General features: G+C 38.8%; 2 protein-coding genes and 1 long non-coding RNA gene across 10 annotated transcripts in view; all 3 read left to right on the top strand.

Moving 5' to 3' along the window:
- Positions 1-15776: 15776 nt before the first annotated feature.
- LOC112833379 (uncharacterized) lies at positions 15777-25509 on the top strand. Its single transcript, XR_003210614.2, has 2 exons — positions 15777-15871; positions 23937-25509. It is a non-coding gene; the product is annotated as an uncharacterized lncRNA (long non-coding RNA).
- An 11320-nt stretch (positions 25510-36829) lies between these two features.
- ATOSA (atos homolog A) lies at positions 36830-134998 on the top strand. Of its 7 annotated transcripts, none has more exons than XM_073877024.1 (13): positions 36830-37440; positions 38109-38225; positions 103394-103578; positions 104463-104665; positions 104978-105103; positions 105881-107717; positions 109454-109573; positions 112942-113021; positions 113726-113834; positions 123022-123180; positions 127937-128005; positions 130292-130491; positions 134002-134998. In XM_073877024.1, exons 2-13 carry the CDS (start codon positions 38210-38212, stop codon positions 134153-134155), a joined length of 3258 nt encoding a protein of 1085 aa, XP_073733125.1. In that variant the 5' UTR covers positions 36830-37440; positions 38109-38209; the 3' UTR covers positions 134156-134998. The 7 variants fall into 7 exon arrangements, 6 of the variants coding, with proteins under 6 accessions (XP_073733125.1, XP_025740226.1, XP_025740228.1 ...); XM_025884441.2 differs by having other exon boundaries at positions 36830-37790; XM_025884443.2 differs by having other exon boundaries at positions 36831-36983.
- Positions 134999-142320: 7322 nt separating this feature from the next.
- The window catches only part of ARPP19 (cAMP regulated phosphoprotein 19), a 22712-nt gene continuing 20853 nt past the window's right edge, over positions 142321-144179 (top strand). The window contains exons 1-2 of one of the 2 annotated variants that reach the window (XM_025884446.2): positions 142321-142387; positions 142622-142676. In XM_025884446.2, coding sequence (XP_025740231.1) covers positions 142632-142676 — 45 coding nt within the window. In that variant the 5' untranslated portion in view covers positions 142321-142387; positions 142622-142631. Of the gene's footprint in view, positions 142393-142621; positions 142677-144179 lie in introns of both variants that reach the window. The other variant, XM_025884445.2, reaches the window with a different exon arrangement.

Genomic DNA, 144179 nt, shown 5'->3' with positions numbered 1-144179 from the left:
CTCAGCGGGAAGCCTGCTTATCCCTCTCCCACCGGCGCCTGCTTGTGTTCCCTCTCTCACTGTGTCTCTCTCTGTCAAATAAATAAATAAAATCTTTAAGAAATAAAAAATATATAAAATAAGTAAAAGTTGGAATCACAAGACTAGAAAAAAAACCCACAATAAAAAATGACGGAGCTGACTGGAAGAAGATACACATAGAACTTTTAAAAATAAAAAAATATAAATACAGAAATTGGTTTTAAAAACTCAATAAAGAGATTAAATAGCAGATTAGAAACAACTGAAGCAAAAATTGGCTAACTGAAAGTGAGAGCTTCAGAAATTAACCAGAATGTAGCACACAGAGAAAAGATAGAAAAAAGGAAAATGTTTAGCATACGTCTAATTAGAGTCTCAAAAGGAGAGATCTGAGAGAATGCAAGAGAGGCAATATTGAAAGAGATCATCGCTGAGGATTTTCCAGAATGGTGAAAGACAAGAATTTAAAGATACAGTAAAAGCGATCTATGCCGAGGAGGATAATTTCTGAAATATCTAAACCTAGTTATATCATAGTGAAGTCTGCAGAACACCAGAGACAAAGAAAAAAATTTTTCTCAGAGAGAAAGGGCAGATCACCTACAAAGGAACAGTAATTAGAATGGCAGTAGACATTGGAATAGCACTTTCAAAGTTTGAGACAAAACAGCTGACAGCTTAGGACTGTGGATCCATCAAAATCATTTTCCAAGAATAAGAATGCAATAAAGATGTTTTCAGATCAACAAAAACTGAATTTGCCATCACTAAACCTGCAATAAGGGAATTTCAAAATGATCTTGTCTTCTCTTGGGATTCCCCCCAAAGTAAATCTGATTAAATGAAAATTTATTTGAGAGGTGATCCCAGGAAATACTTGCAGACAAGTAGGGAAGGGAGACAGAAAGTAAAGGAAGCCAGAAAACGTGCATTGTCAAGCAAGTCACCACCATGAGCAACTGAAGCTTCCTCCCACTGAGGAACCCTGGGGCCAGGGCAGAATGGAGTCCAAGTTCGCCTACCCAAAGGGCAGGAGAGCAGGGATATCCACCACTCCCTTCAGAACAGTGTGCTGCTCCCAGGAGGCATTACTCCTCCACATTCTTGCCTTCTCCTGGCAGGAGCAAAGGGGGTGAAGCGGGCAGACCTGCGATGCTAAGAGGTGGAAGCAGTACTGGCTGAGCTGGGAGATGGTTAAGTGCTGAGGGCATATGGAAGGACCACTGGCAAAGCCTACTGCCCACGTACTGCAGGAAAACTGCACAACGACTGTGCAAGGGGAAGGTGTGAAGAATAATGAGTCAATAGACTAGCGACCATGTAGATACATCTAAACAAACGCTGTTAATGTAAAATGAGAATGTTAGTATCTATGTTGTAGTCCAACACAAGACAAAACAGAACGTGACTGAAATAGTGGCTACTGGTATACTTTAGAGTCGGCCTCACTATTATGGGGAAGAAATTAAAAGTTAGGAACCATAATTTCCTTAAAAGAATACAGTTTAGCCAATTGTCTTGGTGGGAGGAGGATAAATGTATGTTAACTGAGGTGACCTGGTGGAAGAGCAGCTGGGATAAGAGCTTGGAATAGCATGAGCTTCCAGAACTGGCCAGCTTGCTGGCCGTGGAGGAGCTATGGTAGAGAATGGCTGGAGAGGTAAGGCAAGGGGAGGGTGGCTGGAGAAAAACCTTGAAGACCTAACGTTCTATCCTTAGGACAGGGGTCCCTGGTTTTTTTCATCACACACATCATCCATTAATATGTTTGAGCTTGTACAGTGTATATAATATTCATACATTATAAAACATATACTCAAAAGGAATTTTTAATGAGCTAGATGACATTGATCTAGATGAGTTAAATATGCCTTAAAAATAGTTTTTAATGGGCACCTGGGTGGCTCAGTTGGTTAAGTGACTGCCTTCGGCTCGGGTCATGATCCTGGAGTCCCGGGATCGAGTCCCGCATCAGGCTCCCTGCTCAGCGAGGAGTCTGCTTCTCCCTCTGACCCTCTTCCCTCTCATGCTCTCTCTCTATCTCTCATTCTCTCTATCTCAAATAAATAAATAAAATCTCTAAAAAAAAGTTTTTAATATTTGTTCTTAAAAACAATAATTTATGGGAGCAATAAGCTTGACTTGCACAAGATAGGTATATTTTGACCTTGGGGTTTTAGTGGCTGTCATGGCTGATAAAAGATACCTCACCAATGTAAAGCAGACTAAGGAAGAAGTGTGCTTATAAATCATGATAATTATTATTTCTTCAATCCCACACACATTATACAAGCATTTTTAATGAAATTCAGCTAGGAAATTTCCATGTTCTCTGATTTCAATCAGTGGTGATAACATACTAATCAGAAGGGCCTGATTTACAGGGTTCTTGTTGTTGTGTTTTTGTTTTAACAAATGAGTTCAAACCCCATTGAAATTCTTCATCAGAACAATATTTAAACAAATTAGAAAATTATGTTTCTGAGTTTTTAAGAAGGTTGTACCAGGAGGCCCCTGCAGCCATGCGGGTAGGAGAGTTAAGGTCCTCCAGTCAAGAGGTAGGTATGGGAAAACGGATCTGAGAACAAATTTGACAGGATTTGGTAATGGCATAGGGAAGGAGAGGGAACAAAGAGAAGAAGTCTGGGATTATAAATCCCTGGATTAGTGAGATTCTTTCAGGTTGCAAAATGCAAGAAAATAATCAAAATATCTCCATGAATGGGATTAGATTATAAGGATACATGGAAACCTAATGGGGACTAGGAACCAGCTCTGTAACTGCATTGCTGGCCTCATGAAAATGTCACTCATGACATTTCAAATGGGGCTCTGGTAATCCAGGACCACCTCAGGGCTCGACTGCAGTCCTCCTCAGTGGCCAAGTTTGTGACTCAGTTCCCCAGAGCCTGCTGTCTCTTGGTCTTTCCCACCCACCCACAGTGGACTGACCCCCTACTTTCCCTGGCCACCTCACAGTTCATGCTTCCTCGTACTTTTTACTGCTTCATGACTCCTCTTTGCTATTTTCTCCATTTCTCTCTCTCATCCAAAATTCACTCATTCAGCATCTCCTCTCTGCCTCACAGTTCAAGTCTCAATGGGAGAGAGTCTGACTGGTTCCAGTCACCTCAGTGTTTGCCAAAGGTCTCAGGTGAGGCCGATCACAGGTCACTGGCCAGCCTTCAGATGGCTGCCTTCGAGCAGGTGTTTGCCTGGGGTGGTGGGTTCATGTCTCCATGGCACAAATTAAAGCCACTTATGCAACCTAGGTTTCTGAGGAAGCAGCGGTGGACCTACAAATAGGCTGTGGACCTACAAACCAGCTGAGGTATCGCATACATGAGATGGGTAATGAGTCCACTGCTGATATAGTCTGTCCATTATAGTGGGAGACAGGAAGATGGGATATTCTGGATGTGGCTTATTATGAAACTAAGACCAGCGACTGCATGTATGTATTTCACTTAACACCTGAAGCTTTACTTCAGGCATAACATAGAAAATAAGAATTTAAAAGTTGTTATTATTACTACTACTAGGAGCAGAGGAATGGAGTTATTATGAGGTTAAGATCACAGACCTTGGAACTGGACTGCCTGAGGTCATATCCTCAGCACTGTCACTTACTGGCTGTGTGACTTTGGGCAAATTACCTAACTGATCTGTGCCACAGTTTTCTCATCTGTAAAATGAATTCAAAGAAACCTTATCCCATTGGTAGGTTATGAGAATTGAATCAGTTAATATAATTAAATCACTTAAACAGTGCCTGGCGTATAATTATCACTACATGAATATTTGCTATTTTACTTTCAATCATGAGTTAAACTCCAGCTACGTGCCCCCATCCATGCAATGTATCTGCCACTTTGGTCTCTTGATTTTTAAGTTTGCCTCTGATTAAATATGACCCTGCACTGTTTTCCAATTATTTCCTGTTGCTAGTCTTGGCTCTCTAATAAAATTTTATACTTTAATATGTGTAAAATAAATGTTTCCTTACTCAGAATTTTAAAACTACTCTTTGTTTTTATTTCACAGCCAATTCTAGGACTTCTCTGTCTGATAAATCAGAGGGTCAAAATTCTGGGAAAGGAAATAATTCTTAGCATAATAAATACTTTTTAAAATTTCCCTTGCTCTTATTTTTGTTTCAAGGTATTTATTATATTGTCATAGGTTTTTTTTAAGATTTTATTTTTTTTATTTTTTTTTTTTAAGATTTTATTTATTTATTTGAGAGAGAGAGAATGAGAGATAGAGAGCACGAGAGGGAAGAGGGTCAGAGGGAGAAGCAGACTCCCTGCCGAGCAGGGAGCCCAATGCGGGACTCGATCCCGGGACTCCAGGATCATGACCTGAGCCGAAGGCAGTCGCTGAACCCACTGAGCCACCCAGGCGCCCTAAGATTTTATTTATTTATTTGAGAAAGAAAAGGAGAGAGCACAAGCAGGGGGAGTGGCAGGCAGAGGGAGAGGGAGAAGCAGACTCCCTGCTGAGCAGGGAGCCCAATGTGGGGCTTGATCCCAGGACCCTGGGATCATGACCTAAGCTGAAGGCAGACGCTTAAAGACTGAGCCACCGAGGTGCCCCCCCATATTGTCATAGTTTGATTGATTTCCCTCTGGAGAAGGTCAAGTTCCCTGGAACATTTGATATCATCACTTAGAGATGAAGTAGGTGTTACATGTTTTTTTTTTAAAGATTTATTTATTATTTTGAGAGTGAGAATGAGAGAGAGAGAGAGAGAGTACATGAGAGAGGGGAGGGTCAGAGGGAGAAGCAGACTCCCTGCTGAGCAGGGAGCCCGATGTGGGGCTCGATCCCAGGACCCTGGGATCATGACCTGAGCCGAAGGCAGACGCTTAACTAACTGAGCCACCCAGGCGCCCCAATGCAGCATTTTCTAAGCCAAAATTGTGTACTCAATATAATTCTGGGTACTGAGGAATTACCAAAATGCATAAGAGATTTCTCCTGCCCTGAAGAAAAGTATAATCTTATTACAGAGCCAAGACTAGCAACAGGAAACAATTTGAAAACCATGCAAGATGACATTTAATCAGAAATTGTAACTTAAATTAGACCAAAATGGCAGATACAATGCATCCTGGGATATGTGGCCTTGGAAGAAGCAGTTACTCTCTCTGACATCAATTCCTTTATTGATTTTTGTTTTGTTTTTAGGTAGAAATAATTAGGAATGATATTAATCCCTTACTATCTGTTGAATGATTCTGTGATGCACACATGTAACAAAGAATGTGTCAGCACTTAAAAAAATTCCTAGTATTCAAATGTAGGACATCATTATTATTACTGTAATTATTGCCATTATGATTATTCATAGAAGACTTGAAGTTCAGAAAGGGGAAGGGATCCCGGTACCCGGGGAAACCTTCCCAGAGAAGAAAGTGTCTGAAAACCCTAGCCGGCTCTGAAGGATGAGCAGAATTCAGAAGGGGTGCAAACAGGCTTGGCGGGGTGGCGGGGGAGGGTGGATACAGTTTCACTGAGGCAAGGAGAGAAGTGTGAAGGATATGAGGCATCAGTCAGGTGCCCGTTTGGCGGAGCATAGGACTGCTTAGGGTACGAATAGGATACATATGTGGGTGGGTGAGGGGGCTGATCCAAGGCAGCCCTCACCAACAAGCATGAGTCCCACAGCTAGAAAAGGGATACATTGGCATTTCCTTTGTTCAAGACTAGTGGCTTGGAAAAGAAAGACTCGTGGTTTGCTTCGAAAAAGCAAAGTCTACTTACTGGGGCAGGTGTCCTGAGAATTAAATGTTTTTTTCTAGACACTCCTGGCTGAATTGTCCATCATCACTGCTACCACTGCTCCCCAATCTCTTTCTGCTACCAATGACCTCATTCTATGCCAACCAATGGTCATTTGTCTTCATCCTTCTTGCCCTCCGCTGAATCTGTGCCTGGTCCTTACTCATGCCACATTTCCACAGAAGGCTGTATTGTCCACCCGGCGCTGGGAACAATTCCATCCCTGATTCCCAGGCAAATAGCTTCAGAATTCTGCCTGAAATTTCAACCACTGAGATATTTATACCTGTAAACCAGTCTTTTCTTTCTTTCTTTTTTTTTTTTTTTTTTAAGATTTTATTTATTTATTCGACAGAGAGAGAGACACAGCGAGAGAGGGAACACAAGCAGGGGGAGTGGGAGAGGGAGAAGCAGGCTCCCTGCTGAGCAGGGAGCCCGATGTGGGGCTCGATCCCAGGACCCCGGGATCATGACCTGAGCCGAAGGCGGACGCTTAACCAACTGAGCCACCGAGGCGCCCCCAGTCTTTTCTTTCAAAATACAAATACATCCAAGGCGGCTAAGGAGGGCTGAAACTCACACTTCATTGTTAATGATTTTAATTAATTAATTTTTCTCCCACCATCTCCCTTCAAGCTGCACTGAAGGAATGAAGGAATGCTTGCACAACAAGTTTAGGTGGAAGGAAAGGTCATCTGGAAGATGAGGGAATCCTGCAGGAGGGCTTTGGTCAAATGAAAAGCAGAATGAGGATACCAGAGATGAACCTAATTTTCAGACTTTCCCAAAACTCAACCTTACCCATGTAGACATATCTAGGGTCCCCCTCCCGCCCCTCACACCCACCCCAGACTTTTTTTTTTTAAAATTTTATTTTTTTTTTTTTTTTTTGGACAGAGAAAAAAACGAGAACAAGGAACACAAGCAGGGGGAGTGGGAGAGGGAGAAGCAGGCTTCCCGCCGAGCAGGGAGCCCGATGCGGGGCTCGATCCCAGGACCCTGGGATCATGACCTGAGCCGAAGGCAGATGCTTAACGACTGAGCCACCCAGGCGCCCACCCAGACTTTTCTTCCCCTGACTGACAGCCCCAGAAGGGAGACACCTTTCATTCCCCAGAGCAGCTTTAAATAAGAATAAATATACATTATTTTCTTCCCTCCAAACAAGTCTGCAGGGTTCTCAGAAGGCAATCCTTGGCTCCTTTTCAGGACTGATCTCAGAGTTTCAGTTGCAAATGCTTAACTGCAAATTACATCTGCCTCCCCGAAATCACCCACCCAGGAGCCACAGGGACTGAATGTTACCTAGCTCTGCCCTGATTAAAACTTGGGTTCATGTAAAAATCTAACTTCCAGGGCCCACCTGTTCTAGAATGTTCTCCTGCCTAGGATAAGATGGAATCACATGACAGCTGAGAGACCACTTCTCTCCTTCTTCTCATGTTCCATCATTGACCCCCAATAAAATCGTAACTTCTGCCCACACTTCGTCCTCTCCAGGAAAGTGAGAAAGCAGTTCCCAGCTCTGCCTTTTGGGGAGGAGTGACTGATATGACCGGGGAGAAGGGTAAAGGTCACCTTGCTTGCTCACTCTCTCTGGCTCAGACCTGCCTGCACCTTCTTCTCTCTGATTTTATTCCTACGAAGCAAGTGGATCTGGATGTGAGCCGATGTCCCTCTAGACCACCTCTCTGGTCTGATAGGGAGGGAGGGTGGAAACTCCCTTTCCTGTGGAAGCAGGTCAAATACGCCCTGCAGAACAGCTTTCCCTACCCACAGGTAGAGCTGAAGGCCTACCTGGGTCCGGGTATAAGTGGGGTTCCCTAATCCAGCTTTTTTTTTTTTTTTTAAAGATTTTATTTATTTATTTGAGAGAGAGAGAATGAGAGATAGAGAGCACGAGAGGGAAGAGGGTCAGAGGGAGAAGTAGACTCCCTGCTGAGCAGGGAGCCTGATGCGGGACTCGATCCCAGGACTCCAGGATCATGACCTGAGCCAAAGAAAGACACTTAACCGACTGAGCCACCCAGGCACCCCTGATATATCTTCTTAGAGACCTAGCCCCCACCTTTACCTCTATGCTAGTCTTCACCTACCCCATCCCCATTTGAGACCTGGGCTTTGTCAAATGTGTTCGGTGGGCTGGAGAACACATTTGGTGTTGGTGATGAGGACCCAGTCACCCTCCAATTACATCCTGTTCTGCTCCCTGTTCCTCAGGCTCTGATTTGGGGTGCGCTGTGGATTACCAGGGAATTTGCTATGCTCTAAAGGGCCCAAGATACATTTAAGTCTACGTGGTTTCTCTGCATAGTTATCAATATTAAGAAAGAGTGGGCCATTTTAAAAATTTACCATTTACTATTCACGCTTCTGTAGGAAAAAACCACTGTGGGAAGGCTATAATTTATTATTTATCAATAGGACCTTTCATAAGAGTTAATATTTTTATCTTTCAAGCAAACATTTGATGGATTACCTTTGAAGAAAGACATATTCTTATATTACAAGTGTTTCTTATGTTACAAGTTTAGAACAGTAACTCTAGAATTCAATTACATTGTCAGAGTTATCTGGCACAAACCATTATTGCAATGTCTCATAAAAAGCAATGAGATGAAAAAATAGCCATTGTTTTTATGATTGGAATATTGGCTGGCGGGTGTCATGGCCATATTCCAATTAGAATAATTATATTCCATCTATATATTTCTACCTATGATTCAGCTGGACTGATCTGTAATAGGAAAAGTCATGTCTCAGATTGTTGAGGTCTCAGACTTAGTAAAATCCCACCCCATTCGACTCCAGAAGTGTATCTTAGAAATTAATGATAGGGGCGCCTGGGTGGCTCAGTCATTAAGCGTCAGCCTTCGGCTCAGGTCATGATCCCGGGGTCCTGGGATCGAGCCCCACATCGGGCTCCCTGCTCAGCGGGAAGCCTGCTTCTCCCTCTCCCACTCCCCCTGCTTGTGTTCCTGCTCTCATGATCTCTCTCTCTCTGTCAAATAAATAAATAAAATCTTTAAAAAAATAAAAATAAATAAAAATAAAAACAAACAAATAAATAAAAATTAATGATAAAACAATCTTAATAGCCCTATTTTGCAGCTGAACAAATTCTCTACCATAAAGGCTACAGAATGACGTTTATTTGCCAACTTGAGGTAACATAATATTTAAATAGAAATTACCCATTTTTCTAAGCTATGTTGCTATAAGATATTATTGTTAACATTTCTAAGCAAACATATTCTTATGTCTGATGCTTAGAGCAAATGCTTAAGTACCTGCATTATTCCGAATACATATGAATGGGTGACAATTCTTTCTGAAAATATTTGAGAAAAAGTGTTGCTCAGTCATGAAAAATCATACATGCTAACAGAAATCTGAGATTAACTATATCAGAAGTTTCCCTCCTGGCCCCACCAATAACACAGGACTGAAAAATTTGGCATCTTCTGTTGCCTCCTTTCTTTTTTGTTCTTCCCTACCTCGGTAGTTTCTAAGGACCACAAAATCTTCCCTACGTGACCTTCCCAGTTGCTGTCTCCTTTTCTTTTTTCTTTTTTCTTTTTTTTTTTAAAGATTTTATTTATTTATTTGAGAGAGAGAGAATGAGAGATAGAGAGCACGAGAGGGAAGAGGGTTAGAGGGAGAAGCAGACTCCCCGCCGAGCAGGAAGCCCGATGTGGGACTCGATCCCGGGACTCCAGGATCATGACCCGAGCCGAAGGCAGTCGCTTAACCAACTGAGCCACCCAGGCGCCCTTTTCTTTTTTTTTAAAGAGTTGATTTTTTTTTAAAGATTTTCTTTATTTATTTGAGAGAGAGAGAGAGAGAGCACAAGAGGGAAGAGGGTCAGAGGGAGAAGCAGACTCCCCGCCGAGCAGGGAGCCCGATGCGGGACTCGATCCCGGGACTCCAGGATCATGACCTGAGCCGAAGGCAGTCGCTCAACCAACTGAGCCACCCAGGTGCCCTGCGGTCTCCTTTTCATTCCTTTGGTTACAACCTTGTCTTCCTTCCCTGGGATTTTTGTAAGAGACTTCTAACCGCAGTTTTGTTAGACCCAGGCAACAGGGGGGCCGGCCCTGGCCCTCTTCTGGCTGCGCCCTTCTCCACAAAGCGAGGATGCTGTAGAGCTGAGGGACATGGGGTGTATGGGCCTCTGTTTTTACTCTTTCCTGAGCCCTATTAGCATTAGCAAAAGCCCTGTCTAACTGGCTTCCCTATGCCCAGAGTTTTCAAGAGGAACATGAGAGCTCCTAAAGCAGAGTGGGGAGATTCCATGGTATCTTGGGCTTTATCTCTCAGACTCTTTGGAAATGTGCTTCCAGGTTCTGCCCTCAATTATTCATTTTGTGTCATTTGCAAAGAGGTAAAAAAGAGAGCAGCTAGTTTAAATGACTAACTGTATGGGTGAGTCTATCAACATCTTAAACAAATCAAATTACTGTGGAGTCCAGAGTCACATTTCTAGAAATGCAGAGAACTGCATCCTAGCAGAGAGCAAGCAAACCAATCTGCCACTGATATTTGCATAAGCCTCCCACTGTACATGACCTCATTTGACCCTTACAGCTCCCCTGGTGAGGCAGCTAGGTACAATATCATTCACATTTATAGATAAGATAACATGCTTGGAGAAGGAGAGTTAGTAAATTGCCTAAAATTAGACAGCTAGGGCGCCTGGGTGGCTCAGTTGGTTTAAGCGACTGCCTTCGGCTCAGGTCATGATCCTGGAGTCCCGGGATCGAGTCCCTACTCAGCGGGGAGTCTGCTTCTCCCTCTGGCCCTCTTCCCTCTCGTGCTCTCTATCTCTCATTCTCTCTCTCAAATAAATAAATAAAATCTTAAAAAAAATAAAAAATAAAAAATAAATAAAATAAAATTAGACAGCTAATAAATGGCAGGGTATCCCAAGGCCTGACTCCACATTTTTGCTTCTAAAGAGTAAAGAATCCAGAGTTACTCTAAGACATATAGATGTGCTTTTTATACTTGCAAAAACGACTTGCAAAAACGACTCTAGGAAAGTGCATTTGGCTTCCAGCTCTGGTTTGGCACTGACGGATGTTTCTTGGGGAAGTCGCCCAATAGAGATAGGCCTCAGTTTCCATCTTTTAAGATACAAGTGTTAATGTAGATGATCTCTAGGGCTTATTTCAGCTCCGTGGTTCTTTTAGCGTCTGTACCCCAGATTGTATTCCACGTTTGTGAAGGCAGCCCTTGGACCTGGGCAGTGCCACTGTGTTATATTAATGAGTCTTTATCAAACGGCCCCAGGTGTCCCCCTCCTCCCAGGTTCATCTGATCCAGTGGCACCGGTTTAATCAGAAGTTAAACATGAACACTGGCGACAAAATGGCAAATCAATAGTAACCTTTTTTGTTGCTATTCCCAAACATTTTTAGGGGCGAGACCACAGGCAATATTTTCCATAGGATGCCCGTTCCAAGGGATATTAATAGGATCTCCTTGAAAAGGGAATTTTTTTGTCGCTTGGCTAAATGATATCAAACAGGTTTACTTTGTAGAGACCCATTAATATTCACAGGGATTATTAATTATTAATCTCCAGGAGGAAGATTTCTCACCTCCAAAAACTAATGCTTAAAACTTAGCTTTAGAAGACATCTGGGGGAACATATTTGGGATCTGCTGATTGTTGCTAGCACCTCAGAATTTATACATACCCAAAGCAAAATGTAGCTTTTGGTGATGGCTAAATGAGATATAAGATGATGAGGTTATTTGTTTGTTCCCTAATAAACCCAAATGCAAGAACTTACTTGCCTACATGTCAGTTCTTTAAATACCCCCCTAGGAGATGATATACTTAATGCAATGCCTAATCAGATCTGTCATGGTAATTGGGGAGAATGATGCTAGTTGTTTTAAAAGTTCCACAAGAGTTCTGTTGAAATTGAATTCTGAACTGGATGTGATCCACAGAAGGAAGGGTTCTTATTATTTAATGTTCTTATTATTTGCTCCTCATCTTTTGAATCTAAACCAGCTTTACTCATTTACTTTTTTTTTAAGATTTTATTTATTTTTTTGACAGAGAGAGAGAGAGAGCACAAGCAGGGGGAGCGGCAGGCAGAGGGAGAGGGAGAAGCAGGCTCCTGCTGAGCAAGGAGCTGATGCAGGGCTCCAACCCAGGGCCCTGGGATTACGACCTGGGCCCAAGGCAGCCACTTAACCAACTGAGCCACCCAAGGGGCCCTCATTTACATTTTTTTTTAAAGTAGGCTCCACGCCAAACATGGGGCTTGAACTCACAACCCTGAAATCAAGAGTCTTACGCTTTACTGACTGAGCCAGCCAGGCGCTCCCCATTTACATTTTTCATCAAACTTAACTCCTAATGACTTCTAGCTATTTTTGAAAGTCAAATGTATCCCTGTGGCAGATTGTATTTTCTGAAGATGCCTGCAATAATTCCATCCCACATACTCTTCTTTTTTTTTTTAAGATTTTATTTATTTATTTGAGAGGGAGAGAATGAGAGATAGAGAGTACAAGAGGGAAGAGGGTCAGAGGGAGAAGCAGGCTCCCTGCCGAGCAGGGAGCCTGATGCGGGACTCGATCCCGGGACTCCAGGATCATGACCTGAGCCGAAGGCAGTCGCTTAACCAACTGAGCCACCCAGGCACCCCCACATACTCTTCTTACAGTGAGACCTTGAGCCAGATTATAAAGATGTCACGCACTCTTGTTGTGTGTTGCTCTCTTGTGACCCTCATTCTTGGAATCCAGCTACCTTGCTGTGTGGAAATCCAGACAAGCATGTGCAGAGAGACCACACTGAAAGATCACGTGTAGGTGTGCCTAGTCAATTACCCACATCATCAGCCAGACCTATGAATGAAGATGTCTCCATCGGATTCCAGCCTTCAACCGTTGAATCACTCCACCCTTCTTCCCAGCAGCAAATTTAGAATCACAGAGTAGAAACAACCTGCCCCCTCTCTGCCCGGTCAGAATTTCACGAACACAGAATCCATGAGCATGATAAAATGGTTATTTTATGTCCTTAAATTTCAGGGTGGTTTGTTAGGCAGTCATAGTAACTAAAGAACCACCAAAAGGGGTGCCTGGGTGGCTCAGTTGGTTGGGCGGCTGCCTTCGGCTCAGGTCATGATCCTGGAGTTCCAGGATCGAGTCCCGCATCGGGCTCCCTGCTCAGCAGGGAGTCTGCTTCTCCCTCTGACCTTCCTCCCTCTCATGCTCTCTCTCTACCATTCTCTCTCTCTCAATAAATAAATAAAAATCTTAAAAAAAAAGAACCACCAAAGGGTAAAATGTGTTCCTGCTGAGGAAATTTTAAAGAATGTGTCAAAAAAGTTTTATTTTGGGCCGCCTGGGTGGCTCAGTCGTGGGGCGTATGCCTTCGGCTCAGGTCATGATCCCGGGGTCCTGGGATCGAGCCCCGCATCGGGCTCCCCGCTCCGCGGGAAGCCTGCTTCTCCCTCTCCCACTCCCCCTGCTTGTGTTCCCTCTCTCGCTGTGTCTCTCTCTGTCAAATAAATACAATCTTAAAAAAAAAAAAAGTTTTATTTCATGAATCTTTAGAATTTGAGATTTATCATCCTTGCCTCTTGGACCTCTTTGTATTAGAGATGTTTGGATTTGGTACCCAAATCACCAGCATTTTAGTATTTGAATTTTGCCAAATCATAATTTATTTGTTTAACCAAAATGTCCAGGGATGTTAGAATCCTAAAACTGTCAGCATGGGCAACCCAATGTCTGGAAGCAGGGCTCATGAAATCAAATGCCTTCAGGGGCCTAATAGGTAAAAGAAATGAGCCAAGTAGTGACTTGGCCCGGGGAAAACAGGAGGGTTCCAACCAAATTGCTGTGGTGTAATTTGTGATTTCTACAGGAAAGAGACCTGGTCCCAACTTCCCTTCTGAAACTTTTGAGGAAGCCCTATTGGCCTATTGCAATCCTTGCCTTATGCCAGATCTCTTTTACAAGCTCTAAAGGACACTTAGAGCCCTGGGACATCACCAGAATCTGAATTCTTTTGATGTGGAAACATGGATTCAAAGGTCATTCTCAAATTAAACTCACTGAGCCTGATAAATATGCTAGTGCCACAGGGCAGTCTTGATTAGACTCCTCAGCAAAAAAATTAGTCTGAGAACTAGAAATGGGTCATTAGCTCCATGGGATCCCATCAAGTTTCTAGGAACAAATCCTTTTATCAATTTATAAACAAGGCTTGGATTCCTGAGAATTCTGGGCTCTGTGACTGACAGTTTATCTCCCCCACCAACACTTCTGAAATGTACATTCATAGCAAACTGTGAAAAAACAATTTATTTATTTTTTTTAAGATGCACTTTCATTCAATTGATTATTATTTTAATGATTGTGTTCCCTTCTAGACTGGAAGCCTCCTTGGGGGAAGCTTTGCCTGTCTTATTTGTCCTATCTCCTGCATTCAGCACAGTGCCTGGCACACATCAGCTACACAATAATACTTGGTCAATGAATGAACTGTATCCCATTCATTTAATCCATGCACATACAGTAAACACCTATTATGTGTCAGGTATTAATTTTGGACGTGGGGATAATGTTATGAGCAATACAGGCCCAACTCTGCCTTGGGGCAATTACAGTTCAGTGAGGGGAGGGGACTGGAGAAATACCCAAGTAAACAAATAAACTCAATAATTTCAGGTAGGGCGCCTGGGTGGCTCAGTCGGTTAAGCGACTGCCTTCGGCTCAGGTCATGATCCTGGAGTCCCGGGATCGAGTCCCGCATCGGGCTCCCTGCTCGGCGGGGAGTCTGCTTCTCCCTCTGACCCTCTTCCCTCTCGTGCTGTCTCCCATTCTCTCTCTCTCAAATAAATAAATAAAATCTTTAAAAAAAAAATTTCAGGTAGTGCTAATAGCTATGAAGAAAATAAAACAGTGGTGATTGAGGGTAAAGTCAGGGCTATCCCTTAGGAAGACTTTATTTATTTATTTATTTATTTATTTATTTATTTATTTATTTGAGAGAGAGAATGAGCAGTGGGGAGGGGCAGGGGATGAGAGAGAGAGAAGCAGACTCCCCGCTGAGCAGGAAGCTCAATGTGGGGCTCTATCCCAGGACCTGGAGATCATGACCTGAGCTGAAGACAGACACCCAATGGACTGAGCCACCCTGGCACCCCCCCTTAGAAAGACTCTTATCAGTAAGCTGACTCATGGATGAGGGGGAGCCAGATATTTATGTAAGGGAAGAGCAGTAATAGTGGGATTAGTGTTCCACTAGCAGATATAACCAGTGCAAAAGTCCTGGGGCAGAACTTGCTTGGCTTATTTAAAGGATATGACACATTGAGAACACGGTGTAGCTGGACCATAGTGGAAGAAGGCGACATGGTAAGGGATAAAGTTGAGATGCTGGCAGGAGCCGAGCTGGGAAGGCCTTGGAAGCCACGACAGAGAGGGATTCCAGGGGGTGCAGAGCAGCAAGCTGTAACAAGAGCGAAAGGAGCCTGTCCCTAGACCTAAAAGAACATGTAAATACACCGACATCAGGAACAGGAACCTCACTAGCCACAGCTGCAATCTTACAGGTGCTACTCTCAGCCCAGGACTCTGAACTTGAAGACACCTGACCTCACTGTAGCCTTTCTTTGGGATCAGCTACCAGCAGTATAGCACACCAGGGACTGGTGGGCCACTCACTAGATATCACCCTGATTCAACATCATTATCATTATCATTATCACAATAAAACACAGCCCCAGCTGCTTTAAGATACGCTGAATGAATCAGACTGCAGTATCAGGAACGCGGCCTTAACAACAAAACTATTTGGGGTTGGCCAGGCTGTGACAGTCCCAGGGTCCCCTCCTCCAGCAAGCCAGGCCCCAGGCCTCCCCCTTTAAGGACTTCCCTCTGGGCTACTCCTCCCACAGACTCCGCCCTCTGCCTATTTACACCAGAAGCAGCAACCCAGGCAGGCCTCACTGCTGTCTCCAGACCCAAACCCTCGTTTTATCTTCCGTGGCAGAGTATGCTTCTGGCCCCGGTGGAATGGACTTGGTAGGTATGTGTCTGGAGGAAACGGGGAGTGGAAGGGGGATGAGGGTGTATGGAGGCACGTGGTGGGGTGAAGAGGTTGAAGAGATTAATCAGGACGAAGGGCTCAAATACCTTTGTAATGGATGAGGTAAGAGAGTTCTCTGGAATATTCAAGGGAGATAATGCAGAAATCAGGTGCAACCTTGGGAGAGGTGAACCAGGCCTGTATACATTGTTATGTTAAAAGATCAATGTGAAAAATAATCTATAACTTGTCATTCTGTAACCAATAGCTTGATGCTTTAAGAGAGATGGCAGAATTTGAGCTTTGGGGCAAAGTTCTGCAGATACGTGAAATATGTTATGTAAACTTTTCAATTCAGTAGTAACCACTTTACTATGTAAAGTCCAATGATTTTGCAATGATAGATGACCAGCAAGAGCCATGCAGGTTAATAAATACTGGAAAAGGAGCTCTAAGAGAGTTACCATGCCAGATGTGAAATTTCAAAATAATCAGTCACAGGGGTTGGGAGCTCAAAGGGAATTTAGACATCCTCTAATCTAGAGGAAACAAAACTGACCCACTTGCCTAGACATGTTTTGTATCATGAAGGCCAATAGACAGGACATGCTATCTCCACTGACCCAGTCCTCACCACTCCCTAACACTCACCTGCCATCAGCCAGCTCCTTGGAATTGTGTTACATGGTTGGGCCCCAGAGAAGTTGAGGTTGTAACCACTGGTGAATTAAAAAACCTTATTTTGCCAGGGAGAAAGGGAGACAACTCCTCTATGATATGTTAATAAAAAAAAAGTTACCTCTCTGCAAACAATTGGATAATACTGGGGTGAGTGACCTAAGGTTTAAAGTGAAAGGCTCAAACAGAATTTGCTTAGACCACTGGAATAGAAAAAAACATAGCATTTTAAATTGATGCTACATTCTTTCTTTCCTAAAAGAGTTTGACAGAAACTGTCTCTTCAATCCCAACAATTCTGTGGGGTAGATTTTACAAATATAACTATTCCCATTTTACAGATTGAAAAACGGAGGCAATTTTGACGCCCACACCTTGATTCAGAAAAATCCTCTGAGCCCTGAGCTCTGTTATGTAATTAGTATGATAATCTAACATCACACATCCTGCATTGCAAATAGGCGTGTCCTGCTGGTTAAAACAAGATCCCCTCAAATGCTTTGGTTCACCAGGAATCTGAGGTTTACCTTTCTAGCAAATGATAAAGGTCATCAAGAACCTCTCCCTTCCGCTTTCTTCCCTGTCTTTACATCCCAGGAATGTCTTCCATCCCAGGAAGTCCTTCTCCTCCCTTCTCCCCACCCCTTTTCTGTTGAGGAAGAGGGTCTTGGAATTCCCTCTCCTGTCAGTGAAAGGTGAAGGTTTGGGAAGGAGTAGAGTCATAGTCCCCCAAGCTGCGGAAAGCAGGATTGACCTCAGCTTCACTCAGAGGGATTAGTCTACCCTTCATTTGTTCTTTTTTTTTTTTTTAAGATTTTATTTATCTGAGAGAGAGAGCGCGCGCACGGGGAGCGGAAGGCAGAGGGAAAAAGCAGGCTCCCCACTTAGCAGGGAGCCTGATGCGGGACTTGATCCCAGGATCCTGGGACTATGACCTGTGCTGAAGGCAGATGCTTAACCGACTGAGCCACCCAGGCATCCTGTTGTTTGTTCATTTTTCATTTGTCCTATTTACAATTCTTCTAATTTGATAGCCACTAAGATTTTCCCAGGGTAACTCCACTCCTTTCTCGAAGTCCCAGAAAACATCTTTAGGCCTCCTGTGTTTCCACCTTCTGGTGACAAGATTTCTGTGGCACAGAGATCATGTGGATTTGGGACTAAGATTTTCCTGGCTATCCTAAACTGAACTGCTCTCAGGGGCTCACAGACGAAAGGCAAATGAATATAACAATGCCATTTTGTGTCTTTAATGAGCACTTCTTACAAACATTCTGTTACTAAACTTTTATTTACTGAAACACTGTAGGAATAATAGTACAGAGAACTTCTGTATACCCTGTACCCAGATTCACCCGTTTTTCAACATTTGCCACATTTGCTTTATCATTCTCCCTCACACCCCTCCCCACTATTTTATTTTTTTCTGGATCATTTGAGAGTAGATAGCAAGTATCATGTTTTCAGTGTATATTTGCTAAGAACAAGGATATTCTTTTACATAACCACACTATAACTAACAAATTCCAGAAATTTAATCTTGCTAATTTAATCTGCAGTCTGATTCTCATTTTGTCAGTCGTCCAAATAATATTCTACTCTCCCTAAAAAATTGTATCCTGTCTCTTTAGTCTTCTTTAATCTGGAATAGTTCCTTACTCTTTGTCTTTCATGACTTTGACGTTTTTGAAGAATGTAGAGGATTTATTTTATATGTTCTTCAATTGGTTCATTTGGTGTTTCCTCATAATTAGATTCAGATTATGCAGCTCTGGCTGGATTATTACATTGGTGATTTTGTGTTCTTTCCAGGCTATCACATCTGGAGTCATGGTATTTGTCTGCATCTACTAGGTGGTAATTGTAACCACCCAGTCATTGTTTATTTCTTCTCTGTATATTTATTACTTGTACACTTGAAATCAGTAAAAAGTCTTTGGAAAGACAATGAGTTTGTACAAATAACCTGCTCCTCATCAAGCTTTCTCTCCCAAATTTAGCATGCATTCTTGTCCATCTAAGATTGTTCAAACGGGGGCGCCTGGGTGGCTCAGTCGTTAAGCGTCTGCCTTCAGCTCAGGTCGTGATCCCGGGGTCCTGGGACTGAGCCCCGCATCAGGCTCCCTGCTTGGTGGGAAGCCTGCTTCTCCCTCTCCCACTCGCCCTGCTTGTGTTCCCTCTCTTGCTGTCTCTCTCTCTCTGTCAAATAAATACATAAATAAATCTTAAAAAAAAAAAAAATATATATATATATATATATATAAGATTGTTCAAACCAGTCTTTTCCATGTTGGCTGCAAAATGGTCGTTTTCTAATTTTACTACCACTGCTTCCCTTCTTCCCTTCTAGGCCATTTTATGTGTATTTACAGCTTTAGTGCTACAATTCACATACCATATAATTACTCTTTCAAAATGTACAATTCAGTGGGTTTTTTCTCTTTTTATTATGGTAAAATACACATAATGTGAAGTTTGCCATCTTAGCCATTTTTAAGTATACAGCTAAGTGGTATTAGATATATTCACACTGCAACCATCACCATCATCCATTTTTTACAACTCTTTCATCTTGTAAAACTGAGACTCTAAACCCATTAAACAATAACACTTTATCTCCCTTCCCCCCCGGGGCAGCCAGTCCCTGGCAACCCCCACTATACTCTCTGTCTCTGTGGTGATGACAACTCTAAATACCTCAGTGGAATCATACAGTATTTGTCTTTTTGTGACTGGCTTCTTTCATTCAGCATGATGTCCTCAAGGTTCATCCATGTTGTAGTATATTGCAGAATTTCCTTCCTTTTTAAGGCAAAATAATATTCCATTGTATGGATACACCACATTCTGTTTATTCATCTATTGAATCACACTTGGGTTGCTTGCACATGTCAGCTATTATGAATAGAGCTAAGAACATGTGTGTACAAATATCTCTCCAAGACCCTGCTTTCAATTCCTTTGACCATATACCCTGATGTGGAATTGCTGGATCCTACGGTAGCTCTATTTTTAATGTTTTGAGGAGCTCTACACTGTTCTGCACAGCAGCTTTGCTGTTTTACGTTCCCACCAAGAGGGCACAAGGGTTGCAGTTTCTCCACATCCTCACCAACACTTCCTGTTTTCTCTTTTTTTGATAGTAGCCATCCTAATGGGTGTGAAATGGGTTTTGATGTGCATTTTCCTAATGATTAGTGATGCTGAGCATCTTTTCATGTGCTTATTGGCCATGTGTGTATCTTTGGAGAAATGTCCATTCATGTTCTTTGCCCATTTTTGAATTGGGTTGTTTGGTTTCTTCTTGTTGAAATTTAGGAGTTCTCTCTATATTTTGGATATTAATCTCTTATGACATATATGATTTGCAAATATTTTCTCCCATTCTGTGGGTTATCTTTTTACTGTGTGAAATAGTGTCTTTTGTTGCACAAAATATCTTTATTTTCATGAAGCCCAATTTATTTTTTTCTTTTGCTACCTGTGCCTCTAATGTCCTGATATCGTGAAGTTTTGTCTGTTTTTTTCCTAAGAGTTTTATGACACAGAGTCTTACATTTAGGTCCTTGATCCATTTTGTGTTAATTTTCCTATGTGATGTTAGGTAAAGATGGTAAGTACTGCCCCGTTGGATGAAGCATGGGTAGCAAAATCTAGCAAGTCCTGAATCTAGGGCTGATTGGTAGATGAGTGTCCACTGTGCCATTCTATTTTCATGTATGGTTTGTTGTTCCTGTTTTTTTTCTGTTCCACCCTACTATGCTCCCCGATCCCAGCCCTGTCAACTCTGGGTCATCGACTGTCTGGGGACAGGTCTGTCAGGGAGGTTCTGTTTACTGGGTGGTTAATCCCATGAAGAAGGGACCTGGACTGTCCTGGTCACTACCGTGTCCTCAGCATCACCCAGCATGTTGTGACAAATGGATGATGAACCAGTGAATGAGCACATGCACTGTGTAGAGAAATCATCACATCAGTTTAAAAGAAAATACTAAAGATTGTATATCAGGTTTCTACTATGGACCAGGCTTGCACTAACTGCATTGTTATTATTAATAATTGTGATTAGCAGTAGTAACCACACCAAATAAAAAACGAATCCCAACAAGCCATGAGGTTGCTTGCTTTCCTTCAAACGCTCCACCTCTCCAGTCATGCCCCCCCATCCCTCCTCACCGCTACTCCTATTCCTTCTGTCTCTCCTGCATCTCCGGTTCCTCGTCCATTACTACCCCCTCTCCTCAAGGAAATAGAGTACTCAAGACAATGCACTAACGAGATCTAACAGAAACACACAGAACATTCTACCCCAAAACAATGGAAGACACATTCTCCTCAAGTGCACACAGGACGTTTTCCAGGACAGACTACATAATAGACCACAACGTAAGTCTCAACAGATTGAAAAATTTAGATATCCTACATCATCAGAGAGGATATCCTATCTCAGAAGTTAGAAATAAATAACAAAAGGAAAACTGTCTAAATATTCACATGATAATGGACACTTGGGTTTTTACGGTTTGGAACTAGTGCAGTTAAAGTTGCTATGAACATTTGCGTATAAGCCCTTGTAGAGACATTTTTGTTTCTGTTGGGTAAACACCTGGAAGAAAAATGGCTTGTGAGTGAAATTGAGTCTCTTTTCAATGCTATTTTTGTATATATTGTGATTGTCCATTCATGTCTCTTGCCTATTTTTTTTTTACAAGGTTTTGGTCTTTTATTTTGCAAAATGATGAATATTAGACATTTCTTTTTTTTTTAAGATTTTTATTTATTTATTTGAGAGAGAGAGAATGAGAGATAGAGAGCACGAGAGGGAAGAGGGTCAGAGGGAGAAGCAGACTCCCTGCTGAGCAGGGAGCCCGATGCGGGACTTGATCCCAGGACTCCAGGATCATGACCCGAGCCGAAGGCAGTCGCTTAACCAACTGAGCCACCCAGGCGCCCCTAGACATTTCTTTTATATATGTTACAAATATTCTCTTCTGACTTGTCATTTGTATATTTTTTAAGGTATTTTTCTGTAAAATTTAAAATGTTTATTAGTCAAATGTATTTGCCTTTTCTTTAATTGCATCTTGAAACACAATTTTGAAATACAGTTAGAAATCTTTTTCCTAGGGGCGCCTGGGTGGCTCAGATGGTTAAGTGTCTGCCTTCGGCTCAGGTCATGATCCCATGATTGAGTCCCACATCGGGCTCCTGGCTCAGCAGGAAGCCTGCTTCTCCTTCTCCCTCTGCCTCTCTCCCTGCTCATGCTCTCGCTCTCTGTATCTCTGTGTCTCAAATGAATAAATAAAATCTTTAAAAAAAAAAAGAAATCTTTTTCCTATAACCATGTTAGAAATTTACCCATGTTTTCTTCTAGTATTACTATAGCTTGACTTTTTTTTTTTAAGATTTTATTTATTTATTTGATAGAGAGAGACACAGCGAGAGAAGGAACACAAGCAGGGGGAGTGGGAGAGGGAGAAGCAGGCTTCCCGCCGAGCAGGGAGCCCGATGTGGGGCTCGATCCCAGGACCCCGGGATCATGACCTGAGCCGAAGGTAGACGCTTAACGACTGAGCCACCCAGGCGCCCCGACGTTTTTGCATTTCAATTCCTGATCCATTTAAAACTTTATTCTTGTGTGTTATGTGAAGAAAGGACCTAATTTATCTTTTTCTAAATGGCTATCCAGTTGTATTGCGATACCATTTTTTTTAATCTCGTGATTTGAAAAATCACCTTTATCATAGACTCTATTTCTCTACGTACTTGGGACTATTCTGGATTTTCCATTTCATTGGTCACTCTAATTCCTCTTCCAGTGGCACATGGTTTTAAGAATAGAGGCTTTTTGTGTATTTTACTTATCTAATAGGACTAGTCCCTTCCCCCACCACAGATCTTCCTCTTCAGACCGTCTAGCTATTGTTGTCTGTTTATTTCCCTGCATGAATTCTGGTAGTAACTTGTCTAGCTCTGGCGGGGGAAGCTTGTTAGTAATTTTACTGGGATTACGTTAAATTTATAAGTTAACTTAGGAAGAACTGATACCGTGATGACAATTAGACATTCTAACTACAAGCAAGGAAAATCTCTCCTTTTGTTAAAGTTTTCTTTTGTTAAAGAAATACATATTTGAGGTAAGTATATTAAAAAACTGAACCAGAGATGACTTCCATGAGACAGGTTAAAAAAAAAAAAAGGGCAAAAAGTTTGTCTTGCTTTCTTTCTGCTAAAGGAAAGAAGCAATTCTTTTTTTTTTTTTTAAAGAGTTTATTTATTTATTTGAGAGAGAGCACGAGAGGGAAGAGGGTCAGAGGGAGAAGCAGACTCCCTGCCGAGCAGGGAGCCCGATGTGGGTCTCGATCCCGGGACTCCAGGATCATGACCCGAGCCGAAGGCAGTCGCTTAACCGACTGAGCCACCCAGGCTCCCGAAGCAATTCTTTAAAACAAGAATATTATCAATTATTTTTGTGTTCAGGACTTGTAAGCATCTTGGTCTATAGCACTCCAGTCAGCTAGATAGCACTTCTTTGCATGTGCTCTGGGTAAATATGAAGGGTAGTTGCTACTGGGTATAAATAATAAGCCTAATCACTCCAAGACTTTTTTGTTTGTTTGTTTGTTTTTGAAGAGGTCCTGGATCCCTTTGAGAATCTAAAAGCTATAGATTCCCTTTCTTCCAAAATACATGAACTTACATTTTTCATATGAAGCCAAGTCTTGAATGCTAGTTTTGAATCTCCACACTGTGGATTATGTATTATAGGCTTACAAACCTCCAGCTGCATAGGCAATATCCAAGTTTGGGCACTTTACACACTGACTTTAATACATATTATTCATGCTTCCCTATTTCTTCTGAGGGATTTTTAGTTTAACATAATTTGGTCCTTTTTTTAAAATTTTTTATTTTGATAAATTTTTTTAAAGATTTTATTTATTTGAGAGAGAGAGAGAGAGAGCGCGAGAGAGAGCACGAGCAGGGAGGAGGGGCAGAGGGAGAGGGAGAAGCAGACTCCCTGACAAGCAGGGAGCCCGTGTGGGACTCGATGCCAGGACCCTGGGATCCTGAGCTGAAGGCAGATCCTTAACCAACTGAGCCACCCAGGTGCCCCATAATTTGATTCTGAGCACGTTTTAATTTGGCATGCATACCCCCTCCAAGAAGATCCTAGTGGTGTACCTATGAAAGTTGGAGAAAAGACAATAGGTATCTACCTTCTTCCCTTGGTAGTTAATCTAATTTCATGCTAAAGATCTGAACTTTAGATTCTGAAGGATTTCTATGTTGAGAATAAAGTACTTGATGCCAAACCCATACATATCCTGAACATTACAGAAGAGGGAGCTGTGTTTGGGGAAGCCCCATGTTTAATGTCTTTCAGGTTTGCAGAACTGACAATTCAAGGATACAAAGACAAGAAGGAAAATGACAGAATTGCTGCTGACATCGCTAGTATCCTTCAGATTCTCATAAACACAAAATTCAAATGCCACAGTAGGGGACAAGAGTAAGACACTCCTGGAATTCTGGGCCAGCTGACCCTGTGAAGGCTAACCTGGGGACGTTTCCACTCGCTATCACATTCTGAGGACTTGTACAGGACGCCTGCTGGGGAGATAAGGCTGTTTACTGCCAGTTTGGATTTTATTCTGAGACAAAGGGAAGCACTTCAGTGGAATGACCTGGTGGGAGCTGCTTTATGGGTAGACCATTCTGGCTGCTGGAGAGTGGAATCAGCGTGGAGTATCTAAAGCAAGAAGACGAATTGGGAGACTGTATCAGAGCAACACTGAGGGCCTTGCAAGGCAGTGGCAGGTGGAGGTGGGGATTTAGGGATTGCATTGGGAGGACGCATCTGGGATGACGAGGTACACTCACAGGGATGTGGGACCGGCAGGTGTTGGAGATGGCACCCTGGGAGTCCCTTTCTCCTTTGCCAAATGATCTCTCTCAAAGATATTTTTCCACATCCTGCAGAAAGGAATAAAATGTTCATCCCAAGTGTTGCCAGTGTGAAGACACATGCAAAAAAGAGGAGAGAACATAGGAAATAGACATGACAGAGGTGTTAGCGAGTGCTCAGGTGGTAATCATATTGCAACATATAAGTATATCAAATCAACATGTTGCACACCTTAAACTTACATGGTGTTACAATATCTGAATAAAAATAGACTTTAAAAAAAATGTACTGATGGTTAGGCCAACATTATGACTGTTCACTGATTCCCGAAGGACTCATTGGCTTAACTCAAGTGCTCATTGTTCCAAGACTGGACATGCTTGTGCTAACATGGGGTATAGTGTTTGTGCAGTGTGCTTTTACTTTCAAAATATTTTAATTTTAATTCTCCCTTTTACTCCTCCACAATAACTTTATTCTTTCCACCGGGTCAACTGTTTTGGACCATATTAAAACCATTTTCTAAATGGTTGTGCCATGGTTTGAGTTTCCCAAAATACTACCTCTTCTGCAGATCCGACCAAGTTTCTTTATTATACTTAGTAATACTACATAAAGTGCATAAAATGCACTAATCTTAAGTATATAGTTTGAATTTTTATGTATATGTATGTATGGATAACCGCCATTGAGATAAAACTAGATAAAACTATAGGATTATTTTCCTATACCCCATGAGATTCTCTTAATGTGCTTCTCCTTCTAGTCCCTGAAGCATTAATTGCTATTTTGATTTTCATAAACATCTTTATTTTTACTTGCTCTTAAACCTTATATAAATGGAATATATATTACAACTTTTTTGTGTCGGGCTTTCATGCAACATAATACCTGACATTTCTCCATCTTGTTGCTGGAGCCAATTATTTTTTTTAATTGATGGGTAGTATTCCATTATATAAATGTGTCACAGTTTATTTGTTGATAAACATGTGGGTTGTTTCATCTTGTGGATATTATGAATAAAACTGCTATGAATGTAATGTACAAACGGTACAATATTTGCATTCATTTCTGTTAGAGATAAAAAATAGAGTTGCTATATCATAAGCAAATGCATATTTAACCCTAGTAAAAAACTAACAAATGATTTTCCAAAGAGATTATGTCATTTTGCGTCCCCCCCCATCAGCAATATAGGGGATCTACATCCTTAAAAACATTTGATATTGGGACGCCTGTGTGGCTCAGTCAGTCAAGCATCTGCCTTCCACTCAGGTCATGATCCCAGAGACCCCACATCAGGCTCCCCGCTCAGTGGGGAGTCTGCTTCTCCCTCTGACCCTCCCCCCTCTTGTGCTTTCTCTCTCTCAAATAAATAAATAAAATCTTAAAAAAAAAAAAAACCAAAAACACTTGATATTTTCAGTCTTCTAAATCTTAGTTTTTCTTGGGTGAGAATAATAGTCTCCTGTTGTGATCCTAATTTGCATTTCCCTGATGAGTCTCATAAGGCCCTGTTGAAGTTTGTCTCCTATGTTTATTGTCCATGTTGATATCCTCCTTTTCCAAGTTGCTGTTCGAGTCATTTGCCCAATTTTTTACTGGATTGGTTGTCCTTTTTTCTTCTTTTTTTTTTAGATTTTATTTATTTATTTGACAGAGAGCACAAGTAGGGGGAGCGGCAGAGGGAGAAGTGGGTTCCCCATTGAGCAGGGAGCCTGACGCAGGGCTCCATCCCAACACCCCAGGATCATGACCTGAGCTGAAGGCAGATGCTTAACCGACTGAATCACCCAGGTGCCCTAGTTGTCTTTTTCTTATTGATTTGTAGGAGTCATTTTTAAATGGTGGTTCTGAATCCTTTGTCAGATATATGTATTACAAATATCTTCTAGTCTGTGACTTGCAAGCAAATTTATCTATAAGCAAATATTTCATGTTCTTAACCTAAAGATTAGAAGACTGAGGGAAAAATTATTTTTTTTAAATTTTTTTTAAAAGATTTTTATTTATTCATTCGAGACACAGAGATACAGAGAGAGAGAGAGAGAGAGAGCACGAGCAGGGGGAGAGGCAGAGGGAGAAGCAGGCTCCCTGCTGAGCCAGGAGCCGGATGTGGGGCTCGATCCCAGGACCCCGGGATCACGACCTGAGCCAAAGGCAGACGCCTAACGACTGAGCCACCCAGGCGCCCCTGAGGGAAAAATTCTTGAGGCTTATTTCATCATGTTCTTATAAATTAAAGAAGTAACTCATAATCTCAGATCAATTCTCTTAAAAAGTATTTAGTTCAATTCAACTAGCCGTTTATGAAGCATCTGTTAAAGCCTCCTAGAGATTCCAAGGTAATTAAGATGGTCTCCTTCCATGAGGTGTTACTGTTGAGCAAGAAAGGCAAGCAAGTCAACCAAGAGTGCCATGGGATGTGAAAAGACATGTATGATGTGCAGTGGAAGTGTGAATGAAGGGAAAACTAATATGGCCTGAGAGGAGGCAATACTGGAAAAGGGTGAGTTTTGAAGATGGGGCAGGAGTTTTCCATGGTTGGGTAGGCCTTGCAGGAAAAGGGAATAAGGGCACCTTGCTGGCTCAGTCAGTAGAGCATGTGAGCCTTGATCTCAGGGTTGTGAGTTCAAGCCCCATGTTGGGCATGGAGCCTACTTAAAAAAAAAAAGGAAAAGGGGACATAAGGAGCAAATGCCCAGAGAAGTGAAAGGGCCAAGTGCCAGAAGGAGCAGGGGTCCGGATGGTCAGAATGCAGACTGTGGGAGAGGACGAAGGACTTGTCCGATAGCAGGAAAAGTTAGCTGAGTGAGGGTGTGTGGAGAAGTTTGTAGCACTGTTAGAGTTTGAGACTTTATCCTGTGTGCTGGCAAGCCACCTGAGGATTTTGAAAGTGTGGAAGTAGTAAGATCAGGTCTAAATAGATTAGATATAATTAGAACCACAGTTTTAATCTTTTCTGGCCTTGAACCCCTTTGGAAGTCTATAAATAAAAAAAAAACCTACGGGGCGCCTGGGTGGCTCATTCGTTGAGCGTCTGCCTTCGGCTCAGGTCATGGTCTCAGGGTCCTGGGATCGAGCCCCGCATCGGGCTCCCTGCTCGGCGGGAATTGTGCTTCTCCCTCTCCCCCTCCCCCTGCTTGTGTTCCCTCTCTCGCTGTGTCTCTCTGTCAAATAAATAAATAAAATCTTTAAAGAAAAAAACCTATAAATTCCTAAAAATAATCATTTTAAATGTATAAATTAAAATACATAGGAATTAAAAGGAATCCAATCATGTTGAAATACAAATATTTCTTAATTATGACATTTGTTTTATTAGCATATTTTTTAAAAGATCTAGTGGTAGATCTAATAATTACCATAATTTCAAAGTAATGATTGTAGATGATGAGATACATGTTTCTACTGTAATGTGACAGGAAAATATCTAATTTCTATTGATGACCGTTATGGGTTCTCCTAATACTATGATTTGTTTCTTACATTCATAATCAGGAAATGCTAAATTTCAGTTAGGTGTTAGTGAAAATAGAAATGTGCTTTTCTCAGTGTCACAGACCCAGTGAAGTCTATGTATGCATCCCAGACTAAGATTCCCTGTGACTAGAAGGATACCCTGGCTTGATGGACTAAAAGAAGGGATAAGCCAAAGGCAGCCCTGTTACGACACCATTTCAGTGACCCAGATAAGCCCGAATGGAAACTGTGGTAACAGGTGGAGGGCAATGTCTGGTATTTGGAAATAGAATCCAGGTGCACATGTTAGGAGCAGGTAGGGAGACGATTTGGGAAGTGGGAAAGGGGAATGCCTAGGAGGAACTCCCTCAGGTTTCCAGCTTGGGTAAGAGACATGATGGCATTCCAAGCTATACTAGCTCTTAGCTGGATTGTCGTAATAGCCTACTAACTAGATAGTAGGGTCTGTTCTTGCCTCACTAAGGTCTAATTTCAACAGAGCAGTCAGTGAACTTTTTAAAGATAAATGAGATTACATGATAACTCTGCTCAAAGCCATGCAATGGTCAAAGTCCTTCCAATAGTCCTTAAGGCTCCATGTGACCTGGCCCTCCATCCTCTCTCTCCCCATTGCTTACTACCCTCACCCCTCCTAAGCCCCTGCCTCCCCTATCTACTAGGTTACAGCCAGGTGCTCTGCTCAAGCATACAAGGGAATGTTCCTGCCTTGGGCCTCTGCACTGACTCTTCCCTTAGTCTGAAACGGTCTTTTCCTTTTCTTTTTTCTTTTCTTTTCCTCTTCCTTTCTTTCTCTTTTAAAGATTTTATTTGAGAGAGAGTGAGAGAGAGCGAGAGCAGGAGTGGGCAGGAAGGGCAGAGGGAGAGGGAGAGGGAGAGGGAGAGGGAGAAGCAGACTCTCCACTGAGAAGGGAGCCCGATGCAGGGCTCGATCCCAGGACCCTGGGATCATGATCTGAGCCGAAGGCAGACGCTGAACAACTGAGCCATCCAGGTGCCCCAGACCCCGGTTTTTGCTTTTAATAGTAAGGCAGTACTAGGCCATGCAAGGTGACTCAGGGTACCTGTCTCTTTTGTGGCCCTCTTTTTTTTCCATGTGTCCCTACTCCCCTGGCCACAGGTGATTGAATCAAGGATCAACATCTGACCTGAGGGCAACCCTCTCTAGGCTGGCAAGTGGCCTTGTGAAGTTGCTCGGCACTAGAGAACTCAGCCCAGAAGGAATTCACCATATTGGTTAGTGACTAGCTAATCATACTCTGGTGGTAGAAGGGTAGTGAGCCATGTGCTTCACACATACAGAGTCCCTGATGGAGCAGACACAGAGGCCTCCCTATCAGTGAGCAATGGGAAAAATGAGTAACAGATGCCCAATTCTGAACGAGTGTTAAGTGCTCTTAACCCAAGAACTTCAAGTAGGCTGCTACAACAACAGGTGTTGCCAGTCCCCAATCATGGGAATGATGGTCCATTTTTCTGTGAAGACTTTTTTGAGGCTTTTCTGAGATTCTTTGTTGTTTTTCATGGTTCCATGAATCCTTCCAATAAACCTCTATAACAAAGGCACCCTAAACATCTCTGATAGTTGAAACTTAAAAGCATCTAACGAAATTTTATATTACTTTCAAATCATGAGTGAAAATGTCGAGATGCATTAATGAATTAGATTCCCTACAGATGTCATTCATTATTCAATCAACAATGTGTACTGATTACCTGCTACGTGCCAGACATGTACTAGCATTAAGAATTTAGGAGTTAAGGGGCGCCTGGGTGGCTCAGTTGGTTAAGCATCTGCCTTCAGCTCAGGTCATGATCCCAGAGTCCTGGGATCGAGCCCCGCATCGGGCTCCCTGCTCAGCGAGGAGCCTGCTTCTCCCTCTCCCTCTGCTGCTCCCTCTGCTTGTGCTTGCTCTCTCTCTGTCAAATAAATAAATAAAATCTTAAAAAAAAAGAATTTAGGAGTTAATAAGAGTGACATGACTCCTGCTTGGAGGTGCTTTGGTCTAGCCTGGAATACTAGACCACTTGGGTCTTAATATGTACTATAGGGACAAACCTTAACTTAGTATGTCTCAGAAGCTTGTGATCTACAGTTTGTTTTAAATATTCATGGATTTCCAAATATATTGCATTGATAAGGGTATGGCATGTGTTAACACTCTGATCTAGGGACACCTACATTTATATTAGAATAAAGTTTAGGTCAGAGATTTCTAAGATCTACTATATCTGGAAACAAAGCAAATGAGAGAAAACAGGGTTAACAGAACTATAAACTATTAAGTAGAACATGGTCGCTGAGTAGAGCCAGAAGCATAGTAACAAGATGAGGCTTGCAGAAGTCAACAGAAAAAAATAAAGTGATGACATTTATATGCCAGCATTTTGCAACAGTGGTAATCTGCCACCTACAAATGAAAGTAAGGCCTGACGTAAAAAAGGCCATTTTTCTTTGTCCTCAGGAAAAGATAACCTGAAAATTAATGGCATGGATTGCCCAAGACAACAAGGCTGAAAATAAAGATATAAGTGATTCATTAAGCCAGACTGAAGAAAAATGGAGAAGATGGAATCTGGTGCTTGGTAAAATTGAAATGTCAAGGAATTCATTGATGCATCCTGCTGCTAACTCAGTAGTCAAGCAAAAATTTTTAATGCTATATTTCTTAGATCAACTAAAATTAAGAGTGAATGTATTTCCAGTGAAGATAAAATGGTCCAGTGAGAAGAGAGAGTTTCGGGAACACTGTTAAACTCTTCAAAGTTTCTCAGACTCTCTAGCTATTGTTTTACTTGGAGCATCAAGGGACTAATGCTCTTGTTTATATTCTACCATTCAAATTTTTTTCAGGCTTTCCTTCCAAGATTTCCAAATTCCTGCGCACCTGAACTTCTAATTGCTGTATGAGATAGTCTGATTGCTATAGTACTGCTATAGAAATGATCTCTTGTCTTCAGTTCAATATGTTGCAGTTTAAATGTCTGCAGCTCTTGGGGCCCCTGGGTGGCTCAGATGGTTAAGTGTCTGCCTTCGGCTCAGGTCATGATCCCAGGGTCCTGAGATCGAGTCCCGCATCGGGCTCCCGGCTCAGCGGGCTCCCGGCTCAGCGGGCTCCCGGCTCAGCGGGCTCCCGGCTCAGCGGGGAGCCTGCTTCTCCCTCTGCTTCTCTCTCTCTTTCTGTCTCTCATGAATAAATAAATAAAATCTTAAAAAAAAAGTCTGCAGCTCTCTAAGCAACATTAGAAATTAGAAAGAGGACCTAACTATAGCTATAGGAGATAATTTAATTACCACAAAATTTTATTTATGTGATTTTATAGAAATTTGAAAACATGAAATGGATAATCTTTTTTTAAAGTATTTATTTTTTAAGATTTTATTTACTTATTTGAGAGAGAGAATGAGATAGAGCATGAGAGGGGGGAGGGTCCGAGGGAGCAGCAGACTCCCTGCTCAGCAGGGAGCCCGACGCGGGACTCGATCCCGGGACTCCAGGATCATGACCTGAGCCAAAGGCAGTTGCTTAACCAACTGAGCCACCCAGGCATCTCTGAAATGGATAACCTTACGGAAAATATAAACCATAAAATGGAGTCAAGAACAAAGCACCAGACTACACTAATCATCTAAGAAATAGCCAAAGATCTACTCCCAAAGAGATACCAGGCCCAGAAGACTTCACAAGTTTACATGAGAATTCTACCAGACCATCAAAGAACAGAGCATTTCTTTGTTATACAAACTGCCCAGAGCAAAACAAAACAAAACCATAAAGATAAAGATAAAAAGCTTCCCATTTCATTCTGAGACCAACATAATCCTGCTAACTGAAATGGAAAATACTGCCGCCACCAAAAAACCCATAAGAAACAAATCACATTTATGAACATAGAGGCAAAAAATCCCCAATACATTCAGTATTAGCACGATTATGGTAGTAAAGAAATATTACATCATCACTAAGAGAGTTTATTGTGGGATCACAGAACTGCTTCAACAATTATGAAGTCTATGAATACAAATCACCATACTATCCATTTAAAGGAAATAGAAACCAAATGATTATTTTAGGCATTCTATTTGGAACTTGTATCTCAAAGCAATAAGCCCAAGTCTATATAAACCAATTTACAGTCTAAAATGTGCAACCATTTTCAATGTTTCTGAGCCTTAGTTTTCTCCACTTGAAAATTTTGGAATAATTTAACCTATTCATAGTATTACAGATATTAAATGAGGCCATCAAGGAAGCAGACTCCTTCCACTTATTAACTATAGCCTTGGGAAAGTTATCCCTCTAAGCCTCAATTTCCTAATCCACAAGATAAGAAAGTGGTATCCAGATCAAATATATAATATATATGAAGTGCTCAGCACAAGTAACAAGTACAGTTACTGTCACAAACATGAACAATTATTAACTTTTGAAAAGATCTTAAATCTTGATGACTCAGAGACCTCTAGCAACTCAGCAAATCTGATTAAGGGTTTCCATGACTTGACGTTTAGAGGCTTTTGTATTTGTAAGTACTGTAGTCACTTCTGAAGACAGGAACCAGAAAGAATCACTTTTCATTTCCTTATACCTGTGGTTATATAGAAGGTAGACAAACAGGAGCCTCAGAAAAAAAAAAAAAAAAAAAAAAAAAAAGACCAGCCAACCAACTTAAGGGAGGGTAGAGGATTGTTTCTAGTAAACAGTACCTTAGCAACAACTCCACAATCTTTCTCCCTTAGAAAGAAATGAACTGCAATGAATTTAATGAACCACTGGAAACAAGTTAGGCTTGGAAAAGATAGCTTGCCTTTCTTCTTGTTGCTTCAAGAACGAAAAGTACACAAATTCATATTTTTTTTACTCCATATGCAAGACTAGCTTTATCAACACATTTTAATTAATTCTACTGTTCTTTATTTCCACAAAACTTTATGATGAAACAGATTTACCAAGCACCATATTTAAAATAGTGTTAATTCATGTGATGATTCTCAACCACACATTCATCATCGTACTTTAGCTGTAAGTCACAAAGTTGTTCTTTCATGATACTTGAGCAATTTCCTTCACATTTGCAATTGATTTACTGTTAGTTTTTACAGAATTAAAGATCTCCACGTTTAGGTGATCATTCAGGGCCTGGAACTTCAGAACATTTGCAATATCAGCAATACAACTTAGAGGCCAAGGAAAATTATGGCAATATTCTTTGCGAGAGTACTATATTAGTTTCCTAAGCCTACAGTAACAAAATACAACAAACTTGAGTGGCTTAAAACAAATGAAATTTATTCTCTCACAGTTCTGAAAGTGAAAAGGGTGAAATCAAGGTATTGGCAGGGCTATGCCCCCCCATGAAGTCTCTAGGAAAAATCCTTCCTTGCCTCTTCCTAGATTCTGGTGGCTCCTGGCAATCTTTTGCATTCTCTCGGCTTGCAGCTGCATCGTTCCAGCCTCTGTTTGTCACATGACTGTCTTCCCTGTGTCTCCTCTGTCTTCAAATCGTTCTCACTTTATAAGGAAACTAGTTGGATTTAGGGGCCCACCTCAATCCAATATGACTTCATCTTAACTTGATTACATCTGCAAAGACCCTATTTCCTTTTTTTTTTTTTTTAAAGATTTTATTTATTTATTTGAGAGAGAGAGAGAGAGAGACAGAGAGCACGAGAGGGAAGAGGGTCAGAGGGAGAAGAAGACTCCCCGCCGAGCAGGGAGCCGGATGTGGGACTCGATCCCGGGACTCCAGGATCACGACCTGAGCCGAAGGCAGTCGCTTAACCAACTGAGCCACCCAGGCGCCCGACCCTATTTCCAAATAAGGTCACATTCACAAGTACAGGGATTAGGAATTCAACATAATATTTTGGGGGGCACAGTTCAACCCACAACATGTTCCTACTATTATGAGACAATACCACAAGGACAGTGAAAATGTATCCTTCACATATGAAGTTTTTGCCACCCACTGATTTCCCAACTCTCTAGCTTTAACCCACTAGGGAGAAAATGCCAATCAGTATTAGGGGTACAGTTTATGGATATGTACAAGAAAACTTTATTGGTCAATATAAAGTTTGACATTTATTGAACTCCTACTCTGTGCTTGGTGCTAGAGATAGAAGAAGAAAAGGGTAACCATCTCTACTTCGTTGGAGCTAAGTCCGGTAGCCTGGACTGGTTCCATGACCTTGGTAACAGTAACAGCCTTGTGTTAATAAAGTGAGCAAACCAGTTATCCTCAACACCTCAGCCAGTAAAAGAACTTAGAGAGACCTCCATTAAATAACACAGTTTTGTTATATACTGCCTATTTCAGCAAAACCTGTAAAAGGTGTGGGGATTATGTCCTTGCTGAAGATGAATTAACTTTTTTGAAGTTAATTATAAGTCTGTGGAAAACTAGGGGGAAGCAAAATGGAGAGCAAAGCAGATGGAAAAAGGCTAAGGTTCCTGTCAGCTATTTTGACTTCCTTGCTTCACCGACCCTTAACCCCTCACCAAGTAGGAAACAGTGATGTTTGTTTTGCTTGGGTGCCCCAAAGTGCAAACACATTTATCACCAACACTTAGAGTTGCCATTATGGGAAGGTCCTTATTTCCAACCCACTGTGGATATGTTTTATGCAATTATAGAATTGTTTTAGAATTAGAAAGGAAAGGAATTAGCTTTTGTGAGAGTCAAAACGCTTCATTTTTATAGGTGAAAGAAGGCTAGAGAATGTGACTTGACCAAAGCTATGCAACTACAGTAGTCAGGACTTCGAGCTCTGTAAGAGGAGTGACCCTGTTTCTCATCATCTTGTATTTTGAGACTAGCGTATGCCTACCAAATAGTGAGCGCTCAGTAAGTGTGTGCTAAGTGAATGAAACAACTGGAATAATGAATGGGTATAAAATACCTCTTTTAAGTACTCTTTCCTTTGCCATAAAGATCTCCAATTATTAAACAGATTTAAGATTCCTAATAAAAAGCTAGTCTAACAAATGTTCAGGCATCATCATTTATCCATGTGTTATTAAAACTTAATTATTTAAAATGACTATTCTTTTTTTTTTTTTAAAGATTTTATTTATTTATTTGCGAGAGGGAGAATGAGAGATAGAGAGAATGAGAGGGAAGAGGGTCAGAGGGAGAAGCAGACTCCCCGCTGAGCAGGGAGCCTGATGCGGGACTCGATCCCGGGACTTCAGGATCATGACCTGAGCCGAAGGCAGTCGCTCAACCAACTGAGCCACCCAGGCGCCCTAAAATGACTATTCTTTAATTTGTGTTCCATATTATCCAATATTCTCAACTTCTGCTCTCAACATTTTTCTGGTCTTTATACTTTTTGCCATTTAGGCAGAGGAAGAGGAGCTAAATGACAGATCTAGCTCCCAGATCTGTTCACCCACTAAACCTTTTACAATAGCTGTTATCTGGTCCCAGCTGTTGTGCTAAATTTAGGATTTTGGATTATCTGGAAGTGTTCTTTCTGTCTCCCATTACCAAGGTTAATTGAGAAGTGATTGTACAAGTAAAATTTCATAAAGGAAACTACATAATACAGTATTCAATAATATCAAAGTCAGATCCATGGGAAGTTAACATTTGTAGCAATTACATAGATGATGGAACTGTTGCCGTTTTGTCAGAAGTTTCATCTTCATGATACCAGGACATTTCCCTGAAAATGAAATGTTACCCTCCTGAATGTTCTGCCCTGTTTGGGTTAGATACAGTCTTAAATTTAATCACTGCAGTTGTCGATGTAATTTTACTGTACATATCAAAACCTCTAGAAAATTAGTATTTTTCATAATTAAAATTTCTTATGTCTGATAGATGGCAAAAAAATGCAATTTCCAATGTTGTACTTTACAAAAAACTTTTCTGATGTAAAAGTCATACTGTAGGGCTTTGGAAACCACAGAAGAGTACAAAGACTAACGCAAATCACCTTCAGACTTACCCTAATACTTTCCTGTTTTGATTCTTGTATGCAAAATTATTTCTAAAAAAAACCAAAACTTTTTCAGATGAAACCAAAGAGCATTGCAAATATGTACTTTGTCTATAAACTGAGTAGCTAATAGCTTCAGCCTTGTTAGGACTGCTTTTTTTAATTACAGCAGATGCTTGTCATCTGTGTTTAAGTGATGACACGACATCACAGCACGAAATGTCATCGTGTCACATTGTTATAGGACAACAAAATTACAGCTCCTCAACAATAACACGGTGTCAAAAGTGTCCTCCTGCCATGAGTCAGTGTTTTAGATGTTGTAAAAGTTATTTTTAGCACAGCGAGTATCTCAGGAGCTTGGGTTCTGAATCCTACTAAAACTCTCTAGTGATTTGGGAAATCTAGGCTGAGAGGGGCTTCTTGCTCTTTAACTCCTCACTTCTTGACGCGCATGGCTGCCTACTCTCCTGTTCCTCCCACATTAGACCCGGGTTCCACCATGTGCTGCAATCCACTCGGGCTCGGTCACAACCCAGAGCCAACATCCCAAGTGGAGGAGGAGGAGACTATAATTATCCTTCACGTCTGGGGCAGGCCCTGGATGACATCTCCCCGGTTACCCCGTGCTCTAATAGCGCAGCTCCGACTCCCGGTCCCAGACGCGCCGCAGCGGGCTCTCAGCGCGGGCAGGGCCCCGCAGCCTCTCCAGCCTCCCGGCCTCCGCCGGCCCCTCGCAGTTGCTATTCCCGCCCCCATTCCCGCCCTTGCAGCCGCGGGGCACCTGCACCGAAACCCAGGCCCCGGGGCTAGCGCCCCGGGGCGTGCGGAGTGTTACCATAACAACCGGGCGCCCGCCGCGGAGGCCGCCGGGGAGGAAGTGACGAGCGGTGGGTTGGCTGTTGTTGGGACACGTGACCCGGGCAGTGTTTTGACAGGGCAAACAGCAGAGAAAGAACTGGGCGAGCGAGGGGGATCGGGAGCTGGGGCGCCAGAGCTAGAGACAGCGGGCGGGCGAGGAGCTGGCAGAGGCGCGGGGCAAGCGGGCCGGCCGGGGCGACGGGCGGGCGAAGCCCGGGGGCCGCGGGGCTCGGGTGCGAGTCGGGCAGGGGGACGGGCTGAGCGCTGGGAGCGGAGCGAGGCGGCGGCTGAGGCGGGGGTGGATGGCCACAGGGGCGCCGGGGAGCCGCGTCGGGCTTGTGGTCTCGGGCCCCCATGGTCCTCTAACGCAGCCCGGGGGGCCGCTGCGCGCCACACTCCGCTCTCGCCCGCCCTGCGCCTCTCGGAGCCTCAGGTCTGAGGTGGGAGTGTGATGTGAGCTGCTGGGCGAGCGGCGGAGAGAAGTGCCAACAGAAGGAGGGTTTGGGACGGGAGAGGAGAGCGAGTTAGTCAGCAGAGGTCGGTGGAGGGAGCCATGAAAACAACTCTCCGGCGGGGAGAGGGGCAGGCGCTGCGCTCGGTGCGCCGGGGCTGAAGGAAATCCGGGGCCGTGGAGGGACGGAAGGGGCCCGCAGAGGGCAGGCTGCGCAGAGCAGGGGCGAGCGCCCAGCGGTAAACACCCGTCCTGGGGCCGACCTCAGGCCTGGCCACGCAGGGCTGGGGGCTTGGTCGGGGGGCGACCCGGGACAGCCCCGTAGAGTTCGTTTGGGGCCGGGGGGCTGGGCTCGAGGAGAGGACTCGGGTTTCTTTTGACCCTTTTATTGTGTAAACTTGGCCGCGGTTGCCACAGGAAGGCTAGCCAGAGGGTAATTACACAGGTGAGGCCCTGCGGGGCGGGCGGAGCTTCTGGCGCGGCGCTAGGGGTCTTGGAGAGTTTCCTGCGCCCAGGCACCAGGACGGAGAATTTCTCTACCAGCCCCTGCGGAGGTGCCACTGTTCCCAGCGGCGTTTTTTACGAAGGGGTTAGTTAGCTTGTGTTGCTTGAACCTTTTTTTTTTTTTTCCTTGCCTGTATCTCCAGGTTATAAATAGATCTTTCTTTGGTTCAGAGACGCTGTGTCAAGGAAGGACACTTTGGCCTGGAGAGCACACGGGCGGGGAAGAGGGGTGCTGGGGCCCGAGGAGATGGGGGAGGCGGTGCACAGAGTTTTGCTTTTTTCAGAGCTGCCGATGGTGCTGTCACCGTAGTTAGTGCCGGGAAGAGGCCTGTTAACAGGAGGTTTCTTGCAAGGTCCGGGTGTCGGAGCGGGACTAGATTAATTTTATTTTGGTCCCTTTTAGCATTTTGAAAACCGAGCATTACCCGCAGAATCCGCGGCAAGCCTGTTGAAGGAGCCCCCAAGTGTACTTTACAGCACGCTGGGTGGAAACTGGATGTGAAAATGAAGCCAGACCGAGGTAAATGACTTACTTAAGTAGGATTTTTTTTTTCCTGTGCCCCATTTTATAAGTGTTAACCTAATTTTGTACCAGGATCAGTTATTTGTCTATGACATATGACTACTTGTTTCTGTTACAGGTTCCAGCTGGTGAGATAGAGAAGGGCATGTGGAAGGAAATTTAGAATCTAGATGGGGGATATATTTCTTCAGAAGTGTAAAGTAGTAGTTTCAAGAGATAACTCTAGCGTTAACTCAAAATGAGATCATCAGGAACGGCATTTGTATCTTGCCACAGTAGTTGGCATCATTTTAGATTTACAATACTCATTTTTAGGTAAAGTCAATCTAACTTCAGCTTTAAAGTTTAAAAACGTTTTCACCTTGAGAATTTGAACCTGATAAATTGAGAAAATTTAAGATTGAGTTGACAAGTATTTTATTATGATTATTGCTTTTATTAGCTGATTTTTGTGCTTTAGGCAAACTCTAAAAGTTTGCAAAGTACTCCAGGGGCTTAATTAAATATCAGTATAAGTAAATGGGTCATTTCCTTTCTAAACCTGTATTTTCTGGATTTATGAGAATGATGTATACTCTGTGTTTTTCAAGGACTTCAAAGGAATTAAAAACTATCAATTTTCTTTTGATTAATGGCAAGGACCAAGTTGAGAAGATTATTAATATAGTAGTAGTTAGGAGTGAAGGCTTTTTGGTCAGATGGGGGTTTGATTCCAAGCAACATTGTTGGAAGAGGATTATTGTATTTGGTAGGGAGCTGGACTAAATGACAAGAGTTAAGCCTTTAAGATTAGAAATGTTAATTTAGCCTCCTATGAATTAAATGCTCATTTTTAAAAAGATATGTAATAAACTGGTTGTTATGTCCATACTTTTTTCAAAGTGTATTAAAAGACAAATTTTCTTTTCTGGTTAAAATATGTCTTTGGTAATAGTGTCTTTTAAAACACTAGAAAGAAGTGGAGAAAGCCATACTTACGTTAGTGGTTTAAATTAGTTTTAAGTGTTTGGCTGTTTCTTAAAATCAGCTATGTATGTATGAAATACTATCAAGTGTATTGTTACTAAGGAGGTTGCTTGTGTAGAATGAGAAGTTGAGACTTTTGGAAAGTTCTGACTTTGGAAAAATGGCCCCAAGATCAGTAATTGCATGTCAGAATAAACAAGCAAATAAAATCAAAGTTGCTATTTGTTTTGGATTTTTTTGTTGTTAAAATTTGCTTTAAGGTTGTAAACAGCTTAAAAAATAATATTTGCACACATCTCTATTTTAGCCCAAACTAGTACCAAACACAATAAAATGTTTTATATATATATAACATATATAACATATCTATATATATCTGTGTGTATATACACACACACTATGGTATATAGTATATACTATATAGTATATATACACACGTACATGCTGATTACTAGGAAAAATAAATACATTTATTAAGACTCAAAGAAGTGACTTTTTTCTCTTTAAAATTGTAGCTTTCCTTAGCATTATGATGTAAAGAATTGCAACTTTAGTATTGAGACTATATTTCATAATAATAATATGGGTCTTCAGGCCCATGGCCTTAAAGTAGTATCTTTTATTTTGCAAAATAGTATAGATAAACAGAAATAAGCTTTTCATAAAACGTACTTACCCTTACTATGTGAGTGTGGTCTTGTATTTTCTGTTCTACTTTCTATTTTTAAAATTTGCTGTCACAACCCACTGAATTGATTTCTTGACCTGCAGTTGGAAAGGCATAATGATGGGCAATACTTGGCTAGATGACAGTAATATTTCACTTTTTTCTACACTGGTGTCTAGGAAACTGTGAGTTTTCTGAATAATTAAAACTTTACTCTTTAAATGCCAAAAATATATTTTCAATTGTGGACAGACCTCTAAAATAGGGCTAGAAATGCCCAATAGAGCTATTTAAATTTGAGAGTTCTTTGTTGTTGTTGTTTTGCCTCTAGCTTAAATCACTTCAGCCTGCTTTTTTTTTTTTTGTAAGATCTGATTTTTAAATTCTCATGCTATCAAAAGTCTTTGTTGTTAAAATGTTTATTCTTGCCTCCTTTTAATTTCACTGTTTTTAGTCTCTGGGTTAGAGAACTCAGTAACCATACTTAACACTGAATTCTCTATAAAATAAGAGTAAATAGGAGAACCCTTCATATCTCTTTCAGAATCTGAGTAAAGTGTATGAATTCCAGTGTAGAGAGAGACAGATATTTGCTTAGCGGGATACAGCTGCACTTCAGAAAGTTTCTAAATAAGTAGTTGCTTGACTAGTTTAAAAAGTCAGTTTAAGTGAGGAACCATAAAAATAACAGCTTTAATTATTTCACCCATCTGTTTTTCTATGCTCAAGGTTCTTTTGGGGGGTAAAATGGGGTCTGTTTCTCGAAGTTACATATGATCTTTCTTGTATAAATCACACCAATAATATACACCTAAGATTTCTAGTCCCCCCCACACCTTCCCCTGAGATTTCTAGTTTTGATTTCTTAAAAGTAGAATAAGACTTTGCAGAGCAAGCTGAGGATGTATCTTTAACATTTAAAACCATTTTAAAATTATTAATGTTTCACATACTCTTATATGTGTCTTGTGTACATAGAAGTCAACAGGAAATTGTTTTGGAGGAAGAAGGAATATATATTCATCAAATATGTTCTTTCCAAAGCATTCAGCAGTTTTCACAGAAATAACTTTTTTGCACTCATTTCATTGGTTTATATAATATTTAAATAAATTAGTTATTATAAATAGGGTGTCATAAACAACTTTTGAGAACAAACACCAAATTCTAGTTAAGCATACAACTCAACTAGAAGAAATAGAAATGTGCAGACAACTGGAAAGTGACCTATTCGCTGCTATTGTCTGCCAGTTTGCTTTATGGAGGCTATGGAAAGCATTGGTGGATCTTGGTAACTGATTAAGGGAAAGTCACTTAGGAGAGCTCCTACTGTACTTTCAGATAACTAAGATGTTACTTTATAGGATAATAGCTACATTTCACAGTAGTTATAGTATTTTACCATAGTCTGAGGTAAAAAAAAAAAATTGGGGGGGGAGGGGAAGAGAGAGAGGGAGAGAGAATCTTAAAACAGAGACACACTCCAGGGGCGCCTGGGTGGCTCAGTTGGTTGGGCGACTGCCTTCGGCTCAGGTCATGATCCTGGAGTCCCGGGATGGAGTCCCGCATCAGGCTCCCTGCTCAGCAGGGAGTCTGCTTCTCCCTCTGACTCTCCTCCCTCTCATGCTCTCTGTCTCTCATTCTCTCTCTCTCAAATAAATGAATAAAATCTTAAAAAAAAAAAAAAAAACCAAAACAGAAACAGACTCCATGCACAGCACCAAGCCCCACTAGGGGCTGGATCTCACAATCCTGAGATCATGACCAGAGCCAAAATCAAGAATCGGATGTTTAACCAACTGAGCCACCCAGGCTCCCCTAAAAAAATTTTTTTTAGACTTTTAAGTAGTTACATAACATTACTTGGGCAGTGCAGCCAAAGATGAGTCTTTGATGTTATCATTAGCACATCAGACCTACGTTTGTTCCTTGTTCCATTAGTTGCTAGCTAGGTAATCTTCATCTATTTACTTAATCCCTGAGAGTCTCAGGTTCTGTATACAATGGGAATAAGCCTAACTTCTTATAGTTGTTAGAATGAAATATGACCATGGTTAGCACATAGTAGGTTTCAAATAAATGGTACCTTTTATCATGTTAAGACATTTTAGATGCTTAATGGTTGGCCAGTTACAAAATAATGTTCAACAGAGGAAAAATAATCAAATGTGCAATAACCTCATATTTTGTTCTGTTTAGTATTCATAGTGTTCAGTCTGCTAAGGCTCAAGCTGATTTAATCGGCTTTTAATATGTAGTCATCTGAGAAAACATAAAAGCTATGAAAGGATGCTTCACATATATGTATAATTTCTTTATACTTCATTTGTTATTGTAATTATAGCTTAAAATGTAAGGGGTGGAATGGGTGGACTAAGCTTCCTAGGAATAGATTTTTAAATATATTAAATGCATTAACTGCTGACCAGAGCTGGGCAGCTGGGCGGTCAACAATGTTACTCTACCTTATACCCAAGGATGCAAGGTTTAGACCTAGTCCTAGATAGATATTGAATACCCAGTATTAGAAGTCTAAAGCGTGGCTTTTGCATAGAAACAATGAAAATATTTTATGTTTTAACCTTTAATAATTATTTGTGTTATATATGTGTGGTATTCCTGAAGTCCTAAATTTTTGGTATTGTATGAAAATCTAAGTAGAATAAAAAATCTTTTTAATTAAAAAATGTTCGCTTGCTATGCTTTATGCTTTCGTTAGAAAGTTTTTTCACTAGACAATTCTAAGGTTATCTGAGCTTATCAACAATTACAAAAGACAAACCTATAAAATCTAGTAAATCATCAATAAATTAATAATTTAAACATACTGTTTCAATTCATATTTGAATGCATATTATAGGCCATTTATCATTCTTAAATACTATTAGTGTAAAACCTGTTCCACAAACAAAATACCAATTAGATGTTTTCTGAAGTTAAAACTGAGAGGAGTAGTCTTAATTTTTCCCCCTGTTATAGATTGAATGTTTGTTTCTCCTCCCCCTTCTCTACCAAATTCATGTGTTGAAATCCTAACCCCACAGAGTGATGGTGATAGGAGGTGGAGACTTTGAGAGGTGATTAGGTCATGAGGCTGGAGACCTCATGAATGGCATTAGTGCCCTTATAAAAGTGGCCCAAGAAAGCCCTTCCATCATCTCAAGTTACGGTGAAAAGACAGTCATCTATGAGGAAGCCAGCTCTCACCAGACTGAATCTGCTGGTGCCTTGATTGTGGATCTCCCAGGCTCTGGAACTGTGAGAAATAAGTTTCTGTTGTTTATAAGCCACTTAGTTTATGGTATTTTGTTACAGCAGCGTAATGAACTAAGACTCCCCCCTCATCTTTTTTATTAAAATACAAGTTTAGGCTTTAGCCTTAGTATTTTATTTTTTTTTAAGGATTTTATTTCTTTATTGGACAGAGAGAGACACAGCGAGAGAGGGAACACAAGCAGGGGGTAGTGGGAGAGGGAGAAGCAGGCTTCCCACAGAGTAGGGAGCCTGATGTGGGACTCGATCCCAGGACTCTGGGATCATGACCTGAGCCGAGGGCTGACGCTTGACGACTGAGCCACCCAGGCGCCCAGTATTTTTTTTTTAAGACTTTATTTATTTATTTGACAGCGAGAGAGACAGTGAGAGAGGGAACACAAGCAGGGGGAGTGGGAGAGGGGAGAGGCAGGCCTCCTGCTGAGCAGGGAGCCCGATGTGGGACTCCATCCCAGGACCCCCAGATCATGACCTGAGCGGAAGGCAGATGCCCAATGACTGAGCCGTCCAGGTGCCCCTAGCCTTAGTATTACAGCAGTTTAAGAACTTACCTCAGGTATACTGCAACCCTGTTAGCCTCAAACAGTTCCTTCCTAGGCAACTGAAATAGGAAAGAACTGGTAAGACCTAGAAAAAAGAATAGCAAGGGAATTAGTTGCCTTGCTTATTTACTTAAAATAGTTCATTGTTAGCCAATGTAAATCGAACAATAGAAATGACATGTTTGAGGAAAAGAAAAGAAATATTGACTAGATTAAGTAGAGCAGCCTTTTATTAAATTCCCAGGTGGAGGTGATAGTGGTAATATTAATACTAACAGCTAACTCTTGGGCATACTATGTGCCAGGCACTGTTCCCAGTAGTTTGCATGGATAATTCATGTAGTCTTCACAGTTGCTCAAGGAAGTAGATGCTTTTGTGAGCTCCATTTTATAGATCAATGAAAATGAGTCACAGAGAGATTTGGCAAGTTACCCAAAGTCACACAGCTAACATGAGGGCTCGCCCTGATGTGAAGCAGGCTCAGGTATATATATTCTTAATCCTCTCATGGATAGCAATGAGTTGTGTTAAAATATTACAAGATACTGGGACCAAACTAGCTTGTGGAAAAAAAATAGATCTGGTAGGTATCGTGATCTTGGAAAACTTTTCTCTGCCTCACTTTTATCTTTACAGTTTGGGGAGTAATAGTACCTTGCTTTGGGTTATTTTCAGGATTAAATAAATGTATTTAAGGTGCTGAGAACTATGGCTGGCACATAGTAAACATTCAAGTCTGAACTGCTTTTGTTAGGAGACATACTCTTAAGAAGTCAGTTATTTAGAGAAAGATGGGGAAGACAAAAGGGCTAAATCAACTGTACATATTTTGTATACGCACTGTGATCTCAAGTCAAAAGTAACTGTTGGTCTGTCATCCATTGACACTGATGGGTCTTGACACATCAGTGGCTGTTAAATAACTTGATATAACTTCTGAAATTAGACACTAATGGGATTGACATAGACATTCCCTGTCTGTTTTTGCCAGTCATCTAGTAAGAAGGAAATGATTCAGTGGATGGAACACTGTCATTTCTTTGAAGCATGAGAAAAAAATATAATTGGAAGGTAGACTTCAGAGGCTAATGTGTATATAGGGAGCATGATTTCAAAGGTGATTTCCTTTTCAAAAAGTGAAGAAACCCATGGAACCTGAGCATTCTACATTGTGAGCAAGTATAGAAAAAAATTAAATGAAGGAAATTTTATTTACTTTTTTGTCTTTTCAACTTTGTATCTAGTTATGGGAATGTTTTCCTCCCATTTGAGACTGAGAATATTAAAAAACTGAGGTAATATAAAAAAAAACTGAGGTAATATCAAACTTAGAATTTTAATATTGATTTTTTTTTTTTTTTTTTGTAGTGAAAAAAGCAAATTGTAGTACCTGGAAACAGTACTTCTTTTTCAGTATGTAAAACAAAGTCAATTTGTCAGTAGTTCTGTCCTTGCTCAAATGTATGAAAAATCAGAATAGTTCCTTCATTATATCAGACGTTTGTATTAAGCTGAAACAGGATAGACTGGGTAACAACGCCAGTACCAAGTCAAAATATTAGACAGCAATCGATGTGTAATACTCATGATACTTAGCAATAATCTGAGTTGAGTTTTCTCATATTTTCCTTTTATATGAAAGATATTCATCCAGTAAGAAGGCCTTTTGCATTTTTTTCTACTTGTTCACCCTGCCCATCCCTGCTGGATACCTTGTGGGTTTTTGACAATCATTCAGGGCCTTGTATGGCCTATTGCCTCTGCCTAAAAAGCCTTTCTCTCCAGACATGAAATGGATGGCTCCTTTTTTTTTTTTTTTTTAAAGATTTTATTTATTTGACATAGAGAGAGAGAGAGACAAAGTGAGCACAAGCAGGGGGAGTGGCAGGCAGAGGCAGAGGGAGAAGCAGGTTCCCCACAGAGAAGGGGGAGCCCGATGTGGGACTCGATCCCAGGACTCCGGGATCACGACCTGAGCCGAAGGCAGTCGCCCAACCAACTGAGCCACCCAGGCGCCCTGGATGGCTCCTTTTGATCGCTTAAATGTCATTTTTCTTAGAGGCTTTCTCTGACTACCCTGTCTTGAGTGTGCAATTAATGTTAGCTGATGTTATATTTATTAAATTAGATGTCCTTTGTTGTTCTGTCTCAGCAGTCTTGTTTCCTTCATAGAATTGACCACATTTTGTAATTTTTTGTTGTTTGTCTCCACAACCAGATTTTAAGTTCCTTGAGGCCAAGAACCTTGTCTCTTATTCAGCTGTATTCCCATCACCTAGCAGATACCCTTATATATGGTAGATTCAGTGTAGGTGCATGGGAGGTGCTTAATATATATTCGTTGAACGAATGAATGACTAGTGTTTCTCAATGTTTGTGGAGCAAATAGGAGTAGAAGCAGAGGTCAGCAATCACTGTTGTACTCACACCTACTGAAATTCTGCCAGTTTAGGGATTTGTTTGAATTATTGACTATTAGGCTATTATCACAACTTTATGCACAATTAAAAAATAGATTTTAAAGGAAGGTTATATTTTTAAATTGATTAAATCTCATTGAATTTAGAATACTGTGTTGTAAAATAACAAAGGGGTAGGCAAAAGCTATTTGGTATAGGTAGTCCCTGTTTGTACACATCTGATTAACAAATGACCCACCCACAAACATTTGCTGGAAGCTCTCTGCCATCCATCCACCATGCAGAATTTGTTCCTGTTGGCTATTTCTCTAGGGAGAGAGGTTAAATTGGTTGAAGAACTTCAGGTTTATGAGTACAAGAGGTAGGCTTAGGTTAATAGGAAAAAGACTCAAAGGATTTAGAGTTTAAATTCAGGATCCATTCTATCACTTAGTTCTATGACTGGGGTCAAGTCCCAGACCTGTTTTCTCTTCTGTAAAATGTTGCAGGACTCACAAAGTGTTGCATCTGAGCTTCAGGTGAGATGTGTCAAAGAACTTTATAAGCTATGAAGTGCTATGTATGTTGACTAGTTTACCCAGTGGGAATAATTATTTGTGTAGATGAGCAAAGGACCAGCTGCTGCTAAGCACAGCTAACTGCATCTTAGTTGGGGACACTCAGCTAAACATCCATTCACATTGTGGCTGATTTTTACTATTTTCAAAGTTGTCTGTCTCCTGACTAAAATTATACCAACTAGAGATTCACTTAGATTAATAAGTGTGTATTTAATTAAACATTTTTAACGAATATTAAAATGATGGCCATATTTTGGTATAAAATTGGCTCACTGAGTCCTTTTTAGCAGCATGCTATAAAGCAGGAAGAGTTAAAATTCTAAGGCTTTAGGGTCAGACAGATAGAAATTCTAACTTCAGCACTTAACCAGCCAAATGACCTTGAGCAAATTGCATAGCCTGTCTCAACTTAAGGTCTTTTTGTCCTAACACCATCAACCTTAAGGACTGTGGGAGAGATGAACTGAGAATCTATGGTTCACACCTAGTGTATGCCTGGCACAGGATAGGGATTGCTAAGTGTTTTACTTCCAGGGATACACAGCTTGAATCAGCGGCACCGAGGAAATGAGTGTTTTCATGTTCTGTTGTGAGGACTAGTCATTACAGGCATAAGAGATCAGCAGATCATTATTGTTACTCTGAAACTTGTATTCTGCAATATACTACTAGAAGAACTCAAAACTAGCATTGAACTACACATCTGTAATGTGCATGCAGCGAGAGGAAAAGTAGGTAATTGGAACACACCAACTATTTCTGGGTGATAATACACCACAGTGAACATTTAGAGCAGCGTTAGGGTAGAGAGATTGAAGCAGAGGTGGACACTGGAGGGAGGTTGAAAATATTTAAGTGGTGAGATGGTGCCCCGGATTGCTTTTTTCTTCATTACAGAATATTACCCAGGATTGATTTTAGCGTTTGGAGCATGGCCCTTCTACTTTGAATTCAGACTTCTTCCATGATGCTGGAAGTAATGGTCATTGTAGGTTAAAAAAACCTTTGGTAGGCTAGCCTGGGAATCTAGTCATAATTCACACTATTAATAAGTAATAATATTTATTCCAAGTATGACCATTATTTGGACTTAAAGTTATCCCTTTGAGGGGCACTTGGGTGACTCAGTTAGGTGTCCAACTCTTGATTTCGGCCCAACTCATGATCTCAGGGTCCTGGGATTGAGCCCCACATTGGGCTCCCTGCTTAGTAGGGAGTTGGCTTGTCTTCCTCTCCTTCTAACCCTCGCCCCACTCGTGTGCTCTGTCTCTCTCTAAGATAAATAAATCTTTTTTTTTTACGTTTTTATTTATTTATTTGACAGAAAGATAGTGAGAGCAGGAATACAAGCAGGGGGAGTGGGAGAGGGAGAAGCAGGCTTCCCGCTGAGCAAGGAGCCCGATGCGGGGCTCGATCCCAGGACCCTGGGATCATAATCTGAATGAAAGGCAGAGGCTTAACGACTAAGCCACCCAGGCGCCCCTAGATAAATAAATCTTAAAATACAACTTACCCTTTGGGAGCACAACTGATTTTTCATTGGGGATTAATGTTTTAAATTAATATGAAGTTTCCATTTTTTATTTTCCTGCTTACTGAACTTACATGTTCTTGAATGGAATTAAAATTTGTTATCAGTATCTGAAATCAGGCCATTTATAAAGCTTATCCTCACATCTAGAAAATTCTTTTCCATTTTTTAACCAAATTAACAATTTTCTTTTGTGAAGTGTTATCATATTTCTTTTTCTTTTCTTTTTTTTTTTTTTTTTTGAGAGAGAGAGACAGCATGAGCGGGGGTGGAGTGCAGAGGGAGAGAGAGATTATGACCTGAGCCGAAAATAAGAATCAGACACTTAACCAATTGAGCCACCCAGGTGCACCTCTCATGGGTTATTTCTATCTAAATTTATAATAGTAAAAGAATATGTAATTTTATCACTTAATATTGGAAAATTGCTTTTTTCCGCCCAAATTTTTATTTAAATTCTAGTTGGTTAACATAGTATAATAGTGGTTTCAGGAGTAGAATTTAGTGATTCATCTCTTACAGTATAACACCCAGTGCTCATCATGACAAGTGCCCTCCTTAAGAGATGGTGTTCTTAAAAAATAACTTTAGGTTAAAACTCTTATCATATTTGGTGTACTTGATCAAAGAATACTAATGCACAAAATTCAGATTTAATCATTTTACAAAAGAATTGGCTAAAGGAGTTCTTTAAACTTCCTACGTTGCTTGCTCTATAATTTATATCTAAATTTTAAAAAATTTAAACCACAGACAAGTTGAATCATACCGTTAATCAAATACCCTGGTTAATTGTGAACATCTTACCACTTTCGTTTTCTCAATAGGTAGGTGGGTAAATTAAGTAGACACGGGGGTTTTCATTTTTATTTTTTGTTTTCATAATTTGAGAGTAAGTTGTAAACATGACACTTCAACCCTGAGTACTTCAGCTTAAACCGACTGGTATCAGTACATGAAAGCTGATTGTGTACATTTCTTCCCATTTCTGTTTCAAGTTAGTTGCTTGTAATCCTCTATAGTGGCCATTTACAACATAGAAATTGGCAATGTCAAAAACCAGGTTTTTTCCCTCCCCAGAACCGGGTGTGAGACATTTACTATCACATCACTGCATGTACCTCCTAAAAGTAAGAACATTCTCCTATATACCTGCAATGCACTTATCATACTCAAGGAATCAAACACTGCCACAATGCTAACATCTAACATATAGTTTATATTCACATTTCCCAAGTTGTCCCAATATTGTCTTTAGTCATGTTGCCTTTTAAGGAAATAAATTGCTTCCTGTTACAGAAAAGGAGTTAGACCCTGATATTGAACAACATTTAGAAAGGTTTTAGATTATACTGTAAGCATATGTAAAGGTAGAAGTGAGTAAAAGTATTGGTGTTTGGGGAAAAAAATTAGGTCATGAATATAGGACAATTAAGATATTTGCAGATTTTTCCTTATTTAGCTTAAAAAATACTTGGACAAAATAGATTTAAGAGAATAATGAGTATTGATGAAATTCCAAGGTTTTTTTTTGATTGAAAAGAATTATATTTGGGGGCGCCTGGGTGGCTCAGTCGTTGAATGTCTGCCTTCGGCTCAGGTCATGATCCCAGGGTCCTGGGATCGAGCCACGCGTCGGGCTCCCTGCTCGGCAGGAGGCCTGCTTCTCCCTCTCCCACTACTGGCTGCTTGTGTTCCCTCTCTCACCATGTCTCTCTCTGTCAAATAAATAAATAAAATCTTAAAAAAAAAATTATATTTGAATTGGGAGGAATTATGCTTTTAATCCTAAAGCCTCAGGCTGCCTCTCTACCCATTTTTTAGTACTCTAAGATCTCTGCTCTCTTGGCACATTGATCTCGTTGTTCTTCAGTCACAAGCACATTGACATCATGGGGCCTTATAGCATTTTCTGTCCCCTTCTGGAATACATATCTCGTGACCCTGTCCTTCATTTGACTTTGTGCTCAGTTGTCACCTCCTCAAAGAAGCCTTCCTGACCATCCTAGGAAAAGTACAGCTCTTTTATTTTCTCTTTACACTGCATTACTCCTCTTTGTAGTCCTTGTCACTGCTTGATCTTATGTTCTATATTTATTTACTTTTTTGTTTTTCTCCCCAGTAGGGATGTAAGCTTCATGAGGGCAGGGACTTAGTGATGTTTGTTCGCTGCTGTTTCCTGATGTGTGGACTGATGCCTGACATTTAGGAGCTGCTCAATAAATATTTATTATTAAATGAATGCATGAATTTTAGTATCTTTGTGATATACCATAAAACTCATTATTACTGGAAAATTTTATGCCTTTTTTTCCTGTGATTTATTAGTTTTATAACCCTAAGAATTAACTCTCCAGTATCAGTTTTGTTTCTAAATGGAAATATTTATGCCCACTTCTCAAAGTTATTAGAGGATCAGATGAAATAACTACACAAACATAAGGCATTTGATAATGGAATAAATGGTAAAAATGTCTACCATCAGAGTTTGTAGGAAATAATATCAGCTGCAGTGATTGATTTCATGGCAAAGGCTCTTTGTCCAAGACAACGGCTGAATTGAGACTTAAAAGCCAGGTATGTTTGGGATAGGTAGAAGTTTACAGAGTTTGAGACAGGGAGGACTGAAAGAGAGGACAATTTGAGCAATTAAGATGTTCAAGGAATAGCAGGTAGACTAACATAAATTGTAGGAGTTACGAATGAGGAAAATTAGGGTTTTGAATATCATCACACTTAATGGGTTTGAGCTTCATTCACTTGATAGTGGACATCATTAAGTAGTTTGGTCTGATTAAAGAGAACTTTTTGGAAGAATAATGTGGCATTATATCTCTTCTTTTTTTATAGTTTTATTTATTTAATCTCTACACCCCATGTGGGGCTTAAAATCACAACCCTGAGATCAAGAGTCATGCGCTGCTCTGAGCCAGCCAGGCACCCTTGACAGTATATTCTATTATTTAATTTCATTATAAACCAGCAAAGAATTATTATTGAATACCTGGCAGTCTTAAAATCATTTTTTAGCTCTCAATATTACATTATGACCTGATATTATAAAAATTACCTGGCACTCATCTCTACTGTTGGCTAATCTTTTTTTCTTCTCCATTTTTCCCCCCTTTGCCACCATTCTTTGTAATGTATGAGGGATTCTCGTTCCCTTCTATGAAAATTCTTGGGAATATTAACATGTATACAATACTGGCAATGCCATAGCTATTGGCTAGATACTCTTTTGTCAGAATAGTTAAACTGCACTGTTAAAGCAGCTGTGTGTTATAACAAATAGAAAAACAGGATAAAATTGGAAATGTTTCTCTCATTTCAGACATTTGCTGGCAGAAACGTCATAAACTCTGGGATTAGAGGCCTTTGTATCTTCCAACCACATGTGAACTATGGGAGGAAGGAGGCCCCCCCCCCAAATACTGAATAAGCTTTCCTGCCTGTGTTAAGGAGGGAATGGACATGTCTCCTCCCCGCCACCCAACCAAATAAAAACATTTTTACACCAAAGCTTCAAAAAAAATTTTTTTTGTCCCTAGGAGGGATTTGTTCAGTGTATTGTGGTAGAAAGAGCACAAAGCAGGAAATCTTAGATCCCATCATTCATAACTCCTTAAAAATTGTTTGTCTGAAATGTGTGTTAAGTTGGAATACTCATTCAGAAGTTGGGATAAGGAATATACCTATGCCTTTGAGGAAGTGTGTTCAAATCTTAGTAATTGTGTCCATTAAATGCTGGTCCTGGAGGCAGATTTCTACAGTCCAGCCTATAACAACCCTGACTTGTGCTTTTTCTTGTAGCTTATGTTGCAGGGTTCAGGTATCTGCCAGGGAACTCTGAATAGCTAACAATGAAAAAAAAAATCCTCAGGTTACTTGGTGGTACAGATTAAATTCCATCACCAAGAGCTCAGGACACTAAAATCCTTTTGTTATTCTGAAATTACTTTGAAAGTCATGCTATTGCTAGAAATAGGAGTTGGAAAGGTCATTAGAAATAGTGAGTTTCTTTTATATTTATAGTTAGGAAAACAAGACCCAGAGAAAAAGAAGTAATCTGTCCAGCGATGAAAGTAAAACTCAGATTTCCTGCTAGCCAGTCTAGTGTGTCTATACTTCTATCTCTAGCGAGAACAGAGCTGCCTCTAGTTTCTGCACCAGTAATGACCTAACGATCAATCAGCCTTCCTCAAGGAACTTGGAAGAAACATTGACTAAATGATTTTATTTTAACATTATTCTCCAAATAAAATATACCTACTTTCAGAAGAAAGTCAAATGGTAATAGACTCGAAGTGAAAGGCATATTTCATCCTTGAAACAGGATGCTAAAAAGAAAAAAATAAAATAAATGAAATTAGAGATAATGTGAAATTTAAAAATCAGTTAGCAGTGTAAGCTCATTATTTAGAAATACAGAGAAAAATCTGTCGTTAATTTTGTCATATGAAAAACAGGGCTAGCTATAGTACTAAAAGGGCTATCATAATGATTAAACGAGGTACTCCATGTAAAGTGCTTAGAATAGTGTTTGATTCTGAAGAAATAATAAAATGTTACCTATTAATATATTAACATTTCTTCAAGTAGGATATGTACATATTCATTTTCTTTTTTAAACGATATATTTATTTATTTGAGAGAGGGGTTGGTGGTGGGTAGGGGCAGAGGGAGAGATAATCATCAAGCAGACTCCACACTGAGTGCAGAGCTCAACACGGGGCTCCATCTCATGACCCTGAGATCATGACCTGAGCCAAAACCAAGTTGGTTGGTTAACCCACTGAACCACCCAAGCACCCCAATAGGTACATCTTGTAAGTGTTCTGAAGAGAACCTACAAAGGCTAAGAGAGTGACTAACCGAGGGCAGGGAAAAGCCCCTTTGGTTAGGATGATTAGGTAAGGCGTCTCTGAGAAAGTGAGGCAAGGATGTGAAGGAGCCAACTATGTAAGTATTGAGGGGAAGAACATTCCGGGCCAAGGGAATAGTATGTGCAAGGGTCTTGAATTTAGAAAGAACCTGGCATGCTTTAGGATCTAAAAGAACAGAACATATAGCATAATTTGTGTTTCCTTCATTTGCTCACATTAGATTATCTCCTTCCCTAGAATATTTGTTCTCCAAGGGCTGGGACACATCTTACTATGTCTCTCACTCCTGTGACACTGTTTGGTATGGAGTTGGCATTTATTAGACACTTGAAAAAACATTTAATTGCCTATGCATGCTTAATCACCATCAGTGCCTTGTGGATGAAGACTTGATCTTTCTCCTTTCAGACAAAAGTATCCTAGGATTTAGTGAATTGTACATGGTTAACTTTTTTTAAAGAGCATTTGAAAAGCTGATACACAATTTAAATTATTTCAAATATATAAATTTTATATTTTGACTTACATTAGTGAGTTTCATGGAATAAGAAAATTCTTTAAAAAAATGAAAGTGGGGCACCTGAGTGGCTCAGTCGTTAAGCGTCTGCCTTTGGCTCGGGTCGTGATCCCAGGGTCTTGGGATCGAGTCCCGCATCGGGCTCCCTGCTCCGCGGGAAGCCTGCTTCTCCCTCTCCCACTCCCCCGCTTGTGTTCCCTCTCTCGCTGTGTCTCTCTCTGTCAAATAAATAAAATCTTAAAGAAAATTAAAAAATTAAAGTAATTTGAGTTAACCATTTTCTATCTCTATTTAACTGTACCATGAAGTTCAGATTTTCTTGGGATGGGATGGAAATGCTACCTGGGATCGTCCTGGTTTATGTCTGTTACTTCTGTCCAATCCTATTTCATGGTTGTCTTTCACTCTGTTTCATTGTTTAGACAAAGAATTTTATGGTCACCCTAATTATTAGCCATTTTGCTGTCCAACTAGCACACTTTATAATTCATATTTCATTCTGTATTAAAATAGCTTAAGTATAGCTTCAGGTAGACAATTTGCCCCAGCTGTGTTCTGTAGGATATTGCATATAATATTTTATAATTTATGTGGACTCTTATATAAGTAAAGGGATTGACAACATGGAATGCTTGCTTTGATTTAGTACAAAACACTTGGAATTTGTTTCAGAAATGCTTGATTCTAAGATGTTTTTACCAAAATGCACCTATTTTGACAAAATGTTCTTTTTGTTCAAAGTCATCTGAAATCGTATGAACAATGCCTTCTGCGATAAATATATTAGTGATTACATAATATATTGGTAAAATAACCACTTTTAGAATTTACTGGTAAATGTAGTAAAATTTTAGACATTTGGATCCCTTTCCCTCTTTTCTCTGAAACAAATCTTCATAATGTGCTGTGCTGGAAATGCAATGATGAGCAAGAACTAACGTGGCCTCTGGAACTTGTGGTCTTTTCTGACGTTTTTCCTAAGTCAACAGACAAATCAAGACTGGAGGGTTACCCTGTGCTGTGTTGAAAGAGGCTCAGGTGGGGAGTAGAAGTGGCCCAGAGGAAAGTATATCAGATGGCCTGCACAGATCTGTAGAACTCCTGCATTCCCCTACCCTCTTCTATTTGTAGTAATCCCAGATATTTTTGGTTTGAATATAAGGTGTGTGTGTGTATGTGTTTTGGATATTCTGTTTTGGGGAATGAGAATTTATTTCTCAGTAATTGCAAGTTTCAGTTGAGGTGCTCAGTTCGTGAGGCCTTACTGATTTTGCCCTCTGGGCAATGCAGCTAAAATTTACTTCCTGGTCTAAAAGGTTAGAAACTATTGAGGGTAGTCAATGATAAGTATTTTCCACCAGCGTTCTGGGTGGCATCACTGTATAAACTAAAATAATGTTGAAAATGAACAGTTTTGACCAATTGTAGCATTTAAATGAGGATAAAGAAAACAACTGTCTCCCTCTACAAAAAGGTATATGCAATAAGTTACAGAATTTGTACATTCTGTATCTTTAAAGTTCACTAAACATTTGTGTCTCTAGTAGTGTAGTGTCACCCCTGGTAAAGAAGAGTTCATGGAACTGAGTTGTGGCAGCATGTGAGGTGTGTGAATTTTGGTTGTAAATCTCTAGCAGCTGCTTTTTTAAACTATTTAGTAAAATAAAACTTAATATCAGCCTTTAATCTGTGCTTTCAAAGTCCATGTTGGTTGAATGTGATAAGGTTGAACCAAATATCTATTTGGGGACATGGCAGGGAATGGTGGTAATTGAGAGACAGTATCACATGGAGCAATGGCTTTAAAATTTGTCAGCCCACGGGCGCCTGGGTGGCTCAGTCGTTAAGCGTCTGCCTTCGGCTCGGATCGAGTCCCGCGTCGGGCTCCCTGCTCAGCGGGAGGCCTGCTTCTTCCTCTCCCACTCCCCCTGCTTGTGTTCCTGCTCTTGCTGTCTCTCTCTGTCAAATAAGTAAATAAAATCTTTAAAAAAAAAAAATTTGTCAGCCCACAATTACAAAGACAGTTGATGTTGCTCCATCCCAACACTCTGTCCCCCCAAACAAAAGTCATTACTTAGTCTTGCTCTGCAGTGGTAGCTGATCTTGTCTTTTTTCCTATTTTATTTAAAACTAAAGTCATAATTCCAACCCCTTAAATTAACTTGACAGCACATTTAATCTAGAGATTGTTTTAGCATCTAGAAGAATTAGAAGGGCCTGGGTTCAAGTTCTCGTTTTGTCACCTGCTCTGAGTAACCTTGACCAAATTACCTAACTTCTCTGAGCTTCATTTTCCTCATTGGTTGAGATTGAGGTAATAAAAATATTCATTTCATAGGTTTGTTATAATGACATAATCTGATTTTGTTATGATGGCACAACCACCTGAATAAAGTGGTTGTGCCAGGCACTTAAAAAGCGCATAATTAATGGCTATTTTGGTTGTCTCCAAATTTTGTAAGCTTAGGGAATTGGGAGCGATAATAATGGTGAATACTATTCAGAGGACAATTAGTTCAGTTTCAGTTATGTTAGCATTTGAGGTGTTACAGGTAGCCAGAGAGTTTAGACATATTTTTTGGAAACAAGACTATATGAAATAGTCTGAAGTTAGTGAATTTTTAAAAATCCAAGCAAATAGAGTATTAGAGCTTTGGGGACTTAACAATTGAGTCTTTCCTAAAGGTAAATGAGGTTTATTTAATTCTGTTATAGCTGTTTCACTTTACCAGCTTTCTGCTAACATTCTCCAAAATTTAAAATGCAGAATCTGTCATTTGTATGACTATTGGCATAATTAGTAGAGGTAAAGACATGTACCGGTGATAAGTAGTTGTGGGGAAAGAAGAACATAGGATTTGGAATTAAACCTGGGTTAGGTGATTCAGCTAGGTAATCTATCACCTACCTTAATCTTTATGGTTCAATGTCTTTATCTACAAAATATTTTATTTCACAAAGTTAGATTGTCAAAGGGACAAATAAGTGCAAGAAAGATACATTAATTTCCATGGAAATACTTTTAGTAAAACATCATTTTTTAGCAGAATAAAAAAATTCATGATGGCTCTAGATTTTAAGACTGGATCAAACATACCATTCTTTATAATATTATAGGAGATTAACAACATCCTAGAACTTGTCTTCAAAGAAGTATGGGTATAGGTAAAGAGCAACCCAGTGCATCTTGGCACATGTTTTATGTAATAATGATGATATTAATTTATAAGGAGTACTATAGGATATTAAAATGAATTCTTATATACCTGATCTTGATACTTAGTAAGTACTAGTGTGTGTACAAGATATTATTAGACAAAGTGTTTGTCCAGTAGCTTAGATTATAAATAACCCCTGTTCTAGCTCATTTTAAACAATGTAGTATGAATGATGCCAAAAACAGGCTAGAACATTTTCTTCTCTCCAAGATCTGAGATTTTGTAAACAAGGCTCTGCTCCTGGAGCTAATCTAGGTCATCATAACCCAAAATCTTTTGAAGGATGAGAAACCCAATTAAGTCTCTTAGTTACTTTTTAATATTTTAATTTTAAGAAATGTTTTAGCTCTTAAAAACACAGTAGTTTTGGATTGCTGTTTGGCCACTTAGCTTATTTGTACCATTTCATAATGAATACAAATCACTGGGTAATCATTTCAGCAACAATGATGGCTAGAAATCTCTGTGTGTGTGGAAATTAATGTAACTTATTACGGCTTAATTTATCCCAGTACTGACCTAAGAGTATAACATTTTGTTTTTTAATAAAAAGTGATCTAATGAGAAAAACCATAAATTTCCTAATTTCCAAAACTGTTAAGTGTTAAATTTTAGCTATTATTTAGTCTTTATTGCAAATTTGTTACTGAACTGTGAAATGTGTTGTTAAAAGTGACATTATTTAAGAAACTTTAAAAATATATGTCATAAATCTTTAGAAGTGAAGATTCAAATTTTATCTTTGTTATTAATATAGTATACTATTCATTAATAGTAATTGCCCCGTGTGTGTGTGTGTATGCACATTTGCCCTTTACTAACATCCTGTAGACCTGATGTTTGCAAAGGAAAAGAGGAGACTTCAATTGCTTGAGAGCCGCGTCCTGGGCTAGGTGATTTATAACTCGTAGAGGAATTATTACTCCCACTTTACAGGTAAAGAAATAGACTCAGGGGGCACCTGGGTGGCTCAGTCGTTAAGCGGCTGCCTTCGGCTCAGGTCACGATCCCAGAGTCCTGGGATCGAGCTCCACTTCGGGCTCCCTGCTCTGTGGGAAGTCTGCTTCTCCCTCTCGCACTCCCCCTGCTTGTGTTCCCTCTCTCACTGTGTCTCTCTCTGTCAAATAAATAAATAAAATCTTTAAAAAAAAATAGACTTAGGTTAAATAATTTGATAGCACAGCTTGTTTAGTAGAAAGATCTTAAACTCCTAGACTCTGGCTCTCCTCTGTTTTGTGTTGCTGCTTTAAAGGATCATTCCAGTAATGAGGTTGAGTTTTGTGCAGACACGTTTACACTGCTATCCCCAAGAAGACCACTGGAGATGATGATATTCTATTTGTGTAGAACATTGCTGTTTTCCAAAATAATTTTACCCTATCCTATTTGATGCTAACAACAAACCAACGTTGCAGGCAAAAAAGAAAAGAAAAAAGGATTCCTGACTCAGAAATGAGCAATTTCAGAGAAGTACTTAAGATTATAAAGCTAATTAAAGGTGGAGTTTAAAGTAGAACCCAGATCTGTGGTTCCTGGTCATTGTTCTTTTCTACTTCTTTTACTTTCTCCGGATTATGTATGTGATCTATGAATATGAAATAGTGAAGTTTTACAGATTGAATCTTTTGTGTCTTCATGCAGTGATCACACTTTATAACTATGGCCTGGCTCCCTGTTTAGCAGTCAAATCCTGTTTTCCTGTACTATGATTAGTGTATCAGTGACAGATTTGAGGTGTAATGGGGCTGTAATAGTGCTTATTGAATAAGTAATAAGTGGAAAATGCTGAGATTTCTTTTTTGTTTTTTTTAAAGATTTTATTTATTTATTTATTTGAGAGAGAGAGAGCATGAAAGAGGGGAGGTCAGAGGGAGAAGCCGACTCCCTGCTGAAGGGAGCCCGATGCGGGACTCGATCCCGGGACTCCAGGATCATGACCTGAGCCGAAGGCAGTCGTTTAACCAACTGAGCCACCCAGGCGTCCAATGCTGAGATTTCTGTAATTAAACTTTATTCTTGTATGATGCCATATTTTGCCTTATGGAAGTGTATTTAAGAAAGGAGTTGTTAAGGGAAGGATAGCATTGGTTAAGAGGATGCATGTTAGATTTAGAAAGACCAAAACTTGAATCCTGGCTTTTCCCATTTGATTCTACTGTTCTTGGTCAAGTAATAAGCCAGTTTCCTCATCTTCGGGGATAGTAACTGGGTCAGAGGAGATAGGTATATAAAGAGACTAACACTGGGCCTGGGCCATGGGCCTGCCTACATAGAAGCTATTAAATCATTACCTGTAAAGGGTTCTTTTTTTTTTTTTTTCTTTTTCAGTAGCGGTGTATCTTTTTGTTTAGAAAGTATCCAAGCTAGCATGATTATCTCTAAAATCTTAAAAGTAGATAGTTCCCAATTATTTCTGCTAATGGAGGGACAGATGATCTGAAACAGTTGATATTTGAGACTTTTCCATTTTATATTTAGAATATGTAGTTTAAAAAAAAACTCATGGAAGGTCTTCTTTTTATTTCCTTATATGAGGATAATATAAGTAATTTATATTTCTTCAGCTGTCCATTTGGAGAGCATAGTTTTGACCATGCTATGTGAGTTGCAGGGGGAGAGGGGGGCATTTCATGGTTGGGGGTTGAGAATTAAGAACCTGGGACTAACATTTAGTATAGAATTTCATATTATTCAGGTTTTTAACTTGTAGACTGTTGAGACCTACAAAGTAGATAACATGCCATTCTTTTATAGCATACCCATTTATAGCTTTGCGTACCAAGATAAACAAAAGCAGGGAAAAGCAAGCATTCTTCAGAATTAAGTAAAGTGCCATTATGAAATTTTTGGAAAACTGGCAGCACAGAAGAAACATTTCACTAAATCTCTTTGTTGGATTTTACTTTTTAAGGTGGCATGTCTCATGTACGTTTTATTCATTTATAATTACATGTTTCTGACTAAATTTTTTAAGGGAGGACAGAGGGAGAGGGAAAGAATCTTAAGCACGTTCCACGCTCAACACAGAGCCTGATGAGGGGCTCAGTCTCATGACCTGAGATCATGACCTGAGCTGAAATCAATATTCAGTCGCTTCCTGGCTGAGCCACCCAGGCATGCCTGACTAAATTTAATTTTTATAAGTTCTCTTTGTATGTTAATCAGATTATAGATAGAGGCTATCATTAGCTTTTAATTTAAAAGTTTGAGGATTATAACTGAAAGGAAATATTCCAAAATAATTTAGGGATTGTATATTATTTTTCCTTTTTTTTTTTTTAAAGATTTTATTTATTTGAGAGAGAGAGAATGACAGATAGAAAGCACGAGAGGGAAGAGGGTCAGAGGAAGAAGCAGACTCCCTGCTGAGCAGGAAGCCGGCTGTGGGACTCGATTCCGGGACTCCAGGATCATGACCTGAGCCGAAGGCAGTCGCTTAACCAACTGAGCCACCCAGGCACCCTTATTTTTCCTTTTTTTGAGAGTGAAAGAGATTAATTTTGAATTATAAACTTGTTCATCAAAAAATTTTAAAAAATTTATTTCCTTTGACTTCTAGTTGTATGACTTGAGTAAATAAACTTTTAGAGCTGATTTTTTTATTTGAACAGTGCAGATAATGATACTTGTTCTGTTTACCTCCCATGAATGTGAAATCAAATCAACTATTATTTAGGACATAAATCAGGCATGGTGCTAGGTTAGCAATAATGTAGACAAACATAGGGCTTCTCTTTTTTTTTTTTTTTAAAATTTTTTTTTTTTTTTTTGAAAGAGAGAATGAGAGACACAGAGCACGAGAGGGAAGAGGGAGAAGCAGACTCCCTGCTGAGCAGGGAGCCCGATGTGGGACTCGATCCCGGGACTCCAGGATCATGACCTGAGCCGAAGGCAGTCGCTTAACCAACTGAGCCACCCAGGCGCCCCATAGTGCTTCTCTTTAAAGCACTTACAAGTGGTGGAGGAGAATGTCATTCAACCAGCCATTTTGCAAATAATTATTTAACCTTCTATGAATTAAGTACTAAGCAGGAGGTATAGGGAGCGTAAGACTAGTCTTGGATCAGGGAAAGCTGCCCTGGGGAAGAGAAATTTAAGTTGAAACTTATCAACTGAAGGCGTTGTGGGAGACCACTCCTACTAGAAGAGGTATAAATAGTATTTTCAAAAACTCCAGTTTGAAGAAGCTTTGGATCCTTAGTAACCCAAAGTCCAGTCTTGCTGACTGACAGCACCTTACAGCCTTCACAAGAGCCCTGTGAGTTGACTCCATTTTACAGATGAGAAAACAGAAGCTCAGAGTAGTTTAGTAAATTGTATAGGGTCTCATTGTTTGTAAATGGCAATTTTAGGTTTTGAACCCAGGTTGGTTGGCCTAACTCCAAACTAAATGTTCTCTCTACTATGCCCTTCTTTCTCTGAGTCACTTTCCCCACAGGCTTCTTGTGCTCCCAAATACTTCTTCCCTCTTGTTATTTCTCAGAGGGCTTAGCAGCTCTCCCTCTGGTTAACTGTGGGGCCAATGATCAGATTCTTTCTTTACACTAATGTAATAATGACATTTAACTCTTACAGGTTCTGTACTTTGTACACTTACTTGTATACTGTAAAACTCCAGGGATCCTAGAAGCTTTTTCAGGGACAGGAATCTTGTGCACTCTGGGGCTGATTTGAAACTGCAGTGTTGTTTGTGGCCTCTCATTTAAAAATAGCCTCATGTTGCTCATGGGGTGCCTTAATGGAGCCAACATTTCCATCAGTCTCTGCTCCCTACCCCCAAGACACTCCAGATAAACAAAGATCTGAGTAATAAACAATGTGCTGCTCCTCTAGCCTCTGCCTACTCCCACAAACCTCAGTTGTATAGAAATCCTAAAGCCACACTAATGATGCATTTTATTGGAAAAAATGTAAATAAAAAGAGCTTAATTGCCTTAAAAGTTTAAAAAACACTATCCTAGTTTATGTGATGTTCAGGGGAAATATTTCCTAAAAGGGAGTTTTTCTGAACCTTCATATCTGTGTATCTCACCGCCAGCATTAACTCCCCCAAAACATCTTTATAAGTTGGGGAAGGATTTTTGTTTTTCTTAAGGCTTAGGAGATAGTGTAGACTGGTACATTGAAGCCCAGGACTTGAAACCTGAAGAAAATCTCCCATGCCTTCAATAGCTGCAGATGATTTTATGATAAAGAAAATAGATGAATTCAGACTAAATGTTGTTTTATGTAAAAAGAGACATTTTAATGCAAATGCCTAGCTAAATCTTTATTGTTGTAAGAGTTTGCTAAGAAACTCTTTTCCCCCTTTTGGTCTTTTTCTAATCTGTTAACATCAATTTTTCTTACCCCTTAAAAGGCACTGCATAAATTTGAGGGGGCCTGTTTTATGCCCTATCCCATTTTAACAAACAGGTTGTGCTTTTCTTGGAATTTGTGAAGTTTGTTGTAAAGTAATTCTTTGTTCTAGGTGGATGGAGGTTGATGTTTTATTCTAATTGCTTTAAATTCTTAGATTTCTATATGTTTTCAGAGGGTTTCTCTTGGTAGAACCTGATTTACTTGAAATGTGAAATAATAAGCTGATTCCTTCCACCACTCCCTTTGTCCTGTTTCCTATGAAATACTGAAATAAATGTTTGCCTTATGAATTTCTCTCTTTGAGAAACATCCAGAGGCACACTTTTTAGGGGCTCATGCTAGAATACCTTTGTCGTTATCCTTCTACTGTTCTTTCAAGTTGCCTAAACACAGCTGAGTTGGTAAGAGGAGCAAAGACAACATGATAGTGCTGCCAAGTAGACAGGAAGCTGTAGTGGACCTAGCAAGCAGGGGCGGCTGAGCACACCCTCCATCCAATCAGCTGTGAGTGCTGTTGCTATGTGCGCTCGTACTCTGCTGCCTTTGTGGAAAACCTTACACAGAGGGAAGCGGAATCAGCACCCACTGCCGAACATTTGTTTTAACCACTGCAGACATCTGGGTCCCTCAGTCACTGACCGTGTAGCTATTGACAGCCAGAAGGCAACTTCTTTTATACAAGGATTCCAGTATGGTTTTCAGTGGAAACAAAGGGCTTCACAGAGAAGGTGTGTAATGAAGTGTTTTTAACGGCTTTATTTTGGAACTTCCAATTTTCTGTAGCTGTTTACCAGTTGTGGTGTTTGCTTTGCCTAGATTTTTAATAAATAGGTCTAGAAAAATGATCTCACTTTGAAAAACCTTGAACTTAGGGAATTTTTCTTTAGCTTCATATTTTCTTTGAACGGCCTTGCTTAAAAGATTATTAAAATGCTGATCTGAACAATGAGTAGGAAGAAAAGAAACCAAAATACAATGTGCTCACTTTAATGGAGGGAAAATGTGATAAAAATGAGAATACAGGGAAGAGAATTGGGGTTAGCCAGAAGCATGAACTGTATTTGGGAGCCGGAGGTGTTTTTTGAAAATAAAAGCTGTTAAGGAGAATGTATTTAAAAGAAGTTACCTATTTTTAACTGAATTCATTGTTTCTGTATTTGACAGATTATCATAATTTAGCTTAGTGAGAATTTTGGCATCGTTTAGGAAATTGATGTGCTATCTTTTTATAAAGAATTTCTGAAGATACTATCGCAAATTGTACAATCTTGTAATTAATTTGATCCATTGGCTAGTTCTGTGCAGTTCAGATAAAGGATGGTAGTATAATCCAACCGCAAAGTCAGTGTCGTGTTCTGTTCTGTTAAATGTCCAAATGGAAAGTGGAAAAATAAAGGATGTTAAAAACAGCATACCACAAATGGTTAAGATAGTATTGTAAAATTAGAGTAAGCCTCTAAAATGTAATAATTCTGTATCTATCTTACTTAATCCTGCAAATATAGTAAAATCTCATTAAATTAAACCTCACTAATTAAATATTTGTAATAATTGAACAGAATATGGATTACGATTTTGTTTTACGGGACCTGGAAAAACCAGTTTATTCAACTCATTGATTATGCAAAAGTTTTAAAATATCTTAAACAAAAGTTTTTTTACAGATTCTCATATAGAGTTGACATAGTTGGTTTAGCTAATGATTGTTTTAAATTAATTAAAGCAAAACAGAAGACTAACAGCATAGTGCCCATTTATGAACAATTTTCTTTGGCTTATTCATTTTCACCTGGTTGTGTAACTGGCTCCTTTTTAATTCACTTAGTGATTTATGTCTGATGAATAAAATGAGTATAATATAAATTTAAAGTTGATATTAGAGCTTTATTTCTCATCTCTATAGGGATTTGTTTTGTTGTTGTTTTTTTCAAGAAATACCTGTCATTAAGTAGATTTAGCAGTCAATGTTATTAGCATAATTTGATAAGTGAGGAGAGGTATTTCTCTTCTTTGGAAAGAACTCAAAATATATCTCATGCTTTGGTGCCCATCACTGATCATTTTTTATGATACACATGTTTGTGTTAAGTTAAAGACTTCAAAAAATAGATGCAAATTTATAAAATAAATTGTCCATAAACATTAAAATGTTTAACATGAACCTGCATGTTACATTTCTTAGTTTTTTTGTTTGTTGGGTGTACCCCAAAACTTGAACTTGATAGGAGTTATCATAAAAATTATAGCATAATAGGGGCACCTGGCTGCCTCAGTTGGAAGAGCATGCAACTTTTGATCTCAGGGTCGTGAGTTTGAGCCCACATTGGGGGGGGCATCGAGTCCCACATCAGGCTCCCTGCTGAGCAGGGAGAATTAAAACTCAAGAAGAATTATAGCAAAATAAGAAAGCTATTATATTCTTTGGACTTGATATCATCCAATATAAAGCACTCATATGCAAAAGAAGATCTGTGAGGGGCCAGGAGGCATGGGATGATAGGAGGACCCAAGTTCATTAAATATAACTCTAACCACATAGAAGCTATTCTAGTCATTTCCATTTTCTCGAGCTATCATTCTCATCAATCACTAATTTTATTTTTTAATGTAGAACCACAAAAACCGAGTTTTGCTTGAATTGATTTGCTACTTTTTCCTCTTGTTTCATTTCTTGAGAATTAATTGACTTCCCAGGAGCAGGCTGGTTTCATTCATATGCTGCAAAAGATAAAGGAACGTGATATTGGCAAGAAAGTGGCGTCTACTGCTGTGTTACACAAAAGCTTTGACTTTGTGAGGCAGGAGGAATAGTCTTGGCAGAATCTCAGATTATTCGTGGGCTCAGTACCCAAAGATGTTTTTTATACTGGAACATCTGAAAGTGTTTGTCCAGTGTCAAAACCTGAGGCTAATAATTGATGTTTATAGTCTGGTCAAATGTAGTAACATTGCTAGCATAGTTCAACTTTTTGAATTCATCTGTTATTTGACAATACAGTTTTTTTAAAGATTTTATTTATTTGAGAGAGAGAGAGAGAGCACAAGAGGGGATAGAGTCAGAGGGAGAAGCAGACTCCCTGCTGAACAGGGAGCCTGATGCGGGACTTGATCCCGGGACTCCGGGATCATGATCTGAACCGAAGGCAGTCGCCTAACCAACTGAGCCACCCAGGTGCCCCTGACAATACAATTTTTATTGTCTCATTCTATGTCAAATCTTTAAATTGGCTATACTTTTTTTTTTAAAGATTTTATTTATTTATTTGAGAGAGAGAATGAGATAGAGAGCATGAGAGGGGGGAGGGTCAGAGGGAGAAGCAGACTCCCTGCTCAGCAGGGAGCCCGATGCGGGACTCGATCCCAGGACTCCAGGATCATGATCTGAGCCGAAGGCAGTCGCTTAACCAACTGAGCCACCCAGGTGCCCCAAATTGGCTATACTTTTATGTACTTGTAGAAAAATAGTTCAGTTCTTGGGCGCCTGGGTGGCTCAGTCGTTAAGCGTCTGCCTTCGGCTCAGGTCATGATTCCAGGGTCCTGGGATCGAGTCCCACATCGGGCTCCTTGCTCAGCGGGAAGCCTGCTTCTCCCTCTCCCACTCCCCCTGCTTGTGTTCCTGCTCTCGCTGTGTCTCTCTCTGTCAAATAAATAAATAAAATCTTTAAAAAAAAAAAAAAAAGAAAAATAGTTCAGTTCTCGAAAATAGTGGTTTCTTTTTTTTGCCTTGGCCACTTACTAATATTTATCAGATGCAATGATTGATATAACTGTTTTTATTTTAAATAAAGTTGTTTCTTTTTGTTTTGAAATCACCAGGCAACAATATTTAGTGTTTCATATACAGTTCAAAAAATTCTGTAACTTAAAACCTCAGGAACGGGTGACAGTCTGAGTTTTTCTTTTTTTTCCAGGTCTCCTATGAAATCTTTTTTTTTTTAATCAACTCTACTTCAAATATTATTCCAAATGTTTGTTTCCTATATGTGTGCATAAGTGCTATATGATACAGTTTTGTTATTGTTTTTTTCCTGTTAATTTGTTTTTGTTTTTCCCCCCCCTTCCTTGAAGAAATTCTGTTACTTACTCATATTCTGAATTCCAAAAAGATTTGATTGTCATAGCTGAGCAGGGAAGTTTAGTCTTGACAACTTTATGCCAGGCATTTTCATTTAGCAGCATGCTAAAAACTTCCAGAGAAAAGGCATATACTGTATTGCTTTGGAAGACTATAGTAAATCTTATTTTTTTTAATCTTCAGATGTTGCTATATCTAAAATCAAAGACCCAGGTTTTAAAAATGTAGTCAATGCAGTATTGCTTGAATCTGATTATATAATCCTTTGTGATGAGGCTAAGTTAAAAGTGGTAGCATGATGGCCATTGATTGAGAAACTAGAAATAATCTTCTTCTTGTTTCTTTGCTGGTCTTCTCAATTTTATTCATTCAAAGACTTCTAAACATCAAAGGATTTGAATTAGAAGCTTTATGATAAACACAGGGACATTATAAATTATAGGAAGTTGTTGAGATGGATTAGGAAATATAGACTCACACATAGTTGGTCCTCAGATTGTGCTCTAAGCTTCTTGTCATCCTGAATATGAAAGGAAAACTGCCAATCAGTTGTATATGTCTCTGTTATTTAACATGTTATTGCTAAATATTGGCCTTTAAAAATCTAAGTTGATTTCTGTTTCCTTAATATTTTGAGATTTTTGGGGGGTGGTCACATTTGGGGTAGCTTATCTATTCTGTATGATTTTTTTTTTTAAGATTTTATTTATTTGAGGGCACCTGGGTGGCTCAGATGGTTAAGCGTCTGCCTTCAGCTCAGGTCATGATCCCAGGGTCCTGGGATCGAGTCCCGCATCGGGCTCCTTGCTCAGCAGGGAGTCTGCTTCTCCCTCTGCCTCTGCCTCTCCCCCTGCTTGTTCTCTCTCTCTCAAATGAATAAATAAAATCTTTAAAAAAAAAAAGATTTTATTTATTTGAGGGAGAGGGCACAGGGCAAGGAGCAGAGGGAGAAGGACAGGAAGACCACACTGAGTGCAGAGCCTGGTGCTCTCTCCCACAACCCCGAGATTGTGACCCGAGCCAAAATCAAGTCAGACATTTAACCAACTGAGCCACCCAGGCATCCCTGATTTTTTATTATTTAGCAGTATTGGTTACAGTTTCACCTCTTTGAGCAGTAGTTTCCCAGTCAATATAAGGAGATCTTAGGGTAATTGTGGAATTTAAATGAAACAGTGTAAGAAAACTACTCAGGTTAGTGGCACTGAGTTAACACTCAATAAAATGTGAGATTTTATAATAAACTCTTTAAAATTATTTTTGAGTTCTGAGGATTTTAAGTGTAGTTTTTTTTAGACTTTCCCCCTGAGCTTCACATATGTTGATATAATTTTAGTTTTCTCCGTTTTCTAATACTTCATGATCTAGAGAGTCATGGAAATAATGGGATTTGGGCAGAAGAAAGGACACAGTTCATAGAGAAGTACATAACTAAGTTTCTGGAGAAAGATAATAGTCAAGAAGGGTAAGGAAATAATGGGTAAACTAGAAAGGTAAATAAAGGAGGGAAGGCAGAAAAAAATACTCTCTTTGATGTAGTGTTATCTTGGTGGTATGTGTGTGCATGCATATGCATGCACACACAAATAAATATCCACAAATGCTGAGCTGACTGATTAGAGCTGCTAAATCCACTAGGTATTTGTTTCCTGGGAAGTAACTTTTTCTGATTTTTCTTTTGAATCCCTCAGCTAGGATTAGTGTAAGGGTGACCTTGTATTTGACACCCACATTAATGACAAGGGACAAGTCAGCTACCTGAGAGCCAAAAATTAAATATCACATACATGATGAATGTAACTGTGTTGAAATGTAAAAACTTCCAGAGAAAAAGCTGTTGGTGTAGGACTAAATTTTGAAAATGCAAACTTCCAAGCCAAAATGTTCAGAAAATGCTCTTTAGTCATTTTAATATGTACACAAAATTTCAACTGACTGTAGACCTTTCATTGCTTTGAGTGGTCATAACATTCTTTTAGGAGAGAGGTATAATCTTGAGTTCCCATCCTGGTTTCCATATTTTCATCAAGTGCTAAGATTTTGTGATTCCTACATAAACTAATATTGTTTAGCTCTCCAACTTGCTGATGATACAGTTTAGCTTATTGAGAATTAGAGAATAAACAAATGTGAAGGAAAGATCATCTTTTCCAAGTGTATTCCATTTTATCACTGTTAATATGTTCTGAGTACTACCCAACTAGCTAGCTTCTGCTTTGGGTCCAGAGACTATTTTGCAACTGACAAAAAGGATAGGAAAACCGTTTTAGAAATAAGTATTCTGGTTTAACCTAATTGCATTGCATTGTGTCCTTGGTGTGGGGGGTGGGTAGAAGGGGGAAAAAACATACTTACCTTAAATCACTTTTCTCAAAAAAAAAAATCCACACAGAAAAAGAACGAGAGAGAGATTGCTCTATGCCAGTATTTCTCAATTTGCAGTACTGACCCTTTTGAAAATCTGCTGAAAACTGTCAGTCTCTGCTAGGAGAAAAACCCCACATCTATGTATATACACACTTGATTTTGTGGAAAATATCCAGAGGTTCATAAATTCTCTTAGGTTAAGAAATTTATTGGCCATATCTTGGTTTTAGACATAGAATAAAAGCATTAATTTTTAAAAATTGTTTATTTTTTTGTTTTTGGCACAGGGTCATCTTCTGAATGTACAGAAGAATTTGTGGTTTTGAGAGACAGTACTTTGTTTCCTTCTCTGACACCGTTTTCTCAGTTTTTTTCCCCCGTGGTTCTTTCTGAGGTATGGGGTGATAATACCATAGGATCAGGAATATTCTCACAAATGACAATGAAGAGGACAGTACTTCCTACTTGAGGATTTTTGAGGCCCTAAAACAGTGATGAATTAGGTCTAATGGTTTATGCAGAACACAGAAAATTTAAATTCAATAGGGTTAGTGCAAGTAAGAACAAATGCATAAAATCTGTGTAGCTCTAAGTCTGTGCCCATGCATCCATGATGGTATGGTTTAAAGCACAGTTCTGGCAGCCTGGACTTGAAGGAAGCATGACAAATGGAAATTTCCTCAATAACATTGACTAGTTTTAATTCTTACATTTTAAATATCAAGTCCTCTGGGAGCTTTCTCTGATTTCCAAGATTGAGTTTCTTCATAAGCATACCCTAATCTACCTCTGTTATCATTTATCACATCACCGTGAATTAGATATATCTGTAGTATCTCCATCAGACTGTCCTCCACTTGGAGGCAGCACTGCAGCTTGAGCTCCCCATTGCCTTTGGGAGAAGAACTAGATTTCACTGACGTTTTTGAAAAGTAGATACTTCTCTTTTTCAACTCTTACCTTCTAGGCAGTCTTTAAAATTCCCTAAAATTTAGCACTCTTTTGTAGAGTTTATTTATTTATTTTTTAAAGATTTTATTTATTTATTCATGAGAGACAGAGAGACAGAGAGGCAGAGGGAGAAGCAGGCTCCCAAGGAGCAGGGAGCCCGATGCGGGACTCAATCCCAGGACCCTGGGATCATGACCTGAGCTGAAGGCAGACGCCCAACCATCTGAGCCACCCAGGCGCCCCTCTTTTCTAGAGTTTAAGCTGCCTCCAACTTATCATATAAGCAGCCAGTATATTGTTATGATGAATTTGCTCTGTAAATCCCTGAAAAAAGGCAGATTTCCAGTAATCAAGAGGGAAATTAGAACTCAAAGTACTCTCTGTCTCTTATTTTTGACAGTTTAAATGTTTTTGCCCTAGGCTAGAGATTTGGTGATTACCTAACCCACTTTCATTATTTTAAAAACAAATGTTTCCTTGTTCATTTAAGAGAATTATATTGGGGCACCTGGCTAACTCAGTAGGTAGAGTAACTCTTGATCTCAGCGTCATGAGTTCGAGCCCCATGTTGGGCCTAGAGTTTACTTAAAAATTTTACTTTAAAAAAGTTTAAAAAGAATTATATTGATAAAGGGCATTAAAAACAACAAAACTTTTTCAGTACAAAAGAGGGGGCAGAGACTAGGTCCCTGTTGACTAAATTAAGACCTGCTTTAGGAAGCAAAGAAAGTTGAGATTCTAATTAGGTTTAGGGCAGTGTTTCAGGTGATACATTTGTAGAATTTTATTTCCAACTTCGACTTTTCAAATTTAGAAAAAATAGAAAACCAGTTGGCAGTTAAAATATTAAACCCAAGAGAAGAATAAAATAATTATCTGAAAAGGGTCAGAGTAAGCTTTTATCACTTTAATCAGAAATAAGCTGAAATAAGAAGAAAACAAGATATAATAGAACATTGACCATTCATTATTTCAGCAAGTGTTCTAGTGCTTGTTCATGCCAAGCAGGTAGGCTGGGCAACAGGACCAGCTTGTTCTTGTGCAGCCTAATGGGTTAGAGGAGAGGTGCAAATAATGATTTAATTTTATTTGTGTTAAGTTTTAGGAAGGGAAAGCATAAGGTGCAATGAACTCGTACAAAAAAAATAAAAAGCCCTAGAAGGGTGTAATGGGATCAAATGAGATGGATAAGCCCCAATGATGAATTGTGTGTTTAAACTGAAACAGAGATAATCTCATTATTTTATGCCTTATTTATTATTTAAAGATTTATTTATTTATTTTGGGGGGGTGGGAGGGGCAGAGGGAGGAGGAGAGAATCTTCAGGCCGACTCCCTGCTGAGCACTGAGCCTGACCTGTGGCTTGATCCCAGGGCCCTGAGATCATGACCTGAGCTGAAATCAAGAGTCACATTCTTAAATCAGTTGAGCCACTCATTTGCCCCTCTTTTTTTTTCTTTCTTTATTATTGCAATATAATTAACATACAGTGTTCTGTGTTTCAAGTGTACAATATGGTGATTCAACAACTCTGTACATTACTCAGTGCTCATCACAATAAGCCCTTCACCTGTTTCACCCATTCCCCCCCACCCTGTGGCCTAAATTTTTATCTGTATAACTTTTTTTTTAAGTGGGGCTTGAATTTACGACCCTGACTTGTGTGCTCTGCCACCTGAGCCAGCTAGGCACCTCTAATCTGTAGAACTTTGATCAAGTGTAAAGTTTAATTTTTGATCCCATATGAGTAGAAATTATGTAGAAAATGTAATGAGGGGGGAAAAAAGAGAGGTAATATAATGAGAAAAATCCCAAGCCCAAGAGCAACAAACAAATCTAATCATGATGAACACAATAGAAATATTTAGGACCTTTATGAAGAAAATTTAAAAAGTCTGCCAAAGAATATTTTAAAAGGCTTACTAAATGGTGAGATTTATGCAGTTTTCAAGAAGTTGAAGTAATTTTTGAGTCACCAGTTATAATTTGGGAGAATTATTGATAATTCGTGAGGTATCTAAAGACCAGAAAAGCGGTAGGAATGTTAGGAGAGTTGGAGTGCTCTCCTGATGCACAGATTCGTTACCTCTTTACTGCAAGGTTTTTCTGTGGTGTGGCTTTAAGAATATTGGCGTTGCTGAGCTGAAGGATTAAAACAATTGAGGTAGGGCTCTGAGGCCTGCCAGGAAAGGAGTGTTGGAAACAGAAGGAATTCTAAGTGATTCATTGGAATACAGAGAACGGGATATCTTGAGGTGGCTCTAGGCGAGAGTGAGTAGGTCAGTTTGGTCAGAGCATTGGATGCATAAAGGCAGAAATGAGAGAAGTGAACAGATAGGGTTCTTTTTCACCTCATCTCTCGTTTTTCTCTTCTATGCATCCGATGTACCAGCTAAACTAGGAATGGTGAGGGATCAGGTATAGGCGGTTGTTAATAGAAGTCAAACCTTATCACTGATGGCTTATTGGGAGCAAGGGAAAAGGGGGGAGGCATAAATGATTCTTAAGATTCCAAGTCACAAAATGCAAAAATAGCCGAGCTTGGGACGAGTTTTGTATTCTCACTAGCAACGCCATGACTGTTTTTAGTTTGTGATTGAGTAGCAGATGTACCAGGATCAGTGCTTGTGGCCAAAGTAAGACTAACAGTAAATGGGATAGTATGTTATAACTCCAAAAATTGGCACAAGTAGAGTGAGGTACCGTTTAAATTGGAAGGGGACATCTAGTTTCACATACCTTCATCTTACAAGTCAGTTTGCTGAGAGTCACAGAGTTTAATTGACCTTTCCCAAGGTCTTGGGGCTAGTTTATTATAAAGCTGAAATTAGAATCCAGGTCTTCTGGCTTCTAGTACATGGATTTTTCATACTTTTTTCAAGTTGCTGTAACATTTTTTTCATTAGATTTTTCTTTTACTGAGAGATCTGTGAATTTCAAGATCTTCTACAAGTATAAATGTTATTAAGGTCTGTTATTTACATATCACAATTTAGGGAAAAGATCTGAGGTAAATGTGGAGTGAAAGAAGATTAGTAAGTTTATTTTCTAAACAGATGATTTTGGAAAAATACAACAACAAATAATTGCTTGATCATAATAGCTGTGTTCAGTTGACTATAGTTCTAATTGTGTGTGAATTGGCTGAACTAAAACCAGTTTAATCTGGTTCTAGGAAATATTCTATACTTGCCTGATTGAAGTTGGTGGTAATGACCACAGAGTCATCCAATAAAACATTAATTAAAAGCATTACATTAACATTAAATCCTACAGCTTGATCATTATCTTTATCAAAGAATAGTGCCTTTGGCAGAGTTAACCATTTTTTTTACATTATTATTTTTTTCTCTAAATTTTTTATTGTTATGTTAATCACCATACATTACATCATTAGTTTTTGATGTAGTGTTCCATGATTCATTGTTTGTGCATAACACCCAGTACTCCATGCAGAATGTGCCCTCTTTACTACCCATCACCAGGCTAACCCATCCCCCCACCCCCTCCCCTCTAGAACCCTCTGTTTGTTTTTCAGAGTCCATTGTCTCTCATAGTTCGTCTCCCCCTCCGATTTACTCCCCTTCATTCTTCCTCTCCTGCTATCTTCTTCTTTTTTTTTTTCTTAACATATATCGCATTATTCGTTTCAGAGGTACAGATCTGTGATTCAGCAGTCTTGCACAGCGCTCACCATAGCACATACCCTCCCCAATGTCTTATCAGCCAGCCACCCCATCCCTCCCACTCCCCCCACCACTCCAGCAACCCTCCGTTTGTTTCCTGAGATTAAGAATTCCTCATATCAGTGAGGTCATATGATACATGTCTTTCTCTGATTGACTTATTTCACTCAGCATAACACCCTCCAGTTCCATCCACGTCGTTGCAAATGGCAAGATCTCATTCCTTTTGATGGCTGCATAATATTCCATTGTGTATATATACCACATCTTCTTTATCCATTCATCTTGGCTCTTTTCCACAGTTTGGCTGTTGTGGACATTGCTGCTATAAACATTGGGGTGCACGTACCCCTTCTGATCCCCACATTTGTATCTTTGTGGTAAATACCTAGTCGTGCAATTGCTGGATCATACGGTAGCTCTATTTTCAACTTTTTGAGGAACCTCCATACTGTTTTCCAGAGTGGTTGCCCCAGCTTGCATTCCCACCAACAGTGTAGGAGGGTTCCCCTTTCTCTGCATCCCCGCCAACATCTGTCTTTTCCTGACTTGTTAATTTTAGCCATTCTGACTGGTGTGAGGTGGTATCTCATTGAGGTTTTGATTTGGATTTCCCTGATGCCGAGCGATGTTGAGCACTTTTTCATGTGTCTGTTGGCCATTTGGATGTTTTTTTTTTTTTTTTACAGATTTTTATTTATTTATTGAGAGAGAGAGAGAGAATGATAGAGAGAGAGCATGAGAGGGAGGAGGGTCAGAGGGAGAAGCAGACTCCCTGCTGAGCAGGGAGCCCGATGTGGGACTCAATCCCCGGACTCCAGGATCATGACCTGAGCTGAAGGCAGTCACTTAACCAACTGAGCCACCCAGGCGTCCCATTTGGATGTCTTCTTTGGAAAAATGTCTGTTCATGTCTTCTGCCCATTTCTTGATTGGATCATTTGTTCTTTAGGTGTTGAGTTTAAGAAGTTCTTTATAGATTTTGGATACTAGCCCTTTATCTGATATATCATTTGCAAATATCTTCTCCCATTCTGTCGGTCTTTTGGTTTTGTTTACTGTTTCCTTTGCTGTGCAAAAGCTTTTTATCTTGATGAAGTCCCCGTAGTTCATTTTTGCCCTAGCTTCCCTTACCGTTGGCGATGTTTCTAGGAAGAAGTTGCTGCGGCTGAAGTCGAAGAGGTCGCTGCCTGTGTTCTCTTCTAGGATTTTGATGGATTCCTGTCTCACATTTAGGTCTTTCATCCATTTTGAATCTATTTTTGTGTGTGGTGTAAGAAAATGGTCCAGTTTCATTCTTTTGCATGTGGCTGTCCAATTTTCCCAACACCATTTGTTGAAGAGACTGTCTTTTTTCCATTAGAGATTCTTTCCTGCTTTGTCGAAGATTAGTTGACCATAGAGTTGCTCTATCCTGTTCCATTGATCTATGTGTCTGTTTTTGTGCTAGTACCATACTGTCTTGATGATTACAGCTTTGTAATAGAGCTTGAAGTCCAGAATTGTGATGCAACCAGCTTTGCTTTTCTTTGTCAACATTCCTCTGGCTATTTGGTGTCTTTTCTGGTACTATACAAATTTTAGGATTATTGGTTCCATTTCTTTGAAAAAGATTGATGGTATTTTGATAGGGATTGCATTAAATGTGTAGATTGCTCTAGGTAGCATTTAATAAAATTCAAAAAAAATTTTTTAAAGTTTTTAAAATTGTTCATATTGTCATTGATACAGGTCATCTTTAAGTTTATACATTATTGAAAATTATAAATATAAAATTGTATATGTTGCTATTTAACTTAATGGACTGTAGCATACATTTTCCTATATCATACAATTATTTTAATGGCTGTAGGATATTTTACCATGTTGACAATGCTCAAACCATTTTCCATAGGTAAATTAAAAAAATGTTTTAAAGTTTGCTATTTTTTTAGAAAAAGATTTTATTTATTTACCTGAAAGAGCAGGAGCAGGGGAAGGGGCAGAGGGACAAGCAGACTGCCCGCTTAGTGGGGAGCCCCACACCAGGCTCCACCATCCTAGGACCCTGAGATCACGACCTGAGCTGAAGTCAGACGCTCAACTGACTGAGCCATCCAGGCATCCCTAAGCTTTCCTATTACAGTAACTATAACATGGATTTTCTTTTCTTTCTTTCCTTTTTTTTAAGATTTTATTTATTCACTTGAGGGACAGAGAAAGCACAAGCAAGGGGAGAAGCAGAGGGAAAGGAAGAAGCAGACTCCCCGCTGAGCTGGAAGCTCGACATGGGTCTTGATCCCAGGACCTAAAGATCATGACCTGAGCTGAAGGCAGACGCTTAACCATCTGAGCCACCCAGGCACCCCCTATAACATGGATTTTCAATATGATTTTAATTTTTATTCCTTTGATTAAATCTAGTCTAGAGAGATTAAGCATTCTTCTCGATGTGTTTCTTTTTATTTCAACATGTGAATTCTTTTTCTCTTTTCATTTACCTTTTGAAATAACAATAGTTTAATTAAAATGCCATATAGAATAATGCAATAGAAATAAGTAACTCTTTGTCAACCATATCTTGTAGAAACATTTCCACAATACAACATTTTTGTATTTTTTTCAGAAATATTTAGGTTTTATACGGTTTAATCTGGCACTCTTTTCCTTTGTGTGTATTTTTCTATTTCCAAGCTGAGAAAGTTCTCATTATTCCATAGGTCAAATAAATACATACTGAATATTCTGCTCATTTCCATATTAAAATTACAGGCATACCTCATTTTACTGTGCTTCACTTTAATGAGCTTTTCAGATACTGTGGGGTTTTTTTTGTTTTTTGTTTTTTTACAGATTGAAGGTTTGTGGCAACCTTGCCATGAGCAAGGCTCTTGGTACCATTTTTCCAACAGCATTTACTCACTTCATCTCTATGTCACATTTTGGTGATTCTTGCAGTATTTCAGACTTTTTCATTATTATCGTTTGAATTGCCGCAGTCTCATGATAAAACTTTCATGAGGAGTTGCTTCTTGTGGATGAGCAAAGAAAGTAGTTTCTTTTTTTTTTTTTTTAAAGATTTTATTTATTTATTAGAGAGAGAGAGTGAGAGCAGGAATACAAGCAGAGGGAGTGGGAGAGGGAGAAGCAGGCTTCCTGCTGAGCAGGGAGCCCGATGCAGGTCTCAATCCCAGGACCCTGGGACCATGACCCAAGCCAAAGGCAGACGCCTAATGACTGAGCCACCCAGGCGCCCCAAGAAAGTAGTTTCTTGAGATGGAATCTGTTCTTGGTGAAGATTGTTAAAATGACAAAAGAGGATTTGGACTACAACATTAACTTAGTAAAGCAGCAGCAGGGTTAGAAAGGATTGACTCCCATTTAGAAGGAAGTACTACTGTGGGTAAAATGTTATCAGACAGAATCATGTGCTACAGAGGAATCTTTCATGAAGGAACGAGTCAATTGATGTGGCAAAGTTCATTGTCTTATTTTTTAACAAATTGCCACAGCACCGCAACTTCAACCACCACCCCAGTCAGTCAGTAGTCACCAACATTGAGGCAAGACCCTCCAGCATCAAAAAGATTAACTCCCTAAAAGCTCCCGTGATGGTTAGCATTTTTTTTAGCAATAAAGTATTTTTTAAATTAAGGTGTATACATTGCTTTTTTTAGACAAAACTGTTGCATACTTAACAGACTACAGTATGGTGTAAACATAACCTCTGAGAAGCCCAAAAGTTTATCTGACTTACTTTATTGCGATAGTCTGGAAGTGAACCTGCGATTTGCTTTATTGTGGTAGTCTGGAAGTGAACCTGCGATATCTCTGAGGTATGCCTGGATATTTTACATGTGACTCTTTTTACAAGGTATTTATTTTAATCTATGATCTAATGTGCTGTTTCTCACAAAGTGTGTTTCTGAGATCACTTGCGTCAGAGGCATATAGAGCTTTCTTGTTAAATAGGCAAGGTACCGGGTGCCTGGGTGGCTCAGTTGGTTAAGCGACTGCCTTCGGCTCAGGTCATGATCCTGGAGTCCCAGGATCGAGTCCCGCATCGAGCTCCTTGCTCAGCAGGGAGTCTGCCTCTCCTTCTGACCTTCTTCCCTCTCATGTTCTCTCTCTACCATTCTCTCTCTCTCTCAATAAATAAATAAAAATCTTAAAAAATGCAAGGTACCTGAGTCAGAATCTCTGGGAATAGGACCTGGAAATATACATATAAGATTATACTTGTATTAGGATCATATTGCTGCTAGAGGAAATTACCACACCTTTATGGCTTAAAACAACACAAATTTCTAGTTTCACAGTTCTGTAGTTCAGAAGTTTAAAATTGGTCGAAAGGACTGTGTTTCCTAGGGGAAAATCTGTCTCCCTGACTTTTCAAGTTCTAGAGGCCTCCCATATTCCTTGGCTCATGGTCCCTTCCTCCATTTTCAGAGCTAGCAGTGTAGATCTCCTTTCTGACCTCCTGCAGCATTATAAACATCTAAATTCAGATGGTAGACATCTCTTACATAGGTTTATTCAGCTGCGTTTCTAACAAAATATAGGATGCCCAGTTAAATTTGAATTTCAGATAAAGAGTAATTTTTTAGTGTAAGTATGTTCTATACTGAAATTCAAATTTAACCAGCATCCTGTATTTTTATTTGCTAAATTGAACAACCATAATCATAGAAAGTAAATGACTCCGCATAATTCTGTCTCACAGCCCTAGAGTTAACTATAAAGAGCAGTTTGGTATGTGTTTGGGGTTTTTTCCTGTAGATAATTAAGATCAGCTGTATAACTGTACCAGTGTTATGCATTTTTATATAGCAGTATTCTACAACTTCTTTTTTTTACTTGATAGCTTCTCATGTTCATATCAGCAATATTTAAAAGTTTAACTACCACATTTAGTAATATAATCACTTAAATTTTTTTTAAAAGATTTTATTTATTTATTTGACAGAAACAGCCAGAGAGGGAACACAAGCAGGGGGAGTGGGAGAGGAAGAAGCAAGCTTCCCGCCAAGCAGGGAGCCCGATACGGGGCTTGATCCCAGGACCCTGGGATCATGACCTGAGCCGAGGGCAGACACTTAACGACTGAGCCACCCACGCACCCCAATCACTTAAAATTTTTTATTAAAAAGTAGTAAAATTGTGGAAAAGTAGACTTTTAAAAAATATACTACAATATTTTTAATAGTTTCAAATTATAATCAAATATAATAATGACATTTAGGTTTAACCCATTTCTAGATCTTTAAGGCATCACAGGACCTTACCTAGGACAACTTTGTTTCAATTGTTAATCAAAAAGAGTTGAAGAAAAATTGGTAATATCTGCATTTCACTCAATAGAGGCAGTGCATGAACACTAGGGAAATAAGTACTGAAGTAGGACTAAGATATGTTATTTCTGGAGATTTTCTGTATATTTTTGCTACTGGCACATAATCTGTGTAGACTTAATGCTTTAATGTTTCATCAGAATTTGTCAAAATAATTGAAGTGAGCTACATGAAAGCATTTATGACTCAGAAAAATTACAGTATAAACAAAATGTGCTGTATTGACTTCAGTGCAATTAAAATGATTGATTCTAAAAAAACTAGACTTACAATATTAAAATCTGCATAAACTTGACATTGAGATGGATTTTAAGATGCAGGTGAAAGAAAAAATCACTTTAATGATGGAACTTGTCTCAATTTTAGGATCTCATATGTTTAGAAAGATCAAGTATGACTTTTTGCTAACTTGAAGATAGTATCAGAGAGAGAGATGTTAAAAGATTTATTATAAAAAGTTTAAAGCCTCCCCATTACATAACGGAGTTGAGATTTGAATACATATGGTTTCTCTTCCAAGACTCCCCACAAATGTTTAAGGAAAAATTTTTTTGAATCAGCCAACATGTCATTTTTTATTACAATATAGAAAATGAACTTGGTGCAATTTCCTTATTCTTATAGCTCTAATACAACTATAAAAGCAAAATAGTTTTAAAAACTAAATGCAAATAAAACTGTAGAACCAGTAAATTTTAAATGATTATGATATGTTATAAAGTTAAGTCAAAATGTGAATATAGTAGTTGGTATTATAGGCCAAATCTTTTTGAGTTGAGCATGCCTCTTGGTATTTGCTTGTTGTATAACCCTCTGTCAACTTTTGTTGGTACCATAGGCCACAGAGACATTGTGCACACAACAGAAAAGTGTCATCTGTTTTTACTATTATAAATGAGTCCACAGCTATTAGTCATGATATTTAAAGACTAGCAAAACTAAATGTAAATTATAATTGTAAATATGAATATGAAACTGAAATTATAAGGCAATCCTTGATTATTATTAGCCACCCCGGTGATTCAGAGTAGGTTTGTGCTCATTTTTGGAGATTTTCATTGAAAATAAATCACATGTTAAATTTGGAGAGGGAGCTGTCAGGTCCCCAGAGTGTCCACAGACCCCCATATGAGAACCACCTCAACCTCAGTTACATATTATGAATGGGTATATGCAAATTCATGGTTATAACTGAAAACACAACTTCAGTGTACATATGTTAAAGTGTATCTCTGCTTTGCTAATATTACCACTGCTTTCTTTATATGGGCCCCGTTGCCTAATATCTTCATTCTCTCCTTTTGTGTGGTATTAAGCTTCCAACTAGAGCAGTAGTTCTCAACCCTGGTTGCACATTAGAATTGCCTAGGGAGCTTTTAAAAGAATGTTTTAATACCTAGTATTGGATGGGTACATGAGTTTTGTTTCTGTTTTATTGTTGCTGTTGTTGTTTATTTTTAAAGCTCTCCAGTTAGTTCAATGTGCAGCTAGGATTCAAAACCACAAGATTCTAGGCTGCTGAAAATTTCTAAGGCACTTTGGCTTATTAAGGATCAGTAGAATTATGTATTGCATAATGGTGTTTATTGTATGCCCGACACTGTATTCAATACAACATACTGTTACCTCAGGAAATTGGTGATACTATGAGATAGATATTACCTCCATTTTTCAGGGTAGTGAAGTTTAGAGAGACTAAATAGGTTTCCGTGGCCACATAGTTATTAGCAGGAGAACCAGGACTCAAATTGTCTATTAACCATAAAATTGTAGGGGCGCCTGGGTGGCTCAGTCGTTAAGCGTCTGCCTTCCGCTCAGGTCATGATCCCAGGTCCTGGGATCGAGCCCCGTATCAGGCGAAGCCTGCTTCTCCCTCTCCCACCCCCTCTTCCCCACTTGTGTTCCCTCTCTCTGTCAAATAAATAAATAAAATCTTTAAAAAAAAAAAACTAAATATCCAGTCTTTTCACCCTATTATTACACTATAGATTTACCTCAACCAATCATTATTAAACACATACTTTGATGGAAGTATTTTTACTTTGATTAAAAATATATAAGCATGGTGGTGCCTGGATGGCTCAGTTGGTTAAGCATCTGCTCTTGATTTTGGCTCAGGTCATGATCTCAGGGTCCTGTGATCAAGCCCCATGTCAGGCTCCTCGCTGAGCGCCGAGCTTAAGAAGTATCAGCTGTAATTATAACTGTTAGTGTTAAAACTGCATAATGAGGGGCACCTGGGTGGCTCAGTCGTTAAGCGTCTGCCTTCGGCTCAGGTCAGGATCCCAGAATCCTAGGATCGAGCCCTGCAGCGGGCTCCCTGCTCCACGGGAAGCCTGCTTCTCCCTCTCCCACTCCCCCTGCTTGTGTTCCCTCTCTCGCTGTGTCTCTCTCTGTCAAATAAATAAATAAAATCTTAAAAACTGCATAATGATCCACAACCACAGACTAGGGAGCAGTGTCCAACAGTCTTTACTGCAGTATAAATGAAATAATCTGTTTTCCATCTATTTTCTATAGATAAGTCCTTTTAAACAGAAATCCAACTGGCATTAAATTCGTATTTCCCAGACTGCTGTATTTACAGAATGCTGAAAGTCATCATTGTACAACATATTGTACTGCTCCTTAGGGACTTTTATTCCAGCATATTCTCAAAATACAGAATTTAATACAGATACTAAATAGTCTAATGCAGGGAAATTTTGTCCAAGAAACATAGCGCCAGAAGTTACATGAGAAACAAGGTTGTTGTCAGTAGACTTTGAGAATGTCAGTTATTATAAAACTGTGCTTCCTTCAGTCACATAACAATTTTTTACTTGTGATGCAAATCCAATAACAAATAATGTTACAGAGGCAACATTTCTCCCTTCTTCCAGTAACCTGTTTTTTCCAGGCCCTGAAGACTTCTGAGTATTCTCATACTTAACAGGCATTCAAATGCTTATTGTAAACATAAACTCTGTTAATTTAAGTTTGTGTAGAAGGCTATTTTGTTGATGTTGTTGTAGTCCTAGGACAGTAAAGACTCATCTGAGCTTTGATACTTTTCTTTTTTGCTTGTGTAGTTGCCCCCTATAATTTTTGTTTATTTCTTCATAATTCATGCTTCCTGAGTGAGACATCTTAAGTACAGTTTTAGGATAAGTGAATACATTATTTTCATTATTGATTTTTTTTTTTTTTTTTTTTTGACAGAGACACAGCGAGAGAGGGACACAAGCAGGGGGAGTGGGAGAGGGAGAAGCAGGCTTTCCGTGGAGCAGGGAGCCCGATGAGGGGCTCGATCCCAGGACCCCGGAATCATGACCTGAGCCGAAGGCAGACGCTTAATGACTGAGCCACCCAGGCACCCCTGGTTTTTATTTTTTAATGCAAAAAGTAAAAAATAGTATCTTTCTGGCATTTTATAATAGGTAAATTTTTTCAAATAAACTTTCTTTTTTTTTTGAAGATTTTTTTATTTATTTGACACAGAGAGTGTACAAGCAGGCAGAGCGGCAGGGAGAGGGAGAGGGAGAAGCAGGCTCCCCGCCAAGCAGGGAACCCCATGCGGGGCTCGATCCCAGGACCCTGGGATCATGACCCAAGCTGAAGGCAGACACCCAACTGAGTGGGCCACCCAGGCGCCCCTAAACTTTATTTCTTTAGAACAGTTTTAGTTTCACAGTAGAGCACAAAGTATAGAATTCCCATGTATGCCCTGTCCCCACAGATGCACAAGCTCCCCCACTGTCCATATCCTATGCCACAGTGGTACATTTATTATAATTGATGAACCTATGTTGACATATCATCATCACCCAAAGTCCATAGTTTACATTAGAGTTCAGTTCACTCTTGGTGAATAAGAATATATATGTTTTGTGGCATTTTATAGGAGGTAAATATTTTTTTTAATATTGGATATTTTATTTCTTCCTTTTAAGTCTTTTTATTTATTTATTTGAGAGCGAGAATGAGAGAGAGAGAGAGAGAGAGAGAGAGCACATGACATGAAAGGGGGAAGGGTCAGAGGGAGAAGCGGACTCCCTGCTGAGCAGGGAGCCCAAAGTGGGACTCGATCCCGAGACTCCAGGATCATGACCCGAGCCGAAGGCAGTCGCTTAACCGACTGAGCCACCCAGGCGCCCCAGAGGTAAATATTTTTTAACATATGGTTAATTTTATTTTGGATTTTAAGTAATACACATTCAAAAATGGTATTTTTTTTTGGCAATTCTTGTACAGTTTTTTAGCTTTTCTAAAAATTTTCCTTTGCAGTCATGGGGCATTCTAAATTAAGTAAAAAGATGGCATTTCTTTGAGGGATTTATTTTACATGCTTATTTATCAAGTAAAAATGACTTTATTGGGGTGCCTGGGTGGCTCAGTCATTAAGCGTCTGCCTTCAGCTCAGGGCATGACCCCAGGGTCCTGGGATCAAGCCCCACATCGGGCTCCCTGCTTGGCAGGAAGCCTGCTTCTCCCTCTCCCACTCCCCCTACTTGTGTTCCCTCTCTCACTTTGTCTCTCTCTGTCAAATAAATAAACAAAATCTTTTAAAAAAATGACTTTATTATAACCCTTCTCAACCTGTTAAAGGACATCTATGAAAAATCTATACCTAATATCCACTTAGTGGTAAAATATTGAATACTTTTTTGTTAAGATCAGAAAGAAGGTATGCTATCTAGCTACTTCTTTTATTTATTTATTTTTTAAAGAATTTATTTATTTGACAGAGACATAGAGAGGGAACACAAGCAGGGGGAGTGAGAGAGGGAGAAGCAGGCTTTCTGTGGAGCAGGGAGCCTGACGTGGTGCTCGATCCCAGGACCCTGGGACCATGACTCGAGCCGAAGGCAGATGCTTAATGACTGAGCCACCAGGCACCCTGCTACTTCTTTTATTTAAAAAAAAGATTTATTTATTTGAGAGAGAGAGAGCACACACATGGGATGGGGAGGGTCAGAAGGAGAGGGAGGGAGAGAATTTCAAGCAGAGTCCCCACTGAGCACAGAGCCCAAAGTGTGGCTCCATCTCACGACCCTGAGATCATGACCTGAGCCAGAATCAAGAATCAGATGCTCAAATGACTGAGCCACCTGGGAGCCCCTCACTTCTACACCACATTGTATACCTAGCCGTTGCCATACGGTAAGAAAAAGAAATTAACATAAAGACTGGAAAGAAATAAGCAAAGTTCTATTTGCAGTAACATAATTGTTTATATAGAAAATCCTAATATAAAGGATATAGAAATGAATGACCTAAGCTCTATCTTCAAGAATCTCACTGGTTAGTAGCTTTAATACCAATACATATCAGAAGAAATATCTGCCTGAGGAAGTAGGGAGGTTTCACCTGTGCCCTCTGTTATGTGATTTTTTTTTTAAGATTTTGTTTATTTATTTGAGAGAGAGAATGAGAGACAAAGTGCATGAGAGGGAAGAGGGTCAGAGGGAGAAGCAGACTCCCTGCTGAGCAGGGAGCCCGATGCGGGACTCGATCCTGGGACTCCAGGATCATGACCTGAGCCGAAGGCAGTCGCTCAACCAACTGAGCCACCCAGGCACCCTCTGTTATGTGATTTTTAAACTGGTTTTTCCATAATAAGAGTTTGGGCTTTAAATTGTAAATAATGGAACCATTATGGAGTTTTAGGCCAACATAATTACATTTATATTTTACTTAGAAGTCTAACAAGGGAGGTGGGGCTGGATGGGAAGGGTAAGAGACTAGATGCAGGGAGATCAATCATGGAGCTGTTGTAATTATCCATGCAAGAGATTATGGCCTTAGTCGTTTTGACAAAGGTCATAGAGGGAGGAAGAAAGTGGCTAGAGCTATTTATAGGACTCAATTACCAAGTTTTTTGCTTGGGCAGTTGAGCATGGATAATGTTAGATTATATGGAGAACTCAAGAGGGAAGAGCAGATTTGGCATTGGAGGAGCATGGGTGTTAGGGAGGAGTAGGATATAATATTGGACGTAGTGAATTCCAATGTATCATTATTTTTTTTTTTAAGATTTTTTTATTTATTTGACAGAGAGAGACACAGTGAGAGGGAATACAAGCAGGGAGAGAGAGAAGGAGAAGCAGGCTTCCTTCCGAGCAGGGAGCCCAATGCCGGGCTCGATCCCAGGACCCTGGGACCATGACCTGAGCCCAAGGCAGACGCTTGACGACTGAGCCACCCAGGCGCCCTCATTATTTTTATTTTCATTTCCCCTTTACTCCTTACTCTTCTGTCTCAGTTTTCTCCACTTGCCCGCACCTTGATTTCCTTAAATAGTTCTTTGACATACCACACTTCTGTTCATCACAACAATTGTGTAAGGTGCTAGGATAGTTACCATAATTGCTAGGGAGTTATGGTACTACCCACCTTTCTCCCTCTGAATTCCAGCTAGGAGTATGTGCACATAATAGTAGAACAAGAAAGTATCAATTTATTAAACTGGGCATGCATCCTGTAATACCCCAAGTGCAAGGCTTCTGGAAACCCACTTACGCCTGGTAATTTCACTCCCTCTTTTATTAATAGGGAACATACAGGCTCTAGGGGGCAGGCTTTAGCATGCCTTATCCAGGAATCTAGAGCTAAGGGCAACACTACTTCCTCTGAGTTTCAGGAAGGGACAAAAAATACGATTCCTGGCTTTTAGTCTTTGTGTATTCGCTTAGGTTGCTAAAACAAAATGGCATAGACTAGGTAGCTTAATCAACAGGAAATCCATTTTCTCACTGTTATGGAGGTTGAGGAGTCCAAGATCAAGGTGCCGGTTGATTTGGTTTTTGGTAAGCGTTTCCTGACTTTCAGACAGATGTCTTCTCATTGTGTGCCCACATGGTCTTTCCTGGTTGCATGTGCCTGGAGAAAGAGAGATAACTCTTATTCTTTCTATTAAGGTCTCCATTCCTATTGAATTAGGATCTTACCCTAATGACTTCATTTAACCTTAATCATCTCCTCAAAGTGCTGTCTCCAAATACAGTCACATTGAGGGTTAGGGCTTCAACATATGAGTGTTAAGGGGACACAATTCAGCCCATAGCACTTGGTAACCTCACTTCAGGGATGGTCCATTGACTATTAAAATCATACCAGTCATTTGCTTTTCAAATATTTAGAGATTTTCCAGATAACTTTCTCTTACTGGTTTCTAATTTAGTTCCATTGTGGTTGGAGAATACACTGTAGGTGATTAAATCCTTTTAAATTTATTGAGATTTGTTTTATGGCCCAGAATATGGTCAGTTTATTTTGGTAAATATTTTGAGTACCGAGTACGAACGTGTATTCTGCTTTTGTTGAGTGGAGTGTTCTGTAAATGCCAATTAGGTCAAGTTGATGGTATTATTCAAGTTTTTTATATTCTTACTGATTTTCTGTTATTTATCCTATTGATTATTGTAAAAGGGGGGTGTTGAAATCTCCAAATATAATTGAGTGTCTGTTTCTCCTTATGTAGTTCTATCAGTTTTTACTTTACACATTTTGAAGCTATTTTAGTAGGTACATAAATGTTTAGGGCTATTATGCTTTCTTGATGGATTGGCCTCATAATCATTATGAAATAGTCATCATTATCACTTGCAATGTCATTTGTTCTGGAATCTATTTTATCTGATATTAATATAGCCTCTCCAGCTTTCTTTTGAATAATGTTAGCATGGTGTATCTTTTTCTAATCTTCAACTTTTAGTTTATTTGTGTCTTTATATTCAAACTGGGTTTCTTATAGGTAATATGTAGTTGTGTCTTGCTTTTTTATCCAGTCTGCCAATCTGTGCTTTTTAATTAGACCATTTGCATTTAAGATTATTGTTGATATGAATGGAATTAAATCTACCATCTTATTATTTACTTCTATTTGTCCCCTGTGGTCTTTGTTCCTGTTTTCATTGGTTTTTTTGTCCTTTTATTGGATTTTTTTTTAAAGTCCAGTTTATCTCTTTTTGTTAACTTATTATAATTAGGTTTGTGGTATTCTTTGGTTTTGATTTTGATTCTTTTTTTGTTCTTTGATTTTGTTTTTTTTACTGGTTACTTTAATGCATGTGATTATCATCTTTGATTTGTCACAGTTTACCTTCAAGCACAGTATACCACTTTGTGTATAGTATAAGAGCCTTATAATGATATAATTCCATTTCACCCTCTTCTGGCCTTTATACTATTGTTATGGTGCATTTTACATTGTTATGAGTCATACAGTATATTGCTATTAATTTTCCTTTAAATAGTGAATTCTATTTTAAAATGGTTTGAAAACCATTCTATATTTTATATTTACATATTTATGATTTCCAGTGCTGTTTGTGTAGACCCACATTTTTATTTATTTTTTTAAGATTTTATTTATTTATTTGAGAGAGAGAGAATGAGAGAGAGCACATGAGGGAGGAGGGTCAGAGGGAGAAGAGAAGCAGACTCCCTGCTGAGCAGGGAGCCTGATGTGGGACTCGATCCTGGGACTCCAGGATCATGACCTGAGCTGAAGGCAGTCGCTTAACCAACTGAGCCACCCAGGCGCCCTGACCCCACATTTTTAAATGGTATCATTTTCCCTCTGATAGAGGGAAACATTTTTGGCAGTGTAGGTCTGTTGTTATTAATTATTTTCACCTTTTTTTGTGTGTGTCTAAAGAAGCATTCTGCTTGATTTTTCAAAGAATTCTAGGTTGACAGTTTTTTCCTTTTCCTTTTTTTAAAAGATTTTTATTTATTTATTTATTTGACAGAGAGAAAGAACACAAGCAGGGGGAGCCGCAGGCAGAGGGAGAGGGAGAAGCAGGCTCCCCACTGAGCAGATGTCAGTTTTCCTTCTGTGTGATGAAATTTTTAAAAGTTTATTTTTGTCACATAAATAAGAGAATATATTAAATTGTTTTTTTTAAGTTATGGAGTACATCGTACACACAAAGAGTATGTGCATTATAATTTCTCATACAGTGACTATCCAAGAACATTATCAGTCTCTTGTGTAATGATTCCTGTGTGCCTTGCCTCAATTAGAGGTCTACCAGTCATACTTGAAATATCCACTCTTTTGAATTTTATATTAATTATTCCCTTGTACTTTATACTTTTACCACATATGTCTGCGATCATTAAGTATCTTGTTTAATTTTGCTTGTGTTTTAAGCTTTTACGTAAATAGAATCATCCTAGTTACAGTCTTCTGTAACCTGTGCGTAGCTATCACTTGTTCTTGTATTTATGTCCACTGTTGTATTGTGTCCTGTTATATGATATCCCACAATTTATCCACTTTATAGATGATAGAATTTGTTCTAATTTCCAGGATTTTTGTTATTACAGATGTTCCTTCTTTGAATATTCCTATATTCGTCTCCTAGTGAATGGGTACAAGATTTTCTTCGGTTTATTTGCTGAGCAGAGTAATTATTGAGTTGTAGGGCATACACTTCTTGGCTAGATAATGCCATTATTTTTCAAAGTGATTGTACCTGTGTTTACTTTTACTATCAGTATTTGAGTATTTCAGTTGCCCTACACATTTACTGACACTTATTTGGTCAGACTAATTTTCCCCCCTAGATCTGGTGATTTTGAAATTGTTTGTCATTGTGGATTTAGTTTGTATTTTATGATGATTAGGGATGTTCAGCATCATATGTTCATTAGCTTCTCAGGATTCTTAGGTAAACTATTCTGGATGTTCATCTTTTGTTGGTTATTTCATTTGCAGATTTTAGCTTCCTGTGTTGGCCTTCTTTTCAGTCTCTGGTGCCTTTGGTGTAGCACTTTGCTCTCTTTCCACAAGAAGTTTTTATAGCCTACTATTAATAAAGACAACTGTTCTGCTCAGCAACCCGCTTGGAAAAGATAGTATAAAACAATTCTTTTAGAAGTTGGGGCTCCTTTTATAGAGTTGCTAGTAGAGCATGTGTGAGGAAACAAGAAAGCCTACTTTGGAATGTTTGAAAGATGGGAGTTTGGGAAAAAGTCTGAGGAACAGTTAGGAAACAAAGTGTTGGCTTTCCTTAGAAATTTTTTCCCTCTTTATTTGTTCAATTTCTTCTAGCTCTACTTTTACTCTGTTTTCCTTATATTTTTATATTTTCTCCCTTCTTATTTTCCTGCTGTTTGTTGCTCCCTCTTCATTCATTTTGTTTCTCCTCCTCTTCACATTTTTTTCTCTGTATTTTGATTCCAAATCTTAATTATTTTATTCTTTTCTGGTAGTTTTCTTTAAAAAAAATACCCTTATCCCCACACAAATGACTACAGTTGAGTTGGTAAGGAGCCAGGAGGGGAATATGGATGGCACTTAGAGGCTAGAGGCTTTGCGTAATTGGAAATTTGAATTGAAGATAAAAAGGACATGTCTGTTAGGACCGCCACGCCTGGTCCTCTGGGAAGAGAATTGCCTTTCAGAGTTGGGTGGTGTACAAGTTTTACCTTCCTTATTCTTTTGTGGCCTAGAAAATTATTAACAGTTGGGGAGGAACAAATCCAACAATAATAAGTTGCACAAATGAGACTGAAATTTTTTTTTATGAACTCACGGATTGTTTTACTACTATAAAAAGATGTTTATTTTGTGTTTTGCCTTTGTAGCATTTTTAGGTAAAATTATTTTAATGGAAATGATTTTATGGTAAATTCAAATTGGTAAGTAATTGCTTCTTTATAGTCAACATTTGCAAAGGTGGAAAAAGAGTTACTGTTTATTTTAAGTAACTTAAAGAACATAGAAACTCAGTGTGGCCTGAGTACTGAGTACACAAGGCCTGTCATATCTCACATCACACCTTTTATGCTTTCAGAATTTTTAAAGGTAATTTTTAGTCTTAAAACTAGAAATATTCAGCATTTAACATACTTAGATCCTGTTTCAAGAAGTTCAAAGTGCTTTATAAAATACTATTAAGCGTAAAATAGGGGGGCCTGGGTGGCTCAGTCATTAAGCATCTGCCTTCGGCTCAGGTCATGATCCCGGGGTCCTCGGACCGAGCCCCGCATCGCATCAGGCTCCCTGCTCCGCGGGAAGCCTGCTTCTCCCTCTCCCACTCCCTCTGCTTGTGTTCCCTCTCTCTCTGTGTCTCCCTCTGTCAAATAAATAAATAATATCTTAAAAAAACCCATAAAATATCTAAGTGGTTGAGTGAATATCCTATGTTGGTTTTGTTCACTATTATCTTAAGCTTTTGTATGTACATAAAATTTGTAAAATAATAGTTCCTGTAAGTCACAATGTCTACAAACATGAACAGCAGCATTAGAAAAATTTGAGAAATATTTTATAGCCCTGAAAATAATTAAAATACCCTGATTTCCACATGTCAAATCACTAAGCCTGCCTTTTGTTCTTTTCCATTGGTTATACTGGTTGTGCTAATTATTAACTATAGAGAATTAGTAATTAGAGAATTAGCCAAGGCCTTTCCTTTGGTTTCTGTGAGATTTAGTGTGATGAAGTCTGTGAGACCTGTCCCTCATGATTACCTATTCTCAGTATTTTAGAGAAGACACTATCAGATGGTAGAAATGGCTATCAAGTTGGAATTGAGAATTCCCCTGAAAAACTGATTACTAAGGCCCAGGAACATATATGAGTATAATAATTTTAGTGGTGGGAGGGGCAGTTAACAACTTTTTATTAGAATTTTAGTGTGAATAAGTTAGATTTTTAAAGAACATAAATAGAATGTAAAATAGAAATTAAAGAACTTGTTTGATATCCTGACCATTTGTTGTAGGGCTCATCATTTGAGTTTACCTGCCCTGTAATAACTGAATTTGTCAGAGCTGGTCATACTTCAACATAGATCTTAAGTTGATCTACAAATGCTTAAGTCTTTTATTTAGCTAAATAACTACACTTAAATACTTTTTTAATTTTGCTTATGAATTCATTGAGCACCTCCTATATGCCAGGCATTGTCCTAAGCACTGATAATAGAATGATGACTATTTTATACCTGGCTCCTACTTGCATAGAGCTTATGGTCTAATTAGAGACATACGACCATTACAGTAGTGTGAGAATTGCAGTGGGAACACATGAAGCTTATGAGAGGGTTTTTTTCTGCATCTGCTTCCCACTTGAAATTTAACTGAAATCAGGGACTAGAAAGAAGTTGGCAGGTTTTCAACTTCTCCATTGGAGAATATACTGTTTTTAACAGTGTGTTCTTTTGTTAAGCCTTTTAATTCCTACTTCTCTTCCCTCTTTGGTGTTTTCTAACTCATTCACAACTCTTGTGTTGCAACTTTCAAAGGGTCAGGTTTAGTTTGGGTGGCCATGGCATACAGCAATTCATATCATATAATAGATATTGAGGAAACACACCTGGGTTGAAGCGCCTTATGTCTCAGTGGTAAAAAGTAGGATTCAGAGTGTTTGCATGGGCAAAGAAACAGACCATTCATAGTAGCCATGTAAACTGGAAAGTCCAGTTAGAATTCACAGGAAAACAGGGATTGGGGATTTTATAGTTGTTTTATAGTAAAGGATCAGAATCAATTATTCAGAGGGGTGCCTGGGTGGCTGAGTTGTTAGCATCTGCCTTCAGCCCAGGTCATGATCCCAGGGTCCTGGGATCAAGCCCCACATCAGGCTCCTTCCTCGGCAGGAAGCCTGCTTCTCCCTCTCCCACTCCCCCTACTTGTGTTTCCTCTCTCACTGTGTCTCTCTCTCTCTCTCAAATAAATAAATAAATAAATAATCTTAAAAAAAAAAAAAAAGAATCAATATTCAGAGGTTGGATAGCTGGTATAGTATGAACAACAAAAATGACCTGGGTACTAAGCCAACAAATACCTAAGGCTGAGTTTCCATTCATGATTCTTCCCTGACCCAGAATTGGAATTGGACTAATAGGGTAGTAGAATTTAGGTAGGCACACTGGATGAGACTTCTTTCTAAATCCTCAAATTTGTAACATTATACATATATATACAGGACATGTTGTTTAATCCTCACTTTGCCATTATTATATTGCCATGTGTGTCTGAGCAGTTTCTTTAACTCTCTAAAGCCCAATTTTCTAAGGTACAAATGAATGAAAATTCATGCTCTTGATGGTTCTTTTGAGTTCTTCAATTTGTGACTTTTTTTTTTAAGATTTTATTAGAGAGAGAGAGAGAGAGAGAGAGAGAATGAGCAGGGGGAGGGGCAAAGGGAAAGGGAGAAGCCTAATGCCAGCCAGCCTCAGTCCCAGGACGCCAAGACTGTAACTTGAGCCAAATGCAGACACTTAACTGACTGAGCCACCCAGGCATCCTTAATTTGTGACGTTATACAAAAGCCAAAACTTGGCTTTTTAAATTTTATTTTATTAAAAAAAAAAAACTTACCCCTTGTCATTTTGCCCACAGAAGCTGCTTATTTTTCTTTGATGATAAAGGGACCATGCTTGGTTTTAATTAACTCTTAGGTGTTTTTAAATGCACAAAAGAGACCATTGAAACAATTTATTTATAAGCAGATGTAATTGTACAGTTTTGCCAAGCATTATAAGAATAATGTTTCTAGGTGGGACATCCTCTTGCTCTTTCTGGAAGTGCATAATCTAGACCTTTCCATAATATCTAAATTGAAAGAACTTTAAACAGGGAAGACATAAGGCAAGGAAGGATTAGTTGTCCAAATTCATTTAGTACCAGGAATCCTTGAAAAGATAGTTTGTCTGAGTTGGTAGGTTAGGTCTGAGTCATTTTTGTGTGAAATGGAAAATAAGTATGAGTTTCTGTAATTGAGAATTAAGAACTATTTATTGGTAGTGGTAAGCAGGTTTTTAGAGCTAATTCTCTGCTTACTGATAATATGTATGTGATTTTGGGCAAATGACTTTACAGAATTAGTTTTCACATCTTTAAAACAAGAGGAAGACCTGTGTCATTGTATTTATATTTATCTTAAATTTAACAAACACTTCCATAGTGATCACTATGTGTCATATAATATTCTAAAAATTTATATAATCATTTAATTCTTCTAACTACTTTCTGAAGGTTGATACTATTATTATCCCCATTTAAAAGATATAAAAACTGAGGCAAGGAGAGGTTGTATAACTTGTCAAAGCCAAACAACTAGCAAGTAGTAGAACTGGTTGCCTGACCTCAGAGTTCATGCTCTCAACTATTAGTCAATGCTTTATCATAAGAATTAAAAAGAAGAAGCACTTGATAAAATACTTCACAGCTCAAGATGAGCATGATCATCTTTGTTTAATTGGATGTTTGGATTATGTGACAATTAAAATTTTTGGCCAGTTTTTGAAAGGGTAGGTTATTATAAAAGCATACATGTGACTTAGTGTTCCAGATGACACCTCAGAATATTGCAATGCTTTCATTATAATTTGTACTTCGGTGGTTATTTTATTATGTAGATGTACAGCAAAGATACTTGGTTGAATTCAAACCACACGCAAGTCCAGAAAGTTGCTTTTAAAAGTAAGCCCATGGCGGGGCGCCTGGGTGGCTCAGTCATTAAGCGTCTGCCTTCGGCTCAGGTCATGATCCCAGGGTCCTGGGATCGAGCCCCACTTCGGGCTCCCTGCTCCGCGGGAAGCCTGCTTCTCCCTCTCCCTCTCCCCCTGCTTGTGTTCCCTCTCTCGCTGTGTCTCTCTCTGTCAAATAAATAAATAAAATCTTAAAAAAAAAAAAAAGTAAGCCCATGGGGACATCTGGGTGGCTCAGTCTGTTAAATGTCTGCCTTCAGTTCAGGTCATGATCTCAGGACCCTGGGATTGAGCCCCACATTGGCCTCCCAGCTCAGCAGGGAGTCTGCTTCTCCCTGTCACTCCTTCTCTCTCTTGCTTTCTCTCTCAAATAAATAGAATCTTAAAAAAAAAAAAAAAAAAAAAACCAAAAAAAAATTTAAAAAAAAGATAATTCCATGATAAGTTTGTTTATAGATCACTTGCCTTTTTCATAATAGAGTACTGAGGATTTTTTTAAAATTGTTTATGTTTTGTTGTTGCTCAACAACAAAAGTATTTTTGTATATGAAGAATCTATAAGTGAAAATACTTGTGTCACTAATATTAATAAAACAGTAGTCCACATGTGAAATGGCTCTTGTTCACAGCCCACAGCCACTATTTTTTGCACTTGTCACTAAAGTCAACTTTGCCTTTTATTCTCTGCTTTAAGACTTCTCATGGTATGTAAATGAAGCTGTACTTGAAATGAAGAAAAGTGGATTCTACTTTGCAATAGTGTACAACTCTGAACAAGAAAGCTGGAGCCTTTGTGCCTTACTTTCTTCATCTGGAAGTAAGGTAGATTAGGCTGCATGATTTCTAAGAACCTTTACAATTATCACTTAAAACAGAACCGTACAACGCATACCTTTGAGATTGGAACATATAGATGAGAAACCAAAACCTTTTCAATGTATGTAGAATTTAATCCATTGTTTCCATCCATGAAATATTTAAAATATTATAAAGAAATGGATGGGTCGGGTTACCTGTGGAACTCTGAATATAATGCTGAGTTTTTCCTGAAGTGTTGATTTGCACTGATCTATCCTCTCCCCTTTCATGGCCTCATTTGTGGTAAGTGGCTCATGTCTGGGCAAAGGTTGGCTGAAGTTAGCAGTACAGTCTGTTCATGGAACACAGTGAAACTTACCCATGTGGAGGTGAAATTCATGACCCTAGGACTGTGTGCCAGCACTCTGAAGTAACCATTCATAGCCTAGCTAGATTACATAAATTCTGGGGAAGAGTATAAAGTCAGTGAAAGATCAGTGTGGAAGTGAGTTAGGAAAGGGCTCTTTTGTGGAAAAAAAATAGGGACTCAGGAAACTTCTGAAATCTCAGAATTGTTAGAAAGAAGAAGAAGCCATGTTTAGTAGGTAGAAAAGAACAAACAGTGGTACAAGGAAGGAAACAAGTAGAGCTGGTATAGGGAACAGTTTGGCTGGCACAGAAAGACTATGTAGGGAGCAGTGAAAGAGACGAAGAAGCAACGGTGGAGACGATTAAGACTCTATGAGTGGAGTCTGAGATAGGGTCACCTCAGTGTGTATAACCAAGAGTCAGCATTCACAGCAGAATCTGGCAGGGCGCAGCCTGGTATGGTGGTCCTGGCTCTAAGGTCAGGCTTAAGAGTTTACATGGGAATCAACAGCAGTTAGGGAGCCAGTAAAACAGAGAAAACTTTGAGCTGAAAGGAATGTGATAGAATGGCTTTTCAGGAAGATTAATTGCACTAGGGTGCAAAGTGAGTAAGAAGGGGCTTAGAGTCCTACACCATAGCTAGGAGACTATTGTAGTAATTCAGATTCAGGTATAAAATAAGAGCCTAACTTAGGTAACTGTCTTGAGGTTAAAAAGGAAGAGTTTTAAATCCGAGAAAAAATTATTATTTATTTACTTAGAGAGAGAGAGAGAGCAGGTTGAGGGGCAGAGGGAGAGGGAGAAGCCGACTCCCTGATGAGCAGTAAGCCCAATGACACAAGACTCAATCCCAGGATCCTGAGATTATGACCTGAGCTGAAGTCAGATGCTTAACCAACTGTGCCACCCAGGTGCCCCAAATCCAAGAAAAATTGAAAAGAACAAATTAATAAGATTAGTGGCTGATTTTCAGGATCATAAAGAGGGAGAATTTCCTACCCTTGTCCCATAGACTTAGAAGGGAACTTCTTTTATTCTTGTTTTGAGATTTGGGGACAATTTTGTTTGATGATATTGTCTATTTAATACTTGTTTTTATAGAAAGGGCTGTTGTGATGCATGAATGGCCATTGTGCTCAAGGAGGACTAGGAAAGTAGGCTTTTGTATTTATCATCTATACTCTTGAAAATAATTGACAATGTATGTCACAACTGCCCAATCTTTCATCATCACTGTCTACTGAGATCACTGTTGTCAAGGTCACCAGTGACTTCCTTATTGTCAAATCCAGTGGTCACTTCTTTGTTTACATTTTATTAAACCACACCAGTGTTTGAAACCACTGGCCATGCCCTCCTTGATTTTTTTTTTCTTATACTTCCATGATACCATACTTGACAGCTCCTTTTGTTTGTTCATCATCCTCTCTTAGATCACTACTTAGTGGAATGCCCCAGAGCTCTGTCATGAGTTCCCAACATATTCTTCTAGGTAACTCTTGATTCTAAATATTCTCCAAATGCCAATGATTCCCTAAACTATATCCCCAAGCCTGGACAGCTATAGTAACCTCCTAACTAGTATACCCACTTTGGTTCTTTTTCCTTTTAGCAACATAGCAGCCAGGGTGATCATTTTAAAATGTAAATCAGATCATGTCATTTCCTTAAAGCCATGCAATGACTTCACATTGAATTTATGACAAAATTTAAACTCCTTGCTCTAGCTTCAGAATCCTGTATAATCTGGTCCCTGACCACCATTATAAACTTCATCTTGTACCAATTTCTCTCCCTCCTGCTGCCATTCCAGCCTCACTCCTCCAGCACATACCCATTCATTCTCACCTTGGACCCTCCGGTTAGAATGCTCTTTCCTCAGGGCACGTGGGTGGTGCAGTTGGTTGAGGGTCAGACTCAGTTTACTCTTGGTTTTGGCTCAGGTCTTGCTCTCAGGGTTGTGAGATTGAGCCCAGCATTGGGCTCCACACTCAGCACTGAGTCTGCTTGGTGTTCTCTCTCCTTCTCCCTCTAATGCTTGTTTTTTTTCTCTCTCTCTCATAAATAAATCCTTTAAAAAATACTCTTTCCCCTCATTTTTTGAATAGCTAGCTCCTTGTTCCGGCCTCAGCTTAAATGTTGCCTGCTCAGAAAAGCCTTCCCTGAACATGCAATATGAAAACATTCACATAATCACTCTCACATCACTCTTTTTACACTTACAGCATAGCACTTAGCACCATCTGATATTTTTCTTATTAATCTGTTCTTGTTTTTCTTTGCCACCACAAGCTCCAAGTCCCAGTGTTTAGGAAAGTGCCTGGCACACAGCAGGTATATAATAAATAATTGTTGAATATATGAAGTCTTAATACCTACATACTGGTTTTGTCAATAGAATCCAGTTCTTTGAGCATAACCTCTTCCACTAATTCTTAACACCCATTCTCAATTCCCCCATATATGTTTCTCATATTACCAGTATGAGACTCTAGATCTTAATTTTTTAAATTTATTTTTAAAAAGCAAAAAGACATTTTAAACTGCTCAGTTCCAATATTTCAACCAGTATGCTGTTACCTATGTTTGTCTTCACAAATTCCTGCATTAAGTAAACTATGACCTACTAAGTAGGAATTCTACAATGCAACAACTAAATAAAACGTGACACTAAGTAATGCTTTTATTTACATGTTACTTTTCAGTTAATAGGCCTTATCATTTATCTAATACCAACCCGAAAATATAGTTTATTTAAAATTTAGCTTTTGTGTTTTTATGTTCACTTTATAGGGCTGATAATATTTTGTTGTATGTGTCTTTCTATGCATGTGGAACATGTGATCCCACAAACACATGATCATAACATTCTTTCTTTTGAAACATTGTGTTTTCACTTTGAAGATAATTTTGGAGATATTTAACTGTACCACAGTATATTAACCAGTCCTATATTGTTGGACATTTAGGTTTATTCCATTTTTTAAAAACATTTTTATTTATTTATTTTAGAGAGAGAGAGGGCCGGGGGTAGAGAGTGAGCAGTTGGAGAAACAGAGGGAGAGGGAGAAGCAGACTCTCCGCTGTGCAGGGAAGGATCCCAGGACCCTGGGATTATGACCTGAGCAGAGGGCAGACGCTTAACCAACTGAGCCACCCAGGCGCCCTGGTTTATTCCATTTTAAAAAACTGGTATAGACATTTTAATAAATATCCTTTAATATTCAGCTTGGTGTACGTGTTATTTCCTTGATAAATTTGTGGAAGGAGAATTTTGATTGATGTTACCAGATTGTCCTCCATGAAGTAAAAATAAGAACATTATTTTTAAAGAAACTTTTTTTATTAGCAACGCCCAGGTTGTTCTGCTTCTCTTGTCATTGTATTTCATGTCATGACAAGCATGGAATCTTTCTACTACTTTGCCAGGCTTTAGAAGTAAACTGAACAGCATATACAGCAGCCCAGTGATGGGTAAGATACTTTTCTTCCTTTCTGTCTAGACAGAGCTTTGAAGTAGCTCTGAGTTATCCTGGGTTTTTGTTCTAAGTGACTACATGATGAGTAGTGGTTCAGAGGGGCTTCTAGTTAGGGTCTCTTGAGAAAGACGTAATGGTTCTGGCCTCTCTCATGGGTGTTTTTCTGAGCTACTTCTGAAGAACAGAGATTCACAGACTGTCAGGGTTGAAAGAACTCTTGCAAATCTGAGCTACCACTTGATATCTAAATCCCTCCAACCATACCCCTGGCATGTGTCTATCAGTCTGTCCTTGAATACCCCTGGTGATAAAGAATTTACTTCTCTTGAGAGTTAGTCCGTTTTATTTATGGATCACTCTGATCAGAGTTTTCCTAGGGGCCAAATTGTTCACCTCTTTTGTTAAACAGAACAGATGGGGAACTTCAGAGCCTAAAGTGCTGCAGGGCACTACAGAAGCAGCAACAGAATCCTCATTACAGTCTTGGAGGTAGAGGGACTCTAGAGCTATGTTTTGATTCATTAATCCCCAGTCTCCAAAGATCTGTCCTTCATAACCTGTGAAAATTTGTGACATCCTTTCTGTTTTCTTAATGTTATGCTTTATATCAAATAAATTATTTCTTCTAAAATATGTAATTATTAGGTAAGCCTAACAGTCTGTATTTGTCTAGCTATGAAACAGTTTTTATATTTGTAAAAGAAAATTGTTTTCAGAAGCCCTAAAATCATAATTTATTTTTGGAATAAGCTGTGTCATCAAAATATCAAGTTATATCTATTGAATTTTCTTTCCTTTTTTTAAAAGATTTTATTTTATTTGAGACAGAGAGAGAACAAGCAGTGGGGAGGCGCAGAGAGAGAGAGAAGCAGACTCTCCCTGCTGAGCAGGAAGCCAGATGCGGGGCTCGATCCCAGGACTCTGAGATCATGACCTGAGCTGAAGGCAGCCGCTTAACCAACTGAGCCACCCAGGAGCCTCTCTATTGAATTTTCTTTAGCATGACATTTTCTCATTTACTATTCATGTTCCTTGTGGTAAACTCTGCTGTCTGTTGTTTTAGAGGTTGACATTATCAAAATTTTAGCTATGCAACTTTCCTAATGGCTACTGTGATTTAGTATTCTCATTTCTTAAAATTGAAACACCTGGCAGCTTCTTAAAGGTTGTCATCACATAGTCACATGCACTACTAAAATACGGTAGTATTTTAGTTTTCATAGTATCACTGTAATAATTCATGCTATTCCTGCGATTCTTATTTAATGTTTACATAGATAACTAATAGATAACTACTGTCATCTCTAATATTTGTTTCAAATTTTTCATTTAAATATTTAATACTCTGGCTAATTCAACAAGTCATCCAAAGGATTGTAGACTCCAGTCATGGTTTGGGAAGGTTTTTGTTTGTTTGTTTTTTATTTTTATTTTTTTATTTTTTAAAGATTTTATTTATTTATTTGACAGAGAGAGAGACAGGGAGAGAGGGAACACAAGCAGGGGAGTGGGAGAGGGAGAAGCAGGCTTCCCGTGGAGCAGGGAGCCCGATGCAGGGCTCAATCCCAGGACCCTGGGATCATGCCCTGAGCCGAAGGCAGACGCTTAGTGACTGAGCCACCCAGGCGCCCCTGTTTGTTTGTTTTTTAAATAAGCTCTACACCCAATGTGGGACTTGAACTCATGACCCCGAGATGAAGAGTTGCATGCTCTACCAATTGAGCCAGCCACACTCCCCTGGAGTTTTTTTTTTTATCTTACTATCTCAGGACATTATGACTAAATGAACTAAATTTTAGCAAATGCTGTATTATTCAAAAGTGCTTTACATAATAGTTTAATTTTTATCACTTTAAACTTGATGATTCCTAGTGTGTAAACCATTCTGTGCTAGGGCTTTAGAGATTAATTATGGTTTTGCAGGCATAAGGATAACACTCTTATACTCCCTATCTTGTGTGCCCTTCCCCCCGGTAGGTTTTTTCTTAACTACAGATTTTTTTTTTTTTAAAGTAGTAGCACATAAATATGAGACTTGTAGCTGACATCTTGGCATCACTCACCATCCTATAGATTAAGAGAGACTGCTCTGCCACAGTTCTTAGTTTTCCAGGATTGATTACCTGACAAACTCGGGAAGGAACAGGATAAGCCCAGAGAAATCTCTCAGGAGCTAAAATCATGCCACGTAGCCCATGGCAAGCCTGAAGTAACCCTGAAAACCCACAGAACCACCAGAGAGAGGGATTGAGTGGAATCTTTTACATCTTTTGCTTTCCTTTGAGGGACACCAGGAAACTCAGTGGGTCCCAGGAGACTAAAGGAGACCCTTGAATTTTAAATCTAATTGGTTCCTAGAGGAAAGTTGAAAGCTGAGACTACTCCCTTACTTTTCTTCTTGGCACATTATTAAAAATTGGGATTCTATTCCTGGAAACTACAGATCTTCCTTGACTTAAAATGGGGTTATGTCCTGATAAACCCATTGTAATTTGAAAATATCTTAAGTGAAAAAAGCATCTACCCTTCTAACCTAGCAAACATCAGAGCTTAGCCTAGCCTGCCTTGAATGTGCCCAGAACACTAACATTATTCTATGGCTGGGCAAAATCATCTAACACAAAGCCTATTTTATAATAAAGTGTTGACTATGTTCTATAATTTATTGGATACTGTACTGAAAGTGAGAAATAGAATGATTGTATGAGTATAGAATGGTCATAAGTGTATTGGTTGTTTACCTTCTCCATCATGTGGCTGACCAGGAGCTGTAGCTCACTACAGCTGCCCAGTGTTATGAGAGTCTCCTACCATACTGCCAGCCTGAGAAAAGATCAAAATTCAAAGTAAGGCTTCTACTGAATACATACCACTTTCACACCATTGTCAAGTCAAAAAATCCTAAGTTGATAGGGATTGTCTGTAATTCTGTATAATAAATGTTCCAAAATGTATTATTTTTTTAGAAGATTTTATTTATTTATTTGACAGAGAGACACAGCCAGAGAGGGAACACAAGCAGGGAGAGTGGGAGAGGGAGAAGCAGGCTTCCTGCAGAGCAGGGAGCCCAGTGCGCAGCTCAATCCCAGGACCCTGGGATCATGACCTGAGCTGAGGGCAGACGCTTAATGACTGAGCCACCCAGGCGCCCCCCAAAATGTATTATTAAATTATATATTGCATATATGTTATTTTTACAAACATATATTAAAGTATATCATAATAATATTTTTAGCTGCAATGAAAGAATGCAGGTATGGGGTGGTTAATCTAGGTTAAGGACCTAGATTCTGGAGCCACACTGTGTAGATTCAAATTCCAGCTTTGCTGCTTACTAGCTGGGTGATCTTAGGCAAGTTACTTCTCTATGCTTCAGTTATCTGTAAAATGGTGGTAACAGTTCTCACCTTTTAGAGCTGTTCTGAGGATTAAATGAGTTAATGTGTAAAAAGTACTTAGAAATGGATAAAGAAGATGTGGTATATATACACAATGGAATATTATGCAGCCATCAAAAGGAATAAGATCTTGCCATTTGCAACGACATGGATGGAACTGGAGGGTGTTATGCTGAGTGAAATAAGTCAATCAGAGAAACACATGTTTCATATGACCTCGCTAATATGAGGAATTTTTAACCTCAGGAAACAAACTGAGGGTTGCTGGAGTGGTGGGGGGTGGGAGGGATGGGGTGGCTGGGTGATAGACATTGGGGAGGGTATGTGCTATGGTGAGCACTGTGAATTGTGCAAGACTGTTGAATCACAGATCTGTACTTCTGAAACAAATAATGCAATATATGTTAAAAAAAGAAGAAGAAGAAGATACCAGGAGGGGAAGAATGAAGGGGAGTAAGTCGGAGGGGGAGACGAACCATGAGAGAGGATGGACTCTGAAAAACAAACGGGTTTCTAGAGGGGAGGAGGGTAGGGGGATGGGTTAGCCTGGTGATGGGTATTAAGGAGGGCACGGTCTGCGTGGAGCACTGGGTGTTATGCACAAACAATGAATCATGGAACACTACATCAAAAACTAATGATGTAATGTATGGTGATTAACATAACAATAAAAAATTTTTAAAAAGTACTTAGAACTGGCAATGCCTGACAATGTTACTAAGTGTTGGCTGTTATTTTATGTGTTGCACATGGTCATTTTAGGGAAATTTTTCTGAATGGTCTTAAAATACCAACTCAGTAAATTTTGGCTTTTAAGGCTGCTTCTTTTTCTGATAAGCCTTCCTAAGGCTAAAAATAGGCATTCTTCATCATACGCTTCAAGACTATTCATGATCTGACTCCAGTTCTTTCTTTTCCATGCTTTATACAAATTCTCTACTCAAAAGTTAGGTTTCTTCTCTCCTGGTTCTGCTCAATGCCTGCCTTTTTTTTTTTTTTAATTTATTTCAGTATAGTTGACACACAATGTTACATTACTTTCATGTGTACAACATAGAGATTCAGTTTCTCTATGCTAGGCTCACCACAGGTGTAGCTACCATCTGTCACCTACAATGCTCTTACAGTATCATTGACTGTGTTCCCTGTGTTGAGCCTTTTATTCCTGTGACTTACTCCGTATCTGGAAACTTGTATCTCCCACTCCCCTTCACCCATTTTACCCAATCCCTAACCCCTTTCCCTCTGACAACCATCAGTTTGTTCTCTGTATATATAGGTCTGATTCTGCTTTTTTGTTTATTTCAATGCCTACCTCTTTTGCAAAATTTTACCACTGTTACACATTTATCAAATGCTATAATGTTCTATTTGCTTTTAAAGTCATTTCTGAATCATAAACCCTTTGCGACCAGGAGCTATGTGCAGTAGAACTCTGTATCCCCTGTCACCTAATACAGTGTAGTAAGTACTTAAAGTATGTGTTGTTTAATTGGATTGCACAACAAACTGAATTTTGTGTATGTATATTTGCACACATGTTCAACCTGTGTAGTAGGTTAACACTTTTGAAATTTAACTGTGTTTCACAAACTTGGAGCACTTAAGAGAAATTTAAAAATTACTACAAATAAGTGAAAACACCTGCAGATTAGATTTTTTGGAACTGAGTAGTAACCAAAAAGTAACACACTTTATATGTAGCAATTTGGGCCTACGTTGCCTACTGGATAATTACAGCATTTCTCCTTTGAAACTAATACTGCTGTATAGCATAGGCAGAGAAGGGCTCCATAGCTCTGAATGTCCACAGCACAGAATTAGGGTTGTGAGAACAAGGAATTAGATAAGAAAGGGGCAAGGGAAAGAGGGGAGAAACATGCATTTGAATTTGCATCTTCTCTCTAATATTTAATAATATTAAAGCATTTGCCTAAAAATATATGACACAAGACTTTTCAACCTTTTGGTTATTGGTGAAATTTTGTGTGCAAAAACTGTTGCACTTGACATCCAAAAATCTAAATATCTATAGAATTACAAATGTATACCTGAATCTTAGATGTTTTAATTGAAGTTTACGTAAAAATAATTTTATGCCATAATTTTAACCATCTTTGTCTTAACTGGAATTTGGAATTATCCATCCTCTTCTTACCCTGTATAACTTTTAATCAAGGGTTTACTGTATTTTAATTGCCTCATTTTATTCCCCTTTCACTCTTTTAGTGAATATGCTTGAATGTGGATTGTGACATTAGGTATTTTAGGTGTAAAAGATGAGTTCTTATCAAGAATACATTAATTTGGAGACTCTTCTTTCTTTTTTTAATACCAGATACACTAGATGAGTATTTTGAATATGATGCAGAGGAGTTCTTGGTCTCTTTGGCCTTGTTAATAACAGAAGGTCGGACACCTGAATGTTCTGTAAAAGGTCGCGCAGAGAGTTTCCATTGCCCTCCAGCACAGTCCTGTTACCCAGTAACTACCAAACATGAGTGCAGTGACAAGCTGGCTCAGGTGAGAATTGTGTGTTGAGTAGTTTTTATTTATATTTATATAAACTAGTTTAAATTCTGTCATCATCTGTGTTAAATGATAATTACAGTGTTCACGTTTAAATATAAAATCGGTTAAAACTATAATGAAAACAATCCTAATCCTGGACCATAGCTAATAACCTTGACTCTAAATGCTCTTGAAAGCACAGTAAGTACCTTTGCAAATCAGCATACAGGTTGACAGCCAATTTCATACCTGCCTTCTCAACATGCCAGATTTAAGATTATTATTACTATTGACTTTGTGTTTATTTAGTAGCATTTTCATGATTATTTTCCTCGCATTAGTCAGTGTCCCTCTGATATTCCTTCCCTCCCCCACCATGGGAGGATCCTTTTTGCTATCATATTAATGTTTAAAAATACTTAGTTTGGTAGGTAGTGTACAAGGATTTTTCTCAACAGTTCCTTTCTTAGTCTAAAGTTACACTTTTAAAATCTTGTCTTTTGAGCATTTAATGAAAATGAATTTTTAATACTTTGGTTTTCACTTGGAATGAATCTTTCTTCTGTAATGATGATATAATTAACAAACTAGGCTCGGCCACCTCAAGGCCTGTCAGATACTATGTTATGGCAGTTATTTTTCCACAAAATAGAACAAAAATAACCCCCAAGGAAATTTGCATCATACATGTTTAGTACTAATCCTTGCACTCTAGAACTCAGTAGTGTTAATCCATTACTTAATGATGAAATCTAAATAGACAAGCCTAAGCAAAGGTCTCCCATTGATGACTCATTTCTCAGTTAGAAGTCTGTTTTTCAATTATAATTTTAAAATTTAAATAAATAATTCCTTGGGCTACTGAGACATTTTGCTTATATTCGTTTTCCCTTAAGTGTCGCCAAGCCAGAAGAACTAGGTCTGAGGTCTCGTTGTTGTGGAAGAATAGCCTTCCAATCATGGTGGAAGTGATGCTACTACCAGACTGCTGCTACAGTGATGATGGGCCCACCACAGAAGGAATTGATCTCCATGATCCTGCAATTAAGCAAGATGCATTATTATTAGAAAGATGGGTATTGGAGCCAGTTCCTCGACAGTGAGTTGTTGTACTGTTTGAAGTTGTTGGTAAATCAGGTTTTCCATTGCTTTCTATAAATTATTTTAGTAACATGTCATGTCTTTGAATTCTTCTATTTACTTCTATTTACTATTTACTTCTATTTACTATTTACTTTTACGCAGTAAAATTTAGACATTTAGTACTTAGGTGACTTGAAGTGATACTAGTAAATGCACTTCTATGCTCTTGAAAGCACAAATCCTGAATGTTTATTTTAGCTTCTATCTTTCTACAATTCAGTCATTTCATACTTACTGACATTTAAATGATACTTTTTACTTCCCTTAGGAGTGGAGATCGATTTATTGAAGAGAAGACTCTTCTATTGGCTGTCCGCTCATTTGTCTTTTTTTCTCAATTAAGTGCTTGGCTGAGTGTTTCTCATGGTGCTATTCCACGAAATATTCTTTACAGGTATGTCTAGGGCAAAATAAGAATAGTGTGCATTCAATTATATGGGTTAGCTATGGAATCATATTTTACCTTTTAAACAGTTAATTTCCTTCATTTCTAAATGTAAGTAGATAAAATTTACTGAAGTTTTTCTCAAAACAAGTTAGAGAAATTTAAATGGGAATCAGTATGAACTTTGCTTTTTGGGTTAAATCTGGCATAGAATAGTTTTCAGAGCATTTTTTTATCTTTCAAGAACCAACGATGGACTTAATGCTACCATTATAAATGTAGTAGAAAAACTTTCTGGGCTGCTGAATTTCCATAATGGTAGACTTACTTAATTTTATATCTTAAAAACTAAAAATTTACAGGATGCTGAACAGCTATCTAATTGTCTCTGTAGGCAGGTGGCCATGAGATAACTAGTATCTCATAATCACCTTGTACAACAGAATTAGCTGAATCCATTTATTTAGTAGTAAATACAAAGTCCGTTTTTTTCTGTTTTGACAAATAACTCTCACTTATAATATTCTTGAGCTTTAATGCTTAAGTAGTCTAGTGTTCTTAAAAAGATCATCCCTATTCTAAGCATAAACTATTATACTTCTTATATTGGTTTTATCAGAATGACATGCATGGTAAAGTAGCTGAAAGTAAAGCCTTTTTACTTCCCTTTAACAGTAATTAATGTAAACAAAGATAAGTATATGATGATTTGAAATTTTTCATAATATACAATAATGTTATAAGTTTTATAATCTGTTGAGTTCCTATTTTTCTGTATGATTCTAGAATCAGTGCTGCTGATGTAGACCTGCAGTGGAATTTTTCACAGACTCCGATTGAACATGTGTTTCCTGTTCCCAATGTTTCTCACAATGTGGCCTTGAAAGTCAGCGTTCAGTCCTTGCCCAGACAGTCTAATTACCCAGTGTTGACCTGTAGTATTCACACTAATATTGGCCTTTATGAGAAAAGAATTCAAGAACATGAACTTAAAGCCCATCAGCGCCGCAATTCTAATGAAGCGGAACAATGTAGTACAAATAGTTCACAGCGTCTGTGTAGCAAACAGTCTTGGACCATGGCACCTGAAAGCGTATTGCATCCAAAAAATGGCACAACTCCAGAATATACTGCAGCTGTCAAAAATGTCAAACTGTATCCAGGCACTGGCAGTAAATCTGACTGTGGAACGTGTCAAGCCAATATTCTGGGTTTCAGTGGTAGAGGAGATAAAAAGTCACATGAAACACCAGTCAGAACTTTAAAATCATTTTCAATGATTGATTCCAATGTCTCTAGCCACCAGAGTCCCTGGCAATCAGTTGGTGAGACTAATCCTTTAATAGGCTCTTTAATTCAGGAACGACAAGAAGTTATTGCAAGAATTGCTCAGCATTTGATTCATTGTGATCCAAGCACTTCGCATGTTTCTGGACATCCATTTAATATGCAGCAGTCTAGTTCGCTTAATTCAAAACTTTGCCGAGTTTCACAAGAAAATGAAAATGTGAGAAAATGTAAAGAAACATTCTCCATTTCTTTTGGTAGTCCAGAGTTTACCTCCTCAGAAGACACCAGTGAGGGAAAAATTCAAGTAAAACCAGAAACTCCTCGAAGTGCAACTGGCATTTCTGATAGTCTTTATTCTCGTCAGTCTGTTGGTGAGACTAATCCTCTGATAGGCTCTTTACTCCAGGAGCGGCAAGATGTTATCGCAAGGATTGCACAACACTTGGAGCATATTGATCCAACAGCATCACATATATCCCGGCAGTCATTCAACGTGCATGACTCCAATTCGGTTCCTTCTAAAGTGTTTAGGAGTTTGTATGAAGACAAAAATTTGTTGAAGAAAAACAAGGATGACACCTCCGTTTCCATTTCTAATACAAAATTTTCCTTATTAGAAGACAGCAGTGAAGGGGAAAACTTAATACTCAGTAATTCATTGAGTTCTTTTAAATGCAATAGCAAAGTCAAGTCCTCTTTGAAACCTCAAATAAGAAATTTGTATCAGGACAATCCTAGTGAAAGCATCCAGAATACATTTCAAGAGACACAGAACAAAGCTACTGGCTTTTTGACTCCCTCAAATATGTCTCACTGCAAAAAAAATAACTTAGATTTGACAGTTAGATTGGAAAATACACTTTCTGAGTGTCAATTTAAGGAGCAAGAAATTAGCAATGAAATCGATAAACAGTATTCAAATTCCAACAGTACCGACAAACAGATTTGCACAAATAAGTATAAGGAAAAAATAATAAAAAATGAAAATTGTAATCCAGTGTCTTTTAACAGTCATCAATTTGAGAATTCCAAGAAAAATGACTCAAAAATAAAAACTGTGTTGGAAATGTCTGGATATTTGAACAAACATGAAAACAAGTGCTCAAATAAAGACTCAAAAAGGCCCAAGACATGTGAGCAAAACACTCAACTTAATAGTATAGAAAATTATCTCAATGATAATGAAGTTTTCAAATGCAAAAAGCCAGACCAATTGAAAAATGAACAGGCTAAGAAAGAAGAGACAATTGAAAAATCGCAAAACTGTTCTCAGAGAAAGAATATCAGAAACTGTTTGTCTACATGTGAACGACTGAAAAGTACAGAGGTGTTGGTAGGTAACATCTAATATTTCAAATATATTTCTCAAACATTCATTATGGTTTGAATTTTGTTTACAGGAACTCTAGTTATAAAGGCCCAAGGTGCCCATTAATTATAGTACACAGTCTGTTACAGTAAACCTGCAGTAAAAGTAGTATTAACGTCCTTTCTAAATAACCCACTTAAGAGCAAATGTTAAATAAATTCTTCATGCCCACCCCCTTTTTTAGTTATTTCAATACTGTGGACAAGTGCTGGAGGGTAAATAGTCAGAAATGAAACTCAATCGCTTAATGGATTGTTTGTTAGCAGCTCTGACCTAATATTGTGTGCCCGTTGTGTCACACTACCACTCAGCTAAGGATTTTAGGAATATCTATAGTGAAATCACTAGGTTTTGGTCAGAATACGTGGGTTCCAGTCCTGACTTCACAATTTGGTCGTTAAGTCACACTGAATAAGTCACGTAACTTTTAAAACCCTCAGCCTCAGTCTCCTCAGAGAATGATCAGGCTCTTGTGCCTATCCCACTTGTGACAATCAAATAACAGCAATCAAATAACAGATTTTGAAATATTTCGTAAACCTTCCATGCACTATGTAAAGAAGATACTTCAATTATTTCCATTTTATTTGACTTTATACAAACCATTTTTTAAGTTTAGAAAATTATTTTTATACTTTAATTTCCCTTATTCTCCAAGTATTATCACAAATTTAAATCTCAATTATGGAATACTTCTTAACTACCTTGATCCAAATCTGAATGACCTTAATTCATCTTTATCACTAAGATTAGTTCTCTAACATAGGGACTTAATCAAATGGTAGTTTCTAATTTCCTAAAATTATAATTGTCACAAAACAATTAGCTTTTCATGATCCTTTCTGGTACCTAATAGAGTGGCTTAATTTGGCTGTAGTATTTTTCAAGGTACAAGATTTATTTTTTCATGTTCTTGTTTTAAATATAATCATACAGCATTTACTAAGTGCCCAGGCCTTTTTCTGAATATTTTACACATGTTGGCATACTTAATCCTTCCACTAAAATATGAAGTTAGGTGTTACTACTAATTCCAGTTTATAAATGAGAATCCTCAGCTTAGAGAGTTTAAGTATCTTGCCCCCAGGGTCACAAAGCTAGCAGATGGCAGAGCCAGGACCCAAATTAGTCTTTTCTGATTTTCATGTGTTACTATGAATTTCTGGTGTTCGGGTTTAAACTTGCCTAAATCTGAAGAATTAGCCTGTTTCCTGTATCACTTCAAAAACATGGTACTGTAACTGCATTATATATATATTTTTAATTCACATTTATTGTATTTCTATATCATGTTCCACCAGATTATATGCTCTGAGAATGTCTCTTAGTAGTAACATAGTTTTATATTTTAGAATATTCCACTTTTCCTACCTGTGAGTAGTTTTTGTTTTTTTTTTACAAATTAAAAATATCAAATGTTAGTTTACCATATTTTAGACTCTGAGTCTTTATAAATATGACCATATGTTGATTAGGCAATTAGATTTGGACCTAGTTTCTTTAGAATATTTGAGTTTATTCAGTATCCTAGAAAAAACTTAGACATTGTTTTCTGATTAAAGTAAGAGTGTGTGTGTGTACATTAGATCTATAGATCATCAACTTCACCACCAAGGATGTAATACCTCAGTACATATTAGGAATAAGAATAAAACCAAAAATTACTTAAATATTACCATAAAATCTAATTATTTTCCTAGCAGAAGACTATACCACTAAAACATTCAAGTGTCTGGCGGAAACATAATTTTCATTCCTTAGATGGAACTTCAACCAGAGCCTTTCATCCTCGAACTGGGTTGCCTCTTCTTTCAAGTCCTGTAAGGTTTTTTCCTCTTATTTCATATTTAAAGTTGGAAACGTCTAAAATGTTTACAAATCATTTTATCCAAATTGTAATTGAAAAGAATTTAAATACCTTTAACAGAAATTTCCAGTTACAAAGCATTTTATTTTTTGATATATTTAATAGTTATGTGTTAATATGGGGAAAGGCTAAAAGCATGAATAAAAATATAGGATTATAAAATTTCTCTGAAATTCTTTTGTCTAATATTTTAATTGTTACTAAATATAAAGAAAATATTTAGTGTCAAGTGGGTTTTTATAAATTTGTATCTTAGCACCAAAGCTGGTTGACACCACCAGCTTAGTGATTTGGGAATCAAATCTGTGGTTGTCTTTGACCTGGAAGCCTTGCCATATCTTATTTTGAGACATATAAATTTCCCCACTCTACATTTACAAATAGATTTGTAGATCTGAGTGCAATGGTTAAGAGTGTTGCTTTGGAGTCACACTGACTTCACCCTAGCTGTGTGACATTTGTGACATTAGTTCAGTAATCTGAGCCTCAGTTTCTTCATCATTAAAAAGGAGGTGGTACTCTTTTAGTGTTGTGAGGATGATTAGTATCATTCCTAACACATAGTAAGCAATCAGTAGTTAGTTGCTATACCTGCCATTTCAGTTAAACATGAGGCGGGTGATCAATATCATAGCAGAATAAAAACATGTATGTTTTGCTACTGACAGAAGATAATTTTTGTTGCTTTATCTGTGTTAAGCAAACTGAAAGGATACAGTATCTGGCCTATGTTCAAAAAATCATTGAATGAGAAATCTAGAATTTAAATTTATAATTTGGACCATAGATGTTTATTTTAGAGAAGTTAAATTCCAAACAATTTAAAATAACCCCAAATATATGACCTACCTATGGGGTACTTTTAAGAGGCCCGAGTGAGGGGCACCTGGGTGGCTCAGTTATTAAGCATCTGCCTTCGGGTCGGGTCATGATCCTGGGGTCCTGGGATCGAGCCCCACATCGGGCTCCCTGCTCTGTGGGAAGCCTGCTTCTCCCTCTCCCACTCCCCCTGCTTATGTTCCCTCTCTTGCTCTTGTCTCTCTCTGTCAAATAAATAAATAAATAAAATCTTTTAAAAATAAATAAATAAAAAAATAAAAGGCCCAAGTGATCAGGAAAAAAAATTGGTCAGCATCATAACAATATAAAAGGCAGTGTAGATTTCTGTTTAGTATGGTGGACTGAGTTGATAAAGGCAGACCCTTCCTCCTCAAACACAGGAATCCTGATAGAATATAACCTTTAATACAAAATAATACATAGTATAACCCTTAAATACATAATACAATGTAAGAGAAAGAAAGATAAATCTCCAAATTTGGGGCAAATTATGGCCATCTAGGATATCTGAACCTAATATAATGCTAGGGTTTAATGCCTCTGGTGGGACAGGTACAGACAAGAGGTCGAGATGCAAGAACATGTGTACTTCAAAAACAAATCGAAATTTTAAATATGAAAAATATTTTAATTGCTGTGTACACACACACGTGTTCATAAAGATACAGATGGATTAACAGTGGACTAGAATCAGTTGAATAGCAATTGAGTGAATGGAGAGACAGATATTAAGAAAGCACTTCAAATGAAGTACAGAAAGGAAGAGAGATGGTAAAATGTGAAAGAGCCACAGAGGATAAAATGAGATGTTCAGTGTAAGTCTAGTACAAATTCTGAAAAGTAGGACTAGATGGAACCACGAAAATGCAGTATCAGAAGAAATAAAGTAAAGAACTTTTCAGAATTAAAGACATAAGAGATTAGATAGAAAACTTCACATTAAGTTCTGACTACAAAAAATAGCATGGTACACTTGTAAACTCTCAAAAATATTGAGACTATTTAGACTTTCAGTATCATATTTAATAGGTATGGGGCACTTGGGTGGCTCAGTCATTAGGCGTCTGCCTTTGGCTCAGGTCATGATCCCAGGGTCCTGGGATCGAGCCCCACATCCAGCTCCCTGATTGGCGGGAAGCCTGCTTCTCCCTCTCCCACTCCCCCTGCTTGTGTTCCCTCTCTCGCTGTCTCTCTGTCAAATAAACAAGTAAAATCTTTAAAAAAAATATTTAATAGGTATAGATATTTAATAGTCTAGAAACAAGTCTTCCTAATTTGCATGTTATATGTGATTTTACCTTTATTTTACACCTGGCTCTTTCATTTTTAGGATATTTTTATCTTGCTGGTTTGATTGGTGTCTTAAATATAATGTGGTATACAATGGTGATTGAACATGCAGAGCAGTATTTTTCAATCCTGTTCTCTGTGAAGCTCCAGGGTTCTTGGAATCGTACAGTGGGGTGGGGATGGACTAAGGAGCTGCAGACCTGGCAGGACCCCAGGCTCCCATCACTATTTCTTTTTTGCTTCTTTTTATTTTAAAGCTATCAGTCTTTTATTACCCCTAGAAAATACTGAAGTACAGTTGACCCTTGAGCAACACTGGTTTGAACTGCCTGGGTCCACTTACATGTGGGTTGTTTTTTTTTTTGTTTTTTTGTTTTTTTGTTTTTTTGTTTTACTGGAAATGTATTTTCTCTTCCTTATGATTTTTTTTATTTTGAGATTTTATTTATTTTTCAACAGAGAGAGAGACAGCAAGAGAGGGAACACAAGCAGGGGGAGTGGGAGAGGGAGAAGCAGGCTTCCCGCTGAGCAGAGAGCCCGATGTGGGGCTCGATCCCAGGACCCTGGGATCATGACCTGAGCTGAAGGCAGATGCCCAACAACTGAGCCACCCAGCCGCCCCATCTTCCTTATGATTTTCTTAATAACATGTTCTTTAGCTTTACTTTAAGAATATAATACAGTATATAACACATATAACATACAAAATATGTGTTAATCAGCTATTTATGTTAATGGTAAGGCTTCCAGTCAATAGTAGGCTATTTGTAGTTAAGTTTTGGGGGAACCAAAACTTATATGTGAATTTTCAACTGCAGAGGGTTGGGTGGGTCAGTGCCCCATAATCCTTGTGTTGTTCAAGGGTCAACTATATATAATAAAGTAAAAAGGTAAAATCTTTTTATATATTAGGATTCCATGTAAGATTTGGTTTTAGAAAACAAATTCTGCTTCTTAAAAAGTCAAAACCTAGTAAAAGTGCTTTTATTAATTATCTGTTTTTTCCTACCAGTTAATAAAATGAGAACATAAGAACAGTATGTAATAAAGAGCATTATTGTAAGTAAGCTGTTTTGGGAGAAGTTTTATTATTTGCCGTATATGCTTAGCTTTCATTTGAAAAGTGTTCCATCAATTCAAGAAAAAAATTATAGTGTTTTTAAATATCACAAATGATTATTTTGATCTTAGGTTCCTCAAAGAAAGACACAATCAGGTTGCTTTGATTTGGATTCTTCATTACTCCATCTGAAAAGCTTATCATCTAGAAGGTATTTATTTTAAAATTCATTTGTGTATGTGAAATAATATTACACTAATTCCTAGTCTTGTGCAATAAATGTTTACTCTAAAAGTTACAATTTTAACAGGAGTATTATTTTCTAGTTGTTTATTTTAAATATTTCACACACAGTTATTAATGATGAAGAAAGGAGAAAGTAAGACAATGAGTAGCTTGAGTAGCTACTATATATTGGTCATCATAATAAACACATTGGTTTTAAACACTTAAGTAAGTTTGAATATTTCTGGTCATTCACCTCCTCCTTTGCCTTACACTTCTTTGCAAGAAAGCCTTAGAAATGTGTTCCATGTTGACAAGTAATACTTTCATTATTTTCTTTAGTCACATAATTTTGCCTTTGTATTCTCATTTTTAACTGAAAATTAAGACTGATAAGGCTGCATTACATATTTTTCATAGATGCCACTATGTGATATATTAGGTTCTATCTTGAAACTTTCTAGGATATTACTTTTATTTTTTTGTCAAATATTATAGCAAGGACCATAAAATCGAATCAGGATTTTAAACTAGATATTTCCTATCTTAAAATTTATTAGGATTAATTTTTTATCTTATAGTTTAAGTAAAATTAAAATGAATCAAATTCTCCTGATTTAATTTTGTACAAAAAGTAAATTAGAAAATATTGTGCTTAATGTGTTCATTTGCTGATTTTCTTTTTAATAGTCCTCGACCGTGTTTAAACATTGAAGATGATCCAGATATTCATGAAAGACCATTTCTGAGTTCTAGTGCTCCACCTATAACAAGTCTTAGTCTCTTAGGAAATTTTGAGGTAATATTTTTAAAAATTATAAGGGGTGCCCGGGTGGCTCAGTTGTTAAACATCTGCCTTCAGCTCAGGTCATGATCCCAGGATCCTGGGATCGAGCCCCACACCGGGCTCCCTGCTTGGTGGGGAGCCTGCTTCTCCCTCTCCCACTCCCCCTACTTGTGTTCCCTCTCTCGCTGTCTCTCTCTCTGTCAAATAAATAAAATCTTAAGAAAAAATTATTTTCAGAGCTGACATTTCTTAACCTAGATCTAGGGTGTTATTTATGTCATTTGTGAAAAGGAAATAAATAAATGGATTGTATTTTTCAAATCCTTGAAATCACTTTCTTTTTCTTTTTTCCTGAAATCACCATTTTCTTTTTTCCTTTTCCTCTTCCTTTTTGTAAGAAGTGAAGTTAGAGTTGTTGGTAGTGACATCCTAGAACTGGGTACTTTGTAGGGAAGATGGAGGACTTAGGTAAAGTGCAGTGAGGAGTCCATTAATCTAGCCAAAAAAGAGACTTAACTACACCTTACATGGTAGTACTGGCCCTGAGACCCAGGAGGGAGGAGGTGAGCTGATAGCAGCCCATTCATGATCAAGGAGGTTGATTTTCAAAATCAAATGGTTCTTTGAACTCTATTTGCAACTTTGTTATAAATCTAAATCTATTATAAAATAAGATTATTTTTTAAAAAATAAAATGGGTAAAGGTCTCCAGTAATGTGCTATTTTATTTAATAAGAATATTTCTGCCTGGGATCAAGTGTATTATGGGATTAGTTATCCTTAATTAGAAAACAACCTTGAACATTGAATCACTGTTTGTGCACCTGATAATATAATACTGTACGCCATCTACACATCAGTAAAAAAAGAAAAACAACCTTAAACATGAAAAACCTGTAAATGGGTTTTAAAAGTGATTTTAATTGGTGAGTTTTTTTATGGGAAAATAATTTAAAATTTGTAGTTTTAATTTAAATAGCTTCATTGGAATATGTTAACAGTATGCTGTCTTTAAAACCAAATTTTAATTTTTAGGCTATCTTTCAAAGTTTTAAAATGAAAAGACTTATGGTAAATTGATTTCTATGTTGCTTTCAAGGTATCATTTCAAAGATGCTGAACTCTCTATTCTCTGTCATTATTTTAAAATTGCATAAGGCCACTGTGAGTGTCAGATGTTCTGCAGCCTTTGTATTACAAGAAAATTTGTGAGGGGGATAAAAGCATGTGATATGTGAAAATCTTAGGAAAGGGAAGATGGTTAAATGATCAGTACACTGGAATGTATTTGTGCAGATATGCACACACTGTCACTTGACTTCGGTTTGAAAAATACAGAGAAGTTCTTCTAGGTCCTTTTTAATTTATAGCTGTCCTGGGTATCAAGAGTTTATTCCTTTTTATTGCCACGATATGGATATAGCACAATTTGTTTATTCATTCATCTGATTCTAGACCTTTGGGTTGTTTCCAGTTTGGGGCTATTACAAATGCAGCCGCTGTGAGGGGTGCCTGGGTGGCTCAGTTGGTTAAGCATCTGATTCTTTTTTCTTCTTTTTAAAGATTTTATTTATTTGTTTGACAGAGACACAGCGAGAGAGGAAGCACAAGCAGGGGGAGCAGGAGAGGGAGAAGCAGGCTCCGATGCGGGGCTCGATCCCAGGACCCTGGGATCATGACCTGAGCCGAAGGCAGACGCTTAACGACTGAACCACCCAGGCGCCCCTAATCATCTGATTCTTGATTTCAGCTCAGATCATGATCTCAGGGTCATGAGATTGAGCCCCGTATGGATCCTGCTTAAGATTCTCTCTCACCCTTTTCTGGGACGCCTGGGTGGCTCAGTCATTAAGCGTCTGCCTTCGGCTCAGGTCAGGATCCCAGCGTCCTGGGATCGAGCCCCACGTCGGGCTCCCTGCTCCGCGGGAAGGCTGCTTCTCCCTCTCCCACTCCCCCTGCTCGTGTTCCCTGTCTCGCTGTGTCTCTCTCTGTCAAAAAAATAAAATCTTTAAAAAAATAAAAAAAAAAAAAAAAAATAAAGATTTTTCCCCCGCCTTTCCCCTCTCCCCCCCCCCCCCCCCGCCCACTGGTGCACTCTCTCTCTAAAAAAATAAAATAAAATAAAGATTAAAAAATAAAGCTGCTGTGGATATCATGACCTGAGCTGAAGGCAGATGCTTAACCAACTGAGCCACCCGGGCGCCCCGATTATGTCCAATTTATTATTTTCTTTTATGGATCTTGATTTTGATGTTGTATCTGAAAAATCTTTTCCTAACCCAAGGCTTCTCAGCCTTGGCACTATTGATATGTGAACCAGATAATTCTTTGTTAGGAGATCTGTTTCATGCATTGTAGGATATTTAGCAGAATCTTTGGCCTCTAACCATTAGAGTCCGGTACCACTGTCTGTCCCTCCCTCCAGTTGTAGCAGTAAAAAAATTTCTCTAAACATTGATACATGTCCCTGGTTGAGAACTACTTGCCTAATCCAAAGTCGTGAAACTTTTTTTCTAGGCATTTTATTGTTTTAGCTCTTGCATTTAGTTCTGTGATACATTTTGAGTTAATATTTATATATGGTATGAAGTTTATAGTCAAGTGTTTCATTTTAATGAAATGAACATCCTATTAGAGTTAGCTTATCTATTTCTACAAAACAGAATACCGAGATTTTGTTTGGATTGCATTGATATAGATCAATATGTGGAAAATTGTTATCTTAAGAATATTAAATCTTTTTTTTTTAAGTAACCTCTACACCCAACGTGGGGCTCAAACTTACAATGCTGAGGTCAAGAGTCACATGTTCTACCAACTAAGCCAGCCAGGTGCCCTAGAACATTAATCTTTTGATATCTGAATATAGTATATCTCTGCATTCATTTAGTTGTTCTTTTATTTTTTTCATCGATGTTTTGTAGTTTTCAGCGTGCATATCTTAAACATTTTTGTAGATTTATATCTAATCTGTGTTTTCAGGTGATATTATAAATTGTACTTAAAAGGTTCATAATTTTCATGGTACCTGGATGGTGGCAGTCAGTTGATTGTCTAACTCTTGATTTCAGCTCGGGTTGTGGTCCGGAGGGTCGTGGGATTGAGGACCCATGTTGGGCTCCACACTCAGCACATAGCCTGCTTAAGATTCTCTTCTCCCCCTGACCTCCCCTTGGTGCATGCTCTCTTTCCCTGTCTCTAAAAAAAAAAAATTTTAGATGTTTTTAGGGGTGCCTGGGTGGCTCAGTCTTTAAGCATCTGCCTATGGTTCAGGTTATGATCCCAGGGTCCTGGAATCGAGTCCCACTTCCGGCTCCCTGCTCTGCGGGAAGCCTGCTTCTCCCTCTCCCACTCCCCCTGTTTGTGTTCCCTCTCTCAGTGTCTCTCTGTCTCTGTCTCTCTCTCTCTCCCTGTCAAATAAATAAGTAAAATCTTTAAAAAAAAAATGTAAAAAAAGGTTTTTAGTTTTCAGTCCTTCATTGCTGTATATTAAAATACAAGTGATTGTGTGTGAGTGTGTGTGTGTGTAATTGCCTATGACCTTGCTCACTTTCCTTATTATTGATTTTGTTGTTGTTCTTTGGGTTTTTTTTTACATAGACAGTCATATCTTCTACAAATTGGGTCAGTTTTATTTCTTACTTTAAAATCCATACCTTTATTTCCTTTTCTTGTTTTGCACTGAGGAGAGCCTAGCATGCATGCTAATATATTAAAGTCATAAAAAGCTGAATAACGTCAGAAACTAATATAGGTCATTGGCCTTATCCATAAGAATTTTTTATGTGTTTTCCTATGAAAATGTTATCCATCTTTAGATTTATTTTATTTAGGAAACATTCTTGAGTACCTACCATGTGTTATGCTGTATGCTAGGAATACAAAGCTAGATGATAAGGTTCCTGCCTTATAGATAATACAGTCAGTAGAATATGTAAGTAACGTATAAACTCAAGTAATTATCATTGTAAAAGAAATTACCTCAATCCTCCTATATCCATTCTGTGTTAAAGGAACTGAGGAAAGCTTTACTGAGGAACTGTCTCTTGAGCTTAGTTCCAAAAGATGAGTAGGAATTTGTCAAGTAAATTTGCATGAAGAGTGGGAAGGGATTCTAGACAGGGAACTACATTTGTGAAAGTAGTAAAAGAACATGATGATGTTGGGAAGCATCAGCTACACTTGGGGCATGAGACTTTGTGCAAGTAGGGAGAGATGAGTCAAGAAACTTAGGGTGGGACTTATCTGCCATGTTGGGAAGATTTGACTTTATCTAATAGCAGGAAGCATAAAGTTTCTTGTCTGGTGGGTGATATAATACTTTTTTTTTTTTTCTTTTTTAAGAAAAACAACTCTGCCGGTAACATAGAGGATACACTAGAGCCGGAAGGACTTAATTAGGGGATGTACTTGTTCAGAGGAGAGGTTGTGAGGGTCTGGGCTACGTTAATGGTGGTGGGGGAGAGTGTTGGGACCATGAGACTGAGTGGTCAGATCAAGAGAATATGCATTGGATTGATTGCAGGGCAGGAGGGAGTTTAGAAGGTTGGTTATAACAGGTCTTTTGTTCTTGGCTTTTTAATTGGGAATTTCAGAATTGCTGATGTCAGAGTTTGAATTTTACAGTATATAGACTATTAGGCTCGTTATGGCTTCCAGTGTTCGTTTTCAGACAACTAGTGAATCAAAGAAATGGTACTCACATTTCATGATAGATGTATATACATATGGTATGTGTATATAAAAGAGAGCTGTGAAAAGTTTAAAATGTTTTTCATACCTAGCAAGATAGCACTAAATTGTTAAAAGTGATTTTCAGCAAGTGAGCTTGAAAGAAATGAATAAGGAGCTTCTCTACTATTTGTATTTCTGTGCTTAAAAAAAAAAAAAAAAAAAGATTTATTTGAGAGAGAGGGCATGAATGGAGGGATAGAAAATCTCAAGCAGATTTGACGTGGGGCTCGATCTCACAACCGTGAGATAATAACCTGAGCTGGAACTAAGAGTTGGAAGCTTAACTAAGTGCACCACCAAGACACCCGTTTAAGTTTTTCTCCATTATTAAAAAAAAAAATTAAACTGGGCGCCTGGGTGGCTCAGTTGGTTAAGCGACTACCTTCGGCTCAGGTCATGATCCTGGAGTCCCGGGATCGAGTCCTGCATCAGGCTCCCTGCTCAGTGGGGGGTCTGCTTCTCCCTCTGACCCTCTCCCCTCTCGTGCTCTCTCTCACTCTTTTGCAAATAAATAAATAAAATCTTTAAAAAATAAAATAAAAAATAAATTAAACTATAAAACATGTCACATATAACATTTTTTATTTATTTATTTATTTATTTATTTTTTTTTTTAAAGATTTTATTTATTTATTTGAGAGAGAGAATGAGAGATAGAAAGCACGAGAGGGAAGAGGGTCAGAGGGAGAAGCAGACTCCCTGCTGAGCAGGAAGCCCGATGTGGGACTCGATCCCGGGACTCCAGGATCATGACCTGAGCCGAAGGCAGTCGCTTAACCAACTGAGCCACCCAGGCGCCCCACATATAACATTTTTTAAAGAAGGAATTATTTTTCATTTGAAGTTTTAGGTGCTTGGCTTTCTCTTTGCTTATGACCTGTTAACAAGGTTTAAAGTGCTTCTCTGTGGCTTGTACCTTCTAGATAGGCTTTGTGAAGAGTAAGAAAATTTCTGATATTATACTTTCTCTGGTAGAACATATTTTTATTTACAGAGATGAGAATAACATATTAAACAATTAGCTTTAACTAACTGAAATTTAAGGATAGTTAAGCGTGAGTTGGAATAGTGAGAGTAGGGCCAAACTTCATACAATGGTAGAAGATTGATGGGGGACAGGTTGATGGCAGGTGAGATAAACATCTGAAATAAGGACATGGAAATGGTAGCAACCTTATTTATTTATTTATTTATTTATTTATTTATTTATTTAAGGTTTTACCTGTCATTATTAGGTTTCAGGGGCACCTGGGTGGCTCAGTCGGTTAAGCAGCTGCCTTCGGCTTAGGTCATGATCTCAGGGTCCTGGGACAGAGCCCTGCGTTGGGCTCTCTGCTCAGCGGGGAGCCTGCTTCTCTCTCTCTGCCCCTCTTCCTGCTCATGTGCTCTCTCTCTGTCTCTCTCTCTCAAATAAATAAAAATAAAATCTTAAAAATAGGTTTCACGCCCAGCATGGAGCCCAATGCAGGGCTTGAACCCATGACCCTGAGATCAAGACCTGAGCTGAGCTCAAGAGTCAGATGTTTAATAGACTGAGCCCCCCAGGTGCCCCTGTTTAATTTGATTTTAATTCCAGTGTAGTAAACATACAGCTTTATATTAGTTTCAGGTATATAATATAATGATTAAACAATTCCATACATCATCCTGTGCTCCTTAACGACAAGTGCACTCCTACTCTTTAATCCCTATCACCTATCTCACCCACCCCCCAACCACCACCCCTCTGGTAACCATCACTTTGTACTCTATAGTTGAGAGTCTGTTTCTTAGTTTGTCTCTCTCTTTCCTTTGCTTGGTTTCTTTCTTGAATTCCACATTTGAGTGAAATCATATGGTATTTCTCTTTCTCTGATTTTGCTTAGCATTATATTCTTTAGCTCCATCTTGCAAATGGCAAAATTTCATTCTTTTATTTGGCTGAATAATACTCCATTGTATACACACACCCTGACATTTTTTTTATTTTCAAGATTTATTTATTAGTGAGCACATAAATGGGATAGGAGAGAGGGAGAGGGAGAAGCAGGCTCCCCACTGAGCAGGGAGCCCAATGTGGGGCTCAATCCCAGGACCCCTGGATCATGACCTGAGCCGAAGGCAGACACTTAAATGACTATGCCACCTAGGCGCACCTCACGCCCAACATCTTTATCCATTCATCTATTGATGGACACTTGGGCTGTTTCCATAATTTAGCTATTGTAAATAATGCTGCTGTAATCATAGGGGTGTATATATTCCTTTGAATTAGTGTTTTGTTTTGTTTTTTATTTTTTGTGTAAATACCCAGTAGTGTGATTACTGGATCATAGGGCAGTTCTATTTTTAAGTTTTTGAGGAACCTCCATACTGTTTTCCCCAGTGGCTTCACCAGTTTGCGTTCTCACCATTAGTGCATGAGGGTTCCTTTTTCTCCACATTTTTGCCAACACTTGTTGTTGCTTATGTTTTTGATTTTAGCCATTCTGACAGGTGTGAGGTTATCTCTCATTGTAATTTTGATTTGCATTTCCCTGATGATGAGTGATGTTGAGCATTTTTTCATGTGTGTGTTGGCCATCTATATGTCTTCTTTGGAGAAATGTCTGTTCATGTCTTTTGCCCATTTCTTGATTGGATTATTTGGTTTTTTGGGGGTGTTGGGTTGTATCAGTTCTTTATAGATCTTGGATACAAGCCCTTTATTTGATGTGTCATTTGCAAATATCTTCTCCCATTCCGTAGGTTGCCTTTTGGTTTTGTTGATTCTTTTCTTTGTTGTGCAGAAACTTTTATTTTGAGGTAGTTTCAATAGTTTATTTTTCCTTTTAGTGCCCTTGCCTCAGGAGACATATCTAGAAAAATGTTGCCATGGCTGATGTCCGAGATATTACTGCCTGTGCTCTCTTCTAGAATTTTTATGGCTTCAGGTCTCACGTTTAAGTCTTTAATCCACTTTGAATTTATTTTTGTATGTGATGTAAGAAAGTGGTCCAGTTTCATTCTTTTGCATGTGGCTGCCTTATTTTCCCAACACCATTTGTTGAAAAGACTGTCTTTTTCCCATTGGATAGTCTTTCCTGCTTTGTTGAAGATTAATGGACCATATAGTTGTGGTTCATTTCTGGGTTTTCTATTCTGTTCCATGGATCTATTGTGTCTATTTTTGTACCAGTACCATACTATTTTGATTACTGTAGCTTTGCAATATAATTTGAAGTCCGGAATTGTGATACCTCCAACTTTGCTTTTCTTTTTTAAAATTGCTTTGGTTATTCAGGGTCTTTTGAGGTTCCATATAAATTTTAGGGTTTTTTTTTTCTAGTTCTGGTGAAAAATGCTGTTGGTATTTTCATAGGGATTGCATTAAATGTGTAGATTGCTTTGGGTAGTATAGACATTTTAACAATATTCTTCTAGGGGCGCCTGGGTGGCTCAGTCGGTGAAGCGACTGCCTTCGGCTCAGGTCATGATCCTGGAGTCCCGGGATCGAGTCCTACATCGGGCTCCCCGCTCGGCGAGGACCCTGCTTCTCCCTCTAACCCTCCCCCCTCTCATGTACTCTCCTCTCTCTCATTCTCACTCTCTAAAAATAAATAAATAAATCTTTAAAAAAAATATTCTTCTAATCCATGAGCATGGAATGTCTTTCCATTTTCTTGTATCTTCAGTTTCATCAGTATTTTATAGGTTTCGGTGTATAGGTCTTTTGTACCTCTTTGGTTAGGCTTATTCCTAGGTATCTTACTATTTTTGATTTAATTGTAAATAATTTCTCTTTCTACTGCTTTGTTATTAGTGTATAGAAATGCAACAGATTTCTGCACACTGATTTTGTATGCTGAGATTTCACTGAATTCATTTATCAGTTCTAGTAGTTTTTTGGTAGAGTCTTTAGGGTTTTCTATATATAGTAAGTTATCTGCAAAGAGAGTTTTCCTCTTCTTACCAATTTAGATGCCTGTTGTTGTCTAATTGTCGTGACTAGGACTTCCAGTACTATGTTGAATAAAAGTGTGAAAGTGGACATCCTTGTCTTGCTCCTGACCTTGGGGGAAAATCAGTTTTTCCCATTAAGTATGGTGTTCACTGTGGGGTTTTCATAGATAGCCTTTATTATGTTGAGGTATGTTCCCTCTAATCCTACTTTGTTGAGGGCTTTTATCATGAATGGATGTTTTTCTGTGTCTATTGAAATGATCATATGATTTTTATCTTTTCTCTTATAGAAGTTATGTATCACATTAATTGATTTGCAAACATTGAACTACCCTTGCATCCCCGGAATAAATCCACTTGATTGTGGTGAATGATTTTTTTTTAATGTATTGTTGGATTCTGTTTGAATAGCAACCATTTTTCTAGTGCCAGAAAGCATAGTAATGTATTTCTTTAAATGGGAAAAAAAAAAAAAAAAGAATGTGTGTCAACTTCTAAAATTTATTTCTAAAATTTATTTCTTGAAAATTATTTTGTCTTCCAGGAATCTGTCTTAAACTATCGGTTAGATCCTCTTGGCATTGTTGATGGTTTTACTGCTGAGGTAGGGGCAAGCGGTGTTTTCTGCCCCACACATTTGACTCTTCCGGTTGAAGTGTCATTCTACAGTGTTTCAGATGATAATGCTCCCTCTCCTTATATGGCAAGTATTTTAAAAATTGTCTTTGCTAAAATCAACCAATTTAATGACAAATGTCTTTAAGGAGATTTAAGACTGCTTTCTGTCAATGCTTGAAAACAAAGCATTTCCTAAGAAACTAAAGAATGAATACAGACTAAAATACCAGCATGTTACCTCACAACTTCTTTTCCAGCTAGCTCTAACAACGAATTTCCTCTTTTGCATTTGAGGATCTGCTGAAAGTTTACTTGTTTCTATTTCATTTGAAAAGATGACAAAACTTTGATTAGTGACACTGTAATTTCATGTCTTGCTGAATTCACACAAATTCTCAAGTGCTTACTGTGCACACTGGTCCCACAAGTGTTGCCTTCACATGTGATCCTCATCTCAGGAAGATTTAGGTAAAGATTTGGTGAATTAAGTCTTCTGTGAGACCCTTTCAGCCCCTTTCTCCTGACCATTTTTTTCCTAATCCTGGAGTTGTTTTCTAATCCTAGCTATTTCTGTTTCCATATGTATGTTCTAATGGGTAGAGTAAGATAGCCAGGGGTAATTTAGAGCAGTTTTGAGCCTTATGATCCTATGACTTCATCTTTCCCGTTTTTAAAATTTTGATCACTTGAGGATAAAATAAGCCTTCAGCTGCAAAAATGATACTGGGTCCTAATGTATGTTTAGTATTAGCCCTTTACAAAAGACAAAGATGGAGAAGAGGCTAACAGTGCAAGTCTGTAAGAAGTTTACAGTGATGGTATCAAATATGGAGTTAGATTTGTGTTTTCATGTTAGGTCTTACTTTGAGAAGTACAGATTGCTATAGTTACAGAAATATACAGCTCTGGCCTTGCTGCTTGAATTTCCTAGCTTACCACATGGCCCTATTGATTACTCTCCTAATATCCCTCTCCCCGACCTTCTAGATTTTCAAGGACTAAAAGTTGTGAAAAGGGAATTCTATGCAATTGAGAAACAACAGAGGAAAGGAAATTATACATTTTGGGGGACCTAAATATAGCCTATTCATTATTGGCCCACTTTGCTCAAGAAAAGTTATTTTAGCCTTACTCCATTCTGAGGGTGAAATTCTTTTTTTTAAGATTTTATTTATTTGAGAGAGAACAAGTGAAAGAGAGAGAGCCTGAGCAGAGGGAGGGGCAGAGGAAGAGAGAGAAGCAGTCTCCATACTGAGCAGGGAGCCCAACACTGAGTTCATCCCAGGACTCTGGGACCACGACCTGAGCCTAAGGCAGATGCTCAACTGACTAGGCCACCCAGGTGTCCCTGAAAATTTTAAGAGCCTGATCATTGGTTCATACTTTGATTAAAAACAAAAACAAAAACCACATAGTGGAGTCTGCTCATTTACTCAAGTGTTCTTTCCCCAATAATATTTACACTTGTGGATCATAGTCATAAAGATATACAACATTATTATCTAAAAGACCCACTCCTTCACAAACCTGTCCAGTTATCACAAAGCCACCTGTTACTCATTTACCATGGAAAGATTTATCTACTTTTCCAATATAATTTTGAAAAAATAACTGCTAATATTGGATAACTAGTAACATGGAAAGTACAACTGATGTAAGTTCAATATCAGAATAAATGTATCATTCTGGAGTACTTACAATATTAAAATAGAACTATAGAGGGTATCCATTTTGCTTTACTAGGATATAACAAGTCTCATCTGTTTCACATATTCTATTGGCACTTAGTAATTACAGAATGGAAATGTAAGGTCTACAGTATTGTAATCTGTCATAATGTACAAAGTTCCCAATGACTTAGAAACAAGATAAAAGAGGTCAAGTAAATATATTTGATTGAAATTTACAAGCAAGAGAGAATTTGAACTTCGCTTTTAAAAAGCAGACCAGCATTAATCTTTGACTTTGGTTGACATCTAAAACACATAGGATTAAGAGATAAAGGGTTTTGTCACTTTGTCTCCAGAAAGTACACACAAATGATTATAGCTTTTGATATTGAAAAGGGTATGAATCAGGTTGAGTTTGTGGAATCTGTGCTTTAAGAATCTCTGACTTAACTTTTCTCTCATAATATTCTTCAGTAAACTTTCCATCATGTAATTAAATTTTTTCTAGGTTAATTTATTCGTTAGAAATGGGTTCCTTTTGTAAATGACCTAGTTCAAATCTTAGACCACAAATCTTTCCTACTATAATAAAATTAATCTTGTTTTTTCAGGGAATCTTATTTACATTTTGGTAGTTTAGTGTATTTTCAAAAGATTGATCACATTTTGATAAGATAGTATATATCACAGACCAGCAGAACTGAGATACCAAATTCCTACTTTTTACCTTGGGATCTCTCATCACAAATAACACAAATGACTCATAAAGGTAAAATTTTGCACAGAAAATTCTTTGTGGTATAGAAAATGTACAAGACTTTTCATTAAATAATTCCTTAAAGATTAACCCAAAACCACATAATCTCTCTCTCCAATTTGGGTATCAGTGGTAAAAATGTTCTCCAACTGCTACATAACAATATTTCACTGTTTAGAAACTATTGAATGGGTGGGACCAGGTAAAATGGTCTAAAAAATGTATGCCAGTGGTAAATTCAAGGTATGACTTCAATTATCATCATATTAACAGGACCATATATTATTTTTTGTATTTGTAATTCACCAAATTAAGATAAGCTTCTTTTAATTTTATTTATTGCATATTCTCTATTGCAGAATAATTTGAGTTTTTGTGAGATTTTGACCCAACTTAGTTTATCTTAACCTTTCTATTCCATCCTCAAATGCCAGAAGAAAATGTATTTTTCTTATTTTAAATACAATAAAATTTTTATAGGTAGATACATTAATATGCTGACCAACTAAAATAACGAAATTATTAAAATATAACAAATAATAAATTTAATAATATCAATGAAATTCCACATAACTTCCCAATTTGTATCTAAAATTCCTAATTTTCTAATGCCCCTACTGATCTTACATTGCTTAGAAATGGTTGTAAAGTGTTGGCATAAACTATAAGGTTTTAAAAATATACATACTGTCTTTATAAATTGATTTAGTTACTGTTACCATGTTCTGAAAACTATTAAAATTCTATGTATTAAAGGAAATAAGTATAGGCTTCATAGTTTTTGCCCCACCAGTTTTCTTATATGTATTTTTTTTTAAAGATTTTATTTATTTATTTGACAGAGAAAGACACAGCGAGAGAGGGAACACAAGCAGGGGGAGTTGGGAGAGGGAGAAGCAGACTTCCCACCGAGCAGGGAGCCCGATGCGGGGCTCGATCCCAAGACCCTGGGATCATGACCTGAGCCGAAGGCAGACGCTTAACGACTGAGCCACCCAGGCGCCCCTTCTTATATGTATTTAGGGGAAGGTAGCAAGGAAAATAGTAATGTATTGCCTATAGCAGTGTGATTATAAAGGTAGCTATTATTTGGATATATTTTACTTTCTCTTTCTGGAACTAGGAAGAAGAGGTGTATTATATACCATAGCTTTTTTTCACATAAAGCAGATTGTAAGAGAGAAATTGTTAAAGCTTCATTACTGCATTGGTTAGGAATGCAGTTTATTGATACACTTTTTTTCATGCTTTAAATGACCGTGTGGTAAATCAGATTAGACAAGAACAACTATGCCCTTTCAGTGACCATTTCCATGAATATTTCCTAATATTAATGTGTTAACTTAAGAGTCTGAGGATGGCGCTTGACTCACGTAGCAGAGTCTGGCCCTCCTTTTACCTTTGTGCGCTTTTTTTTTTTACCCTCCAATCTTGATCTTTCTTACAAATAATAGAGATGTCTGATGGGACAGTCTTGTTTCATATTTACTTTTACTGAAGGTTGACGTGTTTTGGAATGTACCGTATAAAATGATGGAATATGAAATGTAGAGCATGCAATTATTCTACTTAACTACTGAAAACTGTTACCCCACTAAAATGAATCAGCCTTCCTTTCTTAAAGCTATCTAAGAATTAAATATCACAATTACCACCTGTAGTCATTTGGTCATCTTGCTTATCTAGAAACTTTCACATATTCAATTCTAGCTTTCCTTGTTTTAATTTATGCTTGTTTGCCATTGTTTGGACTTCTGTAGTGATTAGAACACCCTTCTCAGAAAACTACTTTATATAGTAGAGTGGTACTTTTCAAACTTTAATGTACATATGATATCATCTGGGGGATCTTAAAATACAGCTTTGATTTGGTAGGTCTAGAGAGAACCAGAAATTGTGCATTTCTAAGTTGTTTACAGGTGATTCTGATGATGCTGGTCTGTCTCTAGTCAGAAATCCATATATTAATTTAACTCACTGGCTGAAGAATTAACTTCACTGTTGGCTAAGACGTAGACCTTTCTGCATTCCTGACTTTTTGTATGTCCAAAGAACAATAAATTGGTTGTTTCCTCATTTCCCTCCTCCCGTGTGATACAAGGGAATCGTCCTATCTTCTCCCTTTATTTCCTTTTCAGTTAAGGAGCTTCTTACTTCTATATTGTATATCTTAATAGAAATTTCAAGCAGTGTAATTTTACATATTATTTATTGCAACATCTCCAAGAAGAACAGTAAATTGTTTCCTTTGGGTGGGACCCTCACTGTTACATACTCAGAATGTATCTATTGATGGGAATATTTTTGCATACATGTAAAATTCTAAAATGTTAGTAATTACATGGTTTATTATTTTCAGTCTTTTATATACATGTGCATCAGTTTGTACTCAATTTGTCTTCTTTTATTTCAAGGGTGTGATTACTTTAGAGTCCCTTGGTAAAAGGGGTTATCGAGTACCTCCTTCAGGAACAATACAAGTGGTATGTGTTTTATAGCCTACAATTGCAATAATCATTCTCTCACATACATATAGAACTTAGCCCTTTCTCCTGCTACTGCTGCTGCAACAACTTTGGTAAGTAACAGTGGGGCTGAAGCTTTTTTGGAGTTTCCCTGCTCTGCCCCAGGAATGGCCATGTGGGGACCTTCATAAAAGGAAAGCATAAATAATCTAATGAAGGTGAATGCTTTAGAAAAATAGTATATGACAGTTTACATAACTTAAATAGAGCTATTTTCAGTGTAATTAGAACTTAACATTACTAGTTCCTTCTATTTAATATAATAGCCAGACTGAGATTGACCTATTTAAAAGGAGACCTCAAATATTAGTATTGCTTTGGCAGGAAAACTTGTAAAACAAAATTACATTATTATCCCTAGTGTAATAATTTCTAAGTTAGTCTACTAAGATGGTTACACAAAGTAGAAGTGTAGTCTGACAGATATGAGGGCAGAGAAGGCGTCCTTTTCTTTTGGTCTAGGTATTGATCTAGTTTTGGCTCAGGAGAATTCTAGCCCAGAGCAATCATTCATCATTGGTCTTGTGTTCTCAGAAGAGTAATTTGATATCAAGACCAGTTTGCGATTGAGTTCATCTCCAAGTCAGACCCAGGATAATCCTGCAGGCCCAGAAGTCTATTACAAAGCTGGCTCTTGCAGACTAAAAAGTATCTAATTGAAATTTGTTGGTTATATCTCAGTAAAGCCGAAATTTAAAAAAAGAAAGAAGTCTAGCTAAGTTCCTTAACACTCAGGATCTGTTCTAATTCAATAAGCCTTCTTACAACTTTTGGCCTCAATGTGATCAGTGTTTCACCAGACCACTTTTACTCATCACCAGTGTTCGAATACAGCAAGGAGTCTGTACATTTATTTCCTATCACACAGGGATGAAACATAGTACTATGCAATACATATGTGTGCATATAGTGCAGTATATACATGTATATAAATTTTACCAAGGAAGAATTACTGCATATTAAAGTAAGACTTTTATGTTAAATGGATTTCTTGAACTAAAACGAGTGATAATCTTCTTGTTCTCTTGCCTCTGGCTATGTAGTTCATGTGACAGAGTGGGTCACTGGAAAGCTAGCTATCAATTGTCATAATAATGAGGCATAAACCGAGGGGCAGCATATTCATACCTCTTGTTTGAGGACTGCCAACTTTAAAAATGATTAATTTTGAATCTGAAATTTAGGTATGTGTTTCATTAGTTTAATTATGTATAAACATGGTTTGAACTCCCGGCTTGCTAGATGTTGTGGTTGTTGAATATATTAGCCTTAATCTTAAGACTCACTAGATTTAAAAAGTTGGATCATAATATTGATATATTTCTCATTTTGATTCAGTGAGTGATGTCCAGTGCCACGGATGAGCTTCTGAAAGCATGGGCACCAAGTTACCTATTGATGTGTTGGTAATTTGGTTAAAGTCAGATCAGCAGCTTGGGATCTTGTTTAAAAATTTAAAAAATAATATTCCTCCAATTATTAATAGCCAAGTATCAATTGAATTTAATTCAGTCTTCACTAAGGATACATATTTTGGTCTATTATGATATTGATGATTTTTTAAAAGTTTCGTGTCACTACAGTTTTTGCAATGAATCCAACTGTGGGAGCATGAAGTATTATTCAGCCTACTTTGTAACTAATAATAATGAACTTTATTTTCTAAACTTGGAAAAATTCCCAAATAAGGAAATTTCTCTTTTTTGAGAACATATTTTTAATTTTATGTAACTATATATACTAAAAAGTATAGTTTTACCTAGCTATTTTATTTTTAAAATTTTCTATTTATTCACTATTAAAATGTAAGGAAAATTAACATTCTCAGTGTTTTGCAGTTGACACAATTTAATAAAGCTAATGTTGGAAATAAGTTAACTGGAATGTTTTAATCCAGTAAGGGTGTATTTTGCTTACTTTAGTGGAAGCATTTCTTAAAATCTGAAGAAAGAGTAAAAGCTATGTATTGTCTAATATGAAATTTGTGACTAAAAATTTTGATTTGTTACAGGATTTTATATTATTGGGAAATAAAAAGTTGAACCATTTTTTTAAAAAAAAATACTGAATATCACTTCATAAACTTTTAAAATGTTATTAACTTTAGTTCCCAAAACTGAATTATATCCACTGGGATTAACTTATTATTTTAAAAAAAACAACCTATTTTATTATTGGCACAATCATTTTGCATCAAATCAACAGATCACTTTTTAAAGAATAATTTTTATGTTGTTTCTTCAGACCTTATTTAATCCTAATAAGACTGTGGTGAAGATGTTTGTTGTGATATATGACTTACGAGATATGCCAGCCAATCATCAGACATTCCTACGACAAAGAACTTTTTCTGTACCTGTTAAACAAGAAATGAAGAGAAGTGTTAATAAAGAGAACATCCGACATTCAGAAGAACGGTTATTACGCTACCTCATACATCTGAGGTAATGTTTCAAATAAATATGAAAATGTTACTTCGGAAAAACAACTTCAAAGTTTTAGTTTAACACATGTTACTCTAACTAGACGAGTGTCCTTTGGAATTTGCTTAATTTGGGGGAAACTTTTCATATGCCAAGATGCTGAAAATACATGACATATCTTACTGCGGTCATTGTTACTTGTTGAATTAGAGTTTTTTTTCCTTTCTTTTTTTTAAGATTTTATTTATTTATTTGACAGAGAACACAAGCAGGGGTGCAGCAGAGGGAGAGGGAGAAACAGGCTTTCTACTGAGCAGGGAGCCTGATGCGCGGCTCAATCCCAAGACCCTAGGATCATGACCTGAGCCTAAGGCAGATGCTTAACCGACTGAGCCACCCAGGCGCCCCAAATTAGTTTTCATTTATAGTGATGTAATGTAAAATAGTTTATATCACATACTGACATATCTGGGGCAGTGAAACACATGTTTGAAACCAATAGAATTATAATATGAACCACGTAAGTGGTTCTGTATTTTCTAGTAGCCACATTAAAAAAAGTAATAAGAAACAGGAAAGATTAATATATTTTATTTAACCCAACATACCCAAATGTTTGAATATATAATCTACATGAAAATTATGAATGAGGTATTTTACATTCTTTTATTGTACTAAATATTTGAAATTAAGTATAGATTTACAGGAATAGCACAACTCAATTTGAACTAGCCACATTTCAAGTGCTCAATAGCCACACGTGGCTAGTAGCTACTGTATTGGGCAGGGAAGTTTTTAACATATGAATGAATAAATCATTCATTTAACAAATATTTATGTGTTGGGTATGCTTCTGGAAACAACAGTGTGAAAATCTCTGTTCTTAAAGAGTTTAAATTTAGTAATTCCATCAGAAATACCTTTTCCTATAACTTTTGCTACCCGGATCACAACGCTAGGTTGTGAGAAAGTGTTTGCCCTCGAGGTCCAAGTTGCCAGTACTCTAGAGCTAGGTTTTCTGCCCTTAAATCCTACAGTAGCTCTCAGGCAATGAGCAAATCAGTTGGTTAAGAGAGAGCTGAATAGCCTTTTTTTTTTTAATAAAGATTTTATTTATTATTTGACAGAGAGAGGGAGAGCACAAGCAGGGGGAGCAGCAAGCAGAGGGAGAGGGAGAAACAGTCTCTCTGCTGAGCAGAGAGCCCGACATGGGGCTCGATCCTAGGACCCTGGCCTCATGACCTGAGCCAAAGGCAGACACTTAACCAACTGAGCCACCCAGGCACCCCTGAATAACCTTTTGCTTATAACTTTGTTCTTTGTAATTTTCTGATGCTGTTCATAGTAAATTCTCAGTCACATCAGTGAGAGTTACTCATTTTAGCCTAACTGCTTCCTCCAAAAGTCGCTGTTCATGAGAAGGAGGCACCTCTCATCAAGGGCTCAGGCAGAAGACCCCTTTAATCTGCTACTGATGGTGACCACCAGCTATCGTTCAATAGATCTGCCTTGTGGTGGTCTGGAGTGAATAAAGAGTGAGCTGGCCACTCAAGTCCCATACTTGAAAAAGTCTAATACAGGGGCGCCTGGGTGGCTCAGTTGGTTAACCGTCTGCCTTTGGCTCAGGTCATGATCCCAGGGTCCTGGGATCCAGCCCCATGTTGGACTCTCTGCTCAGTGAGGAGCCTGCTTCTCCCTCTCCCTCTGCCTGCCACTCTGCTTACTTGTGCTCTCTCTATCAAATAAATAAATAAAATCTTAAAAAAAAAATCCAACCCTCTTCTTAAAAAAAAGAAAGAAAGAAAAAGTCTAGTACTTCTTAATTGGTATTCTTACCTTGGGGTTTTCTGCCTAGTGTTCTGAATCCTAAGGACATGTTGAACTGACTCAGTGTTTTTAAACCCAACTCTACACTACCTGTCATGAGCCTAATGGGAAATGTTATACAGACTGTGGAGGGAAAATCTGAAAACAGACTTGGAAGACTTTTAAAAAGAGAAATGGAATGAAATAGTGACTATAAGATAGCTCCCAGGCCAATCTAGGATAAGATTGAACTCTCTCTAAACTTCCATTTGATACCATTCCTCTTGAAGTTTCACCACCATAGCCATACATAACCAACATTCACTAAAGTAAACATCAACTACCCCAGCCTTTATAATCCCCACATAGTGATTAGATACTTTAAATGATGTAAAGAAACGTCTTTGGGAAGTATACCATATATGTATGAGTATATTATACTTGTTAAAGGTCTCAGTTTTCTCCTTCAGATTAAGAAGGTGAAAAAACTTCGGACAGAATGAAACAGTGAGCTGACATTCAGCTCACATACATCCGACCGCCAGATTTTTCAGCTAATTTAGGAGTAAAATTCATAAACCCAAAGAGTATTTCTGCTATGCATAGGGAAAACCGGAGAGATTAGCACTAAAGAATATGTTTGTATGTTTGACTATCTTCCAGATAATTTGTATGACAGAAGACTCCAAATAAACACAGTTCCACACACAGTTTTTGTTTTTGTTTTTTAAGATTTTATTTATTTATTTGACAGAGACAAACACAGCGAGAGAGGGATCACAAGCAGGGGGGGTGGGAGAGGGAGAAGCAGGCTTCCTGTGGAGCAGGGAGCCCGATGGCGGGGCTCGATCCCAGGACCCTGGGATCATGACCTGAGGTGAAGGTAGACACTTTATGACTGAGCCACCCAGGCGCCCTCCACACACAGTTTTGATAACCATTTTCATTTCACTGCAAACTTTGGTCTTTTAATGATGGTTAGGCTTTATTTAGCTAGCCATTGCTGATGATAGCAGTAATTCCTCAGTACTGTATTATTTTCTGGGGTGACTTTTCAAGTTTAGAATCCATTTTAATGTACTCAAAATTGGGAGAGGGAGGGGCGCCTGGGTGGCTCAGTCGTTAGGCGTCTGCCTTCGGCTCAGGTCATGATCCCAGGGTCCTGGGATCGAGCCCCGCATCGGGCTCCCTGCTCAGTGGGAAGCCTGCTTCTCCCTCTCCCGCTCTCCCTGCTTGTGTTCCCTCTCTTGCTGTGACTCTTTCTGCCAAATAAATAAATAAAATCTTAAAAAAAAAAAAATTGGGAGAGGGCAAGGTATGTGAAATGGATGTGACTAGAAGATGCTAGGACTGCAAAGCCCAAATGCAGTATGATTGACTGATGTGAACTGAAATTTGACACTGTAGTTGAGGGAAGGTACATGTGTTATGGTGTCAGGGATGAAAAGTAGGATGGTATGTGAAACAAGCCTTATAGAAAGAAACATCTCTGATATTATAAGAAGGAAAGGGGGTATGGATTGTTTAGGGAATAATAAGGGAGAAGCACTTAACTAGCAGCACATACTTTGGCAATAGAAAACTAAAATATCTTTTTAAAGAGTCACTCTTAATATTGTAGCAAGACTAATTCTTCCTGCTTTCAAAATTAAATTATTCAGGTTTGTTTGTTTTAAAGACTCAGTCCCTGAAACGTTGCATCTTTCTGTTTGCTTGTTTGTGTAGGTTCCAGAGCTCTAAATCTGGAAAGATCTACCTCCATAGAGATGTACGGCTCCTGTTCTCAAGAAAGTCAATGGAAGTTGATAGCGGTGCTGCATATGAACTCAAATCTTACACTGAATCGCCAACAAACCCTCAGTTTTCACCAAGATGTTGATAAGGAGTGACTATTTAAAGTATTTGCTCAATACCCAAGTTTGAAAGTAAAAATTAGCGTAGAACGGAGTGTACCAATTAACAACCAGGAGAGTGGATCCTCTCCTGTTATCTTGGACCAGTTTTTATTAAAGGATTCCTGGAATGAGATCCACATATTCCAAGTAGACTGGAAACACTCATGTCCTAATAATCCTTTTTGTACTGTTGAAACCACTTCATTGGACGTGTTGCAATAGCAAACCTCCCCCCCCTCCCCCCAGTTAGATTAGTGTTTACACATTTATTTCTCAGTTATTTAATATTTAATGTGTTCCTTAATACTCAAGTGATGTTTGTCTCTAGTGTTCTAATGTAGCACAAATCCTATGTAAAATCATACTATGTATTTTTGACATTAATGTTGAAATCCAAAATATATGCACAAGTCTTTAATTTTGTGTGATGTGTTTTAAGTACTATTCATTTAATTTATTGAAAATGAGAATGAAATGTGGAGCTTCTTTAAGATTAACGCACTATGCAAGCATGTGTACTTTTTATATCTCCCAGCTCTAGTTTTTACCCCATCCAGGTTGCTGTTTCACATACTAGTCCTTTAACATGCTGTTTTGGCAGTGCAATGTGGACTAAGCAGCTTCACATTCCCTTTGCAAGTTCAAATCATTATGCCCATTCATACTCCTTCTAGAACTCCTTATCCCCAAAACAGTTCTATTTTTCCTTAATTACTACTACAGAGGCTTTACATTAAATTGCTGTCCCATGCTAGATAACTTTTGCAAATTGTTAAAAAGAATATGTACTTTGAAAACAAATTAGTATTTATATTGTAAATATATGCAAAAAAGCAAAAAATGTGTATTTGGCTTTTATTTTTAGATGAGATATTCATGTGATTGATTTCTGGTAGCCATCAGACAGTTTCCATTCTAGCTTTACAGCAGACAAGAAGAGAGGGAAGATGCCTTGAGCCTCTTCCCCAAAGAAATTTATCATTTTTTTTTTAAGATTTTATTATTTATTTATTTATTTGGGAGGGAGAGAACAAGCAGGGAGGAGGGGGAGAGGGAAAGAGAGAGAGAGAGGCAGACTCCCTGCTGAGCAAAGAGCCGAGTGCTTGGTCCCAGGACCCAGAGATCATGACCTGAGCCAAAGGCAGACGCTTAACCAACTGAGCCACCCAGGCGCCCCAAAATTTATCACTTTCTTGCTCAGAGTCACAATGGAAGGAAGGCATTTGGCAGCTAGGAAAGCCTACTTAAGGAAGGGAACTTGACTTCCCTTCATCCATCCCCCTTAGAAGAGTGGTTTTAGATGTTTGTGCAGGGACAGTGGACAACAGATCAGATAATAAGGCACAGATACTGGGCATGCGGGTACAAATTCGCAAGTACAGGTTAGAGAATACGTACCACTCAGGCCACACCAGGAGACTTGGGAGTCAAGGACCAGGTGTGTGCTCTGGAATTTGGGAGACTGGAAAGTCTTTATTTTGGAACCCAGCTAATGGATGACTATTCAAGGGAAATCAGACCAGTGATGAGTAGGTGGTTGTGGGGTGGCCAACAAGAAGACTCTTATAAATTTCTTTTAAAATACGGACGGGGCACCTGGGCGGCTCAGTCGGTTAAGCAACTGACTCTTGGTTTTGGCTCAGTTCATGATATCATGTGGCTCAGGTCAGGATCTCATGGGTGGTGAAATTGAGCCCCTCATCAGGCTCCGTGCTCAGCTTGAAGATTCTCTCCCTCTGTTCCTCCCCCCGCTTGTACACATGTGTTTGCTCTCTCTCAAATCTTTAAAATACCAGCTAAAAGAGAAAAGGCTCTTAATATTACGTAAAGCTAAAAAAAAGAAAAGTCAATGGAACAAATTTATGAGGATTTATTCTTAATTTTCATGCCATGGAAACATCGTGGAATTACGACCCAGGATATTTGAGACTGTAGTCCTAGCTCTAATAGTATCTGATAGGACTGACTCCAGGAATTCTCTAAACTTTCTGGGTCTGTGTGATTGAGAAAATGGGGTGAGAGTATTGATAATATGCCTGCTTAAATTCTGTCATCTGATTCTTGGAATAAGTATCCCAATATGTGTATCTTTTTTTTTCCCTTTAAAGATTTTATTTATTTGACAGAAAGAGACACAGTGAGAGAGAGAAACAAGCAGGCGGAGTGGGAGAGGGAGAAGCAGGCTTCCCGCTGAGCAGGGAGCCCGATGGGGGCTCGGTCCCAGGACCCTGGGATCATGACCTGAGCCGAAGGCAGACGCTTAACGACTGAGCCACCCAGGCGCCCCCCAATATGTGTATCTTGGTTTCTTAGACATTTGACCAAAGTAAATATTGATAATTTTATAGAAAACTTGGAAAACACCAAGCCTTTAAATCATCAAATGCCTTTTTTTAAAATTTTTATTTATTTATTCGACAGAGAGAGAGACACAGTGAGAGAGGGAACACAAGCAGGGGGAGTGGGAGAGGGAGAAGCAGGCTCCCCGCTGAGCAGGGAGCCCGATGTGGGACTCGATCCCAGGACCTTGGGATCATGACCTGAGCCGAAGGCAGACGCTTAACGACTGAGCCACCCAGGCACCCCTCAAAATGCCTTTTTAAAAATTAAATGTTATTGTTTCTTTGACCTCTCCAGTAACCCAAAAATTAGTGATGTATGTTGCATGCGGGTGTCTTTTTATGTGGATACCTCACTGTAAACCTTCTAGAATTATTTCTAGTACATGGCTTTCCATGTTTCTGGGTATTTAATTTTTTTTGTAAGATTTTATTTGAGAGAATGTGTGTGTGTGTGTGTGTGTGTGTGTGTGTGTGTGTGTGTGCGCGCGCGCGCGCGCGCACAGGCAGGGAGGGATAGAGGGAGAGGGGCACTGTGGTATCATTACCGGGGCTGCAGGTAGAGTTTAACCGACTGAGCCACCCAGGTGACCCACAAGATAGATAAATCTTTTTAAAAAAATTTAAAAACTCCAGGTCACAAACAACCTGCAGAAAGTCTTTGGAAATTTTCTTATCAGATGAGAGTAAGTGATGAAATGGGGACTGAATAGAAGGCATCCAAAAGAAGACTGCTTCCTGGGGCCCCTGAGTGGCTCAGTCGGTTAAGCATCTGCCTTCCAAGGTCATGATCCCAGGGTCCTGGGATCGAGCCCCATGTCAGGCTCCCTGCTCAGCGGGGAGCCTGCTTCTCCCTCCTCCTCTCCTACTTTCCCACCCCACCCCCACACCTGCTCTCTCTCAAATAAAAATCTTAAAAAAAAAAAAAAGATTCCCTCCTGCTATTTTCCCCCACCAGGTCTTTGTCATTCCCAGAATGAAAGAAAGGAAAACATTTCTCTTTCAAGTCTTCATTCTAAGGATTCCCACCCTTCCCTAATTAGTTTTGTGAATGAAGCAGTGATTCTTTTTCAAACTTAAAAGATTCATGCAATACATGTCCATTATCAGATTTTTTTCACACTACTTAATGATGTAAAGTCAATATGAAAGTCCCTTTCTCTGTTCATCCTTTGAGCTATCACTTTACAGAGGTGGTCACTGTTGAAATTTCGGTATTTGACACTCTATATGGTCTACAAGACCTAGGAATACAGTGTCAGTCTAGATGCGAAGACGGCTTTTTCATCACGGTAGGAATTCTTTTTCAATTCCTAAAATTATATATGCATTGGAATCAGCCCATGCTACTCCATCATGGATCATTATGAGAAAGATGTCGTTTCTAAAAATTTTTATTGTGGAAGTATAGTTGGTGAGATACGTGTTTTAAACTTGGACCCTGGGAGGAGGAAGAGAACATATGAATGCCTAATATGAATGTGCCACACAGTATAAACAATTTATATGTTATTTAATACTTAAAGCCATACTGCGGAGAGTATGAATTATTCTATAATGAAAGAAAAGGAAGCTTGAAAAGCTTGCCCAAGGTCTCATTGTCGGAAGGCTCAGGATTCAAATCTGAGTTAAAGCTTAAGTCTTTTCCACTCCACTACACTGGAATTTTGCCTCTTTTTAAATTCTTTTTCCACTAGTAATTATGGTCTAGCATAAAATATACTTTCATCAATATTCTTGGCAATAAAGTTTATAAGTTGTGTGTGATAAGTGAGACATATAAGGCAATGCCTATTAATCTATTAATCATTAGGGATAAAAAAAGACTTGGAGAAAAAAAAGGCTTTAGGAAGAAACGTTCTAAAGCCACTCAGAGGCCATTCAACTTAGTATACGGTCAGGAAGCATGCAAATAAAGTTCAGGGAAATTTTAGAAACACATTGTGGTAAATATTTCAAGAGATTTTAATTTTGAGAGAGAGTGGGTTGGGGGGTTGGAGGAGTAGAGGGAGAGGGAGAGAGAGAATCTCAAGCAGCTTCCACACCCAAGTGAGCAGTACAGAGCCCGATGTGGGGCTCAATCCCATGACCCCAAGATCACAACCTGAACCAAAATCAGGAGTCACGTGCCCAAACAACTGAGCCACCCAGGCACCTCATTTTAAGAAATTTTAAAGTTTTAAAGTTTGTGGAGTCTCTTCCAGACCCCACTGTTCATCATTCTTTTTAACTCATTCAAAATTTTCCTGTTTGTACTTTCAGTTCATATAAAGATCTCATCTCACTAAGTCCCTAGAGAAGTAGCATCCTCCAATTTCTAGGTTCCATTTCCAACACTGAAGTTTTTGAAACTGCTCTCTCTTTTACAGTTAACTGACCTTATTCAGGTAATGTTTGTTCCCTAGGCTTAGCTCACAAAGTCACCATTTATATTCAGGGTTTTGGGCATTCCATATCTCACTTGGCTTCCTGAGGTTGATCTTTCAGGCTCTTCTTATATCTTCCTTTCATAAATGTATTCTGTTCTTGGGGTGCCTGGCTGGCTCAGTTGGTGGAGTGTGCAACTCCTGATATTGGGGTTGTGAGTTTGAGCCCCACATTGGGTTTAGAGATTACTTTAAAATCTTTTAAAAGAATGAGCTGGTGCCGCTGCCACTGCAACCAAGATGGCCAGGAGACTCAGCCTTCCTCAAGAATGCTCGGGCTAAGGAGCCAGTGCTGGTCTTGTCCTTCACCATTGGGAGGCCACACTACAATTCTGCCCACCCTCAGCCCCTTCACCAAATACACCACCATGATCAACCAGGCCACACCCTACAACTATCCAGTGCCCCTCCGAGATGATGGGGACATGCCCGACATGCCCACGTCTCCAGTTTGGAATGGTTGAAGAATCTGTGAGCACCTCCGGTGACATGGAGTAGGCCCCCTCCCCTGGGGAGGGGGCCTACATTTTCCCACAATGCTAAAAGCCACCCCAGGGGAGAAAAATGAATTCTGTTCTTGATACTTGCCACAATATCAGCAACGATGCAGGTGGATTTCCTCTCTCAGATGCTTGAGGAATGGATGGGGTGGGACATTATCTCCTTTGCTCCTACAAACTCGAGCTAGGGCACCTACACCTCTAAAATACCACTGATCTTTTTTTTACACCTACCAAGTTCCAAGCCTGAAAAATTTTGTGCATGTGTGGATCAGAATCACCAGGGGGAGCTTTGGTTAAAGATAAATACTTGAACCTTGCCCCATACCTAATGAGGATCTCTGTTAATAGGGTTTCTCAGTGATTCTAATCCTTGTGGCTAATTTAATTAAAATTAGATAAAATTTAAAATTCAGTTTCTCAGTTGCACTAGTCACATCTCAAATGCTTGAGAGTCAAATTAGAGACAATTGTTTTTTGTTTTTTGTATTTTTTAGGGTGGGGAGGGGCAGAGGGAGAGAGTATTAAGCAGGCATCTTGACCAGAGCAGAAATCAAGAATCAGACACTTTAGGGCACCTGGGTGGCTCAGTCAATTAAGCGTTTGCCTTCAGCTCAGGTCATGATCCCGGAGTCCCGGGATGGAGTCCAGGGATTGAGGCCCAAGATAGAGCTCAGCGTTGGGCTCCCTGCTCAGTGGGAAGTCAGCTTCCCCTTCTGCCCCTCACCCTGCTCGTGCTCTCTCTCTCAAGTAAATAAATAAAATCTTAAAAAAAAAAAAAGTTGGACAATTAACCGCCTAAGCCACCCAGGTGATCCTGTTTCATGTTTGTTTGTTTGTTTTTTTATTTATTTGACAGAGAGAGACACAGCGAGAGAAGGAACACAAGCAGGAGGAGTGGGTGAGGGAGAAGCAGGCCTCCAGCCTAGCAGGGAGCCCGATGTGGGGCTCGATCCCGGGACCCTGGGTCCATGACCTGAGCTGCTTACCGACTGAGCCACCCAGGCGCCCCTGTTTTTTTTTGTTTTTTTTTAATGTCGGCTCCATGACCAGCATGGAGCCCAACATGGCTTGAACTCACGACCCTGAGATCAAGACCTGAGTGAGCTGAGATCAAGAGTTGGAGGCTCAGTGGACTGAGCCACCCAGGTGCTCCTGACTCGTGACAATTGTATTGGATAGCTAGCACAGATACAGAATATTTCCATGATCATAGAAATTTCTATTGATCAGCACTGATCTGAATATATAGATGGCACTTGAAGCTATGAGGTGGAAGTGATCTAGAGAGTGTAAAACTTGAAAAAAGAAGGGGATCCAAGGGCAGAATTGTTAGAATCCTCCCATTAAGAAGAAGGTAAAGACTCAACAAAGGAGATTAAGAAGGAATGGCCAGAGAAGTAGGAGAGAATAATAGAGCAGTATCCTAGAGGTCAAGAGAACTCAGTTTTGAAAAACAGGATGTTGGTGATCAGCATGCAATTTTAAACATTAAGGTACATGGTTAATGATGCAGAGGACTGTTACCTGTGGAAGGATGGCTTCTCAGGTCCCCACAATGTGTCACTGACCTTTGTAAATTCCCCATTGACCAAAGTCAGCCTCCCAGAAATTCAAACTTGCCTTCATGTGAGTGTCACTATCTTTCAGGAACAGAATCTTTTTATCCAAGATCACATATACTGATTTTTTTTATATACGTGGTCTCAGATTTTAAGTCAAGCTCACAAATACATTGATACAAGATTTATACCAGAATGTCAATTTATTAATAGAAGTACAACTGTTAGAGCTTCAGTTAGCCTAACTAGTGCAGTCTCCTTTCTCCCTATAGTTCTGTATGAAGGGATGGCAAATTTTCAGTAAGTTACTTCGTGATTGTGGAATGAGAACAAATAGTTGATCTTATATTTCTCAGCCGGCTCAGCTTAGAGCACTCTCAACGGGTATCTTCCTCAAGGAGTTGGCCTCTTGAGCTCTTGTATTCTAAGTACTTGCTTGCCTGACAAACCTCTTCCTTCTTTTCTATGAAAGGAGTGCAGTTTTTTTTGTTTTTCAAGTTGCAATCCCAATGCAGTTCTTCCTGTCTGAGATTCTTCCAAGGAAACTCTGGTTGAATGTTTTGATGGTTTCCAAATTCTCCCAGAATTGCATTCATTATCTGTTGCTGTTTATTAGTTTAACTCTTAGAGGGCAATCTTATTTCCAAGTTTCTTGAGAGACACTTCATTGCCAGTAGCTATTCAGATGTCAATTAGAATGAGGATTAAATGTAAAGTCAACAGATATGGTAATTAAGAAAGTCATTGGATGAGTTTGGTGCCAGGGGTTTCAGTAAAGTTGTAGGAGTGGACCCCCGGAAGTAAGCAAATGAATGGAATTTTAATTCCTTCGTCAAATATTTATTGAACATCTAGGATATGCTGGGCTCTGCGAAAGAAATATAAGCAAAATATGGACGAGGTCCCTGCCCTGATGTGGCTTATCTGAGCTGGAAAGGTGACATTAATAGAGTAATCAAAACAATTAATGTTTAATGATACAGTGTTGCTGGGGAGCTATACAGAGATGTGACCTGACCTAGGGTAGGGGCTCGAGAAAAGCCTGAGGCGATGACGCAGAATGGGAGATGTGAATGAATACGGTTAAGTAGGCAAAGCGGAGCGGGGAGAGACTTGTGGAGGAAAGCAGCACAGAGCTTTGGAGGGCCCAAAAGAAAATATGCATGGCTACACTGCGGAGAGCGAGTAAGAGAATCGGACCAGGAGAGTCCGGCAAAGTACAAAGAGTAAAGCTCCTGGAACAGGCAGAAAAGGGCGGGGAGAGGTGGCTCCACTTATAAACTACAATTCCCAGGAAGCATCTGGCAGACGGATGTGAGGTGAGGCGCGAGCCGCGACCTTTGAAGGAAGAAAGGAAGTGCTTCGGCGTCGCAGAGCCAGAGAAGCAGGGTAAGGTATGTAGGGGCGCGGTGCGGGAGGGGCGGCCGGGCCGCGGCGGGTCGCAGTCGCCTGCTGCCGAGCGCGGCGAGGCTCCGTGTCGTCATAAGGCGGCGGCCATTTTCGCGGGCGGAGGCGGCCCGAGCGGGCGCTCAGAGAGCGAGGGCGGGCGGGCCTGAGGCGGTGCGGCGGCCGGGCGGCCTCGGCCACCCGGTAATCGCATCTTCTCCCGGCGTCTCGTTTCAGAGGGAGCAGTATGTCCGCGGAAGTCCCTGAGGCAGCCTCCGCGGAGGAGCAGAAGGTGAGTGTGCACGGGGAGCGGCCCCGGGGACTCGGAAGGCCCAGAGGAGAGGCTGCCGGGGGCCGGGCCTGCCGGGCGGCCTGCTCCAGCCGCGTGCGGAGGGGCGCGCCGGGAGTCGGCCCCGGGCGCCTGGTGCAGAGAGCGGGGGAAGCCAGTGCAGCTCGGCCCTCCCGGCCGAGCTCTCTCCCACGTCTGCTGCCTGCTGGAACTCTGGTGCCTAGCGCCAACGTGGTGGGAGTTTGAACATTGTCCACGTCTTCGCCGAGGCTTGCCTTTTCTAGCGCCTTGGTGTGTCGCGTTTTCCCTTACACTCGACTATACATAGGAGCAGTTTCTGTGCGTGGAACCTAAGTTTTACCGTGAGCTTCACTTGCGTAGGAAGTTTTATTTCTCCCTTGGAGAACTAACTCTCCAACTACTGGTATTGTCCGCAAGCTCGTGTTTGCGCGGTGAGATAGACCTGGGTTGGCATTTCAGTTCCAGTCTTTGTTTGCTGTGTAACCTTGACCAGTTGCTCAGCTCCTTAGTTTTCAGTCTCCTCATCTGTAAAATAATAATAGTACTTCATAAGGTTGTTGTGAGGCTTAAATGAGGTAGGTAACTTACAATATTTAGCGCCGTCTCTGCGCAGAAATGTGAGCCACTGAGATCTGCATATGGTACTTGACTGAAAATCAAAAGCTTGGAATTTAAATTTTTTTTACCAACTTAATTGGTCTGGATTTTCGTAGTAAATAGGAATATGTTTTATTTTTTATTTTTTTTAATTTTTTTTAAAGATTTTATTTGAGAGAGAGAGAGAGCACGAGAGGGAAGAGGGTCAGAGGGAGAAGCAGACTCCCTGCTGAGCAGGGAGCCCGATGCAGGACTCGATCCCGGGACTCCAGGATCATGACCTGGGCCGAAGGCAGTCGCTTAACCAACTGAGCCACCCAGGCGCCCAATAGGAATATTTTTTAAACTCACTTGTAATATTGAAGGAAAATGTGCCACAAATCAGTGTAATTCAAATTATGAATATTAAGACTTTCTCTTTTATCAATGCTAAGTTCTTTATACCCCTTCCACCATTATTATTTCTGCTGCCCTACCCTCCAAGGTACTTGTGGCTGGCCTGCAAAGGCCCATGATATCTTGTTTCTTAAATTGTTGATGGAAAGTTACCAGCACTTTTTCTTGAAAAACCAGAGGGCATTATCATAGATAGATTTGGCCTAATGCTTGGACTTTGTTAAGGGCTTCTGCTTAATGTTCTACCCATGCTCCTAATCAGGTTGGAAATTTGCTTAGTGTATTAGTGTTCTAAACCCACTCCATATGTTCTTAACCGTGGTAACCTTCCTTTAGTTGGATGGTTTTGTTATATTGTAAGTATTTTTTAAAAAGAAAACAGTAACATAAATAATAGGCCAAGTTATGATATTATTCGGGAATATTCCAGTGAAAATTATGTTGGATAATTTTTACACTTAACAAAAACATGGACTTTCAAGGCATGCATAT

This window comes from Callorhinus ursinus, unplaced genomic scaffold (genome assembly GCF_003265705.2).
Source record: "Callorhinus ursinus isolate GAN/ISIS: 27379988/994484 unplaced genomic scaffold, GSC_fseal_2.0 scaffold25, whole genome shotgun sequence".
In the NCBI taxonomy this organism is placed as follows: Eukaryota; Metazoa; Chordata; class Mammalia; order Carnivora; family Otariidae; genus Callorhinus; species Callorhinus ursinus.
Note: the sequence above shows the minus strand (reverse complement) of the source record. Positions and strands in the feature narration are given on the sequence as shown.

Coding starts and splice junctions, on each gene's coding strand:
- ATOSA (XM_073877022.1), top strand. CDS start 62,862: ATGGTTTTCAGTGGAAACAAAGGGCTTCACAGAGAAG. Junction 113,022..113,725: donor AAAAGCTTATCATCTAGAAG/GTATTTATTTTA, acceptor TCTTTTTAATAG/TCCTCGACCGTGTTTAAACA. Junction 128,006..130,291: donor CTTCAGGAACAATACAAGTG/GTATGTGTTTTA, acceptor TTGTTTCTTCAG/ACCTTATTTAATCCTAATAA.